We start from the raw sequence: 129,447 nt of genomic DNA, 5'->3' as shown, positions 1-129,447 counted from the left end.
GAATTGGCACACGAATTATAGAGCACCAAAATGGTAAGCTTGCCTTTGTACAAAACTCATGATGTGAAGGCGCGTAATTCTTGTTCATCACCAAAGTAACATCAAAAATATTTTTTAACATGCAGAGGGTAGAAGAAGTAAGTATCTTGGATTTGAGGTCACATTGGATGTGGCACGTGCGCAGAGAGGTAAAGAAACGATGCTCGTGAAATCTTGGCTTTGCCCATCGCAAAACTAACCTTGGCCATTGACCTTGGCCAAGCTTTGAGCACTGCCTCTTGAAACGTCACGATTCCTTACAATAGAAGCACCTTGGAGTCTTGTTGTTCCTCCCTATGGGTATAAAGCTTCCCATTGCATTTGATTTTGCCTTCTTCGTCTTGTTTGGTTGGTACTGCCCTTGGGCTCTTTTTGCATAACCTTAGAAGTTGCCCTTATTCTGACTACTTCAATTTCAAAATTTTTCATTCCTTGGACTTTGTTCGATTTCCTAAACTATTGAAGCTACTTGAATCAATGCATCTTGTAAATCCGATGGCCTCATTGATTCAAGTCGCATACTCAAGCGCGGATTTAGACCATTGCAAAATTTGAATACTTACTGTGAAACATCCATCGTAGGTGCATATTGTAGAAGTGTTACGAATTTGGAGTAGTAGGCTTCTAGGCTTAGGCTTAATTGCTTTAGATTGAAGAACTCGTTCATCTTCTAGGCTTGATATGTGGGTAGAAGATATCTCCCACATACCACATCCTTAATTTTGTCCCAAGTGATAGCACTTTTGGACGTTCTCTTTGGTCCTTGCACCATTGTTTCCACCAAAGATGGGCATCTCTTGTGAGTTTTAGTTTGGCGATCATGGCTTGATTTGATGATGCAGTCCCTGTAGCAATGAAATAGTCTTCCATAGATTCTATCCATGTTTTCGGCTTTAGTTGCAATGTCCCTCCCTTTACCGTCAAACTCTGTTGGCTTATACTGCTTGAGAAGAAACTTCTTCTCTTGAGCTTTCATAGTATTGAGATTCGAGGCGATGTTCTAGAGAATTATGCAATTTTATGATCAATCTTCTCTCCAACCATATTTTTTTTAAAAAAAGGGGATGTTACTTGATTACTGTACCTCATTTTAGGAAGGAAACTATGTACTACTTATTCTTCCGATAATGATTAGGGTTTATACTTCAAAAGAGAGTTTTAAATTTTTAATTAAAAAAACTCATCAAATAGATAATATCTTTTCACTATTTCTGATTATCAAGGAGACAAACAGATGGACAAAAATAATTATTTATGTCAATAGGAAGGAAATACATTATTCAAGTAGTTCAGGAGCTCATATTATTATTGGAAAGGTTATTCTACCACAATCTAGGCATGGCATTGCATTACATCCATCGCATAGTAATTAGGATTTTGAGAATAGATATCCAGAAATCTATATTTTAGAGAAAGAATAGGTAATTCATCTTTCTTGTAATTGTGGCAATTGGAGCACCCTACAACCATTACTCAATCCACCAATATTACCCTTGTAACCTCCTCATAGGTGTATTGGTTTAGTTTGACATATCGCCCTCTAGTGAACATTTCTGAGTTTACTCTAGCCTCATAGAAGAGATAAATCTTGGCAATCTTAAGAGCTTCCATCCACCTTAATCTCTTTAAATTATTCTAGAGGTAAGCAAGACAGTTTGCGTCAATGTAACAATACCATCCGCTTAACATCCATTGCCTTTCGTAATAAAGGGGTGAAGGATTGTATATCTGATATAATATTCGCATCATCCAATTTCTCCAGTTGAAGCTAGAGGAGTGCATTGCAGACATAAACGCAACTTGGAAAATCAAGATTTGTCTCCAAGGTTTGTTTTTCTACCACAAAAAAACATATATTAATAAGAGAATATTTTCACTATTTAAGAAAAATATATTTTTATGCTATAAATATAACTAGTTTTATTTACTTGCATCGTGTCTTACATCAACATGCGTTTTGATACCAACTGTCATGTGCTTGCCCAAACTTTCATTGGTGGTATGTTCTTAGTAGCCCATCAAGAGATGTCCTAGGAAGCACCATTCGAGTTTTGATGAAAACCCTCGGAATTTGCTAACTAGGTTGCTTGAGTCTACCCCAGAGTGGAATTTCGGACGTTCCCACGAGGATTGACTGAAGTCTTTCTGGTCAAATATATTACTAACGACTTATTAGTATTTGCGGTTTGAGATTCCATTCCCTATAGGAATTTGCTGACTGAAACAGACTTATGTTGTGCTGGGTTCAAAGTGAATGGAGAAGTATGGCACTTTAATCCCTTCTGCACCTGAGGTTCTAAAGTGATGTGAGTTAGGCTTTTTGGTTTCTAATGGTCCATCAAGTGCGATTTTTATTCATTCTTAGGAAAGCTCTCGGCTTACCGAGACCACCCAGCCATAGGTCTAGATCCATTAGGGGTCCATCCTCTCACTTCCCTCGAGAGAGTAGTTTTAGTTATCTAATTACCTACCACTTTAGGTTCAGCATATCAAAACAACTTCTTTGAATTATCTCCTGATACAAATTCATTACATGCCCTTAATTCACGACACAAAAACGGAGTAAAGCATTTTTTGCTTAATAGTTTCTTCCAAAAAAATGAGATTTTACAAATATATTTTTTTGTTCGAATATATTATTCTCTCCAAGTTCCATTTCCCAATTAGTATTGGAACTCCTAGGACCAGTTTGGAAATCGAAGGGTAGTTAGCATTTCGTAAGAGCCTAAGGAGTTTATGACCAGAGCCCCGTGGTATCCTCGCCTCCTCGCGTCGACTAGAGTTCCCTACGACAAGACCTTTTGGGTCATGATTTGTCTATTCTCACTAATGCGAAACAAAAGAGAAAAACCCCTTAGAGTAGGTTTTATCCACGCTGGCCTTGGGGAGGTCTAGCGCCATTAAGAACACGGCCTCAGTTGGCATTTTGTGGTCATCGGAATATTGCCTCAGTTTGTGATCTGTACTCAGTCATTTGCCTTTTAGCCTAATGATTTTAGGAAAGATCAGTACCTAGCTTCAAATCACAAACATCTTATTTAGAATTCATTATACATAAACTTTTAACAGGTTTAATTCCAAGACAAATCTTTTCTTTCCAAAAATAATAACATCAAGACAAATTAGCATAGGTGAAAAAATTAGGGTAAGTGGCAATACCTTGATAACATCGAGACAAATTAGTATAAGTGGCAAATTTAGCGTAAGTGGCAATACCTTGCAATAGTCTTCGTGGATTCCCCCTTCTTTGGGGACTAGTTTGGACTAAATCTAAGCAAGATTTTCATACTTGAGAATAACTCCCCTAGAGTTTCGTGGATTCTTGCCCGTAATAAAAGAAAATCTTGGTTAGTTTAATTACGAATAGTACCCTTTGGCAAATTCGTCACGTCTCTTATATACCAAGGATTAGCATCAATGATTACCCATGCGAGATTTCGTTCGATCTACATAAAATAAAATTTATTAAATCCTTTAGGGACATAGTACCTTCCTTGTACTTACTTAGGTTCAGACCCAAGTTACCCCTTGGAATTCGCGGTTAAGAATTCATTTAAAAAGATTATAAGTGGGAATTGAATAAAATATTATTTCATGAATGCAGCTTTTTTTGCCCATTCATGGGATGAAGGCATGCTGGGTGTTTTTATTTAAAAAAATAGTACATGGAGATCCATGATGGGTGCTTCATTGATGGTATTGGCAACTTCCTTTATAATCCCCATACTCGCCATTCTGTTTGTAGTAATTGTGTCCACAACGTTATTGGTAGCTCCTGCCTTTGAGACCTTTGTAACTTTCTTCTTTGGGGTCATGGTCTTTAATTTCAAGATTGAAAATGGGATTTTTGGTGAGGAGCTTGGGGGTAATTAGATTGATCAAAATTTGATTAATGGGGGAAGGAGATCAACAAGAATTTAGAAAAATCGAGAAGGGTCTTGATTCCACCAAGAAATAAGATAGAAGGGATAGAGGATTTGAATTCAAGAGCTCGCGGAGTATCCTCATTGTCTTCATGATGAGAAATTCCCGTGCTCATGCTTCTCTTGCCCCACTTCCTCTTGCTCTATATTTTTTAGAAGGGCCTCTCCCCTCTTGCCCGGACTTCCCTTGACGGCTCCCCATGCCTCATATTTATAGCTAAATTGAAGAAAAAGGGTTGTGGCTAAAAAGAGTAGCTCTTTATGGAAGGGATATTGGCAAAATCAACAATGTGAAGCTTTCTAGATGCAATCTAATGTTGGCAATTTGATCTTTGAGGTCCAGAGAGGCTGCCAGAGATGCCGTGATTGATTCGCCTGGCTCTCGGATGATCTTGCTTCGATTGGAGCCGCTCATGGAACTGAGAAGAGGGGGAGATTGTTGGAGTTAATTGCCGAATTACTAAGGGTGAATTCATGCTTTTTGGTTCAGCATTAGAGGTGCCAAAATTGGGAGAAAATAGTGCATTGTTTTTTCCATTAAAAAAGGAGGGGGGAGGGGGTGACAGCATGTTCATGACGTCTTCTTCTTAATCTTCATTTTTTAATTCATAAAGCATTAAGCTTTAAAGCTTAAAGCTATTGTGACTTACCTTACTTGCCAAGTTTAAAATGTGTTTGGTCAACTTCGACTTATGGTTCACAACTCTCATTCATGCAGTAACTTCCGTGACGGATGGTTACAGTCCTTGTTAATCTGGAAAAATATCGGGTTACTATCCTTAGGTCATTTTGCTTGAGATCTTCTCTATTTAATGATTTAGAGTTCTTCAAGTCCATTCTTGTGAGAAGTCGAGAAGATTTGAAATTAAAGTTGAGATATCACACCTTGGGGGTGTTTGTGAGGGGTCCATATGGTTTTGTGCTTCTATTTTTTCACATCACTAGAGTGTAGACAACGCTTAGGTGATTGGACTGCATGGGCTAGGTCTTGGTGTATGTCGTGTTTTGCTAAGGGTACACACCTATCATTGGAAGAGGTGGAATATATGGAGAGGGTGGGATTCTTTCTGGAGAGGTATATAGTGTCTCCTGTGACACCTCATGGTGTACTGGAAATGTGCTCTCCATAACAAGGAATAAGTTCTTTTAGGCCCAAGTGAGTGTCACATGTTTCATGTGGACATAGAGGGACCTCAAACAGTAGGGTGCATTACATAGTGATATTATCAAAGTTTTCAAGTTGCTATTTCTAGTTTTTCATAAGAGATAAGCAAAGTATACAACATATCTCTCCTGCAAGCATATGTATTACATCTCCTTGATGAGGTTGCCTATGATTTCATGCACTAGCGAGTTTGAGCTATTCCAATGATTGTGGGTGGCCAGTCAGGGCCGCCACTATCATGCAAACTTGGCAATTGCATGACTTTGTGAAGCTCTACTACATTGCAATTGTAAGATTATTGCTAGCATGTTTGCTTTTTTTATTTGACAATTTGGAGTGCTCATATTTAGTTCAAACCTTCTTTAGATATGGTTAGGTCCTCATTACAGACAAGATGTGTGGATGTGTGTGTGACTTATTTCTCATGTGTGTCTAAGAGCAATCATCAATTGTATAGTGATGAGAAAATTGTGTGCTTTTCATTGCACTAATATATTCTAGCATTTTTCATTGGGATAGTTGTCTTACGTTTCTCCAATTCTATCTGAGTTTGGATTTTTTATGCATGCGGGGCTTACTATTTGTTGTTGTTTGCTTTCTTGAAATGGTGATGACTAAGCTCCTCGAGAGGTATTGCAAGTAGTCTTAAGTGTGATTGTGCATTTGCTTACTTTATGTATTTGGTCTTACAATTGCTCGTTCTTTCATCTCACTCATTCTCCCTTGCTCGTGAAATGGGAATCCTCATTACTGCATTCACTTCTTCAATCTTCACTTCACCTTTGCCATCTTCTTGTTAGCATCCTTTTCATTATTCTTCTTGTCTTTTTGCTTTCGCTTCCATTTATAACAATTCCTCTTTATATGACCTATTTTGCCCGAGAAGCATTCAATATCTTTCTCGGACTTAGATTTGCTGCGTGATCGCCCACGGTTCTAGTTCTTGCCTTTATACTATTTTCTATCTCTCTTGAATTGTCAATATTGGATCATTTTTGGCTTGGTCCATGGATTTCTTGCATATTTTTTCAGCCAATAAATTGCCCACAATATCATTGAACTTTAGCTCACCATCTGAAGCTAGATTATTGATGGCTATTCTAAAGGTATTCCATGATGCAAGCAAGGAACATAATAGAAAGATCGCCTTAACCTCATCTTCAAAATTTGATTATGTGGATGCATATGGCTAAATATTATGTTGAACTCATTGAGTTGGGAGGCAATACTGGTACCCTCCTTCATTTGCAACTCAAATTGTTGCTTCATCAGGTACGCTTTGTTTAAAGGCAGTCTCCTTCTCAGACATTTCACATAACTTTTTTCATAAGTCATGCATAGTGGTTTCATTCACAATAGTAAAATAAAGTGATTTTGCTAGGTGCAATGTGACGGTGGCAATGCATTCAACTCCATGGAATCATCTTGAGACATATTTATTGCATCCTTGCCTCTTGTTGGTGGACTTAACCAATGCATTCAACTCCATCGAATCATCTTGAGACATATTTATTGCATCCCTGCCTCTTGTTGGCGTTTGTATTACGATAGCCTAAATTTGTTGTTTTCACAAACTAAAGTTTTAGCCATTAATTTTTTTGAAGCTATTGAGTTCCTTGTCCATAGAGGACGATGATGCAATTTTTCAAAAACTACAACTAACTATCAAGGAGAAGCAACTAGCAAATCAAAAAACTGGCAGAGGTTCTATAGCAACTACTCAATATAACTAAACCTAAGAATACGCTAAATGAACCATTGATGACCAATGAGGCATATAATACTATCCAAACATTGTGAAAATCATAGATTGTATGTCATAGCTAATAATATACACAAGTTGTATACTCTAAAAGTACATACATCACAATCTTTACTCCAATAAAGAATTGCTACATATAGTAGTACCTAATAGCAAACCCCAAAACTACAAATATTGCAATTTGCAACAACGAACGTAAAACAATTTGCAATCTAACATAGCTTGTGTCTAGTAAAAACCAGTAACCTATTACCTTAACTTGATAAGCCATATAAAACATCTATATAATGGACTTAGTAACGTGTGACCTAAATTATAGGTTTTTGAACAATATGGTAAAATTGCAAAAAAAGATAAAACAACATGTGCAACAATTACAGGTAAGAAACAAAGCTTGAAATAGCCTTAGATAAAAAGAAAGAGCAGATTAAGTTGAATTGGGCTATCCTCGAGAACTTTTTGACCTCTTCATGCACATCAAATCTTATCCAAAATGGAGATTGTGAAGATTTTTGATGGTGACACTGGTTGGAGACTCCCAACCACTTTGATACCACTTGATAGAGCTACATAAAGCATGGAGAATGCACACACACACGAGAGAGAGAGAGAGAGAGAGAGAGAGAGAGAGAGAGAGAGAGAGAGAGAGAGAGAGAGAGAGAGAGAGAGAGAGAGAGAGATGCTCCCTTCTTGGTGTCTTGATAGCTCTTATGTGAGCAACACCTTATTGCCTTATCACTCAAAAAATAATGAATGAGTATACACATGTATAGTTGGGGTTAGTGATAAGATGGGGAGCAAACCACATTGGCCTTTATCACAATAGAAAAGTCTCTTTGAGGTTTGACAAATGACCCATATTCAAAGATTAAATGTTGGAATAGCAATACATTACCAAACAATAGAAGAAGACATAATAGCATTTCATCTTGTCTTACTAATGTGCCTAACCAAATCATGTATTTTCAGGGGCAAGGCACGTGTAAGTCACTTGATTTACACATGCAACTCTTTAAGTGTGCAAGCAAACCATCCCATGCAAGTTGAAGTTTTCTAGAGCACATAGTTATTAATCACCTTCAAAAAGACACGAGAAGAAGAGAGAAAGCATGGAGAATAAGAGAGAGAACCTAAAAACCAACATATGTCAACATGCCATGTAGTAGTAAAAATTGGAGGTAGTTCATGTACTCTCGTTTTTGGACGGTATTCTGTCAACCAAGCGAACCAGATGGCGCGGAAGTTAATGTGCACAACTCACACGCAGTGGACTTCAACTCGATCGACTCGAGGAGGTCGATAGAACCTGTGAGAACTTCCTCACGTCATGAAGAAGAAGAAGCAAAGGGAAGAGGAACAGGGTCAAGACGACGATCGTCTGGTTAGTATCGATAGACGTGCTGTCTGCATTAGTAGATATCTGCAGGGAGCGGGCACATTATCTCAGTTGGATTTTGTTGTGTGTGTGCGTGTGTGTTTGTTTTGGCAGAAACCGGTGAAGAAGGAGGAGAAGAGGAAGCGGACTTCAGCTAACCCTAACGATGCGGAATCAGATGATGATCTGGATCTTCCTACCTTGACAACTGTCGGTTAACCTCCTTTCCCTATTTGTATAGCTTTTGCTTTCTCTATTTTGTGAATGCCGTGTCAATAATCTCTAGCTCATTACCAGAGACGGTTTTTATTCTTCTCATTGAATTTCATGTTGGATTCCGGAAACGGTAGTGTGGGAATTGTCGAAGTACTGATACAGATGATTGCTATAGTTAATCGACTTTTAATAGCTCCGAAGAAATTTACAAAGATGTACATGTGCTCAACAGTCTAGCTGGAGCTGTCTGTAAATAAAAAATCACTCATATATACAAGCCTCTCAAGGTGGTCTGGGGGGATGGGGAATCATTACTGTGTGAGTGTGTACATTTAAACACCGAAGGACAACCGTTCCATAATATAGTTCTGGAATGTAGTTCTAGTTCAGTTTTGCCTTAAATGTTTGCATATTCTGCTGAGCACCTCCACAACAGCTCTTTTGTTAAATCAACTGCAATTTCTTAGGCCAATGGCAGATGTTCTTTTTGTCCACTTTCTTTCATTGCTTCCGAGGAGGTGGCAACAAACAATTTGATATACTTCCAAATTACACACACTTAAAACTAGAGAGAGCAAAATTTGTGTACATAAGTACTTGTGTGTATATGTGTAGTGAAGTATGCAGGTTTGTCTTATTTAGATGTTGTGAATACTCTAAAGGCTTCCATTTGCCAGCTATGAAGAAAGGTGCTCATTTGTACATGAACAAGCATGCATACAAATGAACAAGCGTGCAAGCTATGGGGAGTCCAAGCTCTAGACACTAGGAATCCAATTGCTTTCATTGGCCTCAACTCATGTGGGATGGCACTTTGGGAGAGTATCTATATTTGATATTTTTAGGTCTTTGTAAAGGAGGAGATCTTTGATCAATGCACATCAATTTTACAAGCACTATGCATACAATGTTTAAATAGGGCTATTTGAAATAAGGAGGATGTTTAAAATCCAACTTACCCCCCTCCCCCCCAAAACCACCCCAGGCGCGTTGTTGTACTAAGCTATTCTTAAAAAATGTAAGGTCCTTTGCCCTTATAGACTTGGTAGGTTCTTGGGCAGCCACGGTGCACCCATTGACCGATGCCTTGGTTGCATTGGGGTGGGACCTTTCAATTATTCAAAGAGGGTGTAGACATAATTTATAGTCCATCTCGAGCATAGTCATTTACGTAAGTGATGTACATATCATGGTTGTATGGGCACAGTGTGTAAGTGCATTTCATTTTTTAGTAGGCGCCATATTATGGCTGGTTGACCTACATCAATGGCCTCATTAAATGTGGGCCAGTGTCCTTATTATTTTTCATTATTGTAGTCTATCTAAAGATTGCCTCTTCTCTATCTCTCAATCATGTATACATGCACATTCTATCTTGTTAGAGAGAGGGAGACTGGGAGCACTTTGCTAGTTGCCCGCAACTTGTGCCTTTGTACACCCTCTTGTGCTTTGGTGTATGGATTCCATTTTCTGAGTCCATTATCTTTGATTTCATGTTTTCTTGTTCCTTTGTTCAGTACTTTGTGTTTACTGCAGATTCATCTTTTTGCTTCTATTGCTCCACATTATTTTGACATGGTATTAGAGCCTAAGCATTTTGATTCACACGCTGTTTGTGGTTTCTAATGGTTGTTTCAGGTCTGGCCTCTCTTCTTGACTGCTAGAATCATTGTGTTTTGCGTCGATCTTGATCTGGCTGGTTTGGGTGCCTCATCTAACAGCTGGGCGACCTGTTCCTTGTGTGTTCTTAGTGCTGTACCCTGTGTTTTCACTGCTGCATTTTGTGTTTCGATCTGCCTGGCCATTGTTTGTATTAATCTGTTGACATTTGATCATTTTTCCAATCGTTTTTCATTTTCTTTCTGCAGGTGTCATCATCTTTGTGATTGTGTTTCTGAGTTCTCTCTTTTCTGTGTTTTCAGCCTGATTTAGATGCTTCAACGGAAGATTCAAGATTCACACATTGGTTGCCATGCCTCTATTCACTACTTACTTCATGTTGGGTTTCTACTCACGCCTACGCTCAATCACAGAGGAGTGTCAGTGATCAGTAGGACATTGAGGCACTTTTTACTTTCGGTACGAGAGGTTTTTTTCCCTAGACTTAGTCTTATTTCGTATGTGCTTATGTCACACACTTACGGGCACTTATCGTGTTCGGGTGTGAACACCCCCTACAACCCTAAGGTTTAAGGGTTGTACTTTGTACTTTCAGATTACACTCTTTTAGTCTATTGCATTGGGTGTCGTGCTTCACTCTCCACACTGTCTACTGCACTGTGAGTTGAGCTTCGATCCTCTCTCCTTCTCACATTTGGTATCAAAGCTAAGGCTCTACACAGATCAGATCAGCTCAGCTCATAGGAGTCCCAGTTCGGTACAGATCTGCTCCCTGTCCATTGTCAACACTAGGAGTTGCCTTGCTTCCGCTCAGTCAGCCTGAGCCTGTCAGAAGCAGACGTCTTGCCCTTGACCAGTGACCTAGGCCATGCAGCCTCTAGTCCACCCCCCTAATAAATGTCAGAAGTGGAGCAGCGGTGGAAGCATAAACATATGCTGAAATAAACTGCTGAAACACAAGACAAAAAGAGAAAAGAAAAGAACACGATACAGATGAGAACTCAGATGTATGCACGGGAAATGGAATCCATATATCTGAACACGAGACAGTCGCATACAATAGTGAGTCACTGGCTGCGTGGGCACTGGCACTGGCATTGGCTCCTCTCTCCACAGAGTCTGCAGGTGGTGAAGATGATGATGATGACTGAGGAGGAGCACTGAGTATAAATAGGCGGAAAAAGTGGGGAGCAATAATGCTGGTCGGACAGCATTAATGCTGGCCGACTGGTGCATAAAAATGCTCCATTGGCATAAAATGCCACACAAGAAAAAACGTAAAATACCTAATAAAAATGCCCCGCCCAGATCAAGCTCAGACTCACACATGAGCTGACAAATACTCTGCTAACACCCTCTCTCAGATCATGGGTAATCTGATACAATACAATAGTACAATGAAAAGGGATCAGAAACTATAGAACCACCAAGTAGACCCATGGATACCCAAGCAGTGGATGATCAAGCCACCACCAAGGTGCCTCGGAGAAAACCTGATGTCGATGTGGATCGTACCAAACACCTGAAAATAGAGAAGATCATAGAATGTCTCTGTGTCCATCACCAATGTCTCGTAGTAGCATACAAGACCATCTTGTAAAAAATGCCCCTGAATATAGGTGACCATGGATTCCCCGCCTTTGGCCAGACCGCCAAAGTGTCCCCTCATGTGAGCTCCAGACGAAAGCCTCCTGCTCTCTGTCAGATAACCAGCTCATCATGAACCTAGATGTCAATCCCAGCTCTAGGATTTGATTCCGCCAGACTGAAGTTGATGCGTCAGGGATGTCCCTCTCTAGAACCTGTGCACCTGTATAAAAGTATAGATGAGGCGCGGCTGCCCCATCTGAACACCCGCTCACACTCCCTCTCTGGCACAAGAGAGTCGTGAGGGATGACCTCATCACCACCACTCGAAAGCAGCCGAGGAAGGGGCCACCAAGCCCTTCCCGTGATCCGAAGAAGAGGATCCCTTCCGCGCCTTGGACTTCACCTTGGTCGGAGGATCTGAGTCGGAGTCTGATGAAGGAGAGGACTCATCGGTAGAGTCAACATCCCACTTCTTCTTCTGCTCCTTCTTCCTGGAAGCTGCTAACGTCTTGCAGTCCTTTCGCAAATGTCCCTTCTTGCCACAGTGGTAACATTGGGCCTTCGACTTCTTCTTCCCGTTACCCCTCTCTGAAGCTACATAAGCCTCGCCTCCATAATGTGCTGGAAGTCGCCCCTGTAATCTCAAGGATGTCTCATGCTCAAGAAGCATCGAGGTCATATGTGTAAAACTGACAGGAGTCGATGATGTTTGCGCCCGCAAAGCATTGGCCACTCCATCAAACTCCGGGGGGAGCTTGTAGAGGACAGTCCCGACGAGATGCGCCTCGGGAATAGCAGATTGCATGTGCCGAAGCTGGTCCTGTATCTGTGTAACACGAAGAAGAAAAGATTGAATAGTATCTTTCGGCTCAAACTTCATCTGCTGGAGCTGGCCATAAAGTGTGACTGCCCGCATGGTGGAAGGTGCCTCGTACATCTGCTGCAACTTCGGCCATACTTCAGGAGATGTCCTACAGGAGGTAACTGCCGGTAAGACCGCTTTAGAAATACACCAAAGCAACGCCGAGTAAGCACGGGCATCGTCCGAGTCCCATGTGAGCACCGCTTCCTCATGGTTGTCCTCATCAAAGTCTTCAAGAAGAGGAAAAGGACGGAGAGGACGAGGATTAGCTCCACAGATGATGTACCATAACCGCTTCTGCACAAACCAAGCTTTCATGACAGCACTCCATGTGAGATAATCAGGTCCATGTAACTTATCATCAGTGGAAGTGCACGGAGGAGCCATATGGAGAGGATAAGAAGAGAAGTAGAGAAGAGATGGAATTTAGAGAGGAAACACAGCCAAAACACAAGCACAGACTGCAGAAAATGAGAGTTCACATGCAATATAACCCAAAATCTGATCAATAGAAGACAAAATCTGCTGCAGAAAGTCAAAAAATCAGTCAAAAACTGCCAAAAACAGCAAAAATGGCCTGAAGTAACAATCATCCAGCCATGAAAGATGCTAAATCAGCAAAAACGCAGGCTGTAAACTGGAGAAAAACAGGTAGAAAACTGTCGCCAGCAGCTGCAGATGAAAAACGCAGGCAGCAGAGGGTGCGTAGGCAGCAGGCGATGACAAAACTGCAAAAAACGCAGGCTGAAAACAGCCCCAAAACAGGTCGCCTGGCTGCTACAGCAGTCGCCTGATCAGCAGGGGTACAAAACAGTCCTGAAATCAGCAATAAAACACAGCAGAAACACACATCCTGAAAACTGATACCATGTCAGAAGTGGAGCAGCGGTGGAAGCATAAACATGTGCTGAAATAAACTGCTGAAACACAAGACAAAAAGAGAGAAGAAAAGAACACGATACAAACGAGAACTCAGATGTATGCACGGGAAATGGAATCCATATATCTGAACACGAGACAGTCGCATACAACAGTGAGTCACTGGCTGCGTGGGCACTGGCACTGGCACTGGCACTGGCTCCTCTCTCCACAGAGTCTGCAGATGGTGAAGATGATGATGATGACTGAGGAGGAGCACTGAGTATAAATAGGCGGAAAAAGTGGGGAGCAATAATGCTGGTCGGACAGCATTAATGCTGGCCGACTGGTGCATAAAAATGCTCCATTGGCATAAAATGCCACACAAGAAAAAACATAAAATACCTAATAAAAATGCCTCGCCCAGATCAAGCTCAGACTCACACATGAGCTGACAAATACTCTGCTAACACCCTCTCTCAGATCATGGGTAATCTGATACAATACAATAGTACAATGAAAAGGGATCAGAAACTATAGAACCACCAAGTAGACCCATGGATACCCAAGCAGTGGATGATCAAGCCACCACCAAGGTGCCTCGGAGAAAACCTGATGTCGATGTGGATCGTACCAAACACCTGAAAATAGAGAAGATCATAGAATGTCTCTGTGTCCATCACCAATGTCTCGTAGTAGCATACAAGACCATCTTGTAAAAAATGCCCCTGAATATAGGTGACCATGGATTCCCCGCCTTTGGCCAGACCGCCAAAGTGTCCCCTCATGTGAGCTCCAGACGAAAGCCTCCTGCTCTCTGTCAGATAACCAGCTCATCATGAACCTAGATGTCAATCCCAGCTCTAGGATTTGATTCCGCCAGACTGAAGTTGATGCGTCAGGGATGTCCCTCTCTAGAACCTGTGCACCTGTATAAAAGTATAGATGAGGCGCGGCTGCCCCATCTGAACACCCGCTCACACTCCCTCTCTGGCACAAGAGAGTCGTGAGGGATGACCTCATCACCACCACTCGAAAGCAGCCGAGGAAGGGGCCACCAAGCCCTTCCCGTGATCCGAAGAAGAGGATCCCTTCCGCGCCTTGGACTTCACCTTGGTCGGAGGATCTGAGTCGGAGTCTGATGAAGGAGAGGACTCATCGGTAGAGTCAACATCCCACTTCTTCTTCTGCTCCTTCTTCCTGGAAGCTGCTAACGTCTTGCAGTCCTTTCGCAAATGTCCCTTCTTGCCACAGTGGTAACATTGGGCCTTCGACTTCTTCTTCCCGTTACCCCTCTCTGAAGCTACATAAGCCTCGCCTCCATAATGTGCTGGAAGTCGCCCCTGTAATCTCAAGGATGTCTCATGCTCAAGAAGCATCGAGGTCATATGTGTAAAACTGACAGGAGTCGATGATGTTTGCGCCCGCAAAGCATTGGCCACTCCATCAAACTCCGGGGGGAGCTTGTAGAGGACAGTCCCGACGAGATGCGCCTCGGGAATAGCAGATTGCATGTGCCGAAGCTGGTCCTGTATCTGTGTAACACGAAGAAGAAAAGATTGAATAGTATCTTTCGGCTCAAACTTCATCTGCTGGAGCTGGCCATAAAGTGTGACTGCCCGCATGGTGGAAGGTGCCTCGTACATCTGCTGCAACTTCGGCCATACTTCAGGAGATGTCCTACAGGAGGTAACTGCCGGTAAGACCGCTTTAGAAATACACCAAAGCAACGCCGAGTAAGCACGGGCATCGTCCGAGTCCCATGTGAGCACCGCTTCCTCATGGTTGTCCTCATCAAAGTCTTCAAGAAGAGGAAAAGGACGGAGAGGACGAGGATTAGCTCCACAGATGATGTACCATAACCGCTTCTGCACAAACCAAGCTTTCATGACAGCACTCCATGTGAGATAATCAGGTCCATGTAACTTATCATCAGTGGAAGTGCACGGAGGAGCCATATGGAGAGGATAAGAAGAGAAGTAGAGAAGAGATGGAATTTAGAGAGGAAACACAGCCAAAACACAAGCACAGACTGCAGAAAATGAGAGTTCACATGCAATATAACCCAAAATCTGATCAATAGAAGACAAAATCTGCTGCAGAAAGTCAAAAAATCAGTCAAAAACTGCCAAAAACAGCAAAAATGGCCTGAAGTAACAATCATCCAGCCATGAAAGATGCTAAATCAGCAAAAACGCAGGCTGTAAACTGGAGAAAAACAGGTAGAAAACTGTCGCCAGCAGCTGCAGATGAAAAACGCAGGCAGCAGAGGGTGCGTAGGCAGCAGGCGATGACAAAACTGCAAAAAACGCAGGCTGAAAACAGCCCCAAAACAGGTCGCCTGGCTGCTACAGCAGTCGCCTGATCAGCAGGGGTACAAAACAGTCCTGAAATCAGCAATAAAACACAGCAGAAACACACATCCTGAAAACTGATACCATGTCAGAAGTGGAGCAGCGGTGGAAGCATAAACATGTGCTGAAATAAACTGCTGAAACACAAGACAAAAAGAGAGAAGAAAAGAACACGATACAAATGAGAACTCAGATGTATGCACGGGAAATGGAATCCATATATCTGAACACGAGACAGTCGCATACAACAGTGAGTCACTGGCTGCGTGGGCACTGGCACTGGCACTGGCTCCTCTCTCCACAGAGTCTGCAGATGGTGAAGATGATGATGATGACTGAGGAGGAGCACTGAGTATAAATAGGCGGAAAAAGTGGGGAGCAATAATGCTGGTCGGACAGCATTAATGCTGGCCGACTGGTGCATAAAAATGCTCCATTGGCATAAAATGCCACACAAGAAAAAACGTAAAATACCTAATAAAAATGCCCCGCCCAGATCAAGCTCAGACTCACACATGAGCTGACAAATACTCTGCTAACACCCTCTCTCAGATCATGGGTAATCTGATACAATACAATAGTACAATGAAAAGGGATCAGAAACTATAGAACCACCAAGTAGACCCATGGATACCCAAGCAGTGGATGATCAAGCCACCACCAAGGTGCCTCGGAGAAAACCTGATGTCGATGTGGATCGTACCAAACACCTGAAAATAGAGAAGATCATAGAATGTCTCTGTGTCCATCACCAATGTCTCGTAGTAGCATACAAGACCATCTTGTAAAAAATGCCCCTGAATATAGGTGACCATGGATTCCCCGCCTTTGGCCAGACCGCCAAAGTGTCCCCTCATGTGAGCTCCAGACGAAAGCCTCCTGCTCTCTGTCAGATAACCAGCTCATCATGAACCTAGATGTCAATCCCAGCTCTAGGATTTGATTCCGCCAGACTGAAGTTGATGCGTCAGGGATGTCCCTCTCTAGAACCTGTGCACCTGTATAAAAGTATAGATGAGGCGCGGCTGCCCCATCTGAACACCCGCTCACACTCCCTCTCTGGCACAAGAGAGTCGTGAGGGATGACCTCATCACCACCACTCGAAAGCAGCCGAGGAAGGGGCCACCAAGCCCTTCCCGTGATCCGAAGAAGAGGATCCCTTCCGCGCCTTGGACTTCACCTTGGTCGGAGGATCTGAGTCGGAGTCTGATGAAGGAGAGGACTCATCGGTAGAGTCAACATCCCACTTCTTCTTCTGCTCCTTCTTCCTGGAAGCTGCTAACGTCTTGCAGTCCTTTCGCAAATGTCCCTTCTTGCCACAGTGGTAACATTGGGCCTTCGACTTCTTCTTCCCGTTACCCCTCTCTGAAGCTACATAAGCCTCGCCTCCATAATGTGCTGGAAGTCGCCCCTGTAATCTCAAGGATGTCTCATGCTCAAGAAGCATCGAGGTCATATGTGTAAAACTGACAGGAGTCGATGATGTTTGCGCCCGCAAAGCATTGGCCACTCCATCAAACTCCGGGGGGAGCTTGTAGAGGACAGTCCCGACGAGATGCGCCTCGGGAATAGCAGATTGCATGTGCCGAAGCTGGTCCTGTATCTGTGTAACACGAAGAAGAAAAGATTGAATAGTATCTTTCGGCTCAAACTTCATCTGCTGGAGCTGGCCATAAAGTGTGACTGCCCGCATGGTGGAAGGTGCCTCGTACATCTGCTGCAACTTCGGCCATACTTCAGGAGATGTCCTACAGGAGGTAACTGCCGGTAAGACCGCTTTAGAAATACACCAAAGCAACGCCGAGTAAGCACGGGCATCGTCCGAGTCCCATGTGAGCACCGCTTCCTCATGGTTGTCCTCATCAAAGTCTTCAAGAAGAGGAAAAGGACGGAGAGGACGAGGATTAGCTCCACAGATGATGTACCATAACCGCTTCTGCACAAACCAAGCTTTCATGACAGCACTCCATGTGAGATAATCAGGTCCATGTAACTTATCATCAGTGGAAGTGCACGGAGGAGCCATATGGAGAGGATAAGAAGAGAAGTAGAGAAGAGATGGAATTTAGAGAGGAAACACAGCCAAAACACAAGCACAGACTGCAGAAAATGAGAGTTCACATGCAATATAACCCAAAATCTGATCAATAGAAGACAAAATCTGCTGCAGAAAGTCAAAAAATCAGTCAAAAACTGCCAAAAACAGCAAAAATGGCCTGAAGTAACAATCATCCAGCCATGAAAGATGCTAAATCAGCAAAAACGCAGGCTGTAAACTGGAGAAAAACAGGTAGAAAACTGTCGCCAGCAGCTGCAGATGAAAAACGCAGGCAGCAGAGGGTGCGTAGGCAGCAGGCGATGACAAAACTGCAAAAAACGCAGGCTGAAAACAGCCCCAAAACAGGTCGCCTGGCTGCTACAGCAGTCGCCTGATCAGCAGGGGTACAAAACAGTCCTGAAATCAGCAATAAAACACAGCAGAAACACACATCCTGAAAACTGATACCATGTCAGAAGTGGAGCAGCGGTGGAAGCATAAACATGTGCTGAAATAAACTGCTGAAACACAAGACAAAAAGAGAGAAGAAAAGAACACGATACAAACGAGAACTCAGATGTATGCACGGGAAATGGAATCCATATATCTGAACACGAGACAGTCGTATACAACAGTGAGTCACTGGCTGCGTGGGCACTGGCACTGGCACTGGCACTGGCTCCTCTCTCCACAGAGTCTGCAGATGGTGAAGATGATGATGATGACTGAGGAGGAGCACTGAGTATAAATAGGCGGAAAAAGTGGGGAGCAATAATGCTGGTCGGACAGCATTAATGCTGGCCGACTGGTGCATAAAAATGCTCCATTGGCATAAAATGCCACACAAGAAAAAACGTAAAATACCTAATAAAAATGCCCCGCCCAGATCAAGCTCAGACTCACACATGAGCTGACAAATACTCTGCTAACACCCTCTCTCAGATCATGGGTAATCTGATACAATACAATAGTACAATGAAAAGGGATCAGAAACTATAGAACCACCAAGTAGACCCATGGATACCCAAGCAGTGGATGATCAAGCCACCACCAAGGTGCCTCGGAGAAAACCTGATGTCGATGTGGATCGTACCAAACACCTGAAAATAGAGAAGATCATAGAATGTCTCTGTGTCCATCACCAATGTCTCGTAGTAGCATACAAGACCATCTTGTAAAAAATGCCCCTGAATATAGGTGACCATGGATTCCCCGCCTTTGGCCAGACCGCCAAAGTGTCCCCTCATGTGAGCTCCAGACGAAAGCCTCCTGCTCTCTGTCAGATAACCAGCTCATCATGAACCTAGATGTCAATCCCAGCTCTAGGATTTGATTCCGCCAGACTGAAGTTGATGCGTCAGGGATGTCCCTCTCTAGAACCTGTGCACCTGTATAAAAGTATAGATGAGGCGCGGCTGCCCCATCTGAACACCCGCTCACACTCCCTCTCTGGCACAAGAGAGTCGTGAGGGATGACCTCATCACCACCACTCGAAAGCAGCCGAGGAAGGGGCCACCAAGCCCTTCCCATGATCCGAAGAAGAGGATCCCTTCCGCGCCTTGGACTTCACCTTGGTCGGAGGATCTGAGTCGGAGTCTAATGAAGGAGAGGACTCATCGGTAGAGTCAACATCCCACTTCTTCTTCTGCTCCCTCTTCCTGGAAGCTGCTAACGTCTTGCAGTCCTTTCGCAAATGTCCCTTCTTGCCACAGTGGTAACATTGGGCCTTCGACTTCTTCTTCCCGTTACCCCTCTCTGAAGCTACATAAGCCTCGCCTCCATAATGTGCTGGAAGTCGCCCCTGTAATCTCAAGGATGTCTCATGCTCAAGAAGCATCGAGGTCATATGTGTAAAACTGACAGGAGTCGATGATGTTTGCGCCCGCAAAGCATTGGCCACTCCATCAAACTCCGGGGGGAGCTTGTAGAGGACAGTCCCGACGAGATGCGCCTCGCGAATAGCAGATTGCATGTGCCGAAGCTGGTCCTGTATCTGTGTAACACGAAGAAGAAAAGATTGAATAGTATCTTTCGGCTCAAACTTCATCTGCTGGAGCTGGCCATAAAGTGTGACTGCCCGCATGGTGGAAGGTGCCTCGTACATCTGCTGCAACTTCGGCCATACTTCAGGAGATGTCCTACAGGAGGTAACTGCCGGTAAGACCGCTTTAGAAATACACCAAAGCAACGCCGAGTAAGCACGGGCATCGTCCGAGTCCCATGTGAGCACCGCTTCCTCATGGTTGTCCTCATCAAAGTCTTCAAGAAGAGGAAAAGGACGGAGAGGACGAGGATTAGCTCCACAGATGATGTACCATAACCGCTTCTGCACAAACCAAGCTTTCATGACAGCACTCCATGTGAGATAATCAGGTCCATGTAACTTATCATCAGTGGAAGTGCACGGAGGAGCCATATGGAGAGGATAAGAAGAGAAGTAGAGAAGAGATGGAATTTAGAGAGGAAACACAGCCAAAACACAAGCACAGACTGTAGAAAATGAGAGTTCACATGCAATATAACCCAAAATCTGATCAATAGAAGACAAAATCTGCTGCAGAAAGTCAAAAAATCAGTCAAAAACTGCCAAAAACAGCAAAAATGGCCTGAAGTAACAATCATCCAGCCATGAAAGATGCTAAATCAGCAAAAACGCAGGCTGTAAACTGGAGAAAAACAGGTAGAAAACTGTCGCCAGCAGCTGCAGATGAAAAACGCAGGCAGCAGAGGGTGCGTAGGCAGCAGGCGATGACAAAACTGCAAAAAACGCAGGCTGAAAACAGCCCCAAAACAGGTCGCCTGGCTGCTACAGCAGTCGCCTGATCAGCAGGGGTACAAAACAGTCCTGAAATCAGCAATAAAACACAGCAGAAACACACATCCTGAAAACTGATACCATGTCAGAAGTGGAGCAGCGGTGGAAGCATAAACATGTGCTGAAATAAACTGCTGAAACACAAGACAAAAAGAGAGAAGAAAAGAACACGATACAAACGAGAACTCAGATGTATGCACGGGAAATGGAATCCATATATCTGAACACGAGACAGTCGCATACAACAGTGAGTCACTGGCTGCGTGGGCACTGGCACTGGCACTGGCTCCTCTCTCCACAGAGTCTGCAGATGGTGAAGATGATGATGATGACTGAGGAGGAGCACTGAGTATAAATAGGCGGAAAAAGTGGGGAGCAATAATGCTGGTCGGACAGCATTAATGCTGGCCGACTGGTGCATAAAAATGCTCCATTGGCATAAAATGCCACACAAGAAAAAACGTAAAATACCTAATAAAAATGCCCCGCCCAGATCAAGCTCAGACTCACACATGAGCTGACAAATACTCTGCTAACACCCTCTCTCAGATCATGGGTAATCTGATACAATACAATAGTACAATGAAAAGGGATCAGAAACTATAGAACCACCAAGTAGACCCATGGATACCCAAGCAGTGGATGATCAAGCCACCACCAAGGTGCCTCGGAGAAAACCTGATGTCGATGTGGATCGTACCAAACACCTGAAAATAGAGAAGATCATAGAATGTCTCTGTGTCCATCACCAATGTCTCGTAGTAGCATACAAGACCATCTTGTAAAAAATGCCCCTGAATATAGGTGACCATGGATTCCCCGCCTTTGGCCAGACCGCCAAAGTGTCCCCTCATGTGAGCTCCAGACGAAAGCCTCCTGCTCTCTGTCAGATAACCAGCTCATCATGAACCTAGATGTCAATCCCAGCTCTAGGATTTGATTCCGCCAGACTGAAGTTGATGCGTCAGGGATGTCCCTCTCTAGAACCTGTGCACCTGTATAAAAGTATAGATGAGGCGCGGCTGCCCCATCTGAACACCCGCTCACACTCCCTCTCTGGCACAAGAGAGTCGTGAGGGATGACCTCATCACCACCACTCGAAAGCAGCCGAGGAAGGGGCCACCAAGCCCTTCCCGTGATCCGAAGAAGAGGATCCCTTCCGCGCCTTGGACTTCACCTTGGTCGGAGGATCTGAGTCGGAGTCTGATGAAGGAGAGGACTCATCGGTAGAGTCAACATCCCACTTCTTCTTCTGCTCCTTCTTCCTGGAAGCTGCTAACGTCTTGCAGTCCTTTCGCAAATGTCCCTTCTTGCCACAGTGGTAACATTGGGCCTTCGACTTCTTCTTCCCGTTACCCCTCTCTGAAGCTACATAAGCCTCGCCTCCATAATGTGCTGGAAGTCGCCCCTGTAATCTCAAGGATGTCTCATGCTCAAGAAGCATCGAGGTCATATGTGTAAAACTGACAGGAGTCGATGATGTTTGCGCCCGCAAAGCATTGGCCACTCCATCAAACTCCGGGGGGAGCTTGTAGAGGACAGTCCCGACGAGATGCGCCTCGCGAATAGCAGATTGCATGTGCCGAAGCTGGTCCTGTATCTGTGTAACACGAAGAAGAAAAGATTGAATAGTATCTTTCGGCTCAAACTTCATCTGCTGGAGCTGGCCATAAAGTGTGACTGCCCGCATGGTGGAAGGTGCCTCGTACATCTGCTGCAACTTCGGCCATACTTCAGGAGATGTCCTACAGGAGGTAACTGCCGGTAAGACCGCTTTAGAAATACACCAAAGCAACGCCGAGTAAGCACGGGCATCGTCCGAGTCCCATGTGAGCACCGCTTCCTCATGGTTGTCCTCATCAAAGTCTTCAAGAAGAGGAAAAGGACGGAGAGGACGAGGATTAGCTCCACAGATGATGTACCATAACCGCTTCTGCACAAACCAAGCTTTCATGACAGCACTCCATGTGAGATAATCAGGTCCATGTAACTTATCATCAGTGGAAGTGCACGGAGGAGCCATATGGAGAGGATAAGAAGAGAAGTAGAGAAGAGATGGAATTTAGAGAGGAAACACAGCCAAAACACAAGCACAGACTGCAGAAAATGAGAGTTCACATGCAATATAACCCAAAATCTGATCAATAGAAGACAAAATCTGCTGCAGAAAGTCAAAAAATCAGTCAAAAACTGCCAAAAACAGCAAAAATGGCCTGAAGTAACAATCATCCAGCCATGAAAGATGCTAAATCAGCAAAAACGCAGGCTGTAAACTGGAGAAAAACAGGTAGAAAACTGTCGCCAGCAGCTGCAGATGAAAAACGCAGGCAGCAGAGGGTGCGTAGGCAGCAGGCGATGACAAAACTGCAAAAAACGCAGGCTGAAAACAGCCCCAAAACAGGTCGCCTGGCTGCTACAGCAGTCGCCTGATCAGCAGGGGTACAAAACAGTCCTGAAATCAGCAATAAAACACAGCAGAAACACACATCCTGAAAACTGATACCATGTCAGAAGTGGAGCAACGGTGGAAGCATAAACATGTGCTGAAATAAACTGCTGAAACACAAGACAAAAAGAGAGAAGAAAAGAACACGATACAAACGAGAACTCAGATGTATGCACGGGAAATGGAATCCATATATCTGAACACGAGACAGTCGCATACAACAGTGAGTCACTGGCTGCGTGGGCACTGGCACTGGCACTGGCTCCTCTCTCCACAGAGTCTGCAGATGGTGAAGATGATGATGATGACTGAGGAGGAGCACTGAGTATAAATAGGCGGAAAAAGTGGGGAGCAATAATGCTGGTCGGACAGCATTAATGCTGGCCGACTGGTGCATAAAAATGCTGCACTGGTATAAAATGCCACACCAGAAAAAACGTAAAATACCTAATAAAAATGCCCCGCCCAGATCAAGCTCAGACTCTCACATGAGCAGACAAATACTCTGCTAACAATAAATGCCCGCCCGGCAAGGTTTTGACGCCCGTTAGTAGCGCCGCATGTGCCTGCTAAGCGCTGCCTGCACCTGTACCTGCGTCATGTGTCCCTGCTTGCGCCTGTACCTCTACTCGCCCGTACTCAGCTACTTGCCAGCTCGCCTGGAACTGCTGCTTGCACCTGTACTTGTGCTTGTGGCCACCAGCTTGAGTGGTCAATTGATTTCAAAGGTATTTTTTAAAGTTTTACTTTTTTACTCCACATTCATCTTTGGAAAAGGTGCTTTTGCCCAAAAGGTACAACGGTCTGGATATGTGTTTGGGATACGGTGGATGCAAATGTTTGGGCAAATCTATTAGAAATTTTGGGGCTTTTGAGTTTTTTGAAGACATTGGCACATGTACTATAGTCTTAGTCTGAGATCGACTGTCTTGGACAATTTTGGGGTAAGAAATTTTGGGGTTTTTGCTCATACAGTGTTGCTGAACACTGGCACCTTGGACTGCGTGCATTACAGACAATTTTGAAAGAGTACCTCGGCGTACCAATTGCAGCAAGCTATTTGCTGTAATTTATGGAAATTTTGAGATTTCCAGGTTGGTCCAGCTTGGACATGAAGGGGTGAGTGCGCAATGGAGTGTGAGATCAAGGCGTGAGTTGCAGAGCTGAGTTGAGAGTTAGAGAGAGTGAACGCAGAGATAGATGTACCAGTTTGTGACGGTACACAAAGAATAAAAGAATGCATTTATATGTAGGGTACAAGGTACAATAAGGGTGTGTTTACACCCGTAAGACTATTTACATGGAGACGAAGGGACTTTATACTTGAAGGGGTGAGTGCGCAATGGAGTGCGAGATCAAGGTGTGAGCTGCAGAGCTGAGCTGAGAGTTAGAGAGAGTGAACGTAGAGATAGGTGTACTAGTTTGTGACGGTATACAAAGAATAAGACTGTATTTATATGTAGGGTACAAGGTACAATAAGGGTGTGTTCACACCTGTAAGACTATTTACACGGAGATGAAGGGACTTTACACCCAGCAGCCTCCCACTTAAAGGCCTGAAGTGGTACCTTTAAGCTAACCAACTCCCACTAAATGAATGCAATGCTCATACCGAGCCTTTGCAAGACACTTAGTGAGAACATCTGTAGGGTTATCTTGGGTTTTGACCTTAGTCAGTGTGACAAGACAATCATCCAAGACCTGTCGAATAAAGTGATACCGAACATCTATGTATTTGGTACGTGCATGGAACATGGCATTCTTAGCCAGACATACTGAACTCTGGCTATCACAACCAAGCACTGGAGTACGTGAAGAAAGACCAAAATCCTTGACCAGATGGCCAAGCCAAATAGCTTCCTTAGAAGCTTTTGTGGCTGAAATATATTCAGCTTCTTTAGTACTTAGTGCCACAATTTTCTGCAATCTTGAACACCAAGAGATAGCCCCACCAACCAAAGTAAAAGCACTCACTGGTAGATTTCCTAGTGTCAAGATCTCCTCCCATGTCTGAATCACAAAATCCTTGCAACTCTAGTGTACCCTTTCCATAGCATATACACTTTTCTTGTGTACCTTTCAAATATCTGAAGATACATTTCATTGCTTCCCAATGTGGCTTGCCAGGGTTTGACATAAATCTGCTAACAACTCCCACTGCATGAGCAATGTCAGGGCGAGTTGCAACCATGGCATACATCAAAGATCCACAAGCTGATGCATAAGGTATACCCTTCATTGCACTAGCAGCTGCATCATCCTTAGAGCAATCAGCTTTGCTAAGCTTTGTATGTGGCGGTAAAGGCACACCAAGAGGCTTAGCATCAGCCATATTAAATCTGTCAAGTACTTTGCTGATGTACTTGTCCTGTGAGAGAAACAACAAATGCTGCCCTCTGTCTCTTTTAATGCGAATGCCCAAAATGTGTTTAGCTACCCCCAAATCTTTCATAGAGAAGGTTGAACCCAACTGCCTTTTAAGAGCATTCAAAGTACTCTTATGTTGTCCCACAATCAGCATGTCATCCACATATAAAACTAGCACAATAAGGCTGCCATCATCAGCCTTTTTAGTGTATAAGCAGTGATGTGCATGATTGCGTTTAAATCCATGGTTGAGCATAAAGGTATCAAATTTTTTGTACCATTGTCTAGGGGCTTGTTTCAGCCCATATAAGCTGCGTTTCAGCTTACAAACCAAATGCTCTTTTCTTGGAATAGCAAATCCTTCTGGCTGCTTCATGTATAGCTCTTCATCCAAGTCACCATGAAGAAAAGCAGTCTTCACATCCATCTGATCCAACTCTAAATCCAAGGATGTAGTGAGAGCAAACAAAACATGGAGCGTAATCATCTTCACCACTGGTGAAAAGACCTCTTGGAAGTCTATTCTTTCCTTTTGTGTAGAGCCCTTAGCAACCAGTTGTGCCTTTTACTTGGGCTTTCCATCAATACATTCCACTTTGTAAACCCATTTATTAGGAATAGCTTTCCTATCCTTGGGCAAAGATACAAGCTCCCATGTGTTATTTGCATATAGAGACTTCATCTCTTCCTGCATAGCAAGCTCCCACTTTCTTTTGTTTTCACATGATTGTGCCTCTTTAAATGTCAGAGGCTCACCCTCAGTCAACAAAATGCAATCCAAAGATAGCTGAAACCTCTGTGGCTGCCTTCTTACACATGTAGACTGTCTTACCCAATGATCTGTATTATCAGGCAATGGGCCTACATCCTGAGGAATGTGCACACCATCACCAGGTGGCTGATTTTCAGCATTTTCTTGCTGCTGTAATCTGTTTTCAGCATGTTCTTCTTGCTGTCCTATTTCATCTTGTGCATCTATTTGCCGTCCATAATCTTCTGGCTGTAGCACAATAGGTTGCTGCTCATTTTCAGCATCATAAGGGACAGAACTTTCAGCTAATGGCTGGCTGTTCATGCTGAAATTTGACCTTCTTTTTGTCAAGATCACCATGTGTAGCTTTTTTCAGCAACTTTGCCTCATTAAATACTACATCTGGACTGCGTACTATCTTCTTGCCCTGAGGAAGCCAAACTCTATAACCCATCTCTCCCTCATCTCCATATCCCATGAAGATGCCCTTCATGGATTTCATATCTAGTTTGATCCTCTGTTCTACAGGTACATGCACAAAGGTATCATAGCTAAAGACTCGCAAATGGTCATATGAAGCAAGTTTGCCAGACCAAACCTCTTCAAGAATGCCATTTTCCAATGCACGATTGGGAGAACTATTGCATACATGAATTGCAGTTTTAAGAGACTCTTCCCAAAACTGCTGCGGGAGATTAGCTGTGGACAACATGCATCTAATTCTCTCACAAAGTGTGTGGTTAAATCTTTCAGCCATGCCATTTGATGTGGGATTATAAGGGGTTGTCAACTCCCTCTTAATGCCATGTATCTCACAAAACTTGTTAAATTCTTACTCACCTCCATTATCTATTCTTATGGTTTTCAACTTAAGCCCTTTTTTTGTGGTAAGAAAAGCATGAAACTTTTTAAAAGAGTCCAACACTTCCTTTTTGCTCTTAAGTATATACACCCATGACTTTCTACGGAAATCATCAATGAAAGTAACAAAGTACCGTGCACCCCCATACGAATTAATAGGCATAGTGCATACATCAGAGTGTACTAGGTCAAGAGCATTAGACTTTTTAACGACACCATAGTAATAAGGAGACTTTACTTGTTTTCCATATAAGCAATCATTACAAAATTTAAGACCAGAGCCTTTTACATCAAATCTCCCTAAAGAGGAGAGAGTTGGAAGGCCTTTCTGGCTCATATGACCAAGTCTTTTGTGCCAAAGCTCCATCTGTGAATGGACTTCAGCCACAGCCAAGAACTTGCCAGGTAATGCTTTACAATGCAAGTAATATAAAGTCCCCCTTTTTACTGCCTTTAACAATCAGCATTGAGCCCTTATGGACCCTCCAAGATCCACCACCAAATGTAGTAAAATACCCTTTAGCATCAAGCTGTCCAATTGATAGTAGACTCTTTTTTATGCCGGGTACAAATTTGACATCCTGTAAAATCAGCTCTTGGCCATTTTCAAGAGCCAAGTGAATGGTGCCAACACCCTCTATCTCACATGCATAGTTATTACCCAAGTAAACCTTGTCTAGGCAACTTGCAGTGTATTCAGAAAATGACTCCAAAGAGGGAGTAACATGGAAGAAGGCACTGCTGTCCACTATCCATGATTGTGATAGCCCATCATGAGCTGAAAGTAAGGCATCAATTACCTCCTTTTTGGTGATGTGCATATCACTTGCTGTTGCCATAATATTTGCATCATTACATGAAAGTGAAAAGAAGGGAGGTGAGGGGAAGGGGTAAGGAGGGGATTGAGATAAGTAAGGCCCACCACTCAAAACATAGAGAGAGAGAGAGAGAGAGAGAGAGAGAGAGAGAGAGAGAGAGAGAGAGGATCATAGTTTTTCCATACGTGAATCAAACGTCAAACGCAAATGCGTATGAAAGTATGAAACGAGTATGATTCAGACCCTAGACCTGAATCATACGTGACCCTAAATTTTTAACATATTCTTAACAAAATATGAGAAAAATACACAACTTTAAGATATGATCAATATGATAAACATGTGCTAATTTCAAAATAAAAGAACAATGCACAACTCTTGAACTTTGAAGACTAAGACTCCAGTGTTTGAGTCAATATAAAAGGATTCATGATTCATCATTCAACTTTCAAGGAATTGACATGATACATGATACATCTGTCATCAAGATTCAAGCCAAGTTGCCCAATGCCAACTGCATAGTAGGCTAAAAACTGAAAGGGAACAACCAAAAGCAAAACTGAAAACTGCATAATAGAGTCACATCATATATCATGATTCATGATTCATGATTCATCTGTCATCAACTAATCTACTCATCATCTTCATCATTCTCAAGAGTGTAGTCCTCCTCCTCCTCCTGCTGCTGCTGCTGCTCCTCCTCCTCCTCCTCCTCCTCCTCCTCCTCCTCATCATCATCATCATCATCATCATCCCTCTGATGTGGACCAAGAGAACTCGAGCCAGGAGCATCACTAGTGCTTGCCTCCCTCTGTGGCACTGGCAATGAGGCTACGATGTCCTCTTCCTCTCGTATCTGCTGCAATGCAAGCAATCTATCATCATCCTTCTCCTTGTTAAGCATGTCCAATGTAACCTCAATCTCTTTATAGCCTGATTCCTTAATTTTATTGATAAGACGAAGGTTTGTATGAATATATACAAGCTGCTCAGTACGTTTTGGAAGCAATTTATTCCTTCTCTTTGTTTGAATCAATGAAAATGTGCTCCAATTTCTCTCACAAGGAGAGGCACAAGATCCTTGTGAGAGTATTCTTAAAGCCAATTGCCGCAATCTAGGTACGCATGGGCCAAATGTCTCCCACCATTTCACACCCTGATGCATTCTTTTCTCATCTCTTGCAAGTGGCCGAGAAAATGCACCTGATTCCGACTTGAACATGTCAAGCTCATCACATAGAACACCCTGCGTATCCACATCATATTTTGTGTACCTCTCTATCACTATCATCCATCCTTCATGCACCTCCTATCGCTATCAGGATTCTTGGCTTTCCAAACAGGATGCAAAACAAAGGCTGCATCATGTAAGGGTGAGTGCATCATATCCTATCTGTCAACACAAAGGCCTTTGATTTCTTGCACCCTAGACTCAGTCACTCCTTCCAAGGAATCCATTTTCTCTATCATCCGATCTGTCATCTCATACAAAAGCCCCATCGTGGCCCCTTCTCTATCAGCAAGACGGAGGATTTTAAGAATGGGTGCACAAATCTTAACGATCATCTTGGCATCATTCCAAAAACATACACCCAAAACAATCTCAGCTACTTCCATTCCCTTTACTGTACGTGAAGCTTTCTTCCTTACCCAGGCATCACTAACAACCATACGCCGTAAACCATTGTAGCATCTCTCATCCAACAAGTTCACTAACATGATAAACATGTAAGCAAACCGTGTGGTCGATGGCTTCAATAGTTCTTTTTGACTGAATTGGCGATACAATGCCAATATTGTATGCTTGCATGTAACAAATGTGACAACTTTATTTGCTTTAGCCAACACAGGGGCAATCCAAGCAATCTTCCCAATATCTTCGAACAGAAGATCCAAGCAATGGCATGTACATCTAGTAAAAAAAATATCAGGTCACTCCTGCTCAATCAAATCACCTGCTCTCACTCAGTTAGCTGCATTGTCCATACATACCTGCACCACATAATCTGGGCCAATATCAAGGATCACATCTTTCAAGATGCCAAAGATAAACTCCCCAGACTTGTATTCACCACTAGTATCAACAGCTTTTAAAAACACTAAACCATAAATAGATGTATCCATAACATTTATAATAGGCCTACGCCTTGCATCTGACCATCCATCACAGACAATGCTGCATCCATATCTCTTCCACTTCTCCCTAATGTCAAGCAATTCACGGTCAATGCATTTGACCTCCTCCACAAGGTCCTTCGTGCGTAGACTGTTATACGATGGTGGTTTGTAGCTCTGACCCACTTGCCCAACTGCCTTTAGCATGCCAAGAAAATATGGGCTCTTTGCTTTCCAAAATGGAATATCCTCTGCATAGAAGAAGCGACAAACAACAATATCTGCTTCCTTTCTTGCTTGCAAATCCTATGCTTTTGCTAAAGTACCCTGTGATTTGGCCACTTTCTTTTTTTTGCTCACATGCTCTTGAGAGCTTGATTGTCCAGGTTGCCCAACAATAACACTTACATCTACATTGCCAGAGCCACGCCCACTGACATGAGAAGCATCTCCCAAATCAGATACAGCTGCATCAATGTTTGTTGTGGACCCTTGCCCTCCAACACCCACATGCAATCTACGACATATATCCTTTGCACTTTGTGGTGCAGCAGTGCATTTTTCCACACCAAGCCTTGACAATCCCAAAATATGTGCCCTTATGCGTAGTGGGCCACCATCGCAAGTGTGTCCACAATATTTGCATTTACATATATTTTGCCCTTTTCCAACTGTTTTGACAACAGTAACACGATCCCATTCAGCTTTCCGCTTTCTTCCCATCTTCAAAAGTTAAAATCTGATACAAATTTAACGAAGACACGAGTCATAAGTCATGACATAATAGTAATTTTGCTGTGACCCACTGACCAGTCACCAATCTGAATTCTGCAGTGCTCTGGAGTCTGCACAATGCAGTCTTTGAACTTGAAGTTTAAACTTTGAAGGCTGAAGCCTGAAGGCTGAGAGAGAGAGAGAGAGAGAGAGAGAGAGAGAGAGAGAGAGCTCTCAGCTCAGAGCCTCAGAGGCTCAGATTAACCTCACACTGCACAGAACTTACAAACTGAGAGAGAGGACTGTAATCTTCTCTTGAATCTTCAGACTTCAATGTTCCAACTGGCCAGTGGCAACAACTTCAGTCTTCAAACTTCATATTCCAAAGGTTCAAAGTTCAAACTTCAGACTTCAGACTCTAGAGTTCAAACTTCAGAGTCCAAAGTCCAGACTTCAGGCTTCAGCTTTCAAATTTCAGAACTTAATTTTCAGCCACTGTGCAGTGACCAGTCACTGCAGTGTGCAGTGTGCACTGTGCACTGTAGTCCCAGGCTCCAGCCTCCAGGTCTGTAACCTCGAATCTCAATATTCAGCCTTCAGGTCTGTAGACTGTGAAGTTGTGAACAGTGAAGAGTCTGTACTCTGAAGGCTCACTGCAGTCTGCACTGCTCAGTGCTCACAGGCTGAAGCCTGAGAGAGAGAGAGAGAGAGAGAGAGAGAGAGAGAGAGAGAGAGATCTTACCTGATGATCAAAAAGTTTGGGGCAGCAGTATTTCCAAGTAGAGAGCTGTGTTTCCCACAGTTTGTGGAGTTCCTCAGGCTGCGTTCAGTCATTTTCAGTCACGATTCCTCAGGAGTGTGTGTTTCAGACTGCCTGGATCGAGGGAAAGAGTCGGCAGATAACGGCGACCACATTCTGTATGCTTTTGTGTAAAGTCGTCAACATTTTTTAATTAAGAAAAGCATCAAGTCTGATATGGGGTCTGTTTTTCAGACGTTTACAGACGTCTGAAATTCATTTCAGACGCGTCTGAAAACAACTATGGGGAGGATTATTAATTATGTGATTTTTCTAAGAGGGAGTATCAAGCTTTTCCTTTATTTTCAAAAAGAATGAGTAGAGTTGGATTATTATTATTTTGTTTGGTGAATGATAGGCTTATGAAAGTGTTTCTTCAAAGAAAGGGGTAAAGAAGAAGAAGAAGGAGCAAATGACAAAAGCAGATGTGGACCTTGATCAGGAACCTCCTGAAGTCTTCACAATGATGCAGGTTTATATGCTCTTTTCTTTTTTTACTAAGTGTAAATATGCCCCCCTTGAGGGATTGTAATAGTTTTAGCTCTGCTTACCAGTAAGTATAAAGTGTTTGTCTTAGGTAAAGGCAATTCTGCATGCTTTGCTGGTTTATTTGCAAAAGTAGCAGGTTTTTGTGCCTTCATTGCTAGTAGAAATGTAACCATTTGTTGGTTAGGCATTTTCAAGGTTTACATTTTCAAGTTAAAAATCAATGTGACAGAAGTCTGCTTACTATAGGTATTTATGAACTTGTACAAGCGCAAATGAGTGAATGCAGCTCTTCTTGCTTGTACTGGATGGCTAAAGTTGGTTATACTAGGTTTCTAGAATCTCATGGGTTGGCCATAGGGTTTAAAGGCTTGGCATTGCAGTGCAACTCACTAAGTGAAACCTGTTGTGGTTTTAGGCTCAAAATGGATAGCTTAAAACTTGTCGACAGATTATGATAAGCGACACAGTAGCTGTATTGAGCATTAGCACTTTTTATGGCCAAGGCTGTTAGCAGCCCCATTGCTGAGTGTGTGGGGATCTGGAGCTCAGCCCTTAGTCTGGCAGTCATTTGTTTGATTCAGTATTTGGATCTTCTAGTTGCTTTATGGCCATTCTGTATTTTGGAATACTTTTTAAGGCATCCCAACCTTGCCTACGGCCACCCCTTTTTGATGGATGTTAGCTTAGTTATGCAGCATGATTTGACCTCACTTGCCTTCCATGCACATTTTTGTCATTTACTGATTGTGCCTCTTTACTTTTGTGTGTTTATATTAAACATAGTATAATCACATTGTTTGACCCTGGTTGCTCCCCACTGCTGTTCACTGCCATAGACAGCAGCGCTTTTGCTGTTCAAGGCTGAGAACCTCTGCTTTTTCATCCTAGTAGGGTGCTGGTTTTTGCATATTTTGTGTTTATGTCACCAGAACCAGTCTCACCTGCATCCTTTTTCTGTTTTCAGTTTGCTTCTGCCCTTTTTTCACCATTTTTGTCATGTGAACTTGCCCAAAACTGTCATATTTGCCGATCCTCTCAGTTTTTACTGATTTTTGCCTTTGCTGGTTGTTGCTCTGTCATTTGCTGTACTGTCCTCCACACATGAACTTGTCAACTTGTCAGCACGTGAAACTTGCCAATCCATTGACACATGGAAACTTCTGTCGTCTTCAGCCACAGTCGGCTGCATTTTCATTCCAGCCAGCTTGCCTTCATCCTTGGCACCCACTTCAATCAAGGGGACATTTTTGGTGTTGCTGCAGCAATCCGTGTTTCAGCTCTGATCTTACCCAGGGTGGTGTCATCAACAATCGTCTTTGCTGACATTTGTGCTTCCATCCACTGTTGTAAAGTTAAAAGTGATAATTTGTGAGTATTATCACTAAATAAAAGGTGCTAGGTTGCTGTATGAGCTTGTACTTTATGTTTGAGAATAAAGCGGTGTTGGGTGCATGAGCAACTACTATAGTAAAAATTTGTGCGTAAGCTTCATTTGAAAATTTTTAGCCAGTACGATCCCTATCTATACCTTTCGCATTAGTTATTGTGATATAGAGCAAGGTGTGGTGACAGCACACTCTTCATTCATGTTAAGCAAGCTCTTCAAAGTGACACTTATGATGAAATCATATTTGTCGGTGCCTACAATCTCATGCCTAATCTTTAGTAATACTCACTATATTCTCTCTTCTTTTCTCTTGTTAGTTATTATTCATCCTTGTGTATGAACACACGTCAAGCCCTGTGAGTTGTACTTTCAATCAATCATCTCACCATGGCAACCCGCATCTCATGTGGCACGCATACATCCAAATATCCAGGTCTCACAGTGAAGCTGTCTGCTGTAATCCTCAGAAAATGGTCTTCGTAGCAGGACATTTTCGTGGGGAGGGGCTGTCAAGGTGAGGTCCATGTGTGTTGCATGTGTAGGTGGTAATCATCTTGTTGCATGACTAGGTTTCTCTCTGATTGAGAGAGGTGTATGGAGGGGGGATCAGGGTTGTATTGGAAGGAGGGGGGATGGTCAATCCCAAAACTTGTAATCCACTGCTTAACGAGTGCATACCATGAGGTCGCACAATCCATCTGAGCTAGTTGTCGAGAAACCTCAAACGCTCTCCCCGGTAGTCAATTTGGATGCATGGCCCACACTCTATGGATAAAGCTGATGGTTTGGAAGAGAGCTACTTATCATCATGGGGGGTGTAGCAAACTTTGTTATGATGATCTGATGTGGTACTGATGGCTTGCTGCAAATCACCCGTTAAGAGCGTGATGACCTATGGCGATGGTCCAAGTACGGTGACTTAGATAGGCGAGTATGGGATACTACTAGTGAGAGTGGACATAGGTGGCGTAGTGGATATGATAAGAGGAGTCTTAGTGTATGGGAGGTTGATGCTAGGTGTTGTGTCATGGTAGTTGTGAGAAGCATGTGCCCAGTCTTGTGATTGTGCAAGTGGAGGAGGACCGAGTAGCTAGTGAGAGTGGACATAGGTGGCGTAGTGGATATGATAAGAGGAGTCTTAGTGTATGGAGCCCCGAGAGGAACACCAAGGAAAAGGGAATTCTCTTGCAAGAAAATCTATCTTGTAACATCAACAAGCTTGTTTATCATGTTTCATATGATCACAATGAAGAAAAGAATATCAGACACAATAAATCTTCATGCAGCATCATGTAAATCTCCCACGGTTTTTAATAGAATCAACCATATTCTTCAACATCTTCACAAAATCCATCAATAGAACAAAGAAAGCAAAGAAGTACACCATCTTTGAATGGAAATACATCACATAGTATTCATCTTCAATATCTTCATAGTCTTCTCTCTCAATCTCTCATATACAATCACTCTGTTTCTGTAGAATTGGCTATCTCTGACTCTCTCTCTCTCACTCCATCAATAATACATCATATCCTCACTACAATCTCTCAAAAATTACTCTCAATAATCACTCTTAGGTCGTGGATACCCCTCCCAAGAGGTATGTCTGATATGAAAGGTCACCAGAGCCACTACAGTGTCTCTTCATAGCTCACTACTGTCACTTCACTCTAGTCTTCTCTTGAGTCTTCAGCAGCTACTTCTTCCACTTCCTTCAGCTCTTTTGCACTTGTATTCACCTCTTTCCAAGGCTAGAAAACTTTCCCAAAATCATACATACATTCCACAGAACACTTACAGAACAGTACCAGAACAGAGACAGTACAGAACAGAACAGAAACAGAACAGAAGCAGAAGCTCTACAGAAGACCTACAGAAGGTTACAGAAGGTCATCAAAACCACATAACTTATACTCAAATCATTCTAAACTCTCACAAAACATTCAATAAGCTTTCACAATATCTCATTCTTCATCAATCAATACTCCATCTCTCCTAACAGAAGACAATCAGAACAAAACAGACCATAACAGAACAAAACAGAAGGTATACAGAATCATTCAAAACCTATCAGAACATCACAGAACTATCAACAAACATCATGATCTTCCAAAACACAATCAATATCATCCAAAACACTCTCAATCCACTTCCAAATCAATCAGTCATCCCTTAAAATCAACCATTCAGCTCTCAAAAACCACAAAAATCAGCCAAAAAACAAGTCATTTCAACACTCAACATATCCCCACACTTAATAAGGAAGCGTCCTCGCGACCCAGGAAAAAGGGAATACAAGTTCATTTAAAAGCTTCACTGTGATCTTCATTATCTTCTTACAAAGAATCCATCCACCACGACCCCATCTTATAACCTGTTTCTGATATAAAAATACAAAGAAAGGAAAACTCTTTTGACATTAACACCTCTTATCAAACTAAAAATCACCACAAATTTGTAAAGGATATAAGAGTTTGCTTCTTCTTCTTCATCTTCATCTACTTCAACTCTCCAACCACGACCCCATCTTTACAAATCTCCAAAACATAGCTCGTACACAAAATCCAATAGGAAACCACCATGTTCGTTTGACATAAATGAACTCACAACACTAATACACAACACAACCATCTGAATGACTTCTTAAAAAAGAAGAGTTTGGCATTAAAAAGCTTGTACCATACATTGGAAAGGCATCAATGAAGATGATCCCTCTTAAAAGATTGATGTTGTCGGAATCGATCCATAGATAAGGATTCATCTACAAAGTTTTTAGGAGGATTTTGGAAAAATTGGAGACAACACATCCTTTCCAATAGGACTAAGTATCTGCTAGGCAAACAGAGGGCATGAAAATACAATATCTCGAGCTGTTGGGAATCAATGCTAACATTGACATTCATGCACAACTTTGGAATAGGCTTTGAATCAGTATGGGAATGCCTATGCATGTACGCCAGGTACCCAGCAAAGTGAGCAGTTAATCTCACTGAGGGATCTGCAGACTGTGAATATTGTTGGGCAAAATGAACATAGTTTTGATAAGCTTGACTTGAAGCTGTCCATTCCCCTGGAATTACTGGCCAATTAATCTGCGGTCCTGTAAGGCAATCATCCGAACTCCATCCCCTTCTTCTGGAAATCTGATTATCAAAACCGCACAGTCACTAACCAACTGAGGTGGTTGAGATATGGAAGTGTTAGGAGAGGGTAGTGGAATAAGGGAAAGTGGATGTAGGGAAGGATAGGAAAAATCATAAAAGGAAGAAAAGGTTAAAGAAGGAGTGGCAGAAATTTGTAAGGAATCACTAAGGAATGGTGTTAACTGATAAATAGGAAATGTAGAGGGTACATTAATGAGGGGTGAAGGATAAGGTGGAGAAGGAGAAAATACCCTATCCTCAATAAAGGAACAGTAAGTGAAAATAGGAATTTGAGGGAAATTAGAAGGTTGGAAAAGAAGTGGTAAAATTACTGTGGAATTAGTTTGACAAAGGGAAAAATATATAGCATATCGTTTTCCAGACGGGATCAGTGATCATAGAAAACGAAACTCCTGAAGAGTTTATCACTTTCTTAATATCAAGGACCTCCCTTGTCTGCTTCTGCAACAGTTTGAGAATCTCTTCATTAGAGAAGAGCTGTCGAGTGGTCACAAAAGGTTCTCCTTTGAAGGGTAAAGACAGAGCCTTCCCTAAGCCGCGAGACGTCAATGTCATAGACATGCCTTGGACTACTCCTGTCTTCTTGCTGTAAGAGGCCAGGAACTCATCACATACGGACGGATCCTCTGGAAGTAATGGAAAAGGAGTGGCCACAAAAGCAGCAAGTCCTGCCTTCGTGAGGGGCTCAAAAGTAAGTAGGGATGAGTAATCCCTACTAACTAGTGGGACGTACTGGATAGGGGGAGGAGCATGAGAAGGCGCCATTCAGATGGTTACACACACACCACAAACACAGACAATCAAGGTGAATGCCTGCAAAGCAACAGACAAAAAACCAAGGATAAGAGAATTACCAATCAAACGTAACTCGACCTACTAACCCCAAGCAAACCACATCCTAGAAAAAATTTGACATGACCTCGAGACAAATGCGACCGAAAGCTTCATGCGATGCATCAGACAAACACCCTGAACCCCGTATCAGGCAATAAAATAAAAAACTGCATACCGTACCCGTAACCGTAACTAAGACAGGAAACCAAAACCATATCATATCCAACACATATCAATACAACTGTGATAGAACCAAGAGTGGACCATGGAAAATAATACTAATGACTGCGTATACCCATCCCACGAAACGCTTCATTAAAAAGGGGAATTAAGTGCAGTGAGGGGGAATTTAATTTAATGAAGGGTTGATTTTAATCAATTATTAAAAATGGGTGAATGTTTATTAGGTGATAAACCTTAATAAGAAAACGGCGGTTCTTTATTATAATTTTAATTACCAATTATTAGGTTAAACCGGTGCAGTTATACGATTCCCGGACTTCGATTCCCGACTGGGTCTCTAAATGCAATTCATTGATTATAATTAAGGTGATGTGGAGCGCTTTTTTGCCAGCGCGTGCTCATGTGACGGCTGGTTGATTTTAATTAAAATTTTAGAGTGCCTCTTTAGCGTACGTAGCGTGTGCTAAGTGAACGGCTGGTTGATTTTTATTAAAAAAAATGTGTGTTTAGCGCGAATGCGCGTGGAAACGGTGGGTGAATTAAAAGGTTTATTTTAACAATTAATTGTGATTAAGGAAAAAAATAAATAAATAAATACCATAAAATAAATACCTGGAAGGGTGTGTATGGAATGCAGGAATGCGCACGGAAGAGTCCCAGTAAAGGAAAAGCAAAAAGCACTGATGAAACAACAAACAACACCTTAGCAGATGTGTTAATTTGATTTATGTTGGTTTTTTTTATTTTTATTTATTTTATTTTATTTTTAGTTGTGATTTTTTTATGTTGGAATAAATGGAAAATGAGCAAGGGAGGTGAGGGGAATTTTTTAGAATGTTTTTAGAATTTTTTACAATTTTTTACAAATTTTTAAATGATTTTTCCATATTTTTTGGCAATTTATGGGTAATTTTAGGAAAGATGGATTTTTCTGAAATTTTAGGAAAGGCAATTCCTAGCAGACAATGGTCCAAAAATTGGCAAAAGACAGAAGGAAATTTTTAGAAATTTTTTGAAATTTTTTAAAGAGAAAAATAAAGGTTGTGATTAATTAAGTCACATTAATCACATTAGTCACATTAGTCATAAGTCACTTAAGTCAGGTTAGTCATGTTAGTCATGTAAAGCTACCTAGGTTAGTCTGGTAAGTCAACCTAGGTTAGTTAAGTTTAACTAAGTTAGTCAGGTAAGTCTAACTAAGTTAGTTAATTAAGTCTAACTAAGTTAGTTAAGTTAAGTTGTAACTAAGTTAGTTTAGTTAAGTTTTGACTAAGTTAGTTAGGTTAGGTTTTAACTTAGTGAGTTAGTTTAATTAGGTGTTAACTTAGGTTAGTTAGTGGCTAACCTAAAGAGGAGGTGGAGGTTGGAGGTGAAGGAGAAGGGGAAGTGGTGGCGGCGAGGGGAGGTGGACGCGGTGAGCGCGGTGGCGACGTCGGCGGTGGCGGCCAGGCGATCCGGCGCGGCGGCGGCGACTGGCGGTCTGGAGGCGCGGCGTCGTCGAGGAGGCGGCGGTAACGGCGGCCAGGGCAGCGGCCAGGGCGGGAACGGCGTACGTGGCGGCGAACGCGGCGGTTGGAGGCCAGGCGTGGGGCACGAGGCACAGGGCGACCGGGCAGGGCTGCAGGCTGACGGGGGCGGGCACAAGCGACGAGGGCGGGGGGGTCGACGAGGAGGAACTAGGGCGGGCAGTCGTTAGCAGTGATGGCGGCGACTGCTGGCGGTGACGAGGCGAACGGGGCAAGGAGAGGAAGGAGAAGGGGAGGGAGAGGAGGGAGGTCGTGGAGGGGGGAGGAGAAGGAAGAGAGGGAGAGGAGGAAGAAGAGATGGAGAAGAGGGAGAAGGCGCAGAGAGAGAGAGAGGGAGAGGGAGAGAAGAGAAGGAGAGAGAAGGGAGAGGAGGAAGAGATGGAAGAAGAAGGGAGAGGGAGGAGAGAAGGGAGAGGAAGGAGAAAGAAGGAAGAAGGGAGAGAGAGGAGAGAAGGTCGGGCAATCACAGAGAGGGAGAGAGAGAGAGAGAGAGAAAGAAAGAGAAAGAGAGAGAAGAGAGAGAAGAGAGAAGTTGGTTGAGAGTCGGGGGGAGGAAGGGTGTCCGTTGGGTAGGTTTGTTTTTTTTAAAAAAAATAAATTAATGAATTAATTAGGATTTAGGTTTTTGTTAAAATAAAAGGTGGGCAGGGGTAAGGGAGGATGGGCGGGGTCAAGAGGGGGCGGATCCCCGTCCCGCGCACGTGCGCGGGGCGGGGTAAAAAAAAATTTGCCGTGACAGGATTGACATGACGCTGGGATGACGGTACGGGGTACGCGGACACGACCGGGGCGCGTGGAGACGCGTTAAATTGAAAAAGGGCGCGTTCACGCGCAAAACGGACGCGAGAAAAAAACGTAAAAATAAAGAAAAATTAATAACTCCCAATCCGGATGTCAAAACGAAAGATCGTAAAAACGAAAAGTGGGCAGGACGACAGGGAGGAAACAAGAAAAATATGGGACGGGGGTTCCGGGAGGGGTAAAGGACGTTCACGTGCAGAAAACACAAAAAAGGAACAAAAAACGCAATTTAAAAATTAATATCGAAAGATCCGTGCATCAGAATGAGGTGTGGAAAAAAGGAAAACTGTGCAGAAAGATGTGCCCGACAATCCTATAATATCAAAACATAATTTCGACTGAAATAAGACGCGTTCACATAGGAAAAACCCAAAAAACAAACCCGAAAATGGGATCGGAAATTAATATCGAACAAACCGTTCATCGGAATAACATGCAGTAAGAAGGAAAAATGTAACCGGGTGGGTGGGAAGGGACCCCATCAGGGTAACAGCAAGGCAATGCATTCATGCATGAACAGGGTAAGGTATATGCAGAAAGGTATGCACTGTAGACGCGCAGGGACGCGTCCCCACACTTAAGACCTTAACGGATAGGGTTAACCGATCAACAGGGACCTAGGACCACGCCACAGACCATCCACTAACTTCCCCACACTTAAAACATGATCGTCACGAAGAAACAGAAGTTGTAGGGTTAGAAAAACTTGGCCCGTTTCGTCAAGAATCAAGGTTGAGTATCGATGGCACGTCCAGTGTGGTTGTCGGCGCTGGAGGAACCAAGGCATCTTCTTGGCACACGTCCGTCATGGAAGGGACCACGCAGCAGCACCCAGGGAGGTAGCTGATGGAAGGAACCGCAAGAAATTCGTCGATGATGAGGGATACTACACTCAACTCACAGTCACTCAATTGGAATGAAAGATCAGTCACTCGCCCCATGACTGATATCACTTGAGGAAAAAGGATTGAAACCCGTATCTCATACTCGGTTGAGGAATCGACAAGGGGGGAATGGTGTAAAAAGAGTATGCCAGGGTGCACAGTTGATGGTGCATTAGTGCGTCCAACCCGGCTGGTATAGGTGCAAGGAGGAAGGCAAGGGAGCCTTACAGTGCAGTGCACAGAACAGGGTGATGTGTCTTGTGTTGACGGTAAAAATCCATCCCGTGGGTGCATAGGGAAACGGGAACATACCTGACTCCAAGTGTCGTAACGTCCCTCAATCTTCACCTCTCGGTATTTGATTGAAGAAACTCCAGTCACACTCAACCCACCCTCTGTCTCACGCTCTGTTGATAGATACAGAGGGGCAGCCTTTTCCTGAAACCCATTGATGTAATCCTCACAGTCGCTTGTGCAAAGGGTGTATGCCTTGTGCGCATTTGATGGTGCAACTGTGCATCCCGCCCTGTGCCGGCATACGGTGCGAGAAGGAAGGCAAGGGAGCCTTATGGTGCAGTGCACAGAACAAATTGTACTTTGTGCTTTGAGAGGCCCATCCCGTGGGTGCAACACTTCATTCACACTTCTCACCTCTCATTTGATTGGAAGGGAAAAGACTGGTCTCTCGCCCCACCCTCTGTCTCACTCTCTGTTGATAGATATAGAGGGGCAGCCTATACTCACTTCCCCATCCGGTTAGGATGAAAGCTCACATCACTCAAGGGGTTGTCGATGAAGATCGCGTCATCAGTTGTTGAAGAGGCGTACCCAGGGAGGTAGCCATCAAATCGAACATTGTGTTGGATAGGAACATGTCGTCTGCTAGAGGACAGGTAATCACTTTGCAGAAAGACCCAGGACACAGCGTACCAAGGGAGGCAGCGTCGGAATTGGATCCTAGGGATATCAATTAATGAATCCACTTTCTGGACTGCTGGGTGTTACCACCTTTTCCACAGCCAGCTTCTCGCCCAAGGGTGTTTACCACCTTTTCTTGGAACGAGGCCCGCTATGACAGGGAATTGCTTCCTTTTCTCTCATAACAGATTTGTTTTTTTTTTTCTTTGTTTTTTTTTTCTTTTTTTAAAAAAAAAATTTTCCCCTATTCCCGAGGGTGTTTCCACCTTTTCTCGAAGAATAGGTCGGCATGACAGGGACCTAAGTCCTTTTCTCCCATGACCGATATGTTTTGTTGTTTTTTTTTTTTCTCAAATTGAACAAGGGAATGGTAGAAAGACCATGTGTCAAGACCCACCTCGCCACTGTCGCTGGTGGAAAATAGAGAATAAGTGATCAAGGCTGGAAGGGGGTTTGGAGGGGACAGAGGGTTGCGTCCACTTCATCAGGAGTGTTTGAAGAACGGCTAACAGAAGTAGCATCATAAGAAGTACAATGCCGTGCCAACGAGGGAAAAGATCAAGTGGCCGTAATTGTCAAGATCCCCAAGGAGGAAAGTACTTCTTCAGGCGATATCCATTGATCAGAAAGGGATCATCAGAGGCATCAACGGTCTGCACTTGGACAGAACCATTAGGGTTGACTGCAAGTACCTTATAGGGGCCCATCCACCGCTGTTGGAGCTTGCCAGGAAACTTGCCAAAGCGTGAATCATAGGCTAGGACCAAATCACCTTCTTTGAACTCCTTGTGCTTGATGAAACTGTCATGGTAAGCCTTACGTCGAGCTTGCGTGGCTTCCATGCACTGTAGAGCCATCCTACGAATTTCGTCCAAACATTCCAAATGCAGGAGACGGCGTTGCAGTGAATCATCATCCCCCAAACGCTCTTTGATAGCTACTCTCAAAGAGGATAGTTCCAGTTCAACAGGAAAAACTGCTTCTGTACCATACACCAGCTGGAAAGGTGTTTGTCCCGTTGCTGCTTTATGGGAGGTTCTGTACGCCCAGAGGGCCTCTGTAAGTCGATCATCCCAATCACGACGATGTGCGGCAATCGTTCTTGTCAGAATTGAGCAGAGGATGCGATTGGTGACTTCAACTTGGCCGTTGGCTCTGGGGTAATAGGGAGTGGACTTGCGATGGCGGATCTTATACAACTCTGTCAACTCCTCCATGACTTTGTTAAGGAAATGAGTGCCTCTGTTACTTACCAGCTCTAAGGGACTGCCAAAACGGGTGATGATATTCTCGTACATGAACAGGGCCACGCTGTTACCATCGTCCCGCTTGAGGGCTTTAGCTTCACACCACTTTGTGACATAATCTGTACATACGAGGATGTATCTATTCTGCTTCCTTCTGGTAGGAGGATCGATCGGACCTACGAAGTCAATGCCCCACTTCTCAAACGGCTTCAACGGAAGGATAGGTTGCAGTGGCATGGCACTTGTCTTGGTGGGTTTCCCCATTCTTTGACAAGCATCACATCTTTTACAGTAATCATAGGAATCCTTATGAATGGTAGGCCACCAATATCCTGCTAACAGAGCCTTTCTGGCCGTAGCTTCTCCTGCAAAGTGACCTCCACATGGCTCGTCGTGGCAAGCCTTCAAAACAATCCCAATCTCATCTCCTGCAACACATCTTCGGAGCACTTCATCTTTGCCCTTCTTGTACAGTGCACCACCTAGCAGGGTGTATGGGGCTGATTCTAGCATGAGCTTCTTCCTTTCCCGACTAGAAATACCAGGAGGGTACTGTTGGGTTGCCAGCAGATTGGCAATGTCTGCATACCAGGGAGTTACAGTTTCTACCAAGAATAGGGAAGCATCAGGGAGGTCTGGATCATCCTGCTCCTCGTCTGCAGTTTGTGGGATACGCGACAGATGATCAGCCAGAACATGGGAACGACCAGGCTTAGTAATCACCTTAAAATCGAACTCCTGGAATAAAAGGAGCCATCTCATCATTCGTCCTTTTACATCTGCTTTGTTCATTAAGAAGGATAGGGCCTCATGATCCACATAAAATTTAAAGTGGGTAGATAGGAGGTAATGGCGAAACTTTTCCAGGGCAAACACCATTGCCAAGCACTCCAGCTCGGTCACTGTATAGTTCCGTTCCCTATCAGTGACTTTTCGGCTTGCATAATAGATCGGTTGATCCAACTTTGAGGAGCCCTTTTGGCAGAGGACAGCACCTAAGCCTTCAATTGATGCATCAGTGTGTACATGGAACTCTTTCGTCCAATCAGGAGGTTGCAGAATGGGTGCCTCTATCAGACACTGCTTCAGAGTGTGGAAGGCTTTGTCACATTCGTCTGTCCAAGTAAACTCTGTATCTTTCCTCAGGAGCTTGTGCAAGGAAGTTGCCTTTGTCGCAAAATGGGCTATGAACCTTCTGTAGTAACCCACATGGCCTAGGAATCCTCTCAACTGTTTGAGGTTGGTGGGTGCTGTCAGAGCTGCAATCTTTTCAATCTTTGCAGGGTCTGTTGATATCCCTTGTGCAGAGATAATGTGGCCCAACAGAACTCCAGAAGAGACCCCAAAGATGCATTTGTCGGGGTTGAGGGAAATCCCATACTCCCGGCATCGGTCAAAGCATTGTTCCAGGTGTTCCCAATATTCACGGATCAAACTATAGACACAGAAGTCATCCAAATATACCTCAATAAAGTCATGCAGATGATTTTGAAATGCAGCCATCATGACTCGTTGGAAAGTAGCAGGGGCATTGCAGAGCCCAAATGGCATCACTCGGTAAGCGTAGGTCCCCCATTCTGTGGTGAAGGTTGTTTTGGATTGGTCTTCTTCTGCGATTTGGACTTGGTTGTATCCGCTGAATCCATCCAGAAGAGAATAAAGCTCATGTCCTGCCACTGTGTCCAACAGTTGGTCTGTGAAAGGGATAGGAAAATGATCATTCTTCGTCTTGGAATTAAGCTTTCGGAAATCCACACATATTCGTAATTTTTCATTCTTCTCGGGTACAACCACGATGGGTGAAACCCATTCACTATTTGCCACTGGATAGATGAACTCGGCTTCCAGAAGCTTCAGCAGCTCTGCTTTCACCAATGTGGAATAATTCGGGTTCATTCGCCTCTGTCGTTGCCGTACTGGCTTGGCATCAGGCTCCAAGTCAATATGATGTTGGCATATTGTGGGATCAATCCCCTTAAGGTCTTTGTAAGACCACGCAAACACGTCCAAATTTTCGTTCAACAAGTGGTACAAGGTTGACAACTCCTCTTCTGGGAGACTGCTACCCACCTTCAAGTGGCGTTCAATGCCTTCTGAATCCACAAAGGTTAACTGCCTTTCACCCTCTACTTCACGGATGAAGGTCCCACGGACTGCTTCTGGATACAGATCCGACTCCTTCAAGGGAGTGATGTCCTCTTCTGATGTCCCACTAGAACCAACTTCTTCTTTTGGTGGAGACTTAGGTTGCTTCTTAAGACGTTGAAATGGGATAAGCGCCGTTTCGGATTTGGTTTCAAGATTAATTACCTCGTGGCTTGAAGACTCATCTTCTGATGATGACACATCCAAAAACGTCACATAACAGGGACCCTCTGATGCTTGTTGGGTTGGTGGGACTGGTGCTTGTTGGCACGATGCATCATTATCATCTTTGTTTGGCAAAGATGGGTTAGGACGGCATGAGCCACTGCTGAAAGACGGCTTGCTCTTCTTAATCCATTTCTTATAAAGGTTTTGCATATGAGATGATCCATTTACTAGACCAAATGGTACCATTGCCATTCTGTCCCATAGCATGAGCTCATCGGCTTCTGATGCTTCTGGAACTTCTTCCCCAATTGTATCCTCTTCAGGTGGAATAGACCCTTCCATTTTACTTTCATAATCTTCTTCGTCCATATCATATCCATCCTCTTCTGTCTCTGTCTCTGTCTCTGTCTCTGCTTCTGCTTCTGCTTCTGTCTCTGCTTCTGCTTCTGCTTCTGCTTCTGTAGGAGCTCTGTAACAGAAGAACAGATTTTCCGTTTCCTCTCCTGCCTCTGTCTCTGGCTCTGCTGTGGCCACATAACAGGGAGAGCAGTACATCCATGCTTCTATCTCACTGTCAGAAGTGATTTCAGAAGTCATTCCTGGTTCAGGCAGGAAGTATTCACCCATTGATAATGGCTTTGCCTCTTTTGGAAGTCGGCTTACTGTATCCACTGTTAAGGAATGTGCCACTGTTTTCTTAGGAAGGATTTGTTTGACAGCATCTTCGTCTGCTGATGTTCCATCCGTAGCCTCGTTAGGGGAATCAGAAGATAATTCCAAGGAGGTGGATCCATGTCCTTTTTGAGAACCATACAGTTTCAGCACCACTTTGTTGGGTCCTCTGCCCAAGGTCAAGGTTCCTTTGAACCAATCCGTCTTTGCTCTGGCTTCAAAAAGCCATGGTCTGCCTAGTAACAGAGGATAGGATGTACCATAAGAGTTTGGCTTCACCACCAAATAGGTTAACCAATAATCTTTTCCAGCCACTGTAGTCTTTACATAGGGAAGAATGCCCAAAGGCTTGATTCTACTCTGATCCGCCAATCTGATGAGCCATTGGGTTGGTTGCACACCTTGTAAGCCTAGATCCTTCATCGTCACATCCGTCATAATGTTCACTGATGAACCTCCATCAATCAGTGCATTTGCAATGAAGCAGCCTTCTATCCACACGCCAGTCTCTGGGGTTCCTGGATCTAGGAAAGCATTAGCCACATCCACTTCTTTTACAGGCTCTGGAGCCTTGTTGGACTTTGTTGCTATTGAGGGAGCAATCCTTAAACCCCGTCTTTTCGTCAGTATACTTTTGAACCTTTTCCGGCAACTGGGGGACAGCATCAATAATTGTCGGAATGTGAGGTTTGGTTTAAAGGTATCTAGATCTCTGACCAGATCGTATTCCTTAATAGGATCCACTGGCTTCTCTAATCGGTTAGGGAATGGGGCAATACCTATTTTCATTTTTCCTCTTCCTTCCATCAGAGGAATTACAGGAACTTCTTCTGCCACTTGTGGCACTTCCTCCTCTTCTGTCTCCTGGACCTCTGGTCCTGTCTCTGTAACTGTCTCTGTAACTCTCTGTGGCTCTGTAGGGCTCTGTACGGCACTGTTAGGCTCTGTTCTGTTCTGTTCTTCTGGTGGAAGATTGAACTTCACTGTTCTGGCAGGAGGGTTATTTTCGTTCTGGATAGGTGGGTCCTTCTGCTTTGCACGCGTGATGGCAGCAACTTCCAATTCTACCAAATTGGAGGTAGGCTCTTGGACCTTGGACGGACTATCAGTAGCACTGTTTTTCACTGGGGCTGGGCTTGGACAGTCTTTTGCAGTGTGGCCTTCTCCTTTGCATCGACTGCATAAGGGCTTGTAATCCACTGACCTTCGAGGATTTGGACAGTTTGGTGAGATGTGTCCCTTTTCCCCGCATCTGTAGCACTCCACTTCTGATCTCTGACTACCGCCAGACTGTCTTCCTCTGTAACTTTGAGAAGGAAATCTTCTGGGTCCGAAATTAGGACCAAACTCTCTAGGCTTGGGTCCAATATCTTGTGTTGTCATTTTGGATTCCAGTAAGTTAAATCTTGCGTCTTCTTCCTTCCTTCTCCTATCATGCATCTCCTTCAAAGAGCAAATGTCCTCTGTATGATTCTTCCGTAAACAGTAGGAACAGAAGGCTCCAGGGATGGTTGGTTTCCGTGTACATTCAGTGGCTAAATGGCCCGCTTGATGACACTTACCACACCAAGTATTTGACCGCATCACATCTCTTCCTGCTCCTGCAACGTTGGATATGCTCGCTGTGTTCACTTTCAGCGTCTGTAGTTGCTCTGTAATCACATCCATCAACTCCTTTTTGATGTTTGCAACTGAGTTAGATAAATAATCCTTCAAGCTTTCTCCTCCTGACGTACTGGTAGGAGGGTTTTGAGGAGTCTCTGTAATCACTGCATAAACGGGTTGAGCTGGTACAGAGGGGTCTCTGTTCTGGTTCTGATTCAGAGCTCCTGTTTGAACTGTTGGCTGTTGACTCCAGTTGGTAGGGTTCCACTGTTGCTGCTGATTTTGCATTGAGGAGATTGGTTGGGACCATTGTTGTTGTGGTGGAACCACCATTTGAGGTATGGATTGTGGCCACTGAGGATTTGGTGCACTGTACTGTGATACCGGGGGCATCTGTTGGTAGGGATAGGGAACAGTCCCTGGGACTGCATTTGGTGGGTACATCATTCCTGGCACTAGAGGAGGTAGGACTCCTCTTCCTGTATTCATTGCTAATCTAGCTTCCACTTCATCGTACAGTCTAGCACCTTCTGTTGCAGCTTGCAGGGTGGCTGGTCTTTGTAGCTCCATAAACTTACGGACTTCTGGTTGTAATCCTCTGAGAAACACTCCCTTCTGAATGCCATCATCTAGATTATGGTTAGTCCATCTCTTCAGGATGGATTCCATTCGTGAGACATAGGCTTCTACTCTTTCTCCAGAGGACTGACTTAGGTTCATAAATTCCTCTCTCATCCGCTCTTCAAAACCTTCACGCCTGAATTTAGTGAGGAAGGCCAACTTCAGGTCGTCCCATGTGCCAAAAGTTCCTGCTGCTTGTCTCTCATACCACTGAAACGCCGCGCCCTTGAAAGTGGCGGGAAATATTGCTAACCAATGCTCAGGGGTTCTGGCATTGTTAGCCACACACGCTACCATAAACTCTGCTACATGAAGATCGGGGTCTTCATTGTACTCTCCCTTAAAAACTGGCAATGGGACTACATTCGCTGGTCTGTCATCAATATTTCCAGGACGGATCTGGCTTGGAAGTGGACCTCCAGCAGGAGGAGGAAGGGCTTGATGTGCCATTGGGACTTCTGTAAAGAGTTCCGCAAGGGCGTCAAAGGCGGCTTCTGCTGCGAGCTCGCTCTCGGCTCTGATTCTTGCTTTCTCTCTTCTCACGTACCTCTGGACTCGTTCCAACGCTTGCCTTTTTATTGCGTCATTCATCAGGGGGTTGACTCCACTATGTTGTTAGTGCTCCACAGAGGGTTAACAGAAGGCTTCAGTCTCTGGAGGACTCTCTTGCCAACATTTCTTCTACTTCTTTCCTCTCAACGTCCCTAAATTCTGCTTTCATGCCACTGCACAGAGGAAGGTATTCGGTTCTGAAGGTGTCAAAATGCATACGTCTGAGCATTGTGGTGGTGCCATCATCATAGTAATGCCAGCTTCTGATGGTTTCAACAGTGTATGTTGTGAAAAACACTCTGTCTATCAACTTTCAGTGGGTTGCTAATTAAACAAACAGAAGATTATCAGTACACCAAGCATCCCATGTATCTTGCTGTTGAGCATCCACGAACAAATTCCAACTCTTTTCCTTCTTGTCCCTGTGAACCTCTACAGATCAAGACTCCTGAAGCTTCTTCACAATCTCCCACTTGATGATGTCTGGAAACTTCTCAATGAATGCCAAATCTTCCATGGATGGTCATTCTCTCTGTTTCTGCTCTTCAGTTTGTTCCCAAACAGTTTGCCACCAAGATGCAAGTTTCTGCTGCTTCAATAGGAAGAGGAAACTGTCCACTACATAGAGCATGCATCATGATGGTGATATGTTTCCGCCATTGTGGGATGAACTTCTTGTGAAAAGTGGCTTTGATTATGAGAAATTCCAACTCTTCAGTGGAAGAAGGAACTTTACAAACATCCATTAAATTCTTCTCTTCTTGGCAATGCCAATTCCTTCATTTTCAGCCTCTTTTGGTGCTTGTTGATGGCAAGTTTCCCCGGCTGCGCACCAAAAACATGGAGCCCCGAGAGGAACATAAAGGAAAAGGGAATTCTCTTGCAAGAAAATCTATCTTGTAACATCAACAAGCTTGTTTATCATGTTTCATATGATCACAATGAAGAAAAGAACACCAGGCACAACAAATCTTCATGCAGCATTATGTAAATCTCCCACGGTTTTTAATAGAATCAACCATATTCTTCAACATCTTCACAAAATCCATCAATAGAACAAAGAAAGCAAAGAAGTACACCATCTTTGAATGGAAATACATCACATAGTATTCATCTTCAATATCTTCATAGCCTTCTCTCTCAATCTCTCATATACAATCACTCTGTTTCTGTAGAATTGGCTATCTCTGACTCTCTCTCTCTCACTCCATCAATAATACATCATATCCTCACTACAATCTCTCAAAAATTACTCTCAATAATCACTCTTAGGTCGTGGATACCCCTCCCAAGAGGTATGTCTGATATGAAAGGTCACCAGAGCCACTACAGTGTCTCTTCATAGCTCACTACTGTCACTTCACTCTAGTCTTCTCTTGAGTCTTCAGCAGCTACTTCTTTCACTTCCTTCAGCTCTTTTGCACTTGTATTCACCTCTTTCCAAGGCTAGAAAACTTTCCCAAAATCATACATACATTCCACAGAACACTTACAGAACAGTCTACAGAACAGTACCAGAACAGAGACAGTACAGAACAGAACAGAAACAGAACAGAAGCAGAAGCTCTTCAGAAGACCTACAGAAGGTTACAGAAGGTTATCAAAACCACATAACTTATACTCAAATCATTCCAAACTCTCACAAAACATTCAATAAGCTTTCACAATATCTCATTCTTCATCAATCAATACTCCATCTCTCCTAACAGAAGACAATCAGAACAAAACAGACCATAACAGAACAAAACAGAAGGTATACAGAACCATTCAAAACCTATTAGAACATCACAGAACTATCAACAAACATCATGATCTTCCAAAACACAATCAATATCATCCAAAACACTCTCAATCCACTTCCAAATCAATCAGTCATCCCTTAAAATCAACCATTCAGCTCTCAAAAACCACAAAAATCAGCCAAAAAACAAGTCATTTCAACACTCAACAGTGTATGGGAGGTTGATGCTAGGTGTTGTGTCATGGTAGTTGTGAGAAGCATGTGCCCAGTCTTGTGATTGTGCAAGTGGAGGAGGACCGAGTAGCTACCAACTCCAAAGCCATGGCTTCACTTGATTTGGAGATCAAATCTAAGTGCTCTGTGGAAGGTGTGATTCTTCTCAACTCAAGTCTCATCCTCTTCTTGGTAGATTCAAACATTTAAGCGGGGGTGAGAAGATGGTGAGCTGGTTGGAAGCAATGTAATCAGCCTTTCTCCTCTGATAGGGTGGTGATTGACACGGGTCAACACGATTTACAGCAAGCAACAAATTCACAAATCTGAAATTACATACTTTACCAATTAAGTCGGGATAGCCAACACCTAATTGGTCCAAACAATTGCAACCTCTTACAGTATTTCTTTAACTTATGTTGCTCTAAGTTGAAGGACATTGAGATATGGACTAATTATCATGAGGACATGTATTTTTGAAACCTCACTTAACATGTGGATTAATTTTTAATCACATGATTAAGTAAATGATGCACGTGTGAGGTGCAACTGGGGTTAAAGTAAATTTATGAGGCTGGGACCCGAAGAAATCATGAGATGTCAAAGGCAAAAGTTACTATAAGTTATGCTGCACAGGTACTTGGTGGTACCTGGTGCCAATTGTTGGCCTTGGTCATCCATTTGGCCATAAGTGCCAGTTGGTTGCACTAGAGAAGTGGCGTTTAATGGTACATAACGCCAATCTGATGGTCAAAGATGACACAAGGACATTCGAGAATGGAAGTGGAAGTTGCTTAGGTAATTTAATTATTGGCAAGTCAGATTATTTTTCAGGGCACCAAAATAATTATTAGATTAATTTTCAGTATTTAAAGACTGAAAATTAATATTTAATTATGAAAAATGCTAGAAAAACAACTTGGGAAGGTTGCCACTCGTAAAAAATGCCCATGCAAGACTGAAAAACGTCTTTAGAGGTTGGAGAGGGGCATTTTTATAAATTCAGCCTGTAAGAGAGAGGGAGGGGAGATTGCTGGTTTGATTTGCAGCCATTGGAGGACCTTTTGAGGTAGCTAGGAGCAAAAGAAAACCAATCAACAGCAGGAGACAGCATCTACAGGCTGTTGAGGGAGGGCAATGGTAGTAAATGACTGATTTTCTTCATTTCTTTGCATCTACATGTTGTTGTGGTAGGGCTAACAGTTGCACTTGACTGATTTTCAGTCATTCTTCACGACAAAACTCTGAATTTTCTCTCTCTACAGCTTTCCCTCTCATCTCCCAGCCATTTCACAGTCTTGCTCCGAAGATCCCAACATTTAGACCCTTGGAGGCTAAGAAATTGCTAATTTCTCTGATGTAAACCCTAATTTACAGCAGTCTGCAGAAATTAGGGTTTAGCGGCAACCTTGGGAAGTGTGCCAGATATTGGGAGCTCCAAGGCTAGGATTCAACAGGGCTGAAGGTGAATTTCAGCTAAATTTAGGTGGAGGATTAGCCAACCCTTGAATTTGGGGCATTTCCATCGTCCATGAAGTGGGTAAAGGCCAGTTAACTGCCCGAATCAAGGGGCAAAATAGATTGAAGACTTGTTGGTCACTTTGGACAACAAGGGGAGTTGAAATACCGAAAGAGATTGGGAGAATCCCATTGTAAGTTAACTTTTTCTTCAATAAAGCTAAATTAATACCGAAAGGGGCGCCAATTTTGGGGTCAATCGGGTGTGCATTGTCCAAGATCAGTAGGTAAATTTGTATTTTCAGATTTGCATTTATTGTTTGCTGTTGTAATTAAGTTGTAATCAGGGATTTACCACCCTATTCGAGGAGGAAGGCTTGTTTTACTAATCTCCTTCAATCTTCAGTACAATGGATTGTTGTAAATTACTAGCAACAACAGTTTTCAATTTGCTCCTTGTTGGGGTTGAGAAACACAAATTGATTCTTGGACTCTTGCATGTGCACCAAAGCACATGGGGATGGAGCTTCCCTTCGGGTCAGCTACAATCTCTTCAATCATAGCTGTTGATCCACTGGTTGGATCTTCGATTAATGTGCATGGTTCCCAAGGTGGCTGAGAAAACTCTAATTTCTTTTGTTAATTAGGGTTTGGCAGCAATATACCATCAATGATCTTCACCAAAGCTGAAATATGCCGAGGGAATGTCGAAAAATGACAAAGGAGGTTGAAGAGAGAAAAGGCTGAGTTTTGACTTCGGAAATTGGCTAAATCTGCTTTTGCCTTCAGCTAACCAGCCAAAATGCTGTCGCTTACAGCATGGAGGATCCAAAATGCTGTGACCTATAGCAGGGGATGTCAAACATGCTGTTGTTAGCACTTTGGGGCATCTTGGCAGCTGGTTCCTGCTTTCTAGCTGATCTGCCTTGCTAGAATCTCTTCTTGTATTAGGCGCCAATAGCAATAGTAGCCTCCTCTTCCTCCTTGACATTTCAAAATGGATGTGATCCATTGAACCAGTTCCAAACAACCCTCTTTTAGCTTGAAGGGGCAAGTTTGCCAAGTGGTATCCTTCCAAAAGCAAAATTTAGAAATAAATTTTTGAAAATTAATTAATTATCCATTTGACCTTGCCCATAAAATTGGCAGGTGCGCATCCACGTATAATGTGCTAACTACTTTGGGACTTAAAGTTGTTTCAAACTGAAATTGGTCTTAGACTAGCATTAATTAACTAATTAATGCTTAGCCCTAATGTCACTACAGGACATTTATGATTTTGAAGGCCTATTTAATGACCTAGTCTCAAATTGACAATAGATACCTACAAATATCTATTCAACATAACTTAATACAACTTTTGTAATCGATATCCATTGCATTTCTTAGGTTTTGGGTTGTCATCGTACCCAAAAATAACTTGCACTTCACATGTGCACAACTTTATAATGTCAAAGGTAAGCATTAAAAATACACGTTCTTGCGATAGGTAGAGTGCTGATACTGTAGATTGGCATAGTGGCCATGGTAGTGAAGGGAGCTTGCTTGAGTATGCCTTGCATCACCTAGCCTTGAAAGTGTATTCCTTAAGATGGCCATACCCAATGACTATATTCCTTAGGGCAGTGGCCTTTGAAGGGTGTGGACTAGGGCAGTTCCTTTAAATAGGTTGCCAAGTGCTAGATGCTTGGTGTCCCCAAAGGGTTTGCTAATGATTGGGAGCTCAATTTGGTACCCATTGATGATCATTGTGACCCATGAGGGCATCCCAATATGCCACGTTGCTAGGAGATGCCTCAAAGGGCCATCCATGGAATTGTGTGGTTCCCCATAGGTAATAGATGGCCTATGGTTAAATATCCATTGAGCAGCCCGTTGATCCCTAGGAGTAAATTGCAGCTTGTGAGGCTGCATTTAGCCATGGGCAATAGTTTGAAGAGTTGGGTGTAAATTGTAATGAGTGGAAATTGTGTCAGCATACACAAGCATTTCATTGGTGGATGTGGTTGTTAGAAAAACAAACTATTGAGGGGGCAAGGCCAAACTCTATGTCATTTTCTTCCCTTTTGTCCTCTCTCAGACTGCAACTCTCCCCTCCCCCCCTTCTTTGTGCGCGTGTGTGCGCGCATGTGCATGTGCAATGGAAGAACACAAACATAGAGAGAGACTGCAATGAAAGAGGAGAATGGAAGTGATAGGATGCTGAATACAATGTGGACAAATTAGTCCTTGCATGCCATGCACCCCAAAGTGTTAGTGAGGGCATTGGATCAAGCTGATGATAAATGGCATCACTGGAAGATAGAGGAGAGTGCTAGAAGTCAAGAGTGTGTTGAACTTGTAGAAGATGAATAATGACCAGCTAGTGAAAGGTAGCTATAAATAGCTAAAATATGCCAAAATTGGTGAGCTGTTGTGTAGGCATGCCCAAAATTTGGTCGACTAGCCAAAAAGTTATAAAATAATGCAGTCGCAAACACACTAAAATTGATGGAAAAACAAATGCACTATAATGCATGCTCTAGAATGACAAACAAACAAAATGTTAAAGCTCTTTATGTCCTTGCTTGAATCAGATTGGGGCTCATAGGCAAGAGAGGATTGTGCATGATACAAATGACTGCTAACAACCCCTCTCAAATCTTGGATGTGTCTAAAGGCCTAAGGAGACGGAATGGATCCAAGGGTGGTAGGAGTGCCAATGCCGATGAAGTTTATCGAAGTAGTTTGTCAATAAATTTCCTAATCTTTAAGGGATGGAGGCTATGAGGGAATCGCCAAAAGAGATGGTGGGGGATGGGATGGAACCTATGGGATAGGTGGTGCATAATCAAGAATAGGAACGAGTGCGGCAATAGATAATTAATTGCCTCGGAGAACCCTGCACAATGGAAGGGGAATGGAGTGTGTATACACCTTTTGTGCCAACTTATCACCAAAATGGCTCTTGAAGAAGAATCCTCAATAAAGACGGCCTATTGGGTGAAGATAACATGCATACCAAGTTTAGGAAGGCCATAAACTAAGAGAAGATGAAAGTCCAAGTTCGAGACATGGAGGACTTTCAAAACAGAGCTGAATGGATGGTTAAACAATATTGGCAAAGTGCTAACACCACTAATAGGAGCTGAAGGAATGTCACCAATAGTGACTATACCCTTTGATGGACAAAGATTTTGCGGCAAATGTCCTCGAAGAGTCATATGGCTCGAAGCACCACTGCCAATGAGCTCTGAAGACGAGACAACTAAAGAAGGCGTCTTGGCTCCTTCATCTCATGGGTGTGAAGGAACACGAACTTGTAACAATTGGAGGAGAGGTAGAGGAAGGCTTAGATGATTTAGCTCTATCCTTCTCTCCGAGACGAAGGTGAGGGCATTTCTTTCAACACTTCTCCTTCGGATGGGTGTCCTTCCTACAGTGTGGGCATTTAATTTAGGCTTCCCCTTTGAATCTGTGTCAAAGCTTGAAGAAGACAGTGCTTAAGTAGTTTCTTCTTCTTGTTCTTGGCCTTCTTGTTGCCCCCTCCTTAACCTCTAGTAAAAGCTTTCATGGAGCCAGATCCATTGGCTCCAATCTCCTTGAGTAGCTCTTCATACTCTAAACCGAGTTGGGCTAACTCCTCCCATAGAACAGTGTCCTGAACTTTGGAGGTAAGCAAGCTGGTATAGAAGACATCGTACTTTGTCGAGGGAAGGTGAGTGATGAGAATCATTGCCATGTCCATTGATGAAATCTGCCTGCCAAGGGATGCAAGCTCATCCCGTAATGTTGAGCTTTAAAAATGCCTTATATATCGATTAGCTCCTTATTTACAGCCTTGAAACTTAATTATTAGCAAACTTTCCTAGAGAGAGTTTGTGTCCCATAAGTCAAGCCCTAATTTGGGAATATACACTTATTTATAAATAGGAGGTAGCCTATCCACTCAGCCCTAATCTTGTTTTCAGGTCTTTCCCGTGTTGGCACCCACTTCTCCACTGTTGTCTATGCCCTTCCTTGGTGGATATCTCAGTTTGTGGTGGTGATAAGCTTTCCTCAGCTGTTGGCGAAAGTTTTCAGCCTTCCTACCTGGCATTTGTTGATCAACAACATTTTTCAGCGTGCATTCAACTGCTTCCAGCCATTGTCTATTGTCTAAGACACCCTCAACTTGCATTTGTTGCTGCCAGTTCTCTAGTCATCTTGTTTGCAGCATTCAGGCAGTTGCCAGCCTGCCAGCCTATTTACAGGCAGGCTGCAACATGCTGCTGTGTTTTCTGTTTTCAGCTGCCACATCCTTCATCTTGGCACTATTCACCCTCCATCCCATTGTCCGAGCTACTCCAATCATATTCAACTGACTCTCTAGATCTGTGTTTGCTGTTGCTGATCACATCCAGAGGCTGCGTGCTTCGATTTGGGATCGGTATAGAGTATGAGACACTCTCCAGCTCATGCTCCTCGATCATTTAGTGACATGAGAGTTGAGGTTTTGTATTCAGTCTGTATAGTGTGCTTACTGCATTTGAGCATTGAATCTATTCATTTTCATTATTCATTCATATTTTATGTTCATTGTTTTTGAATCATCCTAACCTTGCTGAGTTTTCTTTTCCAGTTTTTGTTTTGTCATATGATTGTGTTCACATTCTGTGTTTAAATATTTCTTTATACGTAAATCCTCCATCTTGTTGATGTGATCCTTCATGGAAGAAGAATCATCAATAGAAAGCATTTAGAGTCTCTTCTCTGTGGTATACGGTGGGCAAAGGTCTTCACTTGGTAGAGAGAGGCTAGCTTTGTCCACACCTTTGTTGCCATCTGAAGTTGTGTACATGCATAAAGATAGAATCTCGCAAACTCATGAGGAGAAAAGATCTGGCTCTAGAGTTTAGTTGATCCCAAAGGGTTGCTTGATCCATCATAGAACTAATGTGCGGATTCTCCATTGGACGGGGGATTGGGGTAGTAATAAATGCTCACAAGTAGAAGGTGTCAAAGATACACTCCACTTTGCATGACCAAAGGGAGTAGTTTACACAATCAAGTCGATCTTCTTTAGGCAAAAAAGAAAGTGTGGGCACCTAAACAGATGGTCCCATAAGGGCTATGCACGGACTTGTATAGGGATGCTCCAATCATCTCAATCTATCATATTGACAATCACGAGATGATTGTGGCTCCAAAAATCGATCTTCATGATGGGGCCACCCATCAAAGGAAGGCTAAACGGTCTCCTCATTCAAGTCATCAAAAGCATGGAACTAGTACTTCATAACTCTTCAAAAGAACGTGCAAACACACAAAAATATGCCGCATTTTGGTGTTGGGTTGCCCTAGGATAGGGGAATTCAGCTACATGCTGGTCACCCCATTTGGTTAGTGTGAATGCAAGCTCTTGAGTCCAACTCCCATTGAAAAGGAAATGTACTAGGTGGGATAAATAAATTAGCTAGTGTGAATACACTAAAACTAATTGAAAAAGAAACGCATTATCAGGCAAGCTTTAGTAAGAGTTGCCTCCTTTGTTAAGATGCATGAAATGATAGACAAGATAGAATGTTATAGCTCCTAACGTCCTTGTCAGACTCAACTTAGGTTCACAAGGAGAAGATGGTTGTGCACGACACAAATGAATGCTAGCACTTTCATCCCATGTGCCAACTAGATAGTCATAGGGATTGCTTTTACTTCCATAGGTTTAACAATACTGGAAGCACCAAAATCATCCCATGCCTAGATCCAAACCTAATTTGAAATTCCCCCCATTTCAAATTGCCTCTCAAAAGGACCATCGAGTAAATCTCTCTCTCTCTCTCTCTCTCTCTCTCTCTCTCTTTTCGTAAAAGATAATCGTATTAATTACGAAAAAAAAGGTACAAGTTTACATGATTACAAGATACACAAGGGCCCTAGGCCAACGTGTGTAAAATCCTAGTACTAGGCCACGAAAAAGTTACACAAGTCATTGCAAAGACCGAGAGGAAATTGCCCTATGCCAAGGAAGCAAGTCCTCCTGAGGGAGCAAGTCCGAGTGCTGAATGAGATCTATTTGTCAATGCGAGAGACCTTTAAGCCGGGCAATGTGTCTCGGTACATTAGAGGCCGAATAAAAAAGAAAGGCATTCCGCGTGGTCCAAATGTGCCAGCATCCCTAGTATCTGAAAAAGTGGAATAAGATCTTCATATGCAACTGTGGCGGTGTGGGGTATTTTGGGCGCACAAAAACCCAATCGAAAGGAGTTAGTGAGGACCCCACCACTGCGTGCCAAACTTGTGACAAGAGTGACCAGATATTCTTGGCGAGCGGGCAAGAAATAAATCGATGTCGGGCCGATTTCATAGTAGTGGTATAGAAGAAACAATTGCCGTTCGAGATTCTACGCTTGGAAAGGGCCGAGGCAAGAGGAAGACCACCAATCATCACCCGCCAAAGAAAGACCTTGCATTTGAAAGATGTCTTATTTAACCAGCCCTCCATCACAGTTGCCTTCCACCATGACTGAGATTTCCGCAATCCCCATACAGTATTAGCTTTCACACCCAGCCATTGATGATCTTTAATGAGAAGATGATACACTTGATTAGTATAGGCCTTTTTCAGACTCAATCGGCCTGCAAGGTCCCTGTCCTGCCAAGGACGATCCACAGCCAGGGCAGGAAAGGGCTGCCTGCCCCGAAGCACCGACAAAAGCTGGTCCCATAAATCACGGTATCCGCGCGGGATCTTGAAGAGTCTCCTGGCAGTATGAAACGATACGAAGACATTATGAGTGGCAAGGGTGGCATCCGCAATTGAAGTCACACCCAAACGGGCCATGCGGTTAAATCTTGGTCTGAGCTCATGTTTGTCTTCCCATGAAAGTAATCTCGAGACTGCCAACAATTCCAATTGAAAGGAGTTAGTATGCAAGTGGTCCCCCACTGGATGCGAACACGCCTTTTGGAGCACCACTTTCCAGGAGCCGACCAAATGTAGTAACAGAGAGGAAGAGGGATTGGAAAATCGAGAGTCTGCATTAAGGACATGCCACTAGGAGCACCGAAGTCGTGTATTACCATGGCGAAGACAGCTGTCCTCAAGAAAATAACGGGCTATAATGGTCCACGGGTGATGATCCACACAGATGGCCCGAAAAAGAGACCAACAAAGAGCTAGCATATGAGTTTCAGCATCCAAAATAGCCCCACCACCCAGGCATTTGGGGGTGCATGTATGTGACCATGAAATCCACGAAATACTTGCTTGCAATGAATCCTTCTTCCATAACATGAAACGAATGGGGCGAGTGAGAGCCTTCAAAGTAGTAGGGGTCCAAGGCAGCAATGGTAAGAAATATGTGAGCATTGGCAGCATAATTGTCTGAGCCACTTTGAGGTAGATATGGAATGGCCACGCTTGCGACTTCCAATACATAAACTTCGCTCCCAGTTTCTGTGAAATCCACTCCAGTAGTTCCTTTGGCCGAACATCCACCCCCAATGGGTATCCAAGTTGCTTGACAATGGAGCCACGGGAAACAACCTGACCCTGCTAGTCCAATGACTGTAAATCAAACTTCGTGCAACTGAGTATGGCTGATTTGAAGTCATTGATACGAAGACCAGAAGCATGACCAAAGAGTGTCCAAACATCTAATGCCTTGCGAATGTTGTCCTTGTCTGCACGCAAAATCATAAAGCTATCATTAGCCAGAGATCGGCTAATGAAGTGTTGTCCCAAAGGAAGAGACAATCCGGCCAGCTGAGCAGAAGCTGCCATTGAAGATAACATTGAAAGAACCGGGTGAGTCGCCAGGGCAAAGAAGAGAGGACTCAAAGGGCAACCCTGTCTGACCGAGCGTGCAAGGATAAATGGCTCTGTAACCCCACCATTGAGCATAACACGTGAAGAAGCCGCAACACTAATGGTGTAGATCAATCGGGACATTCGAGTACCAAAACCCATAGCAAACATAAGTTCTGCAATGAAAGACCAGTCTAAATAGCCAAAAGTCTTTTCCAGATCCAATTGAATCAACACCACTTCCTGACTGGAGTGCCTCGCATCGTTAATAGCCATTTGCATATTTAAGATATTATGCAGAATATTGCGGCCCTTAATGAAACCATATTGGAGAGGATGCACAATAGCTGGAAGGTGCTTGTGAAGCCGATTCGCCAGCACTTTGGAGAAGATTTTATACACCGAACCCACAAAGAAATTGGCCTCCAGTGTTGCAACATTGACGGCGAAGGGACCTTTGGAAGCAGTTTGATAAGGCCTTCTTTCCATGAGGAAGGCATGACCCTTGTTTCCCAAGCCTGCTGAAACATAGCCGCCAATGGCTTCACCAACTGGGTGGCCGAGCTCTCAAAGAATTCATTGGTGAGACCATCCCAACTAGGACTTTTATCCTTAGGCAGGTGTAACAAAACATCCATAACCTCCTCCTCGCAAATATCTGTCTCCAAAGTAGCTTGCATATCAAGTGGAACCTGCTGGCGGACCAGATCATAGAAGACCGAGCGTGCATGCGTAACCTGGCTAGAAGGTGACAAAGAAGAACCAAGAAGATCCATAAAATAATTTCTGCACATATTGACAATGGTCTGCGGATCAGTGACCATGCGACCTTCTGAATCTTGGAGTCTAGTCATATTTTCTCGAGCAGGAGAAGCATGCAAGGTGCGAAAGAACTTATGAGTCTAACAAGCACTATCTTGCAATGTGTCAGTCAAGTTGTGCAACTTGGCCTGCTGATAAGATTTCAACTGAAATACTTGAATAAGATCAGCCAAACGCATTGCCAGTGACAGCAGAAATTCATCATCTAGGGTGTCCACCAGCAGCGAACGGACCAAAGCCAGTAAGTCCTCCGCTGCATGTCGACGCCGCCGACAAATAGAGGCATGATGGATCTCATACTGCCGAGCAACCCGCTGCACATTAGAGAGCAGCCGTGCAAAGGAAGCCAAGCCCTCAGAGGCGAAGTCCAATAAGAACCTCTCAATCAATTGCTCCATATAGCCTTGAAAGATTGGATGCTTCAAATAAGACAAGTTGAAACGTAAAGGGAGTCTATCCAGCAACTGCGTAAAAGGTGCAATAGGTTGTGCAAGCATCTCAAGCTGGAGAGGGAAATGGTCCGACAAGGCATATTGCTGCAAGACTATCATTTCCAGCATCTCGGAGAGAAAATCATCCCTCTGCATGATATACATTTGGTCCAACCGTAACCAAGTAGTTGCATATTGTGCAGAATGAAAAGTAAACCCTGAAGAAGAAGGGTGGAGCCAAGACCAGAGATCTTGCTTAAGTACGTGAAGAGCAAAGGCATTCCACACCCAACTTTCCGGCGCATCCATTACCGAATGCCCTGAAGTGGAGTGAGAAGAGTCAACACACATATTGAAATCCCCCATCAAAAAACCCCTTCTGCCAGTGACATGGAGCTCTGCAAAGTCTTCCAAAGATCCCGTCGGGATGCGGGATCTTTCGGAGCATAGAGACCTAGCAACCATAAAATCTCTCCTTCAAATAAAACTTTGATTACCACAAAGTGGCCCTGTACATCATTTTAATAAGAACAGGCTGGTTCTTCTCATGGACAATCATAAGCACGCCCGAATAGTGCAGAGCATGTATCCCTACATAAAACAGGCGAAACCCATGGCAATCCATAACTTTTCCTGCTTCACCGCGACTCTTGTGCTCAACCGCACACAAGACATCCCACTGGTTCTCATTCAAGACAGTCCACATGGCATGTTGCTTATGACGAGAGCAAATGCCTCGCACATTCCACGTGGCTATCTTCATATATCTTCAAAAAAAGAGAATTAGGAACGAGACACTTGTTGCCTCGATTTCACCTTTTCCGCGAGAGCGTCCAGGACACCTTCATCCAGAAAATCAGCTAACATTGCAAAAGAATTCTGGCGGCCCGCTTTAGAGGTAGATGGAATATCCACTGCCTTGGGAGTGGAACGGGGATAACGACGATCCCAGGGTGTAATCACATTACCTCTAGTATCAAACGCTAGCTTAGCAGGTGGGCCCTTTGGATCGTCTGTATAGACTTTTCTTGTAGACTGATTACGGAGGGCAGAAGGAGCCATAGTACTCGCAGCATGCTGTGAAGAGAACATTTCTTTCCTGCGCATATACGTGCGTATGGAATCCTGTGAAACATTAGGCTCAGAATCCGCCAGGCCTGCATCCAACTTTTTACATTTTTTGGGACGTGCCTCGAGCCAATCATTGCTACGGGAATCCAAACCTAGGACTTGTTGTTTACCTTTATCCACAACATTAGGTGGCTGGGGGGCCTCCTGTGCCGATGCATCAAGCACCATGTCATCCTTAGGCAGCACAACATGCGCCTCATCTGAAGACGGTTGTCTCTCTGGGCATTTGGCCATAAAATGCCCCAATTTACCACATGAAAAGCAGTGTCCTGCAAAGTTGCCCCATTTCAAGCGAAAGTGCAAAGGATGCGTGCCAGAGCAATTGAGGCGAAGCCACGCAGGCATTTTCCTAGCCGTGTCCCATAACATGCATAAACGGTTTCGATTCATAGTCCTTAGGCTTGGGGAAACCAGCATCGTTCCCACAACTGCCATCGCATCCTTTAACAATGGCCAATAGACCGCCGGACAATTTTCCACTTCAACCCACACCGGGCATTCACGTTGAAGCAGGCGCTAAAAGTCTGCCATAGGGTGCCATGGCACAACATGGACCAAGCGGCGATCAAAGAACAATGGCAACTTGGACAGGAGCTCTGCCCGATGTGTCTCTGATTTTAGCAGCACCTCATAAAAGCCGCGGGGTCCAAGAAAGATCTCCTCAACACACTCCCCTTGTAATAAATGGTGCAACCACTGGCGAATATGGGAAAGCACTGGTGTCCTGCTAGTGTAGAAGAGTATAATTACACGGTCATAAAACAGCGAAAAAGACTGCAAGACTTATTTTGGGTCCACTGTGGCTTCCAGCACTTCATCAGTTCCCGAGTCAAAAAAAGCTTCATGATTATGCTGGACATAATGGCCAAGCAGAGTATTGGCAAATTCTAGCAAATGCTCCTAGTCAATCTCCTGCGAATCCACAGAATCAGAGGCAACCTGCGCATAGGAACGTTCCTGAGGGCCCAGTGTCTCGTCGGAAGTATGCTTGGAGCGTTTGCCCGCAGGCGGCAAGTCAGAACCAGAAGGCATCTCCTCCGTGCACGGAACCATATCCTCCAGCTCCTCTGTATCAGAATCAGGACCAAGGGCTGCCACCATTTGGTCGATAAAAGCCATACCCAGGCCAGCCATACTACTGTCCTCTCTCTCTGTCAGGGCGCGCAGCCAAGGGAAACATTGCAGGTCTGCGGGGCAGATCAGCTGACGTCTCAGGTCCGCAGGGCAGGTCAGCCGACGTCACTGGTTCAGCAGGGCGAGTCAGACGAGGGGCCAGGCGGGCGCACCGACATAGGGAATGGCGGGGCAGGTCGTCGTGCAGACGCAGGGACCACCGGACAGGGCAAACGACACATTCGTGCGCACGGGGGACTCGCAGATGGTTAGGTTGACGGGAGCCAGGGCGGACGGGTCCGAACGGGCGCGAACAGGCGCGGACGGGTCAAGCGACGGGGGCAACAGGCACGGATGGGTCGTGTGACAGGCACAGAAACGACGGGCGCAGAAACGACGGCCCAACAGTAGGGTTCAGAGCTCGCTCCCCGCCATCGCGCTCGTCTCTCTCTCTCTCTCTCTCTCACTCGCTGTTCTCTCTCTCTCTCTCTCTCGCTCTCTCGCTCTCTCTCTCTCTCTGGCTGACTACACTGAATGGCTCCCTCATCTCTCTCTCTCTCTCTCTCTCTTGCTCTCTCTCTCTCATATTCTCATTCTCCCGTTGAAACCAGCCTTCCTTCAGTGGATGGGTGGTAATTCCTTGAATACAACTTAATTACATCACTAGCATTTATTGCAAAATTGAAAATACAAATTTACCTACTAATCTTTTGGACAATGGACAGCCGGTTGTCGCCAAAACTGGCACCCCTTTTGGTGTTTCTTTAGCTTTATTGAAGTAGAAATTAATTTACAATGGGATTCTCCCAATCACCTTCGCAATCCAAAGTCCCCTTATTGTCCAAAGTGACCAGTAAGTCTTCAATTTGATTTTTCCCCTGATTTAGGCAATCAATTGGCCTTCACCCACTTCAAGAAGAGTGGAAATGGCCTACATTGATGGCTGGCTAGTCCTCGTGTCATGAGGATATGTATTTTTGAAACTCACTTAACATGTGGATTAATTTTTAATCACATGATTAAGTAAATGTTGCACATGTGAGGTGCAATTGGGGTTAGAGTAAATTTACGAGCCCGAGACTTGAGAAAATCACGGGATGCCAAAGGAAAAAGTTGCTATAGGTTATGTTGCACAGGTATTTGGTGGTATCTGGTGCCAATTGTTGGCCTAGGTCATTCGTTTGGCCATAAGTTGGTGACACTAGAGATGTGGTGTTTAATGGTATCTAACACCGATCTAATGGTCAAAGATGACACAGAGAGACTCGGGATTGGAAGATGCCTAACCAATTTAATTATTGCCTGCCTACCAGATTATTTTTTTGGGCACCAAAATAATTATTAGATTAATTTTCAATAATTAAAGGTAGAAAATTAATATTTAATGATGGATAATGTTGGAAAAACCATTTGGGAAGTTTGCCACTTGGAAAACTTTCCCATACAGGCTAGTAAAAGATTCTTGCTGTAGCAAATGTGGGAGAGTTGTGAGCAGCCATGGCCAGCCTGTTTTCAGCCACTGCAGCCAGCCACGAGTGAGTTTTGAGGAGGTGATTGCAGATTCGGACCCTACACAACTGGGCGATTGCATCTAGGTACAAGGTGACAGCTGATTTGGATGTCTCAGCTATAGGCAACAGCATTTAATGCTGTTGTGGCAAGGCAACAGCTGTATTTGACTGACTTTGAGTCATTTTTTGCGACAAAACTCTGAATTCTCTCTCTCTACAGCTTTTTCTCTCATCTCCCAGCCATTTCACAGCCTTGCTCCGAAGATCTCAACATTTAGACCCTTGGAGGCTAAGAAATTGCAAATTTATCTACTGTAAACCCTAATTTAGAGCAGAAATTAGGGTTTAGTAGCAACCTCGGGAAGCGTGCCAAAAATTTGAAGCTCCAAGACTTAGATTTTTCAGGGTTGAAGGTGAATTTTAGTTTAATTCAAATGAAGGACTAGCCAACCATTGAATTTGGGGCATTTCCATCATCTATGAAGTGGGTGAAGGCCAATTAAGTGCCTGAATCAAGGGGCAAAATAGATTGAAGACTTGCTGGTCACTTTGGACAGCAAGGGGAGTTTGGATTGTGAAGGGGATCGGGAGAACCCCATTGTAAATTAACTTTTTCTTCAATAAAGCTAAAGAAATACCAAAAGGGGTGCCAATTTTGGAGCCAATCGGGTGTGCATTGTGCAAGATCAGTAGGTAAATTTGTATTTTTAAATTTGCATTTATTGTTTGTTGCTGTAATTAAGTTGTAATCAGGGATTTACCAGCCATTCGGGGAAGCGAGATTGGCTTCACGTCTGCTTGATTTCAGCTGAAAATCACCTTCAGCCTTGAATAATTCGGGTCTTGGATCTTCAATGTCTAGTATGCTTCTTGAGGCGGTTGGTGAACCCTAATTTCTGCTATAAGTTAGGGTTTATAGCAAAGAAAACTGAAATTCCTTAGCCTCCAAGGGTCCAAATGCTGAGATTTTTGAAGCAAGACAATGAAGTGATTGGGAATGAGAGAGAATGCTGAGGAGAGAGATAATTCATATTTTTGTTATGAGAAATGACTAAAAATCAGTCAAATGCAGGTACTGCCATGTCCCAATAGCAATAAATGCTGTCGCTTGCACCTAGAGACTCAAAAATCTGCTGACACCTTCAGCCTGGGATTGTTGCCCAGCTGGCTAGGATCTCATGTAGTTGTCGGCTGCTCCAAATTTGTAAACGCTTGATGGTAATGGTTGAAACTTAACTCACGATGGGTACTCCAGCTCCTCATGATGTGTTTCCAGTAAGATTCTCTCTCTTTCTCTCTCTCTCTCTCTCTCTCTCTCTAAGCCTTCGTTTTTGCTCTCCCTGCCTTCCCCACGTTTTTCCTAGCCTCCCTTTGGAAAATGTAACAAGTGGCAGCCTTTCCAAATGAATTTCTAGCATATCCATGTTATAAAGTGGCTAGGCCACTTAATCTCTTGAGTGTCCTTTTGCCATTTTTGACCATCAGATCAGCATTAAATACCATTAAATGCCACATCTCTATTATCACCAAACAATTGAGACTTATGGCCAAATAAATAAATTAGGCCAATAACTAGCACCGAATACTACCTAGTATTTGTGTCACATAACTAACTACAAATTTTGTCTTTGATATTTGCTAATTTCCTCGGGATTCAGGCTCATTAATTTGTACTAACCTCAGTTGCACCTCACATGTGCAACATCTACTTAAGCATGAGATTAAAAATTAATCCACATGTTAAGTGAGGCTTGCAAATATACATGTCCTCTTGACACTCGTCTCTCTTTCTCTCTAGCTCATAGTAGGTAGCCATGGTTGGAGCTCTCTCTCTCTTTCTCTCTCTCTCTCTCTTACTCGCTTGGTAGAAACACAATGGAGGAGCGAGTGTGACGGAACCAGGGCGCGGATGGCGGCTTTCTTCCGTCTTCTCTCTTCGACAGAGAGCTAGGGTGCGGATGCTCTCTCTCTCTCTCTCTCTGTGTCTCTCTCCCCGCCTAGCACAATATTCCCTCTCTCAACTAGTATGTGGATGTTCTCTCTCTCTCTCTCTCTCTGTGCCCCCCTTGGTGTGATAGGATGCTCTCTCTCTCTCTCTCATAGATTGGTGGTGGAAGTCGGATGGGTGGTGTGGCAGGAGATAGACTGAATTAGGAGAGTGGCGGCATGGTGGCATGGTGAAGCAACGATGATGCTCTCTCTGTGTGTGTGTCTGTCTTTGTGCCATTCCCCTCGGCGGGCAAACAATGCCCTACAAAGCAAGGACATCCTAATAATGAGGACATTGAATAGGGCAAGCGTGACATCTCGATGGTTGGATGCTCATATATATATATATATATATATATATATATATATGCATGCATGCATGTATATATGTAAATAAATAAATAAATAAATAAATAAAGGAGATTTTATAAAAATGAGAGAGAGAGAGAGAGAGAGAGAGAGAGAGAGAGAGAGAGAGAGAGAGAGAGAGAGACTTGTTTGTTGTTGCAAGGCATCACCTCCATCAATCCCAGCGTGCACTTGGTCGCTTTCAATTAGTCGATTTGTTTGTTGTTGTAGTGCCTCCCTCAGCATCTTCGACCTACATTAGGTTGTCTTCAACGTCCCTTCATTGGCATTTGTTCCAAATGCCTCTATAAGGAAGCATGGCCTATGTTGGGGAGAGAGCGCAATGGAGTGTGAGATAGAAATGGAGCAGGAGTAGAGCTAAGAGCGAGAGTGAGAGAATCCCAAGATGAGTGTACCAGTAAGTATTACACTACACAAAGAATAAAATGTATTTATATGTTAGGATACAAAATAAGGGTGTGTTCACACCTGTAAGTTTATACACATGGAGATTAATGGAACTTTACACCTTGAAGGGACTTTACATCCAACACTCAAGAACCTCCCACTTAAAGGCCCGAAGTGGTACCTTTAAGCTAGTCAACTTCTACTAATCTAATGCAATGCTCATGTTGAGCCTTTGCAAGACTTTTAGTGATAACATTTGCAGGGTTATCTTGGGTTTTAATCTTAGTCAATGTGACAAGACCATCATCCAAGACCTGTTGAATGAAGTGATACCGAACATCTATGTGTTTGGTATGTGCATGAGACGTGGCATTCTTAGTCAAACATACAACACACTGGCTATCACAACCAAGCACTAGAGTACGTGAAGAAAGACCAAGATCCTTGACCAAAGGGCCAAGCCAAATAGCTTCCTTAGAAGCTTCTGTGGCTGAAATATATTAAGCCTTTGTGTAGTACTAAGTGCTACAATTTTTTGTAACCTTGAATACCAAGAAACAGCCCCACCAGCCAGAGTAAAGACGTACCCATTGGTAGATTTTCTAGTGTCAAGATCTCCTGCCATGTCCGAATCACAGAATCCTTTCAACTCTAGTGTACCCTTTTCATAGCATATACGCTTGTCTTGTGTACCTTTTAAGTATCTAAAGATACATTTCACTGCTTTCCAATGTGGTTTGCCCAGCCAGAGTAAAGACGTACCCATTGGTAGATTTTCTAGTATCAAGATCTCCTGCCATGTCCGAATCACAGAATCCTTGCAACTCTAGTGTACCCTTTTCATAGCATATACGCTTGTCTTGTGTACCTTTTAAGTATCTAAAGATACATTTCACTACTTTCCAATGTGGTTTGCCAGGGTTAGACATGAATCTACTAACAACTCCCACTGCATGAGCAATGTCAGGTCGAGTTGCAACCATGGCATACATCAAAGAACCACAAGCTGATGGTATGCCAAGAGGCTTAGCATCAGCCATATTAAATTTGTCAAGTACTTTGTTAATGTGCTTGTCCTGTGAGAGAAGCAACAAGTGCTGTTCTTTATCTCTTTTAATGCACATACCTAGAATGTGTTCAGCTACTCCCAAATCTTTCATTAAGAAGGTTGAACTCAGCTGCCTTTTCAAAGCATGTAAATTAGTCTTATGCTTTATTGCAATCAGCATGTCATTTGCATATGAGACCAGCACAATAAGGCTTTCATCATCAGCCCTTTTAGTATATAAGCTGTGATTTGTATGACTGCGTTTGAATCCATGACTGAGCATAAAAGTATCAAACTTTTTATACCACTGTCTAGGGGCTTGTTTCAGCCCATATAAGTTGCATTTCAGCTTACAAACTAAACGCTCTTTCCTTGGAATAGCAAAACCTTTGGACTATTTCATGTACAACTCTTCATCCAGGTCACCATGAAGAAAAGCAGTTTTCACATCCATCTGATCCAACTCTAAATCCAAGAATGCAGTGAGAGCAAACAAAACACAAAGCGTAGTCATCTTCAACACTGGTGAAAAAACCTCCTGGAAGCCTATACCTTCCTTCTATGTATAGCCCTTAGCAACCAAACGTGCCTTGTATTTGGGTTTCCCATAAACACATTTCACCTTGTAAACCCATTTATTAGGAATAGCTTTCCTATCCTTGGGCAAAGATACAAGCTTTCATGTGTTATTCACATATAGAGACTTTATCTCTTTTTGCATAGCAAGCTCCGACTTTCTCTTGTTTTCACATGACTGTGCCTCTCTAATTGTTAGAGGCTCACCTTCATTAGTCAATAAAAGGCAATCCAAAGATGGCTGGAACATTTGTGCTTATATGTGTAAACCTTCTTCCCAATGATCTGTATTGATAGGCAATGGATCTACATCCTTACGTATGTACACACCATCACCGGGTTGCTGATTTTCAGCATTTTCTTGCTGCTGTAACTTTTTTTCAGCATGTTCTTCTTGTTGTCCTATTCCATCTTGTGCATCTATTTGCTGTTCATTATCTTTTGGCTGTAGCACAATAGGTTGCTGCTCATTTTCAGCATGAAAAGGGACAGAATCTTGAGCTAATGGTTGCTGAATGGTTGGCTGTTCATGCTGAAATTTGCCTTTCTTTTGGTCAAGGTCACCATGTGTAGTATTTTTCAGCAACTTTGCCTCATTAAATATTACATCTCGACTGCGTACTATCTTCCTGTCTTGAGGAAGCCAAACTTTATAACCCATCTCTCCCTCATCTCCATATCCCATAAAGATGTCCTTGATGGATTTCATGTCTAGTTTAGTCCTCTGATTTACAGGAACATGCACAAAGGGATCGCAACCAAAGATATGCAAATGGTCATATGAAGTAGGTTTGCCAGACCAAACCTCTTCAAGAATGCCATTTTCGAATGCACAATTGGGAGAGCAATTGCATACATGAATTGCAGTTTTAAGAGCCTCTCCCCAAAACTGTTATGGGAGATTAGCTGTGGACAACATGCATTTGACTCTCTCACAAAGTGTGGGATTATATCTTTCAGCCACACCATTTGATGCAATATTGTAAGGGGCTGTCAACTCTCCTTTAATAACATGCATCTCACAAAACTTTTTGAACTCATTAGAAACATACTTGCCTTCACTATCTGTTCTTATAGCTTTTAAATTAAGCTCTTTTTGTGTGGTAACAAAAGCATGAAACCTTTTAAAAACATCAAACACTTCCTTTTTGCTCTTTAATACCTACACCCATGACTTTCTACTGAAATCATCAATAAAATTGACAAAGTACTGTGCATCCCCATGTGAATTAACAGGTATAGTGCACATATTGGAGTATACTAAGTCAAGAGCATTGGGCTTCTTAACGACACCATAGTAATAAGAAGACTTCACATGTTTTCCATATCTACAATCATTACATAAGTTGAGACTAGAGTTGAAAGTAAGGTATCAATTACCTTCTTTTTAGTGATGTGCATATCACCTGCTGCTACCATAATATCTATATCATTACATGAGGCTGCAACAAGTATCTTTCCAGTGTCAGAGAGCTTTTCAATGACCACACTAGATGCAACATTTGCCTTTGCAACTTCTTTTGATGGAGAGCTGTCATCATCTTTCTTGTCATTCTTCTTTTTCTTTCCTTGTTGTTTCTTGTAGTACCGACAATCGGGCTTTTTATGCCCTTTACTCCCAGATTCATAGCAAGTAACATCCTGTTGTTTGCCCTTGCTTTTACTCTTACTTTTGTCTTTATTTCTTACATTACTCCTTTTTTCTGACTTGCCTCTGAGATGATAGGTTGAACCATTGCTTTCTCCATTGGATTTCCTTCTAATCTTTTCATTGAGAATAGAGCCCCTAACACCATCAAAGGTTAAAGTAGGGTTGTTGGTTAGTGAAACAACCAAAGACTCCTAGCTATCAGGCAAAGTCAACAATAAGAAAATAGCCGTCAATTTATCATTGAAGGGCTACAAACTAGAGTCTTGCAATTGACTCAAAATTCTTGTGAAAGCACTCAAATGCTTTGTTGCTTGCTTGGACTCATCCAACTCCATGTTTACAAGCTTGCACATGAGATGCACTTGATTTAGTGGAGTTGTATTTTCATAAGTGTCCATCAACTTTTTCCATATGGCTTAAGTTGCATCAAGACGCTTAATGTTTGTAAGTACATCATTAGGTACAACCATTTTAATGTATGCAATGGCCTTCTTGTTAAGTCTAGCTCATCCTCATCTGTCATAGCTGCAGGTTTGATTTCCAAGAGAGCATCATCACAATCCTTGAGAAACAAAATGCCTTGCACCCAATCTTTCCACAAGTCAAAGCTAGTGCCATCAAACCTCTTATTTTCAAGAAGGGATTTAGTGTTACTGCTGCTAGAAGCATTTGCAGCCATTTTTCAGCAATGCACCCAATCAATTCTGCAATTTATGATAGCAAACAATGAGATAAATATTCAGCTAATTGCAGCCCAAATTTTTAGACAATAAGAGCAAGATTCAGTTCAAATACATGTACAGCAGTAGAACGGATGACTTTCAGCAGTATAACTGAAATTTCAGCATACATTACGTGCATACATTATTGCTAGGTGATTCCCACTTCAGCAATATCACCAAAAATACATTTGGAACATTCCCAGATCTGCAAATGATCACTAAGATTGCTGCAACATGAATATTCAGCAATACGTCAACTTAATGGGAGCTGCCCAACATGTGTACTTCATATATATGTAACCAAGTCAACTTTTGATACACAAAAACACCAAAGTTCTCTGCAATTTCTCCAAAATCTCACTAGTGGGAGATAAATCTCACTGCTTACAGCACCTAGATTGCTTTAGCAATGCTCCCGAAGTGCATGTCACATCAATTTTGCCAAAATTCACAAATTTCAACAAAAGCCCCGAAATTTCACTGACCAATCTGCCCTGATTGCATTAATACATGTTCCCAAGAGCATAAAATAGGCAAAATTTCACTAAATTTTGCAAAAGCCCCAAATTTCTCAAGTCAAATGTGTACCAATTCGGTAAATTTGGCTCAGTTGAGCAAAATTTCATTGAAACATGAAAAGCCCCTAAATTTTCAAGGCCCTATGTGCACAATTTCTACAAATTTTGGGTCCATTTTCACGGTTATGTATGACTAGCATCAGATTTAGGAAAACCCTCAAAATTTCGGGCATAAAAATGCACTAATCTAAGGACCGTGCTTGCACACATAAACCAGGGCTCAAGAATATGTGCCACGTCACAAAAAAAAACTCATGTGCTGTTTGCCTAGTCGCTTGTTTGCCCATGTCTGCTAGTGCGTGGTGTCCTCCAAGCCTGTGGCCCTCTCTTGACCTGCTATGCCCAATTCACATTGTCTATTTGGTCGCAGAGGATGATCACGATTGCTGCCACGCTGGTCGTTTGGTGGAATTATGATGAACAACCTATAGATGACTTGCGCCTAATCAATTTGATCCGTCTCTTGCTCAAAATTGACCTGTTGCCTACTTGCCTAGCCTAGCATACGTGTTTGAAAAATGACGACCTGACCTATCTAAGCAGAAAATGACCTGTGCCTTGTTGTCGAGTGACTGTCTGAGCAAAAACGAGCTTCTTCTCACGTGAAGAATTGACTCGCACTTCTTGGGAAGCACACACATTGTTGCCATGGCTTTGATACCGGTTTGTTGTGGAGAAAGCGCAATGGAGTGCGGGAGAGAAATGGAGCGGAAACAAAGGTAAGAGTGAGAGTGAGAGAATCCCAAGATGAGTGTACTAGTAAGTGTTATGGTACACATAAGAAAATGTATTCATAGGTTAGGGTACAAAATAAGAGGGTGTTCACACCCGTAAGTTTACACACGGAGTTTTATGGGACTTGCACCCTGAAGGGACTTGACACCCAGCACCCAACAGCCTATGTTGCCCAATGTGCGATTGGACGAGGTCAGAGCTTTCGTTGCTCGCCTACTATTGTTTATTCCTTGGAGATCACCTATTTGCCCTCCCGTTCTGCATTGTGTCACGTACCCCCTTGTCGTACTTCAGTCCCAGGCTTCCTTTTGTAACAGGTTTGCTAATACCTCCCCATGGATTGCACCGACTTGCCCTTGGTAGCCGGAGATCTGACCATGGATATCGAAGATGTTGCAGTGACCGTTGAAAATGATCTAGTGTAGGAAGAGATGGTATGGTGAAAAAGAGATTTTTGCTAGTAAGCGTGGCTTTTATGAGGTTGTCCTTCATTCTCCCTCAGCTCGGGATTTTCATCTCCATCAACAACCCCTCTTTTTTGATAAGCAGCTGGTGCATCTTGTTTGGTGGCATCCAAATGGCTGATTTCCAAAGCTTGCTCTAGCAAGCGTGTCCAGTATGGGTGGAACCGGAGCATTGTCTGGCTGTTTATTGGGTCCTCTTTAAAGCTACTATGGTTGTAGTGGGTCATGTGTTGGTGCTCCCTAGTCTAAAGGCAGCAAAAACAAATTGATTGTGTATGCTATGGAATATTGCAAGAAAGAGGCCCAATTGGTTGTCTCAATTGCAATAGTTTGGGGTCAGTTTGGTTTCGACTCAAGTGGGGTACTTTTTTTGGACACTGCTTCTTGTGTGGACAACTCAGTCACTTCTTGGCAGAATGTTTGGATTGAAATAGTAGATTGGCGGACCAGCCCATGGATGAAAATCACAAGGCACCCCCCTTGTCCTTTTGAGGTATAGATTGCTCAGTCCAACTAGCCTAAACCCAAGCAACTAGCTCCTCCCCTCGACTAGGAGATGTAGGAATGGACAAAAGCCTGCCGCAACAAAGGAAAAGCCATGGAGACTTCGGCGCCTATAGTACCTGTTGACCCCTTTTCTTTGTTAGACCTCCTCCATACTTATTCATGTTATCGAGATAAATCCTTTGAGGCACCGATTATCCAAGTCCTTGGTACCCCCAAGGATCAACCACCCCGTAAAGAGTAGCAAAAACAACATTGTGCCCATGATCCTCTATACTAGTTGGCTTTTGACGTTGTTGGTCGCGTCATTACTCCATGGGGCCGCAAGTATCTAGGATCTACTTCTCACTTTGCAGATCAACCCTCCTCTTCACGGGCTGCACAGCAAAGGCCCAACCCTTTTGCAACGCTAGGCGACTTCTATGAAGACGATGTCCTGGACATATTGGTAGCGAAAGCCCAGGCCCTGCTAAATCTTGTTTGTATTCTTGAGCATGTGTGTCTATCTAGTCCCGAGGTGCCTCTTGCATACTTGTCCTTTTATGTCTTTTGAATCCATCGTACCTGGTTCTTACATGATGGCCTAGAGCCACACCGAACTTTGTAATCTTGCTTGTCTATATTTTTTTTCGTAATTGATATAAATTGCCCATTACGAGAGAGAGAGAGAGAGAGAGAGAGAGAGAGAGAGAGAGAGAGAGAGAGAGAGGTGCTTCTTGGTGGGATGTGCTTAATTCCACGAGGTCTATTAAGGTGTCCTAGTCTTTTCTCATTTCTCATTTGATTGCATCTTGGTAGGAGATGTTACATTTTTGTAGTTTGGCGCCCTTCTGATTTTCATGAGGAGGAGAATTCACTGCAAGGAGAAGTATGGCTACCTCCAGGTTGTTGGATTGGCTTGATAAAGATTTGCAGCGAGACAAGTTTAATCGGATGTCTGGTTTGGGGTTACAAATAGTCCTTAATGGTGTCATTCCTAGGCAGCCCTGTCTTTATTCTTTTCGGCGAGATCTTTGCTGGTCGTTGTGTATTCTGCACTATATGTGACGCCACATTGCTTCATCTCTTTGTCTCTTGCCCTGTTGCTTGACAGATTTGGAGTCTTGTTTCCCGTGCGTGGTCCTCAGCGACTCAGCACCGGATATCAGCTTGTTCGTGGATTATGGGAAAGATGTCCTCTATGTCTTCTTTGCATTCAGATTATTCTTGCCTTTTCCATTTCCTTAGATGGACAGCCTTGTTGCATATTTGGTGTACTTACTACTCGGAATGCCTTTATTTTTGATTCAGTATTGGGCATCCATGGTCATGTAGCTCGTGTTTGTGGTTATGGCAGATCTCCTCTATGGTGTCAGCTGATCTGGTTCTTCTTGACATTGTTGCTCCCTGGCTGGATATTGTTCGCTCCACAACAGCTATCCTTTCTGTGTTAAGAGTCTTGGTAGACTTTCGTCTGTTTTTTTGCTGACTTGATGGTCTGATGTAAATATTTACTACTTAATTCAATTATCTTCACGAAAAAAAAGAGAGTGATGATTTTCAAAAATTTGTTATTTTTCGGTAATTTTTAAAAAATCAACATTCCTTTTTCGAAATGTGAAAAAGATTGCTAATTTTAAAAAATTACCAAAAAAGGGTTGTTTTACACACACACACACAGAGACACACACACACACACACACACACACACAGAATGTGTCAATTACCTTTTACGAAAAAAAAAAGAGAGAGAATGTGTGAAGTGAGGGGAGACAATGAGAAAAGTGAAATACAATGCGTGAGGAAGAAGCAAGAGAAGTGAAGTTGTTGTGCGATAGGGAGACAATGAGAAAAGTGAAATATAGTGAAATATAGTGTGTGAGGAAGAAGCAAGGGAAGCGAAGTTGTCGGCAACTTTGCTTCACTTGCAACACCGCTCTGCAGTAGCAGCATAGCGTTCCGCAAGCGCGAAGCGTGCAAGGAGCGCCGGTATCACTTGATGAAGATATTGTGCATGAGCATGCATCTAATTATTTGGTCTCATAGGTCAAATTTTGCCTTTTGAGGATGTTAATGTACCTTTCTTTCTTTCTTTCTCTATCATGGCTTCTTATGAGAAGTCTCTAGAGTGCTTATCACTAAATAGAGAACGACCATCTTTGTGGGATTGCTTTGAGCTGATGCAGAGGCAACTCACAGAGCTTTATACTTGCTGTTTTCCATACCTGCCTGCAGCCATAGACCAGTGCTTCAATTCCATCTTGATCCCTTTAAAGAGAAGAAGGAATGTGATAAGACCAACATTTTCTCATGGATGGCCAAGCAAATGGAATGCTTTTGAGGTGTATAAGCTCAATGACACATATTGGATTGGGGAATTATAGGTCATGCTACAGTTGAAGCCTATGCAGGGTGAGGAAGCTTATGAAAGCATTGTGGGTGTGCTCATAAATAAAGAGAGATTTAAGTGTGGGGATTGACATTGTGACACATGGCATATTGTTTTGCATACATGGAGGTCTTGTGCAGACTGTTTTTGATCCCCATGGCAGCCAACCTTTCCATTACTTAAAAAATTGTGTCAAATCTGCTATGTGAATGTGCCCATGAATTGATGTGCCTAGATGAAGAACATGTGGTGGACTTCATGATTATCTCAAATCGACTGGTTAGTAAATAGCAAGTGCTCTTGAGCTTTAAAGGCTTGCTATTTTGAGCTGTCTACACTAAGTGCTCGAGGAGCTATCTGCAGCTCCTCATGCACCTGAAGATGATAAAGAACATGCCTTTACTAAGAGTATCACATTTTTGCTGTATCTGGAAATCCAGCAAGATGGGGTCTACCATCTTTGTATATCTCCACAAGGCAGACATTACTCCTGGTCTGTTACCTCAGGAAGGTAGCATGGTTAGGGAGGATAGCCATGTGAACTTCTTTCAGACTTAAACAAGTCATTTTATGCATGAATTCCTATGTTGTTCCCAGTATAATGTCTTAGCCTTAAGTGCTACAAAGAACTAATAATAAGAAGTCCTAATTCTTCGATTGCTGTTTCTAATGATGCTTGGAGATTTTGTAAACCAAATTTAGGTATTTCAATGCGGGATGCATACCGGTATGAATGTTTGGTGTGGCACTTTTAGGTCTCATTCTGTTTGTGCGCAATGAAAATGCCTTCCCTGTTACAACACAACCTTGACCAGTTGATGGGTTCCCTTGTTACTCTAATGAGCAGGGCAAAGAAAATGCGAAGAAGCTCATGCGGGAAGAAAGAGAGAATAAAATAAGGTAATTTGTGAAGGGCTGGCACTACAGCATTGGCCACATTAATGTTAACCAAGCAATTGATTGATGTGTTTGATCATTCACAGAATTAGAAAGGAGGCCAAAAGAAAGCAACAAGCTAGGGCAGCAAAAAGGCAAGGAGAAAAGACAGCATCAATTGAGGTGGATAATCTCATCCCGAGCCCTGGAGGCCTTCTTGATGATTCCATAGTACAGATTTTGAGTGAACGTGAAAAGTAAGGAACCAATTTCTTTTAACGTCTCTACTCTTCCTTGTTGCCAGGCTTGTACTGTTTAGATGTATCATGTAGGTTTAGGTTTCTGGGATTTTGCATAGAGCAACAACATTTGGAGTCGTTATTGGCCTGCAGGGCAGAATTGAGCAGAGGGAGTGATACATTTTTAGCACCTGTGGAAGAACCAAAACGTCTTTTGAAGCCTAAAAGGACGAAGTCTGACGACAGGTTTTTTAAACTGCAGAACTTCAATGTCTTAAGCATAAGCATGTGTCGCACCTTCATCTTTGCTATTGATATATGGTCACTGAAATCGTCAGTTTGGGTGTGAAGCATGTAATCTTTTGGAATTTGGATGGACCAGGGTGCAGGTTGTGGTTTTGAATGACATGTTTCCTTCCATTGAGCTGGAGCAAACTGCCGTACAGTTTAAGCAAAGCCAGCTGTTTGGGAGCCGTGTTAAAAGGGACCTCTGCATGGTACAGGCATCTAGAGTTTCTGCTGTCAGAAGAGTATAAGCTGTCATATTAAAAGCACCTGCCCCCATTGTCGGGGGATTGGAGCCATTTTCCAGAATGCATATCGATGCTGTCAGAAGAGTATAAGCTGGACAGGCACGCTCTTATGACACCAAACATGATGTGCCAGCAAATTCTAAGTCGTTCTAAAATCCGCCACCTCCATTTCTTGCTTTCTTCCACTCCGAACACGAGACTTGTTGCTCTCAAGGGAGAAATCCATAAGCAATAAGACTCATCGGGAAAGTGCTAGAGTTTCCCAGTGCCAAGAAAGCCCTCTCTTCCACCCTTGCGATCGCTATTTGTTGTCAGTCTCTTCTAAATGTCACTATCTCATCTCCGTGTGTGCACGAACCACCCCAGGGACTTCGGACAAGCTCTCTCCTTTGTGCTTCACAATCGGAGATATGGAAGCTAGGGGCCAATTGTGAAACTCTTATGCTATTAGCATAAATGTTTTTTTTTATGTTTTAAGTTTTCTATGCAAAGTTACATTTGAATTGGTGATTTCAAATAAGTGGAAATCCAGTTCGATGGAAGGCTTCATTGGCCTCATATATGATCTTGCTAGATGTGCTTTGCATGATGCTATGCTATTGCAAGGTTGGCTTGTTGGGCATTTTATTGCTTCTCTTCACCCACAAAAATATAGGGATTACACTTTGCATGATGAAGTTCGTTGTTATGCAAATGCTTGCTCATTTCAATAGGCCAAGATCTATGGTTGGCCATGCTTGAATGTCAGTTAATCGTAATATTCAAAATTAATTCTAACATGCAAATTAGTTATCAAATATGTGTAATATTGTAAGCTTAGTGTGAGAGGATAATATACATGCCATGTTGGGCTCAATGTGAAAAGAAATCAAAATATATCAATGAGGCACATGCAATTGTTGCAACATATTTAAGGGGAATGTTAAACTCATATTTTGACATTGTTCTTTGAGGGGATACGTGTGAGTTTATTGCTCAATGGCTAGAAGGTTTAATCAAACTTGAAAATGTATGGGGCATAGAGTGCTCATCGTGCATGGGAATAGTTGAAATGACTGCCATTAGAGTGCTTTGAAACTGCCAATGTTAACAAATAATCTCAACTATCTTAGTTTTTTAACTTGGATTGTGAAGAGGCGCAGCGCCAAGAAAATGAAAGTCCATGCATTGCGCTTTTGGTGATATGATAATTGTTTCCTTTGATTTTGGTGTGTGGTACATATGCGTACACATGTGCATGGGTGCAATAGCAAGTTCTCTATACTTCCACTTCCCTTAGCAACTGCTCTATGCACATGCAATCATAATAGAGCCATTGATGTGGGTAGAGAGAACATCCACGCAATTGAAGGTGGTCATGAGGTTAGGTCATAGCAATCGAGTGACCAACACACCTTGCACATGTTGCGTAAATAGTTAGATGCATGAAGTTGGCATGTAATGGCTTGCTCTCTCTTTGCAAGTGAAAGTTTGTCGCAAGTGAAGCAAAGTTGCGTGTTAGAGCTCTATATCTCCACTTCCCTTGATGCTCTCTTGTGGCTTTTCCAAATGATGCAATCACAAGAGTGCCTATCCATGGCTACAAAGAACATTTATGCCGTTGAATGTGGCAAAGACATCAAACCCTAGCAATTGAGCTACCAACATACCTTAGCAATCGACCTACTATACTCATAGACATTTCACATGTTGCAAAGCTTGTAGAGCTTTGTGTAGAAGATAATAAGACACATGAAGTTATTGTGTAATGGCTTGCTCTCTTCGACATCACTATTTTGTTGTATGCAGAGTTGCATGCTATACTTCACTCACAATCCCCCCTCGTAAAAGTCCAATATGGAGCGTAAATGGAGATAATACATACTTCATCCATGGATCCAATATGCTAGTGCCGTTGCATTGTGCAATGCCTTATACAATACACTTTTGCCACTTTTGTGGCATTTAACAAAAGGTAAATGCATTCCATCAACTTTAAAATGGGAGTGGTTTTAAATAAGCTTACATATGGATTTAATTGTTGATATGTGAGTCAGTGTCTATATTGTCTATATAAATGATTCATGAAAATGGAAAGAGAGCTTGAGACAACTTTAAATATGTCTATGTGTACAAGGACTTTTATAAGTACTCCCAAAACATGCATATTCAAATGTATACATTTGCATGTGGTTTAGATCGTAACATATTTTATATATATATATATATATATATATATATATATATATATATATATATATATATATATATATATATATATATATATATATATATATATATATATATATAGAGTCTTTCTACTCCAGGATTCAATGTAGTACTAATTCAAAGCCCTCTTGGAAGAAGTAGTGATATTGCCCTTTGATTTCATAGTATGCTACCTCCTTGTACTCTACCTCCATCTTGTATAAGTAGTAGATAAGGTCTGTTGGAGAAATACCCTTGTATTTGCTTGTCTTTGTCCCTTATTGGTGTGATCAAATGTAAATCTTGCCAACAAACATATAAGATATTTTATGAGAGGGGTATTTATATGTATGTTGGGTGTGTACAAAATCCATCGCAACAACATGAGTTGCATTTGATACCATTCAATCTACAGCCTAGCTAGTTTGCAACTCCTCAAAACATTTAATCATGTAATGTCCATCTTGATCACTGTATTGAGCTCATGGTATCACATAGTGAAAGTGCACCTACCTTCATCCCATGTACACTAAACCTTGTGTTGGCAACTTGCTCTTGATCATGTGTGCAATATCATACCTGATGATCTCTGTCAAGGTAGTTATCCATTAAGAAAATTTCTCTTTGACACCCATCCTGTCCTCCAAGCGACACTCTCTTTGTGTGGTAGATGTGAAGACCCTATATCTCTAATTCATAGAGAAGTATCCATATACAAGTATCTCTTCTCCATAGAGAAATATCCATGTGTCCTAAGACCCTAGATCTCTTCTCCATAGAAAAGTATCCATGTGACAACCATTATGACCCTTTTAAAAAAAGGAATGAAAATGAGAAAAATTAGAAAAGATAATTAAAGAAAAACAAGAACAAGAAGACAAGTTATCGCATCCATGTAAGAGCTTTCATTAGGTAAGGCTTACATATAAGAGTAATAATACCATTTTGCATGTTGGAACATGCATTGATATACTTTACACGTAAGAGTAATGATTACTATTCTATTAAATATGTATAAAATAATTAGCAATCTAAAACTTAAACTTATAAATAAATGCAAAAATCAATGTAAAAAATATTAAATAAAAAAGAGGGTATAATCAAAAGACAAATTATGACCTCTACATGTAAGAGCATTCAATTATAAGGCTTACTTGTAAGAGAGACCATTACCGTTCTATTAAATATTTAGTAAACTAATTTAAAAGTTGAAGAAAAACATGTAAAAGGATGCACAATAGGAAAAAACTATTAATATTTACCTTATTGCCAACCAAATATTTTCATGTAAGCAATTAATTTTCCTTATATATTTTATTCAATAATTTCAATGTCGATATTAACTATCTACATGGAGTTATCCTATCATGTTAATATATTTATGAAAGGCATCACATACTAGTAGCAACATTTATTAATGTGCAACTTATTCAAACTTGGGCACAAGTCAAAATCTATTAAATTGGATAGCCTCACTTGTTAGAAATGCTATATACATTGCTATAGTTGTTGTTTATATGTGGTCAACTATAGGCAATCATAATCTTCTCTATTACATGTTTTTTAGCTCATTGTTACAAGACAATAATAAGGTGGAAACACTTTTGAGTAAATAATGTTTGAGACCTCCGAGGGATAAATATTAGATTCACATAGTAAAAAGTGATATTTTATACTCATGTATTGATGTCTATGACTTTGACTTTTGGCATTCCTTTTCTCCAGCACAATAGCCATGGCCTGCACGTCCCATCTATCTAGCATATCCTATGTAACCACAACCACCTTTTGCATCACTCCCTCTACCACCTTCCTTTAGACTTACACGCTCGTAATGCTTGCATATTACTTGCAAAGATGGAGAACCTCATTTAGTAGCTTCGTATTACAAAACTAGGCCCTTGACTACTAAATTAAGGTGATACAAATCATGGTTGTGTGTTACTATACCTAGGATCTCTATCAAACCATGGTACACGCTGCAGTCCATGAAATGAAATGCAAATATAGTAACCCATGTGGCCATTAAGGACTAATTGTGCAACAATAGAAGGGTTAATTTACAAAGTTGCTAATATTATAAATATAACGATTAGTTTTATAATAGATAATTTAATTGACTTTTAAAGAGAGTTAATGATGATCACGTGGATTTTGCTTAATGAGTCTCATATTGTAAAATGTCAAATTTCAAGCCTATATTTTTGAGTTGTGATATATGTCTCGTAAGGCACTACTTGGAAGGTCCAAAGGCTCCACTCTAAAGGAGTTATCATTAAATATTTTTTCAATCTTCTCTAAAGCCATATGTGAGTCAAGATCTTAGAAATAATCACCAAGTTTCAAAGACTGTAACTACTTCTAAGTTGTGGAAACATGTATGCAATTGAGCTTCCAAAAACATTCTATAGTGTAGCTTTACTTTGCCTATTCCTCGATATGTTGTTCAAATTGGAAACTATTGCAATAAATCAAGAATACAACTTTGGATTTTTGACCCATATCCATGTTTAGAGCAATTATTTTTATTTCCTCGTATATTTTATTCGATAATTTCAATGATGATATTAACTATCTACATGGAATTATCTGGCCATGTTAATATCTTTATGGAAAGCTTCACATACTAGTAGCAACATTTATTGATGTGTAACTTATTTAAACTTACACACAAGTCAAAATCTATTAAATTGGATAGCCTCACTTATTAGTAATGCTACATACATAGTTGTTGTTTATATGTGGTCAACTATAGGCAATCATAATCTTCTCTATTACATGTTTTTTAGCTCATTGTTACAAGACAATAATAAGGTGGAAACACTTTTGAGTAAATAATGTTTGAGTCCGAGGGATAAATATTAGATTCACATAGTAAAAAGTGATATTTTATACTTATGTATTGATGTCTATGACTTTGACTTTTGACATTCCTTTTCTCCACCACAATAGCCATGGCCTCCACGTCCCATCTATCTAGCATACCCTATGTAACCACAACCATCTTTTGCATCACTCCCTCTACCACCTTCCTTTAGACTTACACGCTCGCTATGGTTGCATATTACTTGCAAAGACGGAGAACCTCATTTAGTAGCTTCGTATTACAAAACTAGGCCCTTGACTACTAAATTAAGGTGATACAAATCATGGTTGTGTGTTACTATACCTAGGATCTCTATCAAACCATGGTACATGCTGCAGTCCACAAAATGATATGCAAAGATAGTAACCCATGTGGCCATTAAGGACTAATTGTGCAACAATAGAAGGGCTAATTTACAAAGTTGCTAATATTATAAATATAACAATTAGTTTTATAATAGATAATTTAATTAAATTTTAAAGAGAGTTAATGATGTTCACATGGATTTTGCTTAATGAGTCTCATATATTGTAAAATGTCAAATTTCAAGCCTATATTTTTGAGTTGTGATATACGTCTCATAAGGCACTACTTGGAAGGTCCAAAGGCTCCACTCTAAAGGAGTTATCATTAAATATTTTTTCAATCTTCTCTAAAGCCATATGTGAGTCAAGATCTTAGAAATAATCACCAAGTTTCAAACACTATAACTACTTCTAAGTTGTGGAAACATGTATGCAATTTGAGCTTCCAAAAGCATTCTATAGTGTAGCTTTACTTTGCCTATTCCTCTATATGTTGTTCAAATTGGAAACTATTGCAATAAATCAAGAATACAACTTTAGATTTTTGACCCATATCCATGTTTAGAGCAAGTATTTTTATTTCCTCATATATTTTATTCAATAATTTCAATGATGATATTGACTATCTACATGGAGTTATCTTGCCATGTTAATATCTTTATGGAAAGCTTCACATACTAGTAACAACATTTATTGATGTGTAACTTATTTAAACTTACGCACAAGTCAAAATCTATTAAATTGGATAGGCTCACTTATTAGTAATGCTACATACATAGTTGTTGTTAATATGGGGTCAACTATAGGCAATCCTAATCCTCTCTATTACATGGTTTTTAGCTGATGCTTGCTAGACAATAATAAGGTGGAAATACTTTTGAGTAAATAATGTTTGAGACCTCCAAGGGCTAAATATTAGATTCGCATAGTAAAAGTTGATATTTTCTACTTATGTATCGATGTATTCCTACATATATTGGCCTTTTCTAAACTTGAGTCACACTAAAGTTGTTTGCCTTCACAATTTGCTAGACAAGAAGCATTCTAAGATCACAATATGACCTAATGGCGCTTTAATGAAGATTGCAACACCAAATGAATTGACCAATGAGGATATGCTTATAACTAGAAAATCTTCCCCATGGCATTTTAGATGCAAGTACTATTTAGTGGGTTGCTTGTCTCATGATCCAAGAATGAAATACAACATCTTATAGTATGCCTATATTCCTTGGGATCATGTTGAAGACTGTGCTCTTGGAGAAAGTAAATGAGATGATGCATCCATAAATTTTAAGATGAAGTGAACTAATCATAGGGAGTCTGGGTCATTAGTGCTCTCTAATGAGGAAAACTAGTTGATATTAAAATTCAATGAATTTTTGTCATACATTTGTATATGTAGTTTCATATATACATCTTTTAAAGCTCATGTGATGTGCATTTGTTAGTGTCTTGTAGGTATTGGTGTGCTTTCGGGCTAAGGATACAAGAAATAGATTGTAGCCATCTCATAAAAAGAAAATGGTAAAGTGATATATTCATCAAGAATGGGAGTAGCAATCTCATTGCTTTGGATGAAACTTTTGGCATGAAAAAAAAGCAAGGTTAGTTTATGATGGTTATTTACTTTATAGACTGCATTGCTATTTTACTTATGATTTTATATTGTACTTGTCTTTTAATTTTCTTGATAATGATTACTTGATTCGATGCCTTCCAAAATGGTTGCCTATTGCACGTATCATAATTTTTTCCAACACAACCATTGTTACCAAGAGATGCTTGGCAATGTTCGGGTAAAAGGCCCTTGGGCCTACCTGTGTATAGTGACGGCCCATATTCTTTATTCATATATATATATATATATATATATATATATATATATATATATATATATATATATATATATATATATATGAGATAGTGCAATAAGGCTGTCATGTCATTCTTGTCAGCACCTACATTGTGTGTGCTCTTCTCTCCCACATCTTCCTCTTCTCCCTCTTCACTGCAATTGCATTCCCTTCAATTGGTATTAGAGTGGGTCTTCTGGAGTGCGATTGGGCTGTGCACATGAGGTACGAGAGCCTGCTTCTCACTCAGTTTCAGCCATTCACAAGTACAACAGGGTTTCAAGAAGAGGCAGCCATAGCTTCACTTGTTGGAGCTTGTTTCTACTTTCCCTTGGCTTGAGCCTTTGTAGGCTTGTTTGGGGCTGGTGTATGCCATCATTGGCACTTGGCTTAAGGCCTCCCCACCCTGTTTTGCTCATCCACGTACTGTTGTACAAGTAGCGTGATTTGTGCTAGGTTCACAGCTTGAATGGGCACCAACTCTTTCACAATATGATCATCATGCTTGATGCGTAGAGCACCTTGAACCACTTGGCAATGATCTATGACACCTATTAAATCTTGCACATGACTTGGGGCTTTGGTCTTGGCCTCCTCTTGGCTGTATAAATAGTAGTATGCTTGATTTCAGCTTGTCCCAGACATTTACAATAGCCCCCAGCTCATTTATTTTATCTGGCACTTGATTATGCATAAGCTTGTTGAAGCCTCCCGACACTTGGCTTTGAGTTTGGGCACTGATATTTATGGTTGGCATTGAGCTTGGACCTAATTTAGCTTAGCCATGGACTATTTGAACAGTCCCACGACTATCATAAATAGGGCAGCACCCTGTCATTGATCTTTACAGGTACATGTAATGGTCATTTGATGCTCGATTATCCCCAGATGATGTCTATATGTGAGGGAATGTCTGCCTATGGTTTGGCCTATTGATTTGAGCTTGGTTTGAGCACTGATTTGCTTAGTTTACAGAGGTTATTTGCTATTCGAATATTCAAGGCTCAAGCTATTGTGCTTCCAGTTTGGTTATGCATATTGGTTACAGGGTGCTCCCGGCTACTTGGCTTGACATCTTGATGCATTTGGATGATGACACATTGATGTTTGAAAGAAACCCTCCCACGAACAGAAACAACCACAAAACCAAAGTAGAAGCATGCAAAATCCATGCACATGACTGAGCCATTAATCTCAAAATAAGAAAGAATCACAAATATTGCACTTAACAATGAACAGAATTATCATCTTCATCTTCATCTTCATCCTCCATAACTTCAGTTGTACAAGAGAAAAGAGGAAAGGGAAAAGAGAAACTTCTACACAAAAGATAGAGGAGAGAGGAGAGAAAAAGATTGGCACCATCCAAAAGGAGAATATGTCTTGGAAGAAAGGAGAGAAAGAGGCACATAATCAGTCGTGCACTCCACCCCACCTTTTCCCCAAAAGACACACAACCCTTCATATTTTTATTATTTCTTTGAATTTTTGATACATTTGTATTCGTAAGGCTTTAGCCTTCTCATTTCAATTATTTCTAACCTTTTTCAAATGCATGCATGTACACTTTTGTGTATACCATTTATTAATGATGGATTGGATGTGGATGTGGCCCCCTCATATCTCTATCTCTTTTTGGTGCTTTTGCAACAATTTAATATTATTCTCTTGACAAAAAATAAAAATTTTATGCTTGGATTCTTTTGTGCCTTGTTTTTATGCTTATTTGGGTGTCATCATATTCCTCCCAAAATGAAGAGCCCATGAGAAGCACCAAATATACCAAGAGAGCAGGCCTCATGGCAGCATCTACAATGCTTGTACCTTCAAAAACCTACAAGAAACACCTTTCCAACCTACAAGAAAGCATTGCTCCAAGAACACACAATAATCTGGCACACAAGAAATATGACCATCATCTTCATCATCACTCTCTCATTCCTCCATGGATGAAAAGAGATAAGAAAGCACAAGAAAGGAAAGAGAGCAAGAGTTGTGCCAAAGTGAGAGAGGGAGAAATGAAGCGTGAGAGGAGAAGATAAAGGAAGAAGGAGGTTGTAACCACCTTAACCTCCCACCTCCTCAAATCACCCGACAAGCTTCCTCCTTTTTCTTTCTTGATATTATAAAATTGAACTTGCATACATTTTGGCTAAGGTTTAAAGACCCTTTATTTTTGGAATGAGACAAAATGTGTTGACCTTTCTTTTCCTTTTAATTATTTGATTTTTTACAAGAGTACAAAATAAAAATGTCAATTTCATAAAAGATGTTCCCATGTTGAGCATATTTTGGTGCCTTTGTTTGCACTGATTTCCCGGTCATCATTCCTCCCACACTTAAGTGTGAAGTGTCCTCGTGAGCAAATTGTAAGAAGAACCACAATCAACACTTGAAAAATCTTCATCTTTGTCTTATTTCTTTCTTTGATCTTCTAAATTGTCTTTCTTTTCCTTGGATGAGGGAATTCAAATGAAACACATAAACATAAAAGAAAAACTACACATCTAGGTCGCATAGCTTAGGGTTAAAAGCATGCCACGTAGAACCACAATCAAAACATGAAAGATAGGGCTCTTAAGCAATTTTGCATGCAAAAGCAACATCACACTTAGCATAAGTTGAAATGCAACCAATCCATAAAGCACAATAAAAGAAACCCTGAAAAGATATAGAGTTGAAGCATGCCCTTACGAAAGATAAAGCATTGGAGTTCTCCCACCCGACTCATGGGTGTTGGGAAGGAAAAGGAAAGAAAAGCAAGCTTTAATGAAGACAAAACAAAAAGAAACAAAAACATTTCTTGTGTCTTTTAAGACTGGGTGATCTTGATGAAAGGAAGAAGTGAATTGATAATGGAACAAGATGTGCATAAGAACAACCATTAAGAAGCTAAGACATGCAACCATAGCAAAAAGTATTGATTTTTAAGGTCAAAGGTTGAAGGATTATTTTAAAAGTTATCTCAGGTCTTAGGATGTCCATGTAAATAGATAAGGTATGTAACCATCCTATGGAAGACGAGGAGCCACAAATGCCATCGATTGCCATGGCAAATTGAACCGCATAAGTGGTATCTACATCCCTATGTTGTCTGAAGTTCGATCTAGACACTCTTGACCTCCATAATGCCATGTTGTCTTCACTCTAGAGAGCCTAGAAATTCTCTTGAGACTTTCCCTACTTCGAAGTAGAGAGTTGTGGAAAGCATGGAGGTGGAGTTGGAGGAGGGGCATGCACAAGTAAAGCCCACATGATTTCCAATCATGAGTTGAGGAGAGGAAGGCAGGGTGCAAGCTAGGAAGGCGCTGAGGAGTGTGGAGAGGCGTGGGTAAAATCCACGTATAGCATCGAAGGAGGAGGCGCTGGCCAAGTGAGACAATCTACCCATGAGAGTGGGAGTGGGGGGGCGCTACTACGTGGACAGGATAGTGGGGAGCAGGCTGCGAAGTGACAAATGTTGATAGAAGGATTGGGAAAGTTAGATGGCCATTAATGCAGTAGGCAAACTGAGGGAGTCCATGGTGTGTGGTAAGAATATGGTGAGGGAACCAAAACAGAGAACCGGCAACATAAGAGCTTCAAAAAGAAAACCATCAAATTCCACATCATTTTGCATTGTCTTCTTCACTCGATAACTTCTTGCTTCTTGCAGATCATGAGAGCATCCATGAGTAGCCCCCTGGCAAGATCGCCAAAAATGAAGAGCCCATGAGAAGCACCAAATATACCAAGAGAACAAGCCTCGTGGTGGCATCTACAACGCCCATGCCTTCAAAAACCTACAAGAAACACCCTTCCAACCTGCAAGAAAGCATTGCTCCAAGAACACACAAGAATCTGGCACACAAGAAATATGACCATCATCTTCATCCTCACTCTCTCCTTCTTCCATGGATGAAAAGAGACAAGAAAGCACAAGAAAGGAAAGAGAGCAAGAGTTGTGCCAAAGTGAGAGAGGGAGAAATGAAGCGTGAGAGGAAAATATAAAAGAAGAAAGAGGTTGTAACCACCTCAACCTCCCACGAGCCTCCTCCTTTTCCTTTCTTGATAAGATTAAATTGAACTTGGATACATTTTGGCTAAGGTCTAAATACCCTTTATTTTTGGAATGAGACAAAAGGTGTTGGCTAAGGTCTAAATACCCTTTATTTTTGGAATGAGACAAGAGAGTACAAAAAGCAAAATGTCAATTTTATAAAAGATGTTCCCATGTTGAGTACATTTTGGTGCATTTGTTTGCACTAATTTCCCGATCATCAATGTTTCCGCTCTCGGACTCATTTTGAACCAAGATTAGAGCTTAATTTATGGTTTCACTATCATTTTTAATTTGCAGCCGGCATGCTACTTGAGACAGTTCATGTTACATATCACTTGGGTGATCCTTGTACGACCCTCTTTGGGATTGGTGTCTAAGGTGGATGCTTTTGGTCTCGGCTTCTACAAGATGGCAGATGTTTGGGCTTCGTCTTGACCTTCATTGCAATATTGGTTTGAGCAGTTTGACATTTGGTTGGTTTATCCCTTATGCAGCTTGGATGCTATTTGGTCTTTGATGCTCCGATGTTATGGATCCCTGGATATTTGGCTGATCATAGACATGCATTGAGTAGAGTTGCTTCATTGTCTTGGCAGAGTTTTATTGAGCTTTGTATGCTCATTGATGCTTGGATTTATTGCGGGTTATTTGGTCGATTAGTGGACATTACAGTGCTTGGAATGTAGTAATGGCTTTCTTGCTTCTTTGTTGCCTAGCATCTACGCTAGTTGGGCTCTTGTTGCCCATACATGTCAGAGAGCAGATGCTATGCATGCTTACCTGGCTATGCACTTTGTCTACTATCTTGTACCTTACAAAGCCACTTATTTGGATGTTGTTGTACAGGTGTTTAGGCTTCTCCTGGAGCTTGACTCTTATAGGATGCTTTGCCACTTGTCAGTCTTTACTTGACTTGGATGTTCCTAGGTGGCATGATGTACTGCAGGGGGCTAATTTCATGGTTGAATACTGTATCCTCTTATGACAGATGTCTTATGCTTTACCGTACTGTGGTTGGTTATGTCATGCAGTTGTCTATGACTCTTCTTCATGTGGGAGCTTTTACATCCTTGGTTGATTCCGTTATGTCCTCCCGTCCGTTGAGATTTCATGAGCCTTTGCAACATGCTTCTACCACTAATGTACTTGCAAATGATTGTCTTTATGAGCAGGTTCCCTTTGTTGGGACATCCCTCAACTTCTTGAGTCCATGGATGCTATGGATAGCCCTATTCATGATGACTTGGATTCCTTGTCGTCTTCTACAAGTTCTTCAATTATAGATGTTGTATGCTTCCATTGTGGAAAGATTAGACAAGTTAAAAGAAAGTGTTTTTGACAAGTTAGAGAGTAGTAGAGACAGAGACGGACTCGACATGAGCAGAGAGTCAATGATGTAGTAGGTGTTACCACTCTTTCTAGTGGTAAGGTACATGCAATTACCCATGATGATGCAGTTGAGCATGTCCTCCTGTCATCTAGTTTCCCTACAACTTACTTGCTCAATGATCAAGCCTATGTCTTTGATTGGATGTTGGATTCTTCAACCTCTTGTCGTGTTACCCCTCATAGATCATGGTTCTCTTCTTATAGGGAGGTTGACTAATGTATTGATTTGGGCCTTGAGCAGACTTATGCTATTGTTGCTATAGGGGACATACACCTAGATTTGCATGATGGGACTTCTCTTGTGCTCCATGATGTATTACATGTTCCTATGCTTAGTAAGAGCTTGATGTCTATCTGTCAATTACATGATATAGGTTACTCTGTTTCTCTTTAGAATAGGTCATGGAAGATCTGTCATGGTTGTTTCGTTTTGGCTAGAGGTTCTAGAGTTGGTTCTCATTACCCAATGAATGTTTCTCATGTGGGAGATTCTATGGTTGCAGTTATTCGGATACTACATGCATTGTTATGGCATTATTGCCTAGGCCATATGCACCACAGCGAGATGGGCTCCTTGTTGCCTCTTTTGTCACATGCAAATCTTGATGCTTGCCCTGATTGTACTTATGGTCCTTGCAGAGCCACTTTGGCTCATGGCAATTGAGAGGCATGATCCTCTAGATCTTGTCCATTGTGTAGTATATGGATATATACCTTCCCAATCACTTAGTGGAGCATCGTACTTTATGACCTTCGTGGATCATGCTACCCACCCTGTTTGGGCTTTTCCCTTGGTACGAATTGAGGATGCCACAGTTATGCTTGATAGGTCTATGGATTCTGTTGGTTGTAGACCTAGGTGCTTGCAGATGGATTATGAGAGTCATGCTATCTCTCCCAGCTTTTGGTCCTATTGTTAGCAGTCTGGCATTGATTTCCTATGCCCACGGTATTATGGGATTGCTCATGGCATGTTCTTGACTCTACAAGCAAAGGTTGCTTCTATGCTTACCCTAGCTAGGTTATCTTATGGCTTTTGGGTTGACGCCCTTATGACGGTAGTCTACTTGCTTAATAGGATGCCGTGTCTGGATTGTATTACATCACACGAGACATGGAGTGGCATGAGACCCTCCTATGATTACTTGAGGATGTTTGGTTGCCAGGCATTTGTAGGTATGCTAGATATGCCTGTCACTCGGATGTATCCTCGTTGGTTATGGAGATGGTGACTTTTAGGCATACATGTTATGGGATTTAGATGCCCAACAGGTTATACGAAGGCATCATGTTGTCTTTTATGAGACACAAACATCTCTCAAGCCTCTTGATGTGCGTTTAGTGCACTTTATGGTTGATGTTACAGTTGTATGTCAGTCTTTCACTTCGTTGAGGCTGCATATTATCTTGAGACCCCATCTTAACATGTGTTCGGGATGCTGGCCCTCCTTCTATGATTGAATTTGGAGAGTCTATGTGCTCTTAGCTATCTCCTATGCGCCACATTGATGTTATGCGCTACTCTGATGCTTATGCATTACACCCTTGCACTCATGAGTTGTACTTGCTTCATGAGAAGCATTCTTGGACTGCTCCGCTGTATGGAGCTATGGAATCGCTTGTCTCTTGGATGTCATGGACTAGGGGATGCTTCACTCTTCTACAAAGGTTCCCAATGCTTATTAAGAGCTTGATGTCTATCTGTCAGTTGAAGGGGATGTAATGGCAATGGATGTCATAGACTAGGGGATGTTTCACTCTTCTACATAGGTTCCGGATGCTTATTGCACATCTCGCTTTTCGATTGGGTGTTGGGTGAGATATCATGATTCCTCACCTTGTCTTTTTTTTGTTTTTTCTTTGTTTTTTCACTCCCTGGCCTATTGGCCTTTTAGTGGGAGGTTGTTGAAGTAAAAGGCCCTTGGGCCTACCTGTGTATGGCGACTGCCCATATTCTTTATTCATATATATATATGAGATAGTGCAATAAGGCTATCATATCATTCTTAAGAGCACCTACATTGTGTGTGCTCTTCTCTCCCACATCTTCCTCTTCTCTTTCTCCACTGCCATTGCATCCCCTTCATGTAGCATTAAGAAATAGAGTTTTGGACTACAATTAGTCATGGGAGCTAAATGCTCTAATCGTTGATGATGTCCATGCAAAAATTCAAGCTATTTAGTATGTGATTATGCTTTTCTCATAGATGTCTTAGTTTCATCACAATAAGTATACAATTAGGACTTGATTTGTGCAAGGTTTGTGTAGGAAAGTTTTTCAAGTTCCTATATTTTTATGTGAGCTTTGTGTGACCATTGTGTAGGGAATTGTTTGAGGTTTCTTTGTTCTTGTGCCTTTGGCATCTAAGATGATCTTTGAATTAACCGACTTTAGTAACTACAAAAAATAGGAATTACTTGTTGACATAGTAGCTATTGAAGTCCAAAGGCAAAAGAAGTTGCCAAAGGCACTAGGTATTTAGGTGTCACCACTCTTGACAAGTGTTGGATAGTCCCTCTAGTTGAAGAACAATAATCTCACTTTTAGATGTAGGGTTAATATGCTTGCTCTTGAAGTATTTTTTGTGAGAATATCTAATAGACATACTCATTCTAAGTAAAATGAAGATTTAAGTCCTCTCAGACAAGCACAAGGAATGGAGGGTACAAGTGGTGAAATATATCCAAGGCAAAGTCTCCAATATGGTTTATGCAATGGGATATCAAGATAATTCCTTAAAAATACCCCAAGAAATTCTTTTGGAGTTTTGCAAGCATAAAGTCTAAGAAGAGGTTCAGCAGTGATCTCCAAATCAATGTATAAGATAAGATGAAGCTCAGAGGTCACCTTGAGCTATTGCACTCAAGGTATTCTTTCAAGAATGCCTAAAGGTTAGCTTGGATGAAGAAAAATGGTAATTTTGATGGCAAAGAAGGCTCTATCTAGTGCTACAACTTCTTGCAAGTAGGCTCAAGTCTCTAAAAGTCAAGGAAATGAGTTTGGAGGATCATTATGATCAAAGGGTTCTCAAGTGACAAGTAGGTTACTTTAGCACTTGAATAACTTTAAGGGGTATGTTCTAAAGCTCTTGCTCAATAAGATGTCCACAACCAAGCACATATGTTTGTATACAATGCCAGCTTCGCAATCTCAATAAGTGGTTTTTATATTGCAAGCTATGGGATGGTATAACATGCAAGATTGTAGGTCCTTTAGTGAAAACCCTTACAATCCTTAACTCAAGGAAGCTAGCCTCCTACCTTAGTGTCAAAGTTGATTTGTGATTGTCTAGACGTTGGAAAACAGGTTAGAACATCAAGTAGACTCAAGATATGGGATGGCTCACTGAGTAAACAAGTAGGAGATATTGGGGCTCAACAAGTCTAAGTAATAGGGTGTATGTCTCAAAGAGGGCAATGAATACTTCCCCCAAATTAACTCAAATAGTAAGGCTCTCAAGAAAATGAAGTGGCGAATACCACAACTAGACAAAACATGCTCAAGTTAATGCATAAGTGATATTCAACCATAGAGAGTGCTAGTCAGGTACCAACATGGAGGTGTTTGGAGTAGCATGTAGGTACTATAGAGGTATTATTGAGTTTTGATGGAAAGATGGAAGCTCTAGAAGCCCTAGGGATCCAACTATGTGCCAAGTCAATATGGAATGTCTATGTGATCAAAGGTACAAGTGAAGCATGTGGAAGGTGAAGTAAGTTGTCAACAAGTTTTGGGTTACTCCTTTCAAAATTTTCATATTTCAATACCTTAACAATGCAAATTTATTGATTTTTTGGCTAAATCAATTCTGTTAGAGGTTGACACCTCTCAAATATGCTTCAGGCAATGTTTCTTATGGATGGAGGGACCTATCCAAACAACTTGAAGTTGAATAGAAGTGAATTGATGGATGAAAATTGATTGAACAAAATGTTTATAGCCATTCAAGAGTAGAGAAGCCATGGGAATATGCTTATACAATGCAAGTGATGAAAATAACTCCCTACAAGCTACCAGTGTGACCAAAAGAATCCAAGATTAAGCACCACCAATACACCACAAACAATGAACAAGAAAGATTGAATAACCAATAGCAAGCATGCATATACCTTGATATGGATAGAAATTGTACATTCTCTTTGAGAAAATGAAACATAGAGCTCATACAATTTATGCATAGCATTCATATGAATGGGATGTATCCTGACGCTCTACACTAGATTGTGATCTTTTAAAATATTTCTTAAGAAAATGAGAAGGAATAAATCAATTCTATTTTGATACTTCTCTAATATCAACATAGTTTATTCTACACCCTTCCTATTTCATCAAATCATTCTCTTCTAATTTGGCTCTCCTAATCTAGTCATATACAAGCTTAGATTGTTTATGCCTTCCCGATGGGAGAGTGATGGATTAACCAATCCCTTTCAAGGCATAACAACCTCCTTTTTTGACACAATGGTAAGAATATATGTACTATGATAGTACATCCTAATAATGGAACCAAAATGTTGGTTGCTATAAGAGCTCAACATAATGGTGATTTTATTCCTTCAAGCACTTCCACTCTCAATAGCTCAAGCTATCTCTCATGTAGCTAGCTCATACTCAAGCTCCAAGTCAACCATTCTCTCTCCAATCAATCCCATGAATTTAAGAAAGCAAGAAGAAGGTTCAAAAACTAGACTTAATGGTTTCAGCATATTCTACCTCACTCTTTGTGGTGTGATTTGTGGGGAGCAGCTCTAATGGTCTCATGATTCTCCATATGTTCCCTTGATAATCTTCAAGCTACCTTTTCTACACTTCAATAGTCTTAAGGATGACGTGTAGAGAAGAGCAGAAAGAAGAAGAAGAATGGAAGCAAGAAGAGAAGGGAAGCTTTTGTGTCCCTTTGTGTGTGTGTGTGTTTGTGGATATGGTGGAAGCAAGATGGAAAGAAGATAAAATAAAGAACTCCTAAGTTTACAAAGACAAGAATAAGCGTTCTACTCAATTTTAGACATTAATTTTTATTTTCTTGGTGGGGACTCCTCAATACTCTTGTACCCTTGTTGTCCACTTACAATGCCTAATCTTTAGAGTAGGACTTTGTAGCATGCCAATGAAATTTCAAAATGCATGCACAAGATTTTTCTAGTTAGCCCACAAAATTCTCTAACGAACATAGGTTTGCTAGACATTTTAGTTTTACTCACATGTTTACACATTTTTTGCAAGAGTGAGCCCAATGCTTGGATTTTATAATAAACATTTTCTACGTGTCATAAATATTTTAGAAACCAACTCAAGATGTTGTGGACAAGTCAAATGATAAAAAAATTAATAAATATACAATTTGGTGAATTAAAGGTCTAAAATATCTCTAAAAATTATTATGTTAATTTTTTGGCTCCCACCTTGGTCTCTTCTTGCTATTTTTAGTGTCATTCTTCATTTTTAAATTTTGATTATTACCTTTTGGCATATGTTCTTTTTAGTAGCTTCTAAAGATGGTGCTTCTAATAATCCCTATGCAAAAATTTTTAGAAAGCACTACATGAAAGGGTTACATCACATTAAAATAATCTATAACAAATATATCACACATTTTTTCCATTAGTTGTCTCCATTTTGCATGCTTTTTAAAATCGTACTTTCTCATGTTTTATGAAGCTATATATAAGTTTGTTACTCATCACAAGAGCACAAGTACATATATCATATGAGTAGCCCTTGAGATTTATAACCATAATGGCATCTTCATTCAGCCTAAAAATATATAAGTAGAGTTAATTACACCCACTTAAAAAAGAGAGACATAACTAGAATTAAAAAATAGAAATGCCTTTAAAAATTGATTATTTGGAAATGTAGCCACTAAAACCAACTCATGCTTTACTTTAGGGGGAATAAAATGGGCTTGCACAAGAGTGAGAGTAGGTGAGTGTAGTGTTGTGTGAGTGAGAGGTGCACAATACTAAGTGTGAGAGAGTGCAAAAGTGGAAGGATAATGCACGAGGGAGTGAAGGAGAGTGCATGAGTAGAAGGGTAGTGCACAAGTGAGTAAGGGAGAATGAGAGTGTGCACATGGTGCATAGGACACACCATGTGTGCATGATGGAAAAGTCCACATTCACAGAGGGAAATCGATAGCTCACCATCAACACTCATGCCATGTGCACATTTGATTCTCCCCGATGTGTATGACCAACAATAATGGTGTGCACTATTATACACAATCAATAATGAGGATGTCTTGATGTAATTGCCAATAGCAAGAAGTGTGTATGACTATTCGATCATGTGGTTGTGGAAGGCAATTGGAGAGAAAATCGTCAAGGTTGCTGATCAAGACAAGCTAATGCTAGTTGATTAGATTGATGAGGGGTAGAAATTAGGGTATAGATTGAGACAATGTGTGCACACAAGCAAGACATCACAAGGTCATAGCCTTGAATTAGTGAAGGGTGACCCACTATAGGAGGAGTGAGCCGTCATGTGAATGTTGCCCTAAGCTGGAGCTGGAGTTTTCTCCTTGAGACAACAACTTTGGAGGCTGCCACCCAAGATAGCCACATGCCTTGTAGTTTGAGGCACTGCCAAATTTGGAAAACGTCAGACTATTGACAAATTTACATGTGAAATATCTTCAAACTATGATGTGGGTTCACTTGTGGTGATGATACCATACAACAAATGGTGCAAGATGACCAAATGCATACAAAAAAGACAAGAAATGGAAGAGAATGATGAATCTAGATAACAATTAACACTGAGATACAACCAACATTTGAGAAGATCCCACATTATCACGGGATTGTGACACCAAACAAAATGTGCTAGAGTCTCTTTTATTAGATGTACTCAATGTCCCACACTTATAAGGTGCTACAAATGATCCATGGTGCTCAAAGTTATGATGCCCCATTATGAGGAGAAGCAATGTAGAAGATCCCCACTATAAGGAGAAGCTATGTTTGAGCCTAGTGTTGGGTCCTAACTTATATGCCAAATGAGCTCTATGTGACCAAATGGCAAAAACATGACCTTTGTGCCTCTAGCCTTAAGGTTAGAGTAGTTAAGCCAATAGCAACTCAAGGCACACTGCATTGCACAAGGTCTCCTATTTTGGGGTATGGGGAATGTGAGCCCGCTAATGGGGGTTTAAGGGTAGCTCTACTAGCTTGGTGGTAAATGGAATTTTCCTTGGCTGACTAGGAAATGTTCATAATATGGTCGAAAAGGCAAACCAAACCACCTTCTTGAGCTATGAAAGGAAGACCTCTCCATAGCCATTATCAATTTATCTTTCACACTATCAAAATTCTTTCAACTAGCCTTACGATTTTCACCTATTATTTATCTAGATCACCATCTAAGCTTCGTAATGAAAGCACACAAGTAGGCAGAGCCATCTTTGTATCAATTTATTTGAAATTAAAGAAGTGTTTGTTCTTCGCATATATGTTGTGTACTCTCTATTTCTTGCTCAAATTGTGCTCACTAAATTGTGTAATTTTTACATGGTATCAAAGGCTAGGAGGCTTTAAGGAATGAAGAGTACGTGAGAGGTAAGGGGTTCAATAGCAAAGAGAAGTAATGTCAATATTTGAAAGTGGTTTTGGTGCACTAGATAATAGTGTTGTTGTAATGATGCTTCAGAATTCATCCACTGATCTTCAGCAAAGGCAAGTTAGATGGTACAAACTACACTTTGTGGAAGTTTAAATTACAATTATCATTGATTCTTATGAGCATCTAGAGATGGTCCTGGGGATTGACCTAGAACTACAAGCCATCCTCGACCCAAAAAATTCAAGTGTTATGATTTCTCCAATTTTAGATCTTCTATGGGGGGCTTGGAAACAAAGGAACATAGATCTATTGTGTGCCTTAGTTACAAGCTATTTGGATAGTGTTTTGACATTGATTCAACATACAACCAAGGTGCGTGGAATATATTGAGGAGTCACTACGAAATGTGAAACCAAACAAAAATTCAAAACTTGGAGAATCAACTAGCAATGGAGAAGTTTGTTGAAGGAGAGACAGTTGAAGCATTTGTTACTCAAATCAAGGATCTATGTGAATAGATGGCTAGAAATTTAGGATATAAAAGGCTAGCAAGAAGCTAGAGGAGACGTCTTCAGATTTTCCTACCAAAGTTTGATGGACTAGTAATTACCCTAAATAATTAGGTGGAACCCTAAGCCTTGATGTTTAAGAAATTTTGTGCACTACTAATGGAGGAGAAGTTGCAACTTAAATCTTGAGAGGGTAGCAATAATGGAGATGTTGTAATCTCTACCTGTAAAGGAAAGGTGGCTCCCTTTATTACCAATGAACAAGGGTGGCAAGAAAGAGTTTCAAGGAGGGTACTTCTATTCCAACAAGAAAGGATACACAATTGTGATTGTTGTGTCAAGAAGGAAGATGAGAAAAATGATACCCTAAAAAGTAAAGGTAACAATACAACTAATGTAGATTTAGGATTATTCATGGTGTGACCATTGAGAAATTGTATTCCTTGGTGCAAAAAGTATCTACCACTAACTCATGGGTATTATATAGGACACCTTCTATCATTTGACCAATAAGAAAGGCCTATACACTTGTATATAATCTTTGTAGAATCCATCATTGTGATAGTTGGAAATGATGCAAAATGCCATGGTAAGGGAAAAATCACTATTTCCTATGTTATTGTAAATGGTGAAGTCCAAAAGTTTTCAACTATGTTGTGTATTCTAGAGATTAAGAAAGATTTGTTATCAATTTTCTTCCATATTTGATCTTGGTTATGAAGTGAGATTCACCAAGACATGTGTAGAAATTCTTGACAGTGTTACCAAAGTTGTCAACAAAGGGAAAAGAATGAACAACCTATATGAGCTAAGTGCTCTTATATGCACCACTAGTGTGGCTAGAAGTAAAATTTGGCATGAAAGATTTAGTCACATTAGATTTGCAATGTTCAAGGAGATACATAAGCAAGATATAGTTTCTCACCTACTTAATAACTGAAATAAAAGAACCATGTGAAACTTTTATAATGGGCAAGAAATAGAGAAATAGATTTCCACAAAAAAGTAAGAAGAGAGTGAAGACTCGTCTAGCGCATACCAACTTCTTGTGTAGTAAAATGCTTATACAAGCCTTTAGAGGATCTTCTTATTTTATGTTGATCACCAGTGACTACAATAGGAAGAAGTGGGTGTACTTTCTTTGTGATAAGGCTCAAGCTTTTGGTAAGTTTAGAGAATGGCTAAAACTTGTTGAGAATTAAATAGAAAAAGGTATAAAGAAGTTTAAAATGATGGTGGTGGTGAGTTCAACTCAAAGGAGTTTGAAGACTTTTGCAACAGTAAAGGGATTAAGTGTTAATTGATGTTGCCTCATTGATCTCAACAGAATGACATTATCGAAATGGCAAGGTGTATGTCAAGGGCAAGGGATTGACTAAATTTGACCCAAAGCTATTAATACTATAGTTTATGTTCTCAATTTGAAGCTACACAAAGGCTCTCAAGGAAAAAACTCATTGTGAGACTTATGCTAGTAATAAGAAACTATATATCTTACTCTTCAAAATTTTTACATGTGAATGTTGTACACATATTTCAAAGGATAAGAAGAAGTTAAAACAAAAAGGTACCAGATGTATCTCCTTGGTTAATAGTGATGAGCAAAAGGCTTACAAATTGTATGACCAAGAGGCAAAGAAGATCTTAGCAAGGCATGATGTGGTTTTCAAGGAACAACCACATACAGTGGAGGAGGAAATGACAATTTCTTGCACTTTATCATCAAGTGAAGAAGTAGTCCACTATAAACATATCTCAATATCTATCCCTATCCATAAGGAGGAGGAAGCATCATCTTCAAATGATGAGGAAGAAGTTCACCAACTTGTAATCATGCCACCAAAAAAGCCATTGCCATGATGGGTGAAGCAATTCTATGATTAAAATTATCCTATGTCTACAACTCCTAAGGAAAAGAAAGATGGACCAAGGAAATCTCAAAGAATAGATGAGCAAAGAAAGGCTTATGCTCACATAGTCAATATTGCCTTAATATAGTTGAGATTATGAGATAAGTAAATAAGCTAGTGGACTTGGAAGAAGCACTAGTTGATCCAGCTTTGAGAGTAGCTATGTGATCTAAGTATGAAAGCATAATGAAGAATGACAATTGAGAGCTAGTGGATTGACTAGAAAAAAGGAAAATTATTGGGATCATGTGGGTTTGGAAGATAAAATACAAGGCTGATGGTAGGTTAGGAAAGTATAAAACCAAACTAGTTGCATATGGATTTGGACAAGTAGGATGGTGTAATTTTAAAGAATCAGTTGTTCCAATTTTTAAAATAACTACTATTTGTACACTCATAGTGACTACTCACAAAAAGTGGCTAGTTTACCAAATGGATATTAAATCAACATTCTTGAATAGTCAAAGAGGAGGTGTCTGTGTCTCAACCACTAGGATTTGAGATTCTAATTCTGAGAACAAAGTCTATAAGCTAAAAAACACATTGTATGGGCTGAAACCAGCCCCCTAAAGCATAGTATCAATGGATAGATAAGTCCTTTTTAAGCTTAAACTTCAATAGATATGCCTGATATTTGTATGTTTATAGGAATGGTGAAAAGTCTCTAGTGGTTATCCTATATGTTAACAACCTTCTTATTACATGTGATTATGAAGATATGATCCATAAGACTCAAAAGGCTTTGAGCTCCAAGCTTAAAATGATAGACTTGGGCTTGCCACATTGTTATTTAGGGATTGAAGTCTTGCAATAGCTTAGCAAAATCTTCATCTCTTAGAAAAAGTATGAATGGGAGATCTTGAAAGCATTTGACATGATCGAGGAGATAGCTACACCTATGGAGGTCAATGAGAAGTTTTCTTTGGGGATACATTAACACTAGCAGACATTGGAAGATACATGAGATTGGTCACATCAATCTCATCTATTGTGTAACACTATGCAAGATATCAATTTTGCTATTAACGTTTTGAGTAGGTTCTCAAACAAACCATGCGAAAGTTATTGAAAAGATGGAATGCAAGTGTTCACACACTTGAAGGGAACTCTTTACGATGGCATCACATATAGTTCGAGAAGTTCTCTTGTGGGAAACTATGACTCAAACTAGGTAGGTAACAATGATTCTAAAAAATTAATTTCTAGTTATTGTTTCTCTTTGGGTTTAGGAATCTTCTCTTGGATTAGTAAGAAGCAACCAACAATGGCATTGTCTTTTATTGAAGCAAAGGATAACATAGCTTATTTTGTTGTGCATGTGAAGTAGTATAGTTAAGAAGACTCCTATGTTATATGGGACTGCAAGATGAGTTTGTGCTAAAGATGGATGAAGAATGGATTCAAAAAGGACAAAAGATAAAAAGTGTGAGTATTCGTATCATGAACAAGATACTAGATTACAATAATAGTAGGGGACACGAACAATAGCCTAAAATTCAATCCGAGATGGACATTTGGTGGATTGGTGTAGTTGAAGTACCAGTTGAAAGTCATTAAACCTTGAAATGGTTGTTCTATTAAGTCTCAAAGTAAAAGGGAAATATTAATAGTTGATGGGGTTGGTAATTTCAATGTAGAATGGCATATCAGTGAGATGACTTAAAGACTATCAAATGTATGCTTGGGATATGCAATGGGACGAATGCAAAATACCCTTGTATTTATTGCATGGAAAGAATGGGATCTAAAGATTGGAGTAATTTACAACTAGTAAGAAGAGTCCCAACTAGAGAGTTTGTAGATTTAAGAAAATTCAAAAATAAAGGTGGCGTATGGGATCCTATTCTTTCAATCTCTCTTATGAATATTCATATTTGTACTTTGCATATAGAGATTAGAATAATTAATAAGCTTCTCAAATTGCATCTTGACTATGCATATTCAACTAAGCCAATATCCTTATCAAATGAGTGTATTGATAAATGTGAGACATTACTCTTAAGAATCGGTTTCATGCAGGACAAGTTCAATTGAGAGAGGACTCAATAGCTTTAGGAAAAACAAGAGATGTCTTAGCAAATTTCTCTAGGGAGGTGCAAAGGCCAGAAGATTTCTTGAAAATCACGATGAAATATAAGTAAACACGGTATGAGATTATTGGAAAGAGTTGTGTAGATCACAAAAAACTTGACTAGCATGCCCCAAGTTGCATTTTTGTGAATGGAGGTTTGGAGACATCTTGACATCTTTCTGAGAGTGCTCCAGTGTAGTGGGGGTGATCAACTGCCAAGACCCATGGACCGTCAATCGTTTCAAGTGAGCACAAATGGTTATCTCTCATCTAGCCGACGTGCCTTCGATCCTACAAGTGTAGTGAGCTTACCTTGATGCTCGATGGAGTAGCCTCCTCCCTCAAGCCTTCCGATAGCTCCATGATTCAAGATGCAAGCTCAAGCATCCCCAATCCTCCACCTTGCTCCATCCTCCATAGCCATGCGTGCAAGAAGAGAAGAAGATGAAAACTTTCTCCACCATGGTCCCTCACCCTCACTCACTCCCTCACCCTCTCACACTCCCTCTCTCAAGCACAAGCACAAGCACAAGCAAGCAAGAAGAAGAGAAGACAAGAGGAGAAGTAGAGACCACTTTAGTTGCATACCAAAGAATGAGCTTCTCCTTCATTTTTTGGGTTTATATACAAGCCCTAAAACTTTTGGGCACCCATCCCCTTTTTACATGACTGGGCATCTTGCCAAGGTCCTCTTTTCCTATTCCCTTATATTCCACCCTATCCCTTCACCTATGCCCGTCTAGATTTTACAATTTGCACAAGAGGGAGCCTGATGCTCTTTTACAAAAAATTCAGGGGCGCCTTGCATTTAAATATTGCCTTCTGCCTTTTGCACTTGCCTTGGATTTCTGGGGGTTGTCCTTACACTTCTTCACCATTTCTTCCATTGTGTCCGCATTTTTAGATTTTTTTTGTATTTTATCATGCCTTCTTTTTCTTTGCCTTGCAACTGGGGTTAACATCAAGCAACAACAAACATCGTTTAAGTATCTAGAAGAGTACATATCTTTAATTACGAATCTTATTCAAGCTATATAAGAAGCATGGGGGGAAAAGGAGATTAGTTTCTATTTGTAAGATAGAGAAAGAGCTTGATCATGCATTTTTTAAAATAAAAGAAAAAATGATAGAAACTAATTGTTGCTTCTTATATGAAGCAACACAAATCACAGAAATAACCCCCTCTAAGAGACTTTTGAATTTCTTTATTTAGAGTAACATTGAATTACCATTTTTTCCAATTGCCAAGGACATGTTCAATCAAAATGGAATCTTGATCAAGCAGTAAATTATTACAAAGACCTTTGCATGGAGGACTATATAGAGTTTGAAGATTTAGCCAACCCAATTATGCAAGTGGACTCAAAGGTTTTTGTTCATATACCTATTGGCAAGTCACCCATAGAGAAGACATCATTCACAAAAAATTGTACAAGGAATTCTTTGGAGAAGTTTTGGGGTTCAGATGTTGTGTGCTCTCTACACCCAACAAAATGTAGGCTTATGTTGAAGTCTTCTACATTCATTATGTATTCCCTTGTGAAGTATCCATGGATTTCTAATGAGCAACAACAGATGGAGATAGTGAGATCCTCTAGCTATCGATTGCTCAAGGACATGGAGATTGATAAGCATGTGGAGGAGTAGGTTGATCCTCAAATGGAGGCATCTATTGCAAAGTAACTAGTTGTTGCTCATTTCAAAGCAGAGACTCTTATTGAAGAAAGCAATGATGAGGTCCCTAAAATATATGAGTCATCCTTGAGCCTTATTATACCCTCTCTACCGACCTTTCCAATCAAAGACAAGGAGTACTTGTTGCTATTGTCTAACATCCCTAGACTCTTTAATTTGAGAGAGGACTATTGTTTGGCAGTTATTGCAAAAACTTATGTGGACACTAATGGCATTATTGATGTTGAACAAGAGTCTAAAGATGCATTTCTCTTACTAGATACACAAATGTCTAATGATGATAAGTTCATGGATGCACTTGAGGTCTTGCCTATGTGTTTTACCAAAGCAAAAGATGCTGACAAGGAATTACAAGTTACTCATGAAGAGTTTCATGAGCTTCAAGAAAGACTTAGAATTCTCAAGTTTGGGAGAGAATAATTAGAGTATGTTGAGGAACTTAAAGACACAAAGGATACATAATCAATTAACTTATGAATCCAAGTAAACTAGAAAATGATGAGAATCAAGTGGTAATGCTTTATTTTTTAAAAATGAATATCTAGAGATATGTTACATTTCCTTTTCTCACATCTCTTTTTCATCTTATATTTTTTTCTCTAGTGATTGCAAATAAGGATAATTTCTTGGGAAGAGGCAAAGGATCAAGAATTGGTGGTGGCTCTATCAAGGATATTGCACTTGGACACTACCTTGCTAGAATTCATCCTCATAATTTTTTGATCTTTTATAGCACTTTCTCATAGGAGGCCTCATGGCCCATTCTTTGTATAAAAGCTCTTACAAGGGTTCTTGGCTACTCAGGATTATGGTATAATACCTACAAAGTAATGTTTCTTAAAAAGACAACAGCCATTCGAATTTTTGGCTATGCGCTTGGCTACTCTAGCTCTAGAGGTGGATACTTTCTAGCATTCTCCTCTTATACTTTGGCACCACAACAAACACATATTAAATCCATTGCTAGATATAAGAGGAGAAAGTTTTTGTGTTGCAAAGGAAAGATGCCTAAGAATGAAGAGGATGAAAAGGCTATTTCAAGCTAGGCAAGGGGTCCTCAATGGTGATTTTCCTTTGCTTGGGGGAGTCCTTCTTGAAATTCCTACACTTCCTGCGATCCTTGAAATTCCCATAGTACCTCATGAGGTTCCCATTAAGACTTGAAGCAACATCTTCAAACGACAGTCAATAATCCTCAAGCTTTAACCCCTTCTATTGTCCTTGGCCAAGGAGAGCATTCATCTACCCTTGTTGCTCCTACGCCTCAACTGTGCTACTAGAGGAATCTTCCAAACCAACCTCAACCAAGAGGAAAAGGAAGTCAAGGTGGTTTTCCATGCAAAGATGCTTCAGGGAAATAAGAAAAGCCCAAAAATCAACTTACCATCTTATCCCAAAGGCCGCATTTATCAAAGTGGTCAAGGATATCTCCAGTAGATTATCCAAGGTTGCCACAATTTATGGACTCTAAAAGAAGTGGCAACTTTCACCTATTGTATGTTTACAAGAGGCTGCATAGGACTTCATCATAGATTTTATGAATGATGCTTACATTACTATTACTTATGCACAAAAGGTCACATTGATGAATAAGGACTTCAGGTATAGTGAGCAGGCTTAGGTATAGGTTTGACAATGTCTTGAAGCCAATGCCTAGCACTGATTATGAAGCCTTTGAGATCCTTAATTTTCCCCTAAAGTTGAGAAAGTTCAAAAACCTATCATTGAAGATGTTACTCACTTATATCCAACTAGAACTGTAGCTCAGAACAACAAACTGCAATGGAGGAGAAAATCAAAGAGGAGGTTGAAAGTGATGATGTTATTTACCAGAGGAAGATTGATTCTGTTGGCCCAGTCAACTATGAGAGAATGGGCAAGGTATTTGGCCAAATCGTTGTGAATGTCTCTCAAGATGGAGATAAAGAGGACTACCTTAGCATATCTTCATAAGATAAGACTATGCTAAAGAAAAAACATGTATCTGATTCTGTTGTTTATTATTGTCTTAGGTGAGGTTTGTTGTTGGTTTTATTAACTTTTTCAAAGTACCTTGCACTTCCATTCTCTTATTTTTGGCTTTTTTCCTATACAGGGCATACATTGATTCTCTTATTAATAAAATTGCAAATAACATTTTCATTAGTGATCCACTTCTCTTTGTGGATTTTTTTTCAAAGTCTCGTTCAAATATTGTAGGTTTCCTTAGGTTTTTTGATAGTGCTGCACACACATTATTTTTTCGTATGTTGAAAGGTAAATAAATCCCTTATACATCATTACATTTGGTGACTTTTTTCATATTTGTTGCTAACTAATGTTTTCTTCAGAGTAGACATTGGAGTCTGATCTACTTCAATATTGTTGCTCAAGAGGTCATCCTTATGAATTCTCTTTCATGAATTCATGGCATGGAAAAAATATATCGTAAATAGTCTTCTCTTATTTTCTAGATTTGTTGCAGGTAGCCTTTACTATTTCCTAATGAGTTTTCACTTCCAATGTTGCTAGAATTGTTACCACCTACTTGGATACCACTTTCGAAGATATTGCCAGCACTCTGAGAGACCTTTCAAGTTTGTTCGTCAAAAGGTGCTACTATGAAATGATACACACAGTTGTGGATGGAGAGTTATCTCAAAAGTTTGCAAGACTATAGATTCAAAGTTACTAAACATAGATAGGGTGAATGTAAGTCTTTTTCATTTTGCTTTTAAGTTAAAATTCTCTTGTGTATTCAACTAAGTTATTGTGTGCTTTGTTTCAATATAAAGTTTACCCTGAGTCATATATGTGGTAGATAAGGAAGAGGTGTATTGAGGTAATTTTGGATAGGGCAGTCACACTAGTGCACCTTGACTCCGCTCTTCCTCTTAAATCTTCAAGGGTAAAGCTAAGAGACAAGTGAAAGCTGCAAGCAATAAGGGCACTACCAAGGCAACTATCAAAAAGTCTTGTGCTACCTCTATAAGGAAAGGTAAGGACACAACCAAGTTAACCACCAAAAAGTCTTATGTGCCTCCACAAAGAAATGTATGCCAAAGCTTTCTTCTTTGAAGTTTAATCCATCTCCTTTGAAGCCCCAAGAGAAGAGGGTGCCCACAAAATTCAAATTCTTCCAGCAGCAAAGAAAACAGCCTACAGTGAGAAAACTAGTTATGACAAATGAAAGTGATGAAGATGAACTCGTGCCAAAGGAGGAAAGTTCAAAGAAAGTAGAAATTGAAGATAAAAAGGCTGACTAGCCTTGTATTTGTTCTTTATACATTTGCACCACAGTTACATTGCCTTTGTACATTTGTACTTCAATTTTGTAACTCAGATATAATGCAATTTTTTTATCTTGATGATAGAGTTCTATGTAATGTTTATGAGTATCTATTGAAGAATACATTTGGCAATAATGTTTGTGAGATAGAACAAGTTTCAAAAAAATTTATGAGTATCTATTGAAGAATACATTTGGCAATAATGTTTGTGAGATAGAACAATTTTCAAACTTTTTTATGTATTCATCGTTCAAAACTCAAAATGCTAGAAGGCAAACACCTCATACAAAAGAAAGAGCATTTAGCTCTTCTCTCAATTGGGATACCATTGATCTTGAACTTCTACCTAGGATTTTTATTATCTAGAAACTCCAAGGTGTCTCTTATGTCCTTTAGACTCCAATTTGAATTTACATTAACCTCCTTTGCTTCTTGTCCAATTACTCACACCTCCAATTTTATTGGAGTATGATCAACATCAAAATCTAAAGGAACCCAAGTACCAAACCTAAGTTTGTACCTCCTAATTGTTGAGAGATACTTTAAGATATTACCAAAGACTTGGGACATGCATTGCACTATATAAAATCACCCTTGTGGACACATTTCCTAAGTTTCTAGGATAGTCCTGGAACATTGTCCAAATCCTCCTCTAAAATCTTTCTACTTAGCCATGAAACCTTCATTCTCTATAAATTTGCTAATTTAAAACAAGCTACAAAGACGTGCAAGGGTACAAACCATGACAAGCGTATTCTTCTAGATATCTTTCCACGATTCATGGCCTTTTGAATATCTTCAATTATTCTAAGTTTGAATCTCTTTGGCGTTACATCATCACAAGAGTTTCCAATTCCACGATGTAAGGCTTAGCAATGGTAAATTCTCAATGTGTCCATATACACGTTCTCTTGATGGAACCACATATTGTGCATAATATAGAAAAATCCTACATTTACTAAAAAAATGCAATTTGATTAGCATAAATAATGTCTGCAAATTCTTTATTAATTGCATAGAACATACCACTAAGACTCTCGAGGGGCTACAATTCAAAACTTGTCGATGTAAATATATATGACACCAATAATCCATTGTTTACTTGGTGCTAAAATACATTCACATATAAGATTCCCCCAAAACCAAATTAACAATGGCTTTGCTGAGGAAAACATTCATTTATAGGCAAGTATATTTCCTTTCCCTTGCTAATATGTTGCACCCTAGCAAACCGCCATTGAGTTGTGATTTTGAAACAAGTGATACGTCCCTTCTAGTGATACTTGATATCCTCTCGTTTCATTTTCTTCAGGTTGTGAGAGCCCCTACAAGATGGCAACAGGGGAACCCAATCCTTTATGCTAAACATTTTGGGCTCCCATTTTCTAATTGCATCTTATTTTTATCTCGTCTTTTATTAGCTTTATGAGCTTTGGAAGTACAAAAAGATATCGGATCTTAGAGACTTCGGCCAAAAAGAGGAGAAATCCACGAAATGGTCTCTATTATCTCCAAAGTAGAGGAGACAAGAATACCTGTTAACCCTCAAACGAATGAAGGTGGAAAATCCGAAAAAGCTAAATAAGAAGACAAAGATAGAGGCCAAGGCAAAGAGAAATGGAAGACAAAGACGCACAAGGAGAAGAGTCCTAAATAAGGGAGAAAGCCGCACAAGGAAAAGCGCAAGTCAAAACTTTTGTAAAAGAGCACAAGCGCATCATGGTTTAATTCAAGGAGTGCTAGGCTCTCACCCGTGCAATTTGTAAATGTAGATGGGCGGTGGAAAGGAAGCTAGAAAAATAGAAGGACAATGGGAAAAAGGGCCTAGGCTACGGCCGGCCATGTAAAAAGGGGAAAAGGGGATGACCGCCCAAAAGGGATTTAGGGTTTTGTATATAAAGTTGAAAAGTGAATGAGAAGCTCATTCTTGTGTGTGGCCAAAAGTAGCTCTCCTCTTCTTCTTCTTCTTCTTGTTCTTGCTTGCTTGAGCTTGTCTTGAGAGAGGGAGTGTGAGAGTGTGAGGGAGTGAGTGTGTGAGGGTGAGGGACCGAGGAGGAGAAGCTCTCCATCTTCTCCTCTCTTCTTCTCTTCTCTTCTCTTCTCTTGTCTTGCTCGCGGCAATGGAGCTTGGAGCTTGGAGATTGAGGATGGAGCTTGCTTGAAGCTTGCACTTGGATCATGGAGCTACCGGAGTGCGCGGGAGAGGAGGTAACTTGAACGGCACGGAGGTAAGCTCACTACACCCGTAGATATGGATGGCGCGTCGGCTATGTGAGAGGTAGCCATTAGTGCTCGGCTTGGAACGCTTGAACAATAAGCGGTCCATGGGTCTTGGCGGTTGAGCGAAAGCTCCCACGTTTTGGTTTCGTTGCCAGGACACACGAATTCAAGCTTTGAGCGCTTGCGCGCTTCGAATCGAGCATCAAAGTAAGGGGTTTCCCCCGAACCGGTGCTGGAGGTAGATAGTGTTAAATGATGCAGATCTAGGACATGACATAAGCTATGGTGGATCAAAGATGAAGACCAAGTTCATAATGACATGGACAAGTAGAGATAAGCTATTACACAAACTGAAAGTACAAAGCATCATGATATTGTATTCATTTCATAGTCAAGTACAATGCTTTATAGGCTTTGAGTTGTTCCACTCTCCTCACTGTGCATATGGGATTCAGGACAGCTCCTCTTGGAGCATACATCATTTGTCTATTTCTCAACACCCCCCCTCAAATGATGAGTCCCTACACTTGCTGGCTTTTGCCCCCCTTCATGATGACATGGCCCGGAAGACTAGCTCATAGGCAGCCTAGTCAAGTTAAAGCTTGAGACTTTACATCTTGGCAAGGGTTGTACAAATCAAATTCACTAAGAAAGATCCACTATGGGAAAAAACATATGAAAGATACAATGAAAGTTCTTCAAAACAATTTGTCAGAGTTGTTGATGGTAGTTGAAGCATATTCTTCTTCTTCTCTTTCTTCCATGTATTGGTTCTGGTGATGATCACTTTGCAATTGTTGGGCTCTCTTCTTGTGGAAACATTCACTGGCTACATGGCCAGTCTTACCACAATAGTGACATGTAATCCGATCCTTGTTATTGTTGTTGATGAATCCTCAACCTCTTCCTTTAGGTCCAGCAGCTCCTTTGGTGTACAAAAGATTTTCCCTAGATGATGAGACATTGTCTTTTGCATTCTTGGTTTTTAAGTTTGCCTTCTTCATCGAGTAGTGAGTGCTCAATATCTTTAAGTGTGAGGCTTGGAACATTACTCAAAGTGGACACAAGATTTTCATATGGATCCTTGTTTACACTTGCAAGCAGTACGGCTATTGCTTCATCTTCCTCAATATTCTTTTTAAGAGATGCAAGTTGAGTTTTTAAACTCTTAAACTTATTAATGTGTATGGTCATAGAAGCACTGTCTTTGATATACAGTTTATAAAACTGCATGAGAAGTTTTACCTTTGAATTCTTTGCTTGAGTACCAAACAATTTATCAAGTTCCTCCCAGGCGGTTCTATCATTTCTAATGCCAAATATATGATGTAACACGTCATCACTTAGTCCCCAGGCAATGATGCCTAGTGCCTTATTATTCATCTTCTTCCATTCTTTGGATTTGAACTATTCTTCTTCAACGAACCCGTCTTCATCATCTTCCTTCTTGTTATCTGCATCATCTTCAAACAAGTCCCACAAGTCTTTTCGCATTAGGTGATACATGGTCTTTTCCTTCCAGGCATGGAAACCTTCTCCATTGAACTTTGCTATTTGCTCAAGCTCTGCCATGTTGCTAATCTTCAGTTAACCAGCAAAAAATTGTATTTTAATGTGTCAAGAGACACAAGAGAATCAGTGTCAAATTGACACTAGTTGAGTGTTAATGGATACTAGTCGGTACTTGATCTGCTTCCTCTTAGGAACTTCGTGGGTGGCTTCTGAGCTTCCTTGGACACTTCTAGACTAGTAATGAGCTTTAGAGAGTATTCCTCAGTGATCAAAATCACTGTTGATGATGGTAATGAGAAAAAGGAACAAGGTTTCCAAGCTTCCAAATTTCTGGATATGGCTTCCTGGATTAGGGTTTCTGTAGCAGCCTGGTTTTTTTGGTCTGTGTGCATTACACACTTGATCATTCTCAAAATTTTTTACATGGCCATGAAGCTTATCTCATGGGCTACAAAAGCCCTATGGTTGCTGCGTCGATTGCGCTGCATGTTGTGCGTGCAGCTGTACGAACCGTCACGCAGTTTCAGACTGCGCCGTTTCTGGAGATCGCGCAATGCTGCCTGCTGTGGATGCTAATGTTGCTGTCCGATGTGATAGGCTGAAGTGCCTGGAGCAAGGGAAGATGCTTCCAGAAGGATTCACTTGAAGATATGGCCCGTAGAGAGAGATCCAAGTGCTCCAAGGTGGGTAGGTGCAGTCTGGCTATGGCTGCCACAAGGTCCAACTGAGATTTGAAGTTGAGACTGGAGATATGAGCTGAATGTGGGCTGGTTAGAGATTACCAGAGGTGAAGGCAGACTAGAGATTCAGAGTATGAGCTGTGCCATGCCCAACTGGGCTCTGATACCATGTTAAATGATGCGGATCTAGGACATGACACAAGCTATGGTGGATCAAAGATGAAGACCAAGTTCATAATGACATGGACAAGTAGAGATAAGCTATTACACAAGTGAATTAGGTTCCAAGATAGATTAGCTTGGACTCATAAACACAATCTTGTGTAGAATTGACAATGACAGACACTTAACTGAAAGTACAAAGTATCATGATATTGTATTCATTTCATAGTCAAGTACAATGCTTTATAGGCTTTGAGTTGTTCCACTCTCCTCACTGTGCATATGGGATTCAGGACAGCTCCTCTTGGAGCATACATCATTTGTCTATTTCTCAACAGATAGGTAGGAAGCGAGGGGATTGAAGATGGTATTTGATCTCCTTGGCAAGTAGGTTTGTTGCTTTCTTGAGATTTATGTTGTGGAATGAAGTAGTGTAGGTATTTACTTTATGAATTGGGTGCATTAGGGTAGGAAAAAATAAAGAAAAAGAAGAAAAACAAGCATCAGGGTTTCTGCTGTCATAACAGGGCATGAGGGTTTGATTCGTTGCTGATTTGCATTTTGGAGTTTATTGGCTATCCCAGGTATATAGATCTCTTCCCCATCACTCCAGCATCATTCCTATGGAATCTTGTAGCTTACAATAAGCAATACCTTAAGATTTTGGACAAATTTGTGCTCGAAAGTGCGTTCGGGCCGGCGGACTCGGACACCCGATTGAGTGTCCGATTCCGAGAATCGGACGCCCGGACAACCGTCCGATCGGACCAACCCATCCGACTACTAGAATCGGACCACCCTGTCCGATCCGATTCCCAGAATCGGACCACTCAAGATCGGACCATCCTGTCCGATCGGACCACTCGGACTCGGACCACTCGGACCAACCCGTTCGATCGGACCGCTCGGACCAGTCCAGAATCGGACCACCCTGTCCGATCCGATTCCCAGAATCGGACCACTTTGAAAATTGGACCACTTTTTCGATCTGACTCCCAGAATCGGACGTGACCAAAATCGGAGCACTGGTCCGATTGGACCACCCACAATTGGACGTCCGATTCTGATAATCGGACTCCTGAAAATCGGACATCTGAGAATCGGACAAAAAATTGTCAAAATCGGACAGGTATCTAGAACATAAATTTTGACACATCTAAACCCCGAGGTTGACCCCAAAGGCTACTTAGAGCTAAAGGCACATCACAGATCCATCACCGGGCTAAAATTTAGAGCACGTAGTTCAAAATTTGGCTATAAACGGTCCTCCAAATTGTGCATGGCTTTTACTGTAATGGCCCTGCGGGCCGGGGGGACTGCCCCCCCCGGACCCCCGCAGAGGGGGCTCTACCCCCTCCGCACCTCCCCCGAGTAGGTTGGAGAGAAAACGCGCGCTGTGACAGGACCTCCAAATTGGACCCTAGTGTAGCAATGGCTCTATACGAGCATAGATTCTCACTTGCAAAAGAGCAACCAAAATCCCATACCCGAATAGAGACAAATAGAGACCCTAGAACCTCAATTGGCCAATCTAGCCATCCAGGGCAAAAAGGCCACACCACAAGAACACATGTACATTGTGTTCAAACTGCGTCTAGTCGAAATAGAGTGCGACACCAGCAAGCTACAAATGCCAAGATGACTAGACATGACACTCTTGACGAGAGATGTACCTTGAGTAGCACTGCACTAATGATCCAAGACATCAGCGGGGAATCCACATCTGGTCGTGCAGTTGAGAACTCAAGGGCATCGGTCAGAAGGCTTAAATTTACAAGCCAAGACCCGGAAGATGAAGACATAGTACCACCTACTTATCTTAGGGTCAAACTCACCGCGAAAAGAGAGCATACTATCGATGCTCTGATTGATGAAGGAGCAGATTTTAACATCTTGACCTATGAATCATGGACCCTACTAGGCCAACCAGAGCTCACACCGACTAGTGCATCTCTTAGCCCTTATGGGGGACACCCACAAGCACTCATAGGGAAGTGCAAAATCCTTGCGACAATTGAAACGAAAAGCTTGCCTATCCTATTTCACGTTCCTCCAAAAAGTGCTAGCTGCAGGAAAGAAATCCTCCTAGGAAGACCCTTCAAAAGGGCGACTAAATGTGAGGCTGACTATGTAGCACAGAGGATACACCTGACACTACCAGGTGTGAGGATAGTCACAACCTTTAGCAAAGGTCCTCATCGAACTTCAAGGGAAAGGCAAGGAAGGTGTTGACATAACAACCAAGCCTGCTGACGAGAGCAAGGACTTGTTGGAAGAGTTAATACAAGCATAGGTCGAACAACGAGAACCAATGAGTGAGGCCATGCCCAAAACAAGAAGGTCAAGAGATAATGCCAAGGATGGGCTTTGGACTTACAAATATCGTAGAAGACCCCAAAAGAAGCCCAAGCCTTATAGACGCAGGCATCGATGGAGGGTCAGCACAACGCCGTGATGGATATCCAAAGCATTGCTACGTGCTCAAGGGTACTACACAGGTAACCAATGGATTTGGGTACCAAAATCCCCTGCTAAACCGCCTCCATCAGCTGAAGGCAAGAGTGCATCAAAAGCAGTGAAGCACAGGAGGAAATCTAAGAGAAACTCTAGGTCTCGAGGCAACAAACCAGACATTATTGTTTGAAAGAAAGAGCCTCAGCATAGCATGCTAAATAGACAGATATCATATGTAGCCATTGAGCATGCACAAAAATCATCAGTGCCCAAAAAGCCTTTGCTTTCCCAAGGGGAGAACAAGCATCATAGGCACAACATTGCTCAAGGCAAGGTTGATCACTCAACAATGCAAATGGCACAATCATCTAATAGCCTCGAGCAAATCATTCATTCAGCACCAAGTCCACCTAAGAGTCCTAGATCTCCTACATCCTCTTTTTCCAAACGGACACAGGAAGCACAACAACGGTTGTCAAGGGAAATTGCTCAATTCCAATCTCTATCTCCATCTAAGCTTCCAAATGTCCAAGAGGTGGGACATGACGCCATCTGTAGCTCTCGACCCAAGGATATGCATGAGCAACCCAATGTGACCAGATCAACTCATGCTTGATCCACACAAATGAATGCTCAAAGGGCAACAAAATACATGACCACTTCCAATCGACCTAAGGACTTAACACCGCAATCCACCAAGGGTAGCCAGCCCACTAAACTAGCTGCTACTACTTCCAATCAGGGATCACAGCAGTCACAGCCCTTGGCTATGACAATGCCCCATGTGGAACGTGTCCTTAGTAGTTTACCTGTGGAGGAGGTGTCGCAACCAAATCCCTCGACAACTCCAGCACTTTCAAAGTGCCTGAAGCCTAGGCTAGAGGAGTTAAACACAAGGGAGTTGGTTGAAGGGCTAGATTCTCCGAAAAGGAAGGTAGTTGTGCTCTCACAACCTAGCGAGGCTATTCAGCAGGCCACGGCCATGTCCCGTAAGGACACACTAGAAAAAGAGAATGCTGAGGCCCAACCAAGCACATCAACGGTTGACCTAGTCCAGGGTCCGGAGTCGTCGAGAGATGCACCTTCATTGACCAAGAAAAAGAGGAGAAAACATCAAAAACAACAGCAGCTACATGTGGTTGTGGACCCCAAGAGCATTGAGACCAAGAGCGAGGGAGAGCCGGGGAGTAAAGCATCAAATCCATCCACCAATGAACCCATTGATGTCTCTCCTAATAGCGGTGAAACCTCAGTCACATCTACGTGCTTTGAAAAATCAAAGTAGCCATTGCCATCAACAGTTGCTTTCAACACTCAATCCACCGACAATAGAACTCACATCGACCAATCAAGAGTGGATACAATGTTGTCACAACAGGGTGACAAATCTATACCAGTCACATCTGAGAAGAACCACGACAAAATAGCAGCAAAACCTCAGGAAAAACGCACAATCCCTGAGAGCATAAGCAATCCTAACGTTGACCAATCTTGCTCATCTAGACCTGAGCCCCCAGCTATGCTAAAGCCTAAGGAAACTCTTAGAACTTTGCATGAGATAGCAACCGAGCAAGCCCTCGTTGAACATAGAAGTGTCACAGAATGCTTAACTGAGTTGGATGCTAAGCTCAAAGTGGTCGCACGTGTCTATGTCCTTGCGGACATGGGCACAATCCCCAAGGAGCAACTTGGAGATTACTTGTCCTTTCCTCTATCATGGGAATAGCAAGAATATCTTGACGGACATTATGACAAGATCTTACATGAACGCATGTGACTCATCTCTGACGAGGAGGCTGACGAACTGCGCTTAACCGTCACATTCAACGAAGTGCTCTGCCGACCGAACCTCGTAGACATAGAGCAACTAAAGCGATTGTCAGTAGGACGAAGTCAATTTGAACAGCGTTGGTGTGAGAACCGCGTTGCAATGGCCGAACTAGGGGCTCAGATCATGACAGTCTCTGAGGAGCGATTGGCCAAATGGCGATCCCAAAGGGATCCAACCTATATGGCACCAACTTCCCTTCGAGTGTTGACTGCCATTCGGGATACAGACTTGGCTGAACCTAGCCAAGAAAACCCTCTGTTTGATAAGGTTCTCAATGAGGAGGAGTTACATATTGCCAGTAGACTCGGACAAGGTTCCATGCTACTCGATGTGGCAAAATATCTATCGGTATTAAGTAAGCTGCCACGAATACTGAATGCGTGTGCCATGCTCCGGTACAACCCCGAGTTCTACACTTGGTTCTTATCCTCGTGAAGTGACATGGATTCATAAATATGTATATAAATAAACACTGATTTTTGTGTCACCGTGTATAAACAATGTCAACACACACAAGCAATGATAGGCAAGCGCAGGGAGAAGAGTTGGGTCTGACAAACTAAGCTCCTCAAGTCCTCCTCTCATCATGCATTTAAAAGCCGTGTGACCAGCCCCACCTCCAAATGAAGGGCAGGCAACCCACATTCCCGCCATAGGAAGCCTTGACCAACAACTCTGATGGGGTAGATAGGGTGTGGTCCCTTCCAATACACTTGCTTCCCTTTTTGGACTATCCTTTCGAGGATGTGCCCTGTCCCACTCCACGACAACCAGTCCACGCGACTTAGCATAAACTAATATCCGCTAATGACTGGAGGCAACGCGAACATCAGCATGGGGGCCATTCCCCTACAACAAACACTGCATACCTCACCCCTCCCCTTCTTGTCATATGTGCTTCATAAACCACACTAAAATCCCTTCCATGCAAACAGTTGTATCCTATATCCAGGTCTAACCCTTGGATTGCGTCTTGCAGGGTTCCTTTTTTGGTGGAACGCATGGAGAATCATGGAGATCTGGCTTGCAAAGATGCTCTTCGCAAGAGACGGGAGCAGGTGGCACGCGCCCCTCCACCGAAGCGCTATGTGCCCACCATCAAGAGGTATGCCAAGAAGCGAGGCCCGAAGCGACACTGCCCAGGGCGAAGGCCGAAGAATCCTCGAGTCAAGAAAGTCGAGACTCGAAGTGCGCAACAGGTGGCAGCACTAGTGGCACGAACTCCTGGCTCCCGCTCGGGCCCCGGATGCTCAAAGGCAGAAAGGGCAGCTTGGGAAAGAGAAGAATTTAATGAATTATTTAAAGACATTCTGGAGACGGTAGCGGGCCGGGATTACACCATTCATGTCCCGGCCGACATGTTCCCTGCTCACCCCCACGGGAGCCCCACACCAGCAGAGCGCCAATCACCCGGCCACCCAGACTCGCCCCGCCTCGTACAAATCGAGTAGCCCATGATGCATAAAGGGCTTATCAAATGATAACTGGCCATAACTTTTTGTTTTTAAATGGTTAAGTGTTCCCGACTTATTAAGTGTTGACATGTTCCCGACTTGTATGAACTTTTCATATCTGCGTTTAATATATTTTACACCTTTAGCAAAAGAAAAAGCTAATCAAGCGCAGGTGATAAATGTCTAAGTCAACACCATAGAATTCAGATCAGTGATGTCTCCTTGCATTGCACTGGCTTATTATAGTTGCGGCATATGCCATGCTTGTACTCTCATGAAGCGACAAGTGGATGCAGGATAATACAGGTCCTTGTGCGAAAATGTTCAATGCCCAATCACTGCAACACCAACAATCCCACAACGAGCCACGGCAAAGCCATGCTGCCGAAAGCACCCTTGCCAACTGCCCCCATCGCATGGTCCAAAGCACATTCATGGGACACGCTCTCTTTCTGGGTAAAACTCTATAGTTGGCTCACGACAGTCGTTACCTCACTTGTACCAACATCGAGTGTGTCGCAAGGAGGTTTGCAAAATCTCAAGTGTATCTCTTCATCTCAACAACACTTCCTCTAGCATCAAGGCTGGTGACACAATCATCTCTGTAATATCCATCCTTCATAGCCTTTGGATCCCAACATTTCTCAATCCAAATGAAAGGCTAACAGCCTCAATGTATGGCATTGATTGTATTCATTTTTCCCACCAAAAAAAAGGAAAAAAAGAAAAAAAAGAGAGAGAGAAAGAAAGAAAGAAAGAAAGAAAAAAGGGAGAGAAAAAAGAAAAAGAAAAAGAAAAAGAAAAAAAAGAGCACACACGATCACGGCACCGCACTTAGGGGTCCTCAAATTAGGTACGTCTAGTGACCTTGGTCGGCTGGTTCCGTCCCTAATCCCCTAGCCCTTTGTACATCCCCCACAATTGTTCAGGGCACATTAAGGGCAGGACATACCTAGGGAGCTCGCCTCGCCTATGGTTAGACCTGTCACCCTGAACCACTTGCACAATCCTTTTGCACTAATCTCAATGCCATTACAATCCACAGTGGTAAGCAAGGCATGAAAGACAATGGAAAAGTACGCCATACCTTTCACGCACTATAGGTAGTCACTAGCTACCAAGAGCTAGACATCAACGAGCTCACTTATGCTACATGGCCTTGACAAGACCATAATGATGTCTCAAGCAATCTTCAAGTGTACTCCCCGTCTTCATCGACAAATTTTTCCATCAACTTAGCCCCTTGCTTGACTGATTGCTATACAAGGAACTAGGCCGATAGTCTTCTAAATAAGTAATACCTAAATATGCACGTGTACACACTTAATATTCACACTATAACCTATACATGGTTTGGGTCCTCAAGTGCAGGACAATACTCCAGGCTTGCTTAGAGTTTGACCTGTCTCCCAAACTAATCAAAATATGTCTTGTGCACGATAAGAAGACTAGCACTACCCCTTAAGGAGAGACCACATGCGAGGTTTTCCAATTGCAGGTATAAGGTGTTGTTCGCTCTTCATCAAACTTTGACTACTTATCCCTTACCATCCGACAAGCCCGCAAAGAATCGTCATGTGCAGAATCCCCAACAAACTACCACTTGTGCTGGCCATCAATGCAATCCTCAACACAAAATAGCCCTACCGCCAACTCCAACAACCTTCCACCAGCCACCTTGGCCACCAACAGGCCCCCAGGACCTTCTACCACACCACCACCAACAGTCCTCCATGGAAACCACCGGCGTCCTTGTCACCCACATCTTCGGTGCATGCTACAGTCCTAAATAAGGGAGAAAGGCGCACAAGGAAAAACGCAAGTCAAAACTTTTGTAAAAGAGCGCAAGCGCATCATGGTTTAATTTAAGGAGCGTCGGGCTCTCACCCGTGCAATTTGTAAATTTAGATGGGCGGTGGAAAGGAAGCTAGGAAGATAGAAGGACAATGGGAAAAAGGGCCTAGGCTACGGCCGGCCATGTAAAAAGGGGAAAAGGGGATGACCGCCCAAAAGGGATTTAGGGTTTTGTATATAAAGTTGAAAAGTGAATGAGAAGCTCATTCTTGTGTGTGGCCAAAAGTAGCTCTCCTCTTCTTCTTCTTCTTCTTGTTCTTGCTTGCTTGAGCTTGTGCTTGAGAGAGGGAGTGTGAGAGTGTGAGGGAGTGAGTGTGTGAGGGTGAGGGACCGAGGAGAAGAAGCTCTCCATCTTCTCCTCTCTTCTTCTCTTCTCTTCTCTTCTCTTGTCTTGCTCGCGACAATGGAGCTTGGAGCTTGGAGCTTGAGGATGGAGCTTGCTTGAAGCTTGCACTTGGATCGTGGAGCTACCGGAGTGTGCGGGAGAGGAGGTAACTCGAACGGCACGGAGGTAAGCTCACTACACCCGTAGATATGGATGGCGCGTCGGCTATGTGAGAGGTAGCCATTAGTGCTCGGCTTGGAACGCTTGAACAATAAGCGGTCCGTGGGTCTTGGTGGTTGAGCGAAAGCTCCCACAATACCATATTTTTTCATGCATGGCAAACACCCTTTGGCTCTTTCCTTAATCCAGTGTGATTGACGAAAGTACAATTCTTGATGCATTTTGGTCCTAATTAAAAAGACATTGTTTATAAGGAAAGGGAGCAATAGAAGATATTGGGAGCCCTAAAACTAAGGAAGACAAAGAGACTCACAGCAAAAGAAACCTTTTACAAAGATTCATTCCCCAAAGGAGAAATTAGAATGCCATCTTGATGCATGCATTGTATGAGGAGTAGTTTCCACTATCTCTTGAAGCTATGGAAGCTTGTGCCATTGGAGTAAAATTTTTGGGAGGAAATTGAAAAAAGAAAAGGAAGGAGAATGTTTAGCAATGGTTAATTTGGCCTTTATTGAAGATTTTCCAAATAATGTCAAGTGAAAGATTATGAACAAGCTTTAAGAGTCATAGTCAGTAGAAGTTCACAAAAGCAAGAAACAAGATAATTAGAATCGTCTTGTGTAGATGCCCAACTGCAAGATACTTGGGATGAGTGACATAAGGACAAAATTTTGCTCATTCAATTAGCAACTCATTAGATGTTAGTGAATCGCATTTTCTTCACAACCTACACTATTGAGACCATAGAAGCTAGTACTATCATAATGATAGTGCAATGTCTATCCTAAGGTGGTTGAATTTTAAAAACTTTAGGACCAATTTTCTCCCCATCTATAATGATATGATGACTAAATTTAGAGGGAGTGGGAAAGAAGAAGTTAAATAAATGTTGGCAAGAGAATCTTCTAGAGATTAAGGAAATATTTAAAAACGCTTTGTTCCATTCTATGGATTTTTTACAAATTGGGCATGGTACCAATTCTCCGATGAATGAGTTAGTAAAGAGATAAGTATTGGAATATCTCCAAAGATACATGAGAAGATAAAAAGTTGTCTCAGCCTCTATAGGGGCTCTATAAGACAAGAATAGATTCTCTGTTGTATCCTCTACTTTTGCTTCTGCCTCTATCTCTACTCCTATGTCTGTCTCTATCTCTACTTCTGTCTCTGGCTCTCCTTCTATCTCTGGCTCTACTACGGCCATGTAACAAGGAGAACAATACATCCATACCTCTATCTCACTGTCAGAGGTGATTTCCAAAGTCATTTTAGGTTCAGACACAATAGGTATTCACCCATTGACAAAGACTTTGCTTCTTTCGGGAGTTGGCTTACAGCGCCCACTGTCGGTAGGGATTGTGCCTCTATTTTCTTAGGAAAGATTTGTTTGATCGCTTCTTCGTCTCCTGATGTGCCATTTGTAACTTTGTTGGAGGAGTCTGCTAAGACTTCAATGGAAGTGGATCCATTACCTTTTTGTGAACCATACAACTTGATTACCACCTTGTTGTGTCTTCTGCCTAGGGTTAGGGTTCCTTTGAACCAATCTGTAGTATATGCCCTTGCTTCAAAAAGCCATGGTCTTCCCAGTAGTAGAGGATATGAGGTCCGATAGGAATTTGGTTTTACCATGAGATAGGTTAGCCAATAATCTCTTCTTGCGAGGGTTGTCTTCACATATGGGAGAATGCCCAAAGGCTTAATTTTGGTTTAGTTTGCCAGTCTGATAAGCCATTGCATAGGCTACATACCTTGCAAGCCTAGATCCTTCATTGTCACATATGTCATTATGTTTACTAATGAACCTCCATCAATCAATGTGTCTACAATAAAGCAAACTTCAATCCACACACTGATCTCTGGAGTACCGAGATCTAGAAAGGGGTTATCCACATCTACTTCTTTCATAAGTTCTAGGGCTTTATTGGACTTAAGGACAGTTGTGCAAAAGAAATCCGTAGGCCGCATATTCTTGTCAATATACTTTTGAATTTCTTTCTTAGGTTTGGTTTAAAGGTGTATAAGTCTTTGACCAAGCCACCATATTCTTTAATAGCATCCACGGGCTTCTCTAATTGGTTAGGGAATGGGGCAACACCCACAAATTCTATTTTATATTTTACTCCTACTGTAGCTCCTTAAATTCTTATTTTTACTACTTCCCCTTTTATTATAGATGTTGTGTCTTCCCCTCCTCCTTCTGGCCCTCCTCCAATTGCTCTACATATTCCATCCACCTTCTCATCAAATCCCTTCGAACATTTCTGCTCTCTTTTCCTCATTTACCAGCATCCCTATCTCTTTATTTATCGTGAATTTATTATTTATCATAACCACCTCTTCATTATTCCACTCTTATCCCACTTCCTCAACCCATTGAATATATTAATCTCCCTCCTCAATCTATTATGGATACACCAGGATGATTTGATAGTGACATATTTCATCGAACACAATGGACTTTGCAAGATTCCTTAATAGGGACAGTTTTAATTGGCCTCTCATTCCAAGGTCCTAGAAGAATCTATAAACTTGTTTGAATTCTTACATTCAGTTTGCCAGAGCATAAGTTTAATTAGAAGGTGTTTCTATGAGATTGGCTACCCATTTTTATTGGTATCTTGCTTTCATACACCAACAATTATACATGAACACTCCAAAGTCCATCACTATTTTAACTGTCAACTCTAGTGAGGATATCTCTATAGCTCAAATGGATATGTTCTACTACTTTGCACATGTATTCCCTACTCATTTTATTATCTTGATGGAACACATGTATTGCTTACACTTTCTTCAAAATATTTTTACATATTTTATGGATGAGAGCCAAGCATCGGAGAGACTTAAGCTTAATATGCAGTTTAAGAAGAAGCATTTAATTACATCCTAGTAAGTCAACTGGATAGCTCTATATTGGATCCTGATTTTTAATGAAATTATCTTTTTACTCTTTATTTTTCAAGGGCCTTTGCCATTCAAACTATTGTATTGTGTGTATCTATGTTTCAATGTTTATATGGATATGTTGTATATGTATGTACGTGTGTGTCTTATCCTCATGTTAAAGTCAAAGTGGAGTGCGGGTTACTGCTACTATATAGATGCCAACCGACTCACCTATCTTCAAAACAATCTGAAGAGGCTAAAATGGTTGGAGGACTTTCCCGCACTAAGCCCAGTGGAGGAACAATAGAAGAAGTTTCTTCCCAAACAAATTAAACCACCGATCAGAATTTGAAGAGAAAGGGAAGACTGTTGAAGCTGATGCCGAAGTATGGATTGAATCCATGGAGGATTACTTCAGTGCAGCAGGAACAATACATGTAAGTCAGGCTATGATTGCCAAGCTCAAACTCACCAGTAAAGCTAGGCTCTGGTGGAAGCAATGGTGTAAAGACCAAGTAGTCATGGAAAGCACGGTAACTTGGGATAAGCTAAAAGAAGCAGTGTTGCAGGAAAGGTACATGCCTCCTACATACAGAACTCAGAAGATGAATGAGTTCTTTAAGTTGAAACAATTGGGCCTGTCTCTGGAGACGTACTACTCAAAATTTATCTCCTTGTTAAAATACGCCTTGACAATGAGTATTCCCCAACAAGTCTCGAAGTTCTATGATGGACTAAACCCACCTATGAACACTCGACTGGAATCAATGCATCCTTCGGATTTACAAGATGCATTGATAAGAATGGGACCCGTTACCCAAGAAGTCCAGCCAAAGACTAGGAATAATAGACCCTGGTCTCACAAAGACCAGAATCCAGGGATGTTGAAAGCTCAATTTAAAAGGGCACAAGGACAGAGTCAAGGCCAATGGAAGAAGCTAAGGGCAAATGCAATCAATGACTTTGTCCCCACTCAAAGAAGTGGCCAAAGCCTGCGATGTTTTCACTACAAGGAACCTAGGCACTTCAAAAGAGAATGTCCCAAACTTGGCAAAAATGGTCGTCAGGAAAAATTCAGTGGCCAAAGCCAGGGCTACCCGTGGCCGCGGTCGTGTAGAAATAGAAAGGGCAAAAATTTCCAATATCACCACTAAGGAAACCAACAAAGAAGAAGACCCATTCATGGAAGGTAAGATTGAGAGGGTATTCATTTATGCCGCTCTCCATAAAAAGGGCCCAAATCGCCAATTTTTGGTGATCCAAACACCATCGACTTACCAAGGTAAGAAATTCAAAGCCATGATTGACTATGGCAATACTCATTCTTTTATTTCACTAGCTTGAGCGAGAAGATTAGGGATAGCCACTGTAGTCGCACCTACCTTGCTTGTCAAACTAGCAAATGTGGCAAGAAATTACTTGCATAAGATAAACTGCTAAGGTGAAATTCCTACTCAGAAACGAGCCCACATTTGTTAAGTTCAGGGTAATGAATCTAGGTATCCATGAGTGCCTTCTCAGGATGGATTAGCTAATCCCCAACGATGCCCACATCCATTGTGGGAAATGGCAAGTCCCCTTCCTAAAGGTGAGCTAGTTACAACTCAAGGAGAAGCAGGTAAACCAAAGATCCAGCTAGTTAAGGCAACGCGAATAGCTCAAGGAATAAGGAAAGGATTACCCATCTATCTGATCAAGCTAAACAAGTCGGAACAGGTAGAGGACTCCAATGAAGAACCGTCATGGCTAAAAGAGTATGCGGATGTGTTTTCGAAAGAATTGACAGAATTACCTCTACCCAGGGAAATGGATCATGAGATTAAGCTAATACTAGGTGCTGCACCAATTGCATAAAGACCCTACACTTGGCTCGACGGACTTTATCGACAAAACTACCTCCTTGGGTACTATTGCATGGTCCTTGCCATGCTGAGCGTGTTCTGTGGTGTGCCCTAGTTCCTTTTGCCGCCTGGCGACGGCCTCAATTTTTCTGCATCAACAACGGCAGTTCCCTTCAACCATCTACGAAATGGGCCAAGTGTTCCTAACCTTACTTTTCTATTTGCAAGTGTATGTTATGTCTTAAGTGTGGGGACGCCAACGCCTAGTCGGTTGACAAGTCCATGGCCGTGTCGATCAATCTACTCTAACCGGTAAGGTCTTAAGCATGGGAACATGTCCCTACGCATCTAATGTGCATACCCCTGCATATGTCATTACCCAATCATGCGTGTCTACCCCGTACTAGTTCTGTTCTGACGGGCTCCCTTCCTTAGCCACCCACCCGTGTACCCCCTGTCGTCGAGGCCATTTCCCTTATGGTTGCTTTTCTTGCACAATTTTTCCCTTTTCTATGTGAGCATCCCCTACGTTTACCAAACTCCTAATCCAACATTATAGCCCAGTTCGTCCCTTCAAATGACGCACTTTTCCTTTTTACATTCCCTTGTTCCAGCTTACCATTTTTGCGTTATTAATTTTTGACGCTTTTCCCGCCCAATTGGATGTATTTCCATGTGAATGCACCGTTATCACTTCGAAACAATGATCTAACATACCAGCCCTGTCCTATGCTTTCCCTGGGATATTTTTTCTTTTAATCACCTGTCATTTTGAGGTACAGTTTGTCCATAATTAATTTTTGTGTGGTTTCGTATCTTTTTCCATGTGAACCTGCCCTATTCTCCTCATAATTCAATTCTGATTAGATACCCTTTGTCTGGTCACCCTTCCTGCCTAGTTCTCCTTTTTCTTCCACTCTATTTCAACATTTCGATTTTCTGTTATTAATTTTTATTGGTGTTATCGAGCTCCATTTTATTATTTTTTCCATGTGAAAGCCTCCTAAACCCATCCGACCTGCAATTCAATGTGACAGCCGTGAAGATTCTATCTGTCCTGACATTCTTTCTTTTTCCCGCTCTCCCTTCTAGTGCACCGATCATTCGCTATTAATTTCTTAATCTCCTTTCGGATACGATTTTTGGGTTTTTTCCATGCGTACGGGTTTCTTTTGCTCGGCACTCTGTTGTGATGTGATAGGCTTGTAGGGAACACTTTTCTGCACATTTTTCCTTCTTCCCTCACTTCGTTCCAACGAATGGATTTTTCGATATTAATTTTCATACGCGTTTTCGAGGTCAATTTTTGCCTTTTTCACATGCAAACCCCTCCTAATTCTCCCAGAATTGTGTGTGGATGTGCCAGCCCTGTGAATCCCCTTTCGCTGACATTTTTCCTTTTTACTGTCCTTCGTTCTGGTGACCAAATCTTTTTCTATTAATTTTTGTATCCTGTATCGGGGTCGATTTTTGGGGTTTTTCCATGTGAGCGGGTCTTATCTCCATTGGAACTATCTTTTGACATGATAGACCTGTCTGGTATAACTTTTCTCACAATTTTCCTTTTTCTCATGTTTCATTTCGATGAATGGATTCTTTGATATTAATTGTCGTGTGGGGTTTCGGGCCTTTTGTTTACCTTTTTCCCATGGAAACGCCCTGATTTGATCCCGAACACCCTGTTGTACCTTTTTGCAGTCTCCTCCTCGCCTTTTGGCCTAGTTTTCCTTTTTACGGCATTGCATTCCAATGCACGGCACTGTTTGTGCGTTATTAATTTTTCTTTGTTTTGTCGTGTTCCTACGAGATGCACATAGAAACACGCTCCTAAACATGTCACTAGACTGACATGGTTTCAGAACACGGGTGCATGTTCTAATGTCTTAGCATTACCCTTTTCTTATTGGTATCCTCTCCTAAACGAAGCCCCTTAACTCAACGTTAATTGTCACCATTTCTTACTAAAAGTAGACTACTTAGCTCAAGTTAACTCGAATAACCATCCAACAAACAATCACCATGTCACCGTACCATTGTAATGGCATATGCAATGCTAACAAACCTCCAATACATGTTCTTACCAATTTAAGGACCGATTGATCGTAGGACCCCGACAATCCTCCAAAGTAAAACTACCATTTGATGTGGCCTTCCTTGTGCTCACCTATATTGAGAAAAATAAGGTCCATTGCAACATTGACAGCATAATGTTCCACAAGCACTCAATACGGCATTGAAACTAAGAGTACTTCATAAGGGCTTGAGTATTTGCAGCCTAAGAGTGCTTGCTAGGAATATGACTAACAATACCTCGTATGTATTTCACGCCACTAGTCTTGAACAATTGACATATGTTATCTTGTTGATTGATGTTGTCCACAAAGAAAACAAAAAAAGAAAAAAAAGAAAAAACAAAACCCCAACCACAACACCAATCCCAACACACCCCCACAACCATAAACATTTAAACATACAACATAATCACAACTAAAAACCCCCATACACAAATACAACATTCACAAACAAAACAAACAAAACATAAAAAATAAAAAAACAAACAAACAAACAACCACAAAGAACAAAACCATAATTTTAAAAAAAATAACCAAAAACAATAACAAACACAAAAAACAACAACAACAACAGATAATAACCAACCGCCAAAAAAATAGCCCAAAAAAACAATTAAAAAAACACATTTTAAAAAAACGAACATAACCAAAAAAAAAAAAACAACCGCAAAAAAAAGTAACCAAAAAAAAATATATTTAAAAACTCCTTTTTTTAAAGGGAAGGGAAAAAAGAGAAAATAACCCAAAAAACCCAACAAAAACAAAACAAAAAGAAATAAACTACAATTTTTGAAAAACAACAACAAAAGAAATTCACCCACAAAAAAAACCAAAAAAACAAAAAAAAAACACAACACAAAAACAAAAACAAAAAACACACCAAAGAAAAAAAGAGTGAAAAAAAAACAACAAACGAACGTTTTTTTTAACAACAAAGAAAAAAAAAAACCGACGTCGTCTTCTTTTGCGTCGTCTTCTTTTTTCTCCTCTCCATGTTGCCTCACCCGTCGCCCTCCTCTACCATGACCTCCCCTACCACCACCTCGCCTATCGCCTGCCTACGGCCTCCCCTCGCCGCCTCTCCTCGCTGACCCGCACCCGCTCCCGGCTCCTCCCCTACTGCCTCTGCCCACTCCCTCCTCCACTATCTCCTCCTTCTCCACCCACCCCCACTCCTCCTCCACTACCTCCACCCACTCCTCCTCCACTACCTCCTCCCCTCCCTCTCCTCTCCTCCTCCTCCCTCGCCCTCCCCCGTGGACGCCTCCCCTCCACCACATTTACCCCCCCCCCCCCCCCCCCCCGGGCCACATTTGGCACCCCGCCCAAATATACCCTCCCCCCCCCCCCCCCCCCCCCCGGCCAAATTTGGCACTCCACCCCCCAAATTGGCCCCTACCCCCCAAATTTGGCGCCCCATCCACATTTACTCCCCCCCACCCAATTTGGCCACCCAAATTTACCCACCCTAACTAAGCCCCTTTCCCACCCCCCCTCCCTAGCCCCCTTTCCCACCCTACCTAAGCCCCTTTCCCACCTCCCCTCACTAAGCCCCTTTTCCCCACCCCTGTTAGGCCCGCCTTCGCGCCCGCAGTAGTCGAGTTTTTGCTGCATGTTGCAGGTCTTCATCGTGGTCGGTCACACGCCGATGTGCATGGTCATGGTGTCAATGGTTGTTGCACGCATTCACGCGCAAGGACACGCGTATCGACTTGTCCGTGCGGTGGTGCATGCTCAGTCGTTTCCACGCAATCATTAAAAAAACAAAAAATTGCTGAAAAATCCTTTACCAAAGTGGAAATTTTTTTATTTATTTTCTTGGTTGAAAATGCAGAAAATAAGTTGCATATAAATTACAAATATAAAAAATACTTTAAAATCCCTTGAAAATTGAATAAATGTTATTTAAAAAATAATAATAATAAATAATTTCAAAAAAATTTAAAAATTTTCAGCAACTCATTTGAATATTTATAGAATGTTCCATATGCTGAAAATGCTTTGCCAAATGGTCCAACTATTATTTTAAGGTAAAAATGCTAAATTGAATACCTAAACTCATGGAAAAATCATTTTCTATTTCGAAAATAAGCTAGAAAATATTGGATAAATCCAAAAACATTGTTGAAGCTTGATGGTCTAGTTTTCACTCATTGTGGACTATTGAAACCTTACCATAAAAATTTATAATATATTCATGTGTCCCATTTATTCCATTTTAATCATATTTTTTTAAAAAGATAAACAAACCAACATCAGATATCACCTCTAAAATAAATATTTTATTTAAAAATGAATAATAATAATAATAATAAATAACCTAACAACATAATTAACAAAAACAAAACAAATCACGCACATCAAATAAATATACATCCATTAACCTTGCCTTGACGGGT

At 41.7% G+C, this 129,447-nt stretch overlaps 2 protein-coding genes across 3 annotated transcripts; one reads left to right on the top strand and one right to left on the bottom strand.

The window, feature by feature from the left end:
* Window positions 1-8,028: 8,028 nt before the first annotated feature.
* On the top strand, window positions 8,029-78,434 carry LOC148029642 (uncharacterized). 2 transcript variants are annotated; one of them, XM_087685881.1, is made up of 8 exons: window positions 8,029-8,270; window positions 8,379-8,474; window positions 31,850-31,963; window positions 38,186-38,260; window positions 77,114-77,166; window positions 77,250-77,399; window positions 77,535-77,627; window positions 77,764-78,434. In XM_087685881.1, exons 1-8 carry the CDS (start codon window positions 8,217-8,219, stop codon window positions 77,915-77,917), a joined length of 789 nt encoding a protein of 262 aa, XP_087542007.1. In that variant the 5' UTR covers window positions 8,029-8,216; the 3' UTR covers window positions 77,918-78,434. The 2 variants fall into 2 exon arrangements, with proteins under 2 accessions (XP_087542007.1, XP_087542008.1); XM_087685882.1 differs by lacking the exon at window positions 38,186-38,260 and having other exon boundaries at window positions 8,035-8,270.
* On the bottom strand, window positions 28,495-29,169 carry LOC148029643 (uncharacterized). The gene has a single exon (XM_087687087.1). It carries the CDS (start codon window positions 29,152-29,154, stop codon window positions 28,495-28,497), a length of 660 nt encoding a protein of 219 aa, XP_087543213.1. The 5' UTR covers window positions 29,155-29,169.
* Window positions 78,435-129,447: the final 51,013 nt, after the last annotated feature.

Source organism: Lygodium microphyllum, chromosome 10, assembly GCF_053477565.2.
Source record: "Lygodium microphyllum isolate KBCC chromosome 10, Lygodium_microphyllum_v1.1.10, whole genome shotgun sequence".
NCBI lineage: Eukaryota > Viridiplantae > Streptophyta > Polypodiopsida > Schizaeales > Lygodiaceae > Lygodium > Lygodium microphyllum.
Note: the sequence above shows the minus strand (reverse complement) of the source record. Positions and strands in the feature narration are given on the sequence as shown.

Coding starts and splice junctions, on each gene's coding strand:
- LOC148029643 (XM_087687087.1), bottom strand. CDS start 29,154: ATGATAGTGATAGAGAGGTACACAAAATATGATGTGGATACGCAGGGT.
- LOC148029642 (XM_087685881.1), top strand. CDS start 8,217: ATGAAGAAGAAGAAGCAAAGGGAAGAGGAACAGGGTCAAGACGACGAT. Junction 8,475..31,849: donor ATCTTCCTACCTTGACAACT/GTCGGTTAACCT, acceptor GGTGAATGATAG/GCTTATGAAAGTGTTTCTTC. Junction 38,261..77,113: donor CAAACAACACCTTAGCAGAT/GTGTTAATTTGA, acceptor TCTAATGAGCAG/GGCAAAGAAAATGCGAAGAA.